Source organism: Lissotriton vulgaris, chromosome 7, assembly GCF_964263255.1.
Source record: "Lissotriton vulgaris chromosome 7, aLisVul1.2, whole genome shotgun sequence".
Taxonomy (NCBI): Eukaryota; Metazoa; Chordata; class Amphibia; order Caudata; family Salamandridae; genus Lissotriton; species Lissotriton vulgaris.
The window spans coordinates 1323804647-1323946528 of NC_141695.1; the positions used below are offsets into that span (position 1 = coordinate 1323804647).

At 46.2% G+C, this 141882-nt stretch overlaps 1 protein-coding gene across 1 annotated transcript; it reads left to right on the forward strand.

Annotated features, from left to right (window-relative positions):
* Nucleotides 1-35456: 35456 nt before the first annotated feature.
* On the forward strand, nucleotides 35457-117818 carry LOC147703604 (serine protease 33-like). The gene is made up of 6 exons (XM_086931940.1): nucleotides 35457-35958; nucleotides 52666-52692; nucleotides 85838-86003; nucleotides 92851-93122; nucleotides 95959-96128; nucleotides 116731-117818. The coding sequence occupies exons 1-6, from the start codon at nucleotides 35910-35912 to the stop codon at nucleotides 116998-117000; spliced, it is 954 nt and encodes a 317-aa protein (XP_086788066.1). The 5' UTR covers nucleotides 35457-35909; the 3' UTR covers nucleotides 117001-117818.
* Nucleotides 117819-141882: the final 24064 nt, after the last annotated feature.

Genomic DNA, 141882 nt, shown 5'->3' on the forward strand with positions numbered 1-141882 from the left:
CTGTCTGGGTTCGTGCTAGGTAGGTCTCTACAAGATTGTCAGTTAAATACTCACAAAATCCGCCTGAGTTGGCCTCCTTCTACCACCCTGCGCTGCTCCTCTGGTAATGCTTAGCGTTCAGGGCTTTGGTATATAAGGGCCTGGAGGTGCTCATTGATTCGTTGATTGACGGATGTGGTGTGCAGACCAAATAAGGAAACATCCGCCTCAGCGCCTATCATGATCATGGACCTGTTTGCGGAGTAACATGTGTCGTTCTGAGCATGTTAAATCCGGTAGTGACTGTTGAGCCAATGAGGCGCATGCGTGTCTCTCATAGACATAGTCGTCAGTCACTACTTCTGGGCGCATGGGTAGATGGTGTAGTCTATGAGATACGTGCTTTGGTTTTGTTACACTGCTCCCATACTAAAAGCTAAAGCTATATTACTGTGATGCGGCATTTGGAACAGCGTATGGGATGGATCAGAGTGTATTTAACATAGGTTTGTTAAAAATGAGAGATTACACATGCACAGCCTTCACGGTTACAGATTGATAGGAATCCTTGTGTCTTTGAATACAGTCTCAGCCATAAGTTGCAGATCCTTTTAGATTTTTGGATTTATCCGGACAGATGGCCCCATGGGATATCATCATTTAGGCCTTCAATGTGGGTGCCCAAACGAAAAACCCATCGTTGTTCTTTTTGCAAGAGGCCGGTTTCTGATTGCATACGTTCAATTACGGTCCAATGCAGATCATTGACACAATGTTGTTGTTCCAAGAAGTGAGAAGCCATCTTTGTGGTTGTTTTTTTGCAGCGTATGTTGCTTTTATGTTCTCCTATTCTCACTTTGACAGGTCAGGAGGTCATACCTATCTACTCTAGGCCACATGGGCATGTTATCATGTAGACGACATTTTTTGTGTTACAGTTAGAAAATTGTCGTTGTTCCCATGATGTACCATTTCTGAAATTTATGACCTTGCTTTTGTGGGTCAGATGGCAACTACTGCAGTCTCCACAGGGGAAATGTCCTTGGACTCCGATGGTAGTCTGTCTGCCAGTTGGATTTTGACGAGGTCTTGTATGTACCAGTATGTCCTTGATATTTTTGCCCCTGCGGAGTGCATACATTGGTTTTTCGAAATCCAATTGGCCACAGTTCAGTATCCTCCAGTGTTTGTTGATCACTTTCGATACTTCGTTGGACATGGTTGTGTAGGTCGTGACACATATTGGTCTTTTGATCACTTCCTTGTCTTGTGGGTTGTCTTCCAGAAGTGCGTCCCTGTGATTGTTCCTGGCCCTCTTCATTGCCCTGTCAATGGATGGGGTATTGTCTCTGTATTAACTTTGTTTTCAGATCCTTGGCCTGTTTGTTGAATTGGTTCAATTCTGTGCAGTTTCTTCTGAGGCGCAAGAATTGTCCATGCGGTAGGTTCTCCCTGAGGTGTCTGGGGTGGAAACTGTTGTACCGTAATAAGCAGTTCCTGGAGGTGGGTTTGAAGTGGGTTTTGCTCTTCAGCCTGCCATCCTCCGTGTATATATTTAAATCCAGGAAGATCATTGAAGTGTTGGAGATGGTGCTCGTGAATTTCAGATATCTATTCTGATTGTTCAGCCATATCACAAAATTGGAAGCACTCTCCAAATCGCCATCCCAAATGATGAAAATATCGTCTAAATACCTTTTCCAGGTATTGATCTGGGAGTGATATGGGTTGTCTGTATTTAGGATTCTGTTTTGTTCCAGGTGATATACATATAGACCAGCCAGACTCGGAGCAAATGTACTGCCCATGCTTGTTCCATGGGTCTGTAGATACACGGTCTGGTCATATTGGAAGAAATTTTCTTTCAAGGCCATGGAGATGCATTCTAGAACCAGGTTTCTCGGAGTTTGGTATTTCCATCTACTGTTGAAGAGTACTTCCTCTATGATTTGTAATGTCTCCTCATGAGGAAGACTGGTGTATAAGCTCTCTACGTCGAGGCTTAGTAGGAACTGTTTTGATGGATCGAATTCCTTCTCTTCAAGGAGTTGTAAGACTGCCTTGGTGTCTTTCAAATAAGTGCTGGTGGATTGTACCATAGGGCGAAGAAATGCATCCGCAAACTTTGACAGGGGCTCCAGGATGGACCCGATCCCGGAGACGATGGGTCTCCCTGGTGGGTTGTTGATGTTTTTGTGGATTTTGGGGATGCAATAGAAGTATGGTATCCGTGGTGATGGTTGTTGTAAGAACTCTGCCTCTTTTTTACTCAACCAGTCGTGGGCTAGGCCTTCCTCCACCATGCCCCCAATTCTGATGCGTAGTCTTTCGGTTGGGTCATCGTGCAGAATTTTGTAGTTACGTTCATCGGATAGTAACCGTTTGCACTCCGTATCATAGGCCTCAAGGGTTTGTAGTACAATGGCACCCCCCTTGTCCGCTGGTTTTATAACCAGTTCGCTATTGTTTGTTAATTCCCTTAACGCTTGTTGTTCATCACCACTGGTGTTGTGGAAGGTGTTCCTTTCTTTCATGTTGAGTTGGTTGACCTCCGTGATGACCGCTTTCTCAAATGTTAGAATTTCTACTGGTATTGTAGAGTCCGGTGGAGTGAAGGTTGATTTTAATTTCAAACCCGTATCTGTTTTGTCCTCCGGTAGTGGCTTGTCTTTAAAGAAAGCTTGTAGCTTTAGTTTCCGAAAAAACTCTTGCAATTCCATGTTGAGTCTGAATATGTCTGGTTTTTGAGTCGGTACAAACCCTAGTCCTTTGTTCAATATATTTTCCTGTGTTGTTGTTAGTGTCAACGGTGTGAGGTTGACTATTAGGTCCCTCTCTTGCTTGTCGATGGCTGGTTGGGGAGGGATCCGGTCATGCTCCTGGTTGTCCGGGCGTTGGGCTGGTCCTGATCCTGCCAAGCCACGGTATTGCCTTTCCGGTTTCTTCCTCGTGTGGTCTGGCGTGTGCCTAAAAAAGGCTGCTGTTGGCCTCCATAGGGCTGTTGTTGACCATAGTAACCTTCGTTATACTCCTGGTTCCATTGTGGGTAATTCAGTGCTCCTGGTGGTGGCCCAAATTGAAAAGGGTTGAATTGTGGAGGGCCTAAGTATTGCGGATATTGGGTTTGCGGTTGGTAACTCCTCCATCCCCTTTGTCTGGGGAATTGTTGTCTCCTTTGTCTCCAACCTCCTCGGCGTTGTCTGGATCCTCTATTCCCGCTTGAGTTTGATCCTGAGGAGCCGTTATCTGAGACGTCGCTATCCGCGTCACTGTAGGTACTTTTGGAGACATAATCCGCTTTTGTATACGGGTATGCGTTTTCCGGAGTAAATTTTGCTACATCCTTGGCCAGTTCTAGAATGCATCTCCATGGCCTTGAAAGAAAATTTCTTCCAATATGACCAGACCTTGTATCTACAGACCCATAGAACAAGCATGGGCAGTACATTTGCTCCGAGTCTGGCTGGTCTATATGTATATCACCTGGAACAAAACAGAATCCTAAATACAGACAACCCATATCACTCCCAGATCAATACCTGGAAAAGGTATATAGACGATATTTTCATCATTTGGGATGGCGATTTGGAGAGTGCTTCCAAATTTGTGATATGGCTGAACAATCAGAATAGATATCTGAAATTCACGAGCACTATCTCCAACACTTCAATGATCTTCCTGGATTTAAATATATACACGGAGGATGGCAGGCTGAAGAGCAAAACCCACTTCAAACCCACCCCCAGGAACTGCTTATTACGGTACGACAGTTTCCACCCCAGACACCTCAGGGAGAACCTACCGCATGGACAATTCTTGCGCCTCAGAAGAAACTGCACAGAATTGAACCAATTCAACAAACAGGCCAAGGATCTGAAAACAAAGTTAATACAGAGACAATACCCCGTCAGAACCATTGACAGGGCAATGAAGAGGGCCAGGAACAATCACAGGGACGCACTTCTGGAAGACAACCCACAAGACAAGGAAGTGATCAAAAGACCAATATGTGTCACGACCTACACAACCATGTCCAACGAAGTATCGAAAGTGATCAACAAACACTGGAGGATACTGAACTGTGTCCAATTGGATTTCGAAAAACCAATGTATGCACATCGCAGGGGCAGAAATATCAAGGACATACTGGTACATACAAGACCTCGTCAAAATCCAACTGGCAGACAGACTACCATTGGAGTCCAAGGACATTTCCCCTGTGGAGACTGCAGTAGTTGCCATCTGACCCACAAAAGCAAGGTCATAAATTTCAGAAATGGTACATCATGGGAACAACGACAATTTTCTAACTATAACGGGGCGGAGCTTGCCGGCGTCCATGAAAGACGTGTGAGCGCTGAGCTCCTCGCTTGAGCCCCTTTAAAATTCGACAAAACTATCCTTTCGGCACCTAGCTAGCTCTGAAAGCTGTGGTGGACTCTCTATCTACGCCCCGGCCTGGTGGGGGGCTTTTCCCCGGTCGAAATCCGGTGTGGTGTCGCTAAGCTGTTTGGAGGAGGCGCAGTGGCGGACCAGGCCGTAGTCCACGGTCTATCCTGAGAAGCCGCCCGAGCTGCGTCACGTTACGTGCGGCCTGCGGTACTAGAGTGGTGCCGGTCTGCCTCGCCTGCGACTACACAGCTGGTTCTGCTGCGCGATATCAGGCCTGGTTCCCGAGAGCGGCTGTGGTGGACTGGCCCTCGTTTGTGCAATCGATGGGAGCAGAAGTGTTGGTGCTTTGAGGAACTATTGGACGCTGAAGGAAGCCACTGGCGGGCCGCCATCTCTTTGGGGAGGGTTCCATCGGTCGTTGCCTGAACCTTCCGCGTCTCAAAGACCGCTGTGGAGCTGCGGATTTGAAGTGTTCTGGAGTGTGGTGGCCCGACTACTCGACATTGGTGTGGCCCGGTTCTGAAGGAGTGCTTGTTGGTGTGCCTCTCTGGCTCCTAGGCCTACTCGTACTGCAGGGCGGTTGGCCGCCATCTTGGACGCATTTCTTACTGCGCAACATCTTGTCCTTCGGAGCTTGCTCCCCCAGTGTCTCCTCTCTACCCCCCTAATTCTCGCTGGCGATATATTGCTGGCGGTTGAGCGCCTTGCTGAATGACAGCCAGGAACGCTATGGGGAAAGGCGACAAGACCCAACCCAAACTGTCGTTTGATCAGCGGAAAACGAAAGGTGCAGAGGGGCCGGCCCCGGATGCCTCGCCGAGGCCTACGGCATCCGACAGCTCATTGTGTGCTGGCATTCGTGAAATGCTGGGCGCCATGGAAAAGGGCTTACAGGACAGCATGGCGGTGATTGGCACTAAAATCGACGCACTGTCATTCAGGATGGACCGCATGTCTGAGAGGGTGGATAAGCATGCTGAACGGCTGGATATGGCAGAACGGCGGCTAACGGAAGCGGAGGAAGCCCAAACGGAATGGGATAAAGACCGCAAGCAGTTCGGACGCCTACTCCAAGTCATTCAAGACAAGACGGAGGACTTGGAGGCACGCTCACGGCGCTCCAACGTTCGCATTACTGGGGTGGCGGAATCTACCAACACTGGCAAAATGGAGTTGTTTGTGGAGAAGCTGCTCCAGACACTGTTGGGGGAGGAGGTCTTCTCCCCTATGTTCATTGTCGAGAGGGCTCATCGCACTCTGGGGCCGAAACCGCAACCAGGACTCCCACCGCGGCCGATTATTGCAAAGCTTTTGAACTATAGGGTCAGAATTCTGGCGCTCCGGCTGGCGAGGGAGAAAGGAAATTTGCAGTACGAGGGCATGAACATCTCCCTCTATCCGGACTTCACGGCGAGAGTGCAGGAGGAGAGGAAGCGCTTCGCCCCGTGTAAGAAACAAATGAGAGACCTGGGGCTGGACTACGCCATGTTGTATCCTGTGAGACTTCGCATCAATAAGCAGGGACACTCGCACTTTTTCACTGACCCTGCGGACTTGAAAAAATCTCTGAAGGAGTGGGCCAAGGAACAACGCAACAGTCCGAGGAGCCAACGTGAGGACACGGATGAGGCTGCTACCATGGACGGCCAGGGGTAATCGAATATTTGGACTCTTCCCTGGGTCGACTGGGCCCTTCCGTGTGTTAGACTCTGCTGCAGGTGCTGTGAGCCTACTTAATCGAGATTGTGGGGTGTAATCTTGCTACTGGTGGACTGCACTAGGGGTATAGCGACAGCACGTTTTACTGTTTGCTGGTAGCTTTGGGGATGGCTCTCCCGCGCGCGGGAGACTAGTTCTATGATGGTGTGTTTTTGAGCTGGTGAGGGTGCTGAATGGTACTTGGGGGCGGGGTGGTGGAGTCACCGAGGTTTGAGGTCCTTGACCCAATTGTACTGTTGTCTAGCTGGGAACCTCTGCCCCTGTGCTTTCGGCTTTTGGCTCTCCTGAGGGCCCCTTGGGTCAGTAATGGTTTTTTCTTGGGGTAGGGGGATGGTGGGTGGTGGTGGGACCTGTCTGACCGGGTTGGGGTTGGTCGGCTGTGGGTGGGTGGGTGGTTGCTCTATTCTTCTTTTGTTGCCCATGCTACGTATGTCTTTTGGGGTCTGTTGGGGGGAGGGTTTAGTGCGGCCTACTACTGGATTGTGTCTACTGTGCCACCTGTGCGACGCTGATTTGTTCCCTGTCCTGCAATGGTGGACGTTGAGATTCTAGGGCCGGAGAGTGGCCCCAACTCTCTCAGACTGCTATCTTGGAATGTGAGGGGGCTGAATGATTTCCGTAAACTCAGGAAGGTACTAGCTTATCTGCAGCGGCACCGGGTTGATCTCGCCCTGCTCCAAGAAACCCACCTGCCTCTGACTAGTCCTATGTTGCTGACTAGGGGTCTGGGGAGTGCTTGTGTTGCTGCAGGGTTCACTACGCATGCGAGGGGTGTGCTTACATGGGCTAATCCCAAATCTCAGTTGACACTGCAGAAGGTTGTTGTGGACCCGGAGGGTCGGTATGCGATTACCCGCTGTGTGGGGAAAGGCCACGACTTCTTGGTCGTGAATGTGTATGGCCTCAATTACGACACACCTGCTTTTTACACCTCACTGGCGGACCTCTGTAGACAGTTTGAGGGTTCCAGGTTGCTGTGGGGGGGAGACTTCAATTTCGTGTTGAACCTGGAGCTGGATAGGTCACTTACTTCTCGACTAATGTGGGGTCTGTGGATAGTGTCCAAGTGCTCTGGGATGCATTCAAGGTGTACATACGTGGGATGACGATGGCCAAACACTCAGGGGTGCTTAAAGCTATCAGGCAGCGATTGAAATACCTGGAGACTCAACTGTCTGATCTGGAACGTCAAGCGGGGGGTGCAGGAGATACGAACATAACTGAGAGGCTTAAGCCCCTGCTAGCGGAATTCCATGATGAGGCGGATAGGGAGATACAGCATATGGGAAAGTATGCCACGGCACGCACGTATGGGGAACGGGACCGCCCTGAATCCCTGCTGGCTAAACTGATGCAAAATAGCAGACCGCCCCTGGTGGTTGAGGAGTGATTAACGGCTAGTGGTGAGGTGGTGACCGGGGAACAGGATATACTGGCGGAATTCCATGCTTATTATACCGCACTGTATACATCGAGATCAGGCCACCTAGAGGAGGAAATAGATGACTATCTGAGTTACATCCAGATGCCCTTTTTAGCCAATTGGCAACGAGAATTTCTAATGGCGCCATTCCAGAAAGAGGAGATTACGGAGGCGATGAGGTCAGGCAGCGCTCCGGGGTTGGATGGCCTTACGGTGGCCTTCTATAAGGCTTTTCAAGACAAATTGGTACCTTACTTGTTGCTCCTCTTTGACGACATTTGTCAACAGGGTAGTATGCTGAAGTCTATGAGGGAGGCGCTTCTCATCACCATCCCGAAGCCGGGAAAACCCCCCAACGAGTGTGGCTCGTATAGGCCGCTCTCACTGATTAACGTAGACGCTAAATTATATGCAAAAGTCCTGGCAGCACGGTTGGCTCTACTTGTCCCAGATTTGGTTGCCCCGCAACAGGCAGGGTTTGTCCCCGCTCGGAACTTGACTTACAATATTCGTACGGTGCTAGGCACCATTCAGCATGTCCGGCAGGAGAACAAGGCAGTGGCTATTTTCCTGGACATGGAAAAGGCCTTTGATTCAGTGGAGTGGCCGTTTATGCTCAGGGTTCTGCGTAAATATGGGCTTGGCGAACCTTTCCTTCAGATGCTAGGGGCCCTGTACTATAAGCCGACTGCGCGGTTAAAGATAGGGAACTCAGTCACTGCCCCAATTGAGATCGGCAGGGGCACTCGGCAAGGCTGCCCCCTCTCCCCGCTTCTGTATGCTTTAGTGGCGGAACCTCTAGCCTGCGCTATTAGGGAATACCATGGGTTCGAAGGGATCAACTTTCCTACCTATCAGATTGGCATCTCGACGTACGCAGACGACACTCTGTTATATGTCCGAGAGCCGGAGGTGAATCTGTCGTCTGTCTTGCGGGAAGTAGTGAGGTTCGGAGCCCTTTCGGGCCTTCGGGTCAATTGGAACAAGTCTGTGGCGCTCCCTCTGACCCCAGTGACCCTCCCGTTTGACTCGGAATACCCGTTGCAATGGACCACGGACTCTATTCGTTATTTAGGGATCCATATTCACACCGATCCTGAGGTTCTGGTACGCGAGAACTATGGTGTTGCGTACTCTAAACTAGTGGATGATGTGGAGGTGTGGTGCAGGCTCCCACTGTCTCTGATGGGCAGGATAGCAATTATGAAGATGGTGGTTCTTCCCAGGTTCCTCTTTCTCTTTGCTAATATACCTATCGTGCTCTCAAAGGCCTTTTTCCGTCAGCTTACGCAGACGCTTATCAGGCTTGCGTGGGGGGGCAAACAACCGAGGGTTCAATGGCAAACTTTAATGCTCCCCTATGAACGAGGGGGCCTGGGGGCTCCTGATCTAGAACGGTATTACAGGATAGCACAAGGGGCTCACCTCCACACTTGGATCCATGGGGACCCTGGCATCCCGCACGTGAAGCTGGAGTGCCTCTTCACGGACCCCACCCCACTCCCGGCCACAATATGCCGTCCTGCTGTTCGCAGGGTTGGTAATTTGGACTCTATCGCAGCCACAAACCACGCTTTGAATGAGCTAGTCCGCTCCCGAGATAGCGAGCTGTTGTACTCTCCCCTTCAGCGAGTGGAATGGGCGGTATGGTTGGCCCCGCTGACAGAGACGGGAGTCCTGAAGGCGTTACGGGACTTGGGCATAGAAAAGATGGGGGATCTCTTTTTGAACGGCACGGTGAAGACATTGCAACAGGTCCTCCAATCCCACTCTGGGACGACGCTGTTACACAGCTTCCAATATCACCGGGTACGTAAGGCGTAAATTTTGCTACATCCTTGGCCAGTTCTAGAATGCATCTCCATGGCCTTGAAAGAAAATTTCTTCCAATATGACCAGACCTTGTATCTACAGACCCATAGAACAAGCATGGGCAGTACATTTGCTCCGAGTCTGGCTGGTCTATATGTATATCACCTGGAACAAAACAGAATCCTAAATACAGACAACCCATATCACTCCCAGATCAATACCTGGAAAAGGTATATAGACGATATTTTCATCATTTGGGATGGCGATTTGGAGAGTGCTTCCAAATTTGTGATATGGCTGAACAATCAGAATAGATATCTGAAATTCACGAGCACTATCTCCAACACTTCAATGATCTTCCTGGATTTAAATATATACACGGAGGATGGCAGGCTGAAGAGCAAAACCCACTTCAAACCCACCCCCAGGAACTGCTTATTACGGTACGACAGTTTCCACCCCAGACACCTCAGGGAGAACCTACCGCATGGACAATTCTTGCGCCTCAGAAGAAACTGCACAGAATTGAACCAATTCAACAAACAGGCCAAGGATCTGAAAACAAAGTTAATACAGAGACAATACCCCGTCAGAACCATTGACAGGGCAATGAAGAGGGCCAGGAACAATCACAGGGACGCACTTCTGGAAGACAACCCACAAGACAAGGAAGTGATCAAAAGACCAATATGTGTCACGACCTACACAACCATGTCCAACGAAGTATCGAAAGTGATCAACAAACACTGGAGGATACTGAACTGTGTCCAATTGGATTTCGAAAAACCAATGTATGCACATCGCAGGGGCAGAAATATCAAGGACATACTGGTACATACAAGACCTCGTCAAAATCCAACTGGCAGACAGACTACCATTGGAGTCCAAGGACATTTCCCCTGTGGAGACTGCAGTAGTTGCCATCTGACCCACAAAAGCAAGGTCATAAATTTCAGAAATGGTACATCATGGGAACAACGACAATTTTCTAACTATAACGGGGCGGAGCTTGCCGGCGTCCATGAAAGACGTGTGAGCGCTGAGCTCCTCGCTTGAGCCCCTTTAAAATTCGACAAAACTATCCTTTCGGCACCTAGCTAGCTCTGAAAGCTGTGGTGGACTCTCTATCTACGCCCCGGCCTGGTGGGGGGCTTTTCCCCGGTCGAAATCCGGTGTGGTGTCGCTAAGCTGTTTGGAGGAGGCGCAGTGGCGGACCAGGCCGTAGTCCACGGTCTATCCTGAGAAGCCGCCCGAGCTGCGTCACGTTACGTGCGGCCTGCGGTACTAGAGTGGTGCCGGTCTGCCTCGCCTGCGACTACACAGCTGGTTCTGCTGCGCGATATCAGGCCTGGTTCCCGAGAGCGGCTGTGGTGGACTGGCCCTCGTTTGTGCAATCGATGGGAGCAGAAGTGTTGGTGCTTTGAGGAACTATTGGACGCTGAAGGAAGCCACTGGCGGGCCGCCATCTCTTTGGGGAGGGTTCCATCGGTCGTTGCCTGAACCTTCCGCGTCTCAAAGACCGCTGTGGAGCTGCGGATTTGAAGTGTTCTGGAGTGTGGTGGCCCGACTACTCGACATTGGTGTGGCCCGGTTCTGAAGGAGTGCTTGTTGGTGTGCCTCTCTGGCTCCTAGGCCTACTCGTACTGCAGGGCGGTTGGCCGCCATCTTGGACGCATTTCTTACTGCGCAACATCTTGTCCTTCGGAGCTTGCTCCCCCAGTGTCTCCTCTCTACCCCCCTAATTCTCGCTGGCGATATATTGCTGGCGGTTGAGCGCCTTGCTGAATGACAGCCAGGAACGCTATGGGGAAAGGCGACAAGACCCAACCCAAACTGTCGTTTGATCAGCGGAAAACGAAAGGTGCAGAGGGGCCGGCCCCGGATGCCTCGCCGAGGCCTACGGCATCCGACAGCTCATTGTGTGCTGGCATTCGTGAAATGCTGGGCGCCATGGAAAAGGGCTTACAGGACAGCATGGCGGCGATTGGCACTAAAATCGACGCACTGTCATTCAGGATGGACCGCATGTCTGAGAGGGTGGATAAGCATGCTGAACGGCTGGATATGGCAGAACGGCGGCTAACGGAAGCGGAGGAAGCCCAAACGGAATGGGATAAAGACCGCAAGCAGTTCGGACGCCTACTCCAAGTCATTCAAGACAAGACGGAGGACTTGGAGGCACGCTCACGGCGCTCCAACGTTCGCATTACTGGGGTGGCGGAATCTACCAACACTGGCAAAATGGAGTTGTTTGTGGAGAAGCTGCTCCAGACACTGTTGGGGGAGGAGGTCTTCTCCCCTATGTTCATTGTCGAGAGGGCTCATCGCACTCTGGGGCCGAAACCGCAACCAGGACTCCCACCGCGGCCGATTATTGCAAAGCTTTTGAACTATAGGGTCAGAATTCTGGCGCTCCGGCTGGCGAGGGAGAAAGGAAATTTGCAGTACGAGGGCATGAACATCTCCCTCTATCCGGACTTCACGGCGAGAGTGCAGGAGGAGAGGAAGCGCTTCGCCCCGTGTAAGAAACAAATGAGAGACCTGGGGCTGGACTACGCCATGTTGTATCCTGTGAGACTTCGCATCAATAAGCAGGGACACTCGCACTTTTTCACTGACCCTGCGGACTTGAAAAAATCTCTGAAGGAGTGGGCCAAGGAACAACGCAACAGTCCGAGGAGCCAACGTGAGGACACGGATGAGGCTGCTACCATGGACGGCCAGGGGTAATCGAATATTTGGACTCTTCCCTGGGTCGACTGGGCCCTTCCGTGTGTTAGACTCTGCTGCAGGTGCTGTGAGCCTACTTAATCGAGATTGTGGGGTGTAATCTTGCTACTGGTGGACTGCACTAGGGGTATAGCGACAGCACGTTTTACTGTTTGCTGGTAGCTTTGGGGATGGCTCTCCCGCGCGCGGGAGACTAGTTCTATGATGGTGTGTTTTTGAGCTGGTGAGGGTGCTGAATGGTACTTGGGGGCGGGGTGGTGGAGTCACCGAGGTTTGAGGTCCTTGACCCAATTGTACTGTTGTCTAGCTGGGAACCTCTGCCCCTGTGCTTTCGGCTTTTGGCTCTCCTGAGGGCCCCTTGGGTCAGTAATGGTTTTTTCTTGGGGTAGGGGGATGGTGGGTGGTGGTGGGACCTGTCTGACCGGGTTGGGGTTGGTCGGCTGTGGGTGGGTGGGTGGTTGCTCTATTCTTCTTTTGTTGCCCATGCTACGTATGTCTTTTGGGGTCTGTTGGGGGGAGGGTTTAGTGCGGCCTACTACTGGATTGTGTCTACTGTGCCACCTGTGCGACGCTGATTTGTTCCCTGTCCTGCAATGGTGGACGTTGAGATTCTAGGGCCGGAGAGTGGCCCCAACTCTCTCAGACTGCTATCTTGGAATGTGAGGGGGCTGAATGATTTCCGTAAACTCAGGAAGGTACTAGCTTATCTGCAGCGGCACCGGGTTGATCTCGCCCTGCTCCAAGAAACCCACCTGCCTCTGACTAGTCCTATGTTGCTGACTAGGGGTCTGGGGAGTGCTTGTGTTGCTGCAGGGTTCACTACGCATGCGAGGGGTGTGCTTACATGGGCTAATCCCAAATCTCAGTTGACACTGCAGAAGGTTGTTGTGGACCCGGAGGGTCGGTATGCGATTACCCGCTGTGTGGGGAAAGGTCACGACTTCTTGGTCGTGAATGTGTATGGCCTCAATTACGACACACCCGCTTTTTACACCTCACTGGCGGACCTCTGTAGACAGTTTGAGGGTTCCAGGTTGCTGTGGGGGGGAGACTTCAATTTCGTGTTGAACCTGGAGCTGGATAGGTCACTTACTTCTCGACTAATGTGGGGTCTGTGGATAGTGTCCAGGTGCTCTGGGATGCATTCAAGGTGTACATACGTGGGATGACGATGGCCAAACACTCAGGGGTGCTTAAAGCTATCAGGCAGCGATTGAAATACCTGGAGACTCAACTGTCTGATCTGGAACGTCAAGCGGGGGGTGCAGGAGATACGAACATAACTGAGAGGCTTAAGCCCCTGCTAGCGGAATTCCATGATGAGGCGGATAGGGAGATACAGCATATGGGAAAGTATGCCACGGCACGCACGTATGGGGAACGGGACCGCCCTGAATCCCTGCTGGCTAAACTGATGCAAAATAGCAGACCGCCCCTGGTGGTTGAGGAGTGATTAACGGCTAGTGGTGAGGTGGTGACCGGGGAACAGGATATACTGGCGGAATTCCATGCTTATTATACCGCACTGTATACATCGAGATCAGGCCACCTAGAGGAGGAAATAGATGACTATCTGAGTTACATCCAGATGCCCTTTTTAGCCAATTGGCAACGAGAATTTCTAATGGCGCCATTCCAGAAAGAGGAGATTACGGAGGCGATGAGGTCAGGCAGCGCTCCGGGGTTGGATGGCCTTACGGTGGCCTTCTATAAGGCTTTTCAAGACAAATTGGTACCTTACTTGTTGCTCCTCTTTGACGACATTTGTCAACAGGGTAGTATGCTGAAGTCTATGAGGGAGGCGCTTCTCATCACCATCCCGAAGCCGGGAAAACCCCCCAACGAGTGTGGCTCGTATAGGCCGCTCTCACTGATTAACGTAGACGCTAAATTATATGCAAAAGTCCTGGCAGCACGGTTGGCTCTACTTGTCCCAGATTTGGTTGCCCCGCAACAGGCAGGGTTTGTCCCCGCTCGGAACTTGACTTACAATATTCGTACGGTGCTAGGCACCATTCAGCATGTCCGGCAGGAGAACAAGGCAGTGGCTATTTTCCTGGACATGGAAAAGGCCTTTGATTCAGTGGAGTGGCCGTTTATGCTCAGGGTTCTGCGTAAATATGGGCTTGGCGAACCTTTCCTTCAGATGCTAGGGGCCCTGTACTATAAGCCGACTGCGCGGTTAAAGATAGGGAACTCAGTCACTGCCCCAATTGAGATCGGCAGGGGCACTCGGCAAGGCTGCCCCCTCTCCCCGCTTCTGTATGCTTTAGTGGCGGAACCTCTAGCCTGCGCTATTAGGGAATACCATGGGTTCGAAGGGATCAACTTTCCTACCTATCAGATTGGCATCTCGACGTACGCAGACGACACTCTGTTATATGTCCGAGAGCCGGAGGTGAATCTGTCGTCTGTCTTGCGGGAAGTAGTGAGGTTCGGAGCCCTTTCGGGCCTTCGGGTCAATTGGAACAAGTCTGTGGCGCTCCCTCTGACCCCAGTGACCCTCCCGTTTGACTCGGAATACCCGTTGCAATGGACCACGGACTCTATTCGTTATTTAGGGATCCATATTCACACCGATCCTGAGGTTCTGGTACGCGAGAACTATGGTGTTGCGTACTCTAAACTAGTGGATGATGTGGAGGTGTGGTGCAGGCTCCCACTGTCTCTGATGGGCAGGATAGCAATTATGAAGATGGTGGTTCTTCCCAGGTTCCTCTTTCTCTTTGCTAATATACCTATCGTGCTCTCAAAGGCCTTTTTCCGTCAGCTTACGCAGACGCTTATCAGGCTTGCGTGGGGGGGCAAACAACCGAGGGTTCAATGGCAAACTTTAATGCTCCCCTATGAACGAGGGGGCCTGGGGGCTCCTGATCTAGAACGGTATTACAGGATAGCACAAGGGGCTCACCTCCACACTTGGATCCATGGGGACCCTGGCATCCCGCACGTGAAGCTGGAGTGCCTCTTCACGGACCCCACCCCACTCCTGGCCACAATATGCCGTCCTGCTGTTCGCAGGGTTGGTAATTTGGACTCTATCGCAGCCACAAACCACGCTTTGAATGAGCTAGTCCGCTCCCGAGATAGCGAGCTGTTGTACTCTCCCCTTCAGCGAGTGGAATGGGCGGTATGGTTGGCCCCGCTGACAGAGACGGGAGTCCTGAAGGCGTTACGGGACTTGGGCATAGAAAAGATGGGGGATCTCTTTTTGAACGGCACGGTGAAGACATTGCAACAGGTCCTCCAATCCCACTCTGGGACGACGCTGTTACACAGCTTCCAATATCACCGGGTACGTAAGGCGTTGCAGGTGTTGCTGGGCCCGGAAATGGCAGAGGCGCAGGAAGTGCTGGAGCTCACATATGTTATCAATAACCCATCGTCCAGCAAGTTGGTAACAAACCTTAAGAAACTGGGGGACCGGCACCAGCAGTACCCGCTCTTCAAGGCCAGATTGGCCTGGCAGTGTGATCTCCAGTTGACAATCTCGGATGAGATGTGGCAATACTGCTGTACGAACACTAGAAAGATCTCGCTTAATAGTAGACATCGTTTGATACATTTTAAGTATTTACAGCGGGTCTACTACACACCGGAAAGGTTGCACAGGTACGGATTGCGGGAGTCGGCGGAGTGTGAGCGGTGCCATTTTCCCTCAGCTGATTTTTTGCACATGTCCTGGACTTGCCCTAGTATTCATACGTTTTGGCGGGAGGTATTCTCGGAACTTAGCACGATGTTGGGAACGGAGGTTCTGCCGTGCCCGGCTCTGGCGCTGATGGGTTTTTCCAAACCGTTGCCAGTGGCGGTACGGCGCTTGGCTGATATTGCTTTGCTGACGGCCAAGCGCCTGGTTGCGTTGTGCTGGATGAGGGGGCCGGTTCCCACTAAAAGGCGCTGGGAGACGGATTTGCTGTATTGCTGTACACAGTCTGAGGTGTATAATGAGCTGCTTCCCCCAAAGAGTCGCCCTAACAATTTCTGGGGGTTATATAGGGAATATCAGTGCGCCAAGGGGGGCGATGAGTCGGACCCAGAAGGAGAGGAGTTGGATGAGCTGCAGGAGGGCGGGGTGGAGGCGGCGGAGGTTGACATGTTACATGGTTGACTGTTCTCTTCCCGGAGGTGGTTTTCTGGTTCCTTGCTGCTGCTAGTTGAGAAGTTAGGTGCGTGAGCCCCCGGGATGGTTGTGCAGGGAGGGTGGTCTTAGTGGTCCCTTTTGAAATCCGCATCACACCATTGGGCCCCTGGGTCCTTAGCCATAGGTGCAATGTTCATCTGTAGAATCAGTAGTTATAGCAGGTGGGTGGGTGGACACAGGTACGGGTAGGCTGGCTTGTTTGAGGGGTGGGGGTTTGTTCAGCTGTGGGTTTATTGCACTTTTTTCCTCCCTCTTTCGGGGTATTTTGTTTTCAAGATTCCGAAACTTTGTTTTGCACAATCGAGCTAACTGCATTATACTACTGCCCATTGTCCTAGGTGCTATCTATTGTTGCCGCCGGCCTCCGGGTTGTAGGCGATGAGTGCTGTGTGCTTACATCGAAGGTGCAATAAAGTATAAATTTAATTAAAAAAAAAAAATTCTAACTGTAACACAAAAAATGTCGTCTACATGATAACATGCCCATGTGGCCTAGAGTACATAGGCATGACCTCCCGACCTGTCAAAGTGAGAATAGGAGAACATAAAAGCAACATACGCTGCAAAAAAACAACCACAAAGATGGCTTCTCACTTCTTGGAACAACAACATTGTGTCAATGATCTGCATTGGACCGTAATTGAACGTATGCAATCAGAAACCGGCCTCTTGCAAAAAGAACAACGATGGATTTTTCGTTTGGGCACCCACATTGAAGGCCTAAATGATGATATCCCATGGGGCCATCTGTCCGGATAAATCCTAAAATCTAAAAGGATCTGCAACTTATGGCTGAGACTGTATTCAAAGACACAAGGATTCCTATCAATCTGTAACCGTGAAGGCTGTGCATGTGTAATCTCTCATTTTTAACAAACCTATGTTAAATACACTCTGATCCATCCCATACGCTGTTCCAAATGCCGCATCACAGTAATATAGCTTTAGCATTTAGTATGGGAGCAGTGTAACAAAACCAAAGCACGTATCTCATAGACTACACCATCTACCCATGCGCCCAGAAGTAGTGACTGACGACTATGTCTATGAGAGACACGCATGCCCTCATTGGCTCAACAGTCACTACCGGATTTAACATGCTCAGAACGACACATGTTACTCCGCAAACAGGTCCATGATCATGATAGGTGCTGAGGCAGATGTTTCCTTATTTGGTCTGCACACCACATCCGTCAATCAACGAATCAATGAGCACCTCCAGGCCCTTATATACCAAAGCCCTGAACGCTAAGCATTACCAGCGGAGCAGCGCAGGGTGGTAGAAGGAGGCCAACTCAGGCGGATTTTGTGAGTATTTAACTGACAATCTTGTAGAGACCTACCTAGCACGAACCCAGACAGTGAGTAAAAAATACTGAAACCAACTCTTTACCCACACAGATTAAGAATCCACCTACCTACCCTGGCGTTCTGGATATGCTCATGAGGCAGGACACAACAGTCACAATGAGTATGATTTACAGAACCATTACAAATTAGCAGTGTGTCATCTATGTTATGTGTTATGTGTGTCTTCTTTTTTTACAGGTTTATTTAACTGTTTGGGGCTCCAGGTGACTGCACCTGTTTGAGCCAATCCCTTGTGGAAACCAAACTGACTCGTCTTTTCTTTTTTCTTTTTAGGACATGCAACTGCATGACCCCAAAGAAACCGCTGTAGGCACATTGTAGCCTTTTTTATCACTGTAAATAAAATTCACTTTTCTAATTCAAGAGAAATACATTTTTTCTTAAAAACACGTGAGTAGGGTTGGGAAGTTGTGCCCCCGTCCTGAAGAAGGAACACTGAGTTCCGAAACATGTCGACGCACACCAGAGGTAGTGTCCATAATAAAGACAACTGACCTCACTTTGCACTTCTTTTTAATAGCACCAGCTAGGGGTCTCGAATAAAGTTTTTTCATAGAACCTACTAGCCAGGTACTTTTTAATCCTCACCACACCCTTCACTCACATTTTCCAGTACCCCAGCACCTGCACTGAACACACACCACACATAGTCAACCTCTACAGTGCTCCCGCGTAGTCGCTGGTCGTAGCACGCCGCATCCCTCTAGCGGGATGCGAAGACCCCAATGATGAAGCATGATACCAAGGGGCCTGTTGGTGTGTGAGGGGTATTTTTCACAACACTGAGTGTCCCCCATCCCTGAGGTGGGCACTCTGAGTAGGATTCTTCTTGTTTAATTACCAGTGCCCGTGGAGTGAGAATCCTATCTCTATACTCTACTTCCCCCCGTTGTTATCTCTTGGCAGGCTTGTGCCATGGGTATTTTTTTATTGCAACCATATGGCATAAAATGAAAAAGAAAGAATCAAGCAAGCTGCTAATTGAACATGGCCACTGCAATTTAAAAACATTCACAAATTTAGCTGTTTTAATAGTGATGTTTTTAAACAAGACTTGAGCTTTAGCATTTTTATTATTATTTTTAAATGAAACAAGAATAAGTCATTACTTAACCAAGCACTCTATTTGCAAACAGCCACAGTGTTGCAATGTCATTTAAACAGTTCGTTACATAAACGTTAAAATTGGCTGTAGGCAAAATAAATTGCCAGTATTTAAAGTAAATAAAAATGCACACTTTGAACCAGTTTTTTCACTGAAATGAAAGGAATGTAAGTGCATGTAAAAATTTGCATATTCATTGTGCAGTCAATCAAAGTGAAGGGAGCCAATGGGTTAAGTGGGCTGTCCAACTTCCCCATGCTCTATGCTGTGGTGGGTTGATGAAAATTATGAGTGACAATTTAACAGACTTAATGGATGATGCTCACTGACTAAAAAGCCCTTCTCTAATTGTATTTTAGATATCATTTTTTTAGGACACAATGTTCAGGTGAGAAAGTAACGCGGTCTCAAAAGTCAGACCTAAAACGGGGAGAGAGCAATGGACCACATGCACTCCCAATGATTGCTCAATGTGTTCAGATAACTCAATTGTGCTACTTACAGATATGTTCACAAATATACATACACCAATAGCACTGTGTGCACAGCCTCATACAACACTGTGAACAAGAGGGTGCACAGTGCCATATACGGTCCTATGGACAGTTGTGGTCACAGTTTATTGAGAACCCGATGTGAATCGGTGTGGGGCTGAACTCCTTGATCACAATATGCACAGGACTGTAGCCTCACTGTCAGTGACTGGAGTTCCCTATAGTTCAAGCACTGCATACTGCCACCTTAGACTTTGCCAGATTTAAGAAAACATTTTTACAGTTCTCCACGTGGGACACCTGAACGACGTCCTCGCCACAGTCATGTACTAACAAACATGCCCTAAATAACAATTCCTCTGTATACAATAAAATAATCATAGTACGCGCACAACGTGACATTCCCTCCTCCCCAATTTCCATTGCCTTTTTCCACGTCGTGCCCAAGAACTCTCAGAAACAGAGCATGTTGTCTGAGGTGTAGCCTTTTTCATTCACAACAAACCAGGTAAATCACCACAAACCAATATGAGCGTGACAGTATCCTATTTGTATATATACAATTATTCACAGCATCACATTTTAGCAGGATCAACCTGCCAAAGGCAGTAAGTAAATTAGGCCTGCCATTACACTTCAACTTGAGCTTGGCCGTACACTTTAGCAGCATCAACATGTCAAATGCAGTGAGGAAATTAGGCACACCATTGCACTTTACCTTGGCCATACACTTTAGCAGTTTCAACATGTCAAAGGCAGTAAGGAAATTAGGCACAACATTACATTTGAATTTGAGCTTGGCCGAACACTTGGACTTGTCCGTTTCGGGCCACCAAGTCCCCATTCTGCTGCGCGGTTAGTGCCAGCAGGCCCATTGCGCTACAGAAAACAGTTGCACAACCAATTTGAAATCCAGGGCCTCGCATAGCGCACTGGCCCACGGGGATACCTGCACAAAGGCAGCCTACCCAAGGTTCAACTCAGTCCATACGTTAAGGGTTAGGGCAGTAGAGTCCAGGACCACCAGCAGGTCAGTCCCCTTCCCACCTACCCTCTGCACACGTGGATCCTACCCTCTCCTGGGGTCCATCCAGTCAATGAACCTCCATTGTTGCGCATCCCCCTTTGTTGTTAACTGTCAGCGCTCCGCCACAAGATGAGAAGCAACCTGGCGCGCTCACCCTCCCCCCCACGGCACTGACTGTGCTCACCTTTAGCCCCCAGTATACTCTGGATAAAGAGCTTTTAGCGACCAATGCACCCCATTCTGAAGGGACAGCTCACTTTTCTAGCTGGAGCAAGCTGTCTGAAAATTGTGCCCATCGTGTAACCTGCTACGATTCCCTTGATTAAATGGTTCCGCTTCTTTACCCATTTGTTCATTGACTCACCTGGTGCCCCATCCGTACTCACTAACCTGCTGACTAATGTTGATTGATTTCTTAGCAATTCCCCCATTGCCCTCGGATTATGCCCCAAATAAATCGCTACCCGTTATTTGGATGAGCTTTTAAAATGCATCACCTTTCCAAGACCCACACCATGTTCATTATGCAGCACACCATCAGTCCTCACCAAGGACTGCTGACACTTAAAAGGAAAAGAGAAATGCAGCATATAATAAATTGGCAATTAAGTAAAGCTACGCTAATATAGTTTTTGAAGCCATTCCCCACATTGCCTGTGGAATAAGTCACAAATACATCGCTACCCGTTGTTGGGCTGAGCTTTTGAAATGCATTTCCTTCCCAAGGCACACTCCATGTTAGTTGTGTTGTACACCATCAGTCCTCACTAGAGACTGCTCACACTTAAAGCAAAAAAGAGGACTCTGTATATAACTATCTGGCGATTAAGTAAATCCACCCTAATATTGCTCGATTTCTTAGCAATTCCCCACATTGCCTGTGGATTAAGTCACCAATAAATCTCTACTTTTTATTGGGATAAGCTTCTAAAATGCAGTTCCTTAATTAAAGAGATAAGCTTGCAGACGCTCACGTGGAGCCGGCTAACAGAAGAGTGCTTTCGGTGTAGTGAAGCCAACTTGTCACAACAGCGGGGTTTTTTATGTCAATTCTGGAAAAACAAACCCACATATGCTTATCTAAGCACACATTTAAAAAACAAAAGGGGATATGCCCTTGTTTGCATCAGAGTGTGGTACGACAATTTGGTTATTAATGTGTATTTGAGCAGACTCTTATTACAGGTGGGTGTTTATAAGAAGGCAGGCTCCTTAGAGCAATGCCAGGACACCCTCCTGAGTGATACCGCGTTCAAACAAAGCAGCAAACCAGCACGTATGACCAAAGATTGCAACCTCATTACTACCTCTCCAAGATATTGTACAACACAGGGATTCGCCAGTACCCCAGGGAGAAGATCTAGCAATTGCCTATCCATCCTGCGCCCCCTTAGAGAAAGGGGTGTTTGTCATCCAGCCACACAAGTGATGCTGGTAGCAGCCAGCACAACCTTGCCATAACAGCTGTGGGTGTCGCTTTGTGATGTTTTGTGATACCGTGCAAAAGCTGGGATTCTGACAGTCCACTTGCAGCCAGCGTACTCTGAATTTTGTTAACTTATAACGAGACAGGGCATCAGCCACTGTATTGCCTAAGGCTTTGTGTCCAATCACGCGAACTACGTAGATGGTACATGCCACTGAACGCCACGTACTCCAATACTGACGCACTCTAAAAACATGGATCCCCTGTGCCACTAACCTTTGGCTAGATCCGCTTCTTAGGTAACTGTAATTATCGCATATAACCACCACCGCGTCATCAGCACTGCCCTCTTCTGTATACTAAGCTGCTGGGTATGAATTCTATCTGGAAATTCAAGGCCAAAACCTACATGAAAAAGTGCTTACGTGAACAGGCTCAACCATCTGAACTGCCTGGAAGTTTTGTTACCTCTTATAGATCGCAATATTAGCCTCGGACATCCTAATCTCATGGCATAGACATATTATAGAGCTATGAGTAGCGTATTGATCTGTGTAGATCTCCCGCATCATTTCTCAAAAGTAGCCACAAAACCTGCGTGCTATTACCTACAAATTGCCTAATAGGACAATATCTGCTTCTGATGAAAGGAAACCAAGTGAATCACACCACACGGTCAACTGTATCTCATAAAAAGAAACCAAGTGAATCACACCACGCGGTCAACCTGTGGATGAGAACCCCATAAACACATCCACCAAGAAATGTTTTGCCTCAGGGCTGATGAAAGGAAACCAAGTGAATCACACCACACGGTCAACTGCATCTGATGAAAGGAAACCAAGTGAATCGCACCACATGGTCAACCCATGGATGAGAACCCCATAAACAAATCCACCAAGAAATGTTGAAAAGTTGGGAACACGTTCATACCCACCATCCCAACTAGCAAGAGGTCACTACATGGTCGCCACAGCCCAGCCATACTTCTCTGATACATAACACAACGCGTGTTTGGCCCACGTCGAATAACACACACTTATTTCCCCACAAGTGATGCTCATTGTCTAGCTCCGCCCGAAGGCAAGGATGAGCTTACCCGCCGGGAATTGAACAGGTGACATTGAGGTCGAACACAGGTCCCTGCAATGGATGCAATAGTTCTCTAAGCAACCAGACCCGGCTTGACGTGGAAGGTACCACCGAGTGATCTTATTCGGAAAACTACATTACGTAACACTTGCGCATTACTTGTATACAATCCCGCAACAGAGTTTCACAAACCACATTCTTCCCTGTAGCCATTCTTTTGATGCGGGATCAGTTATGCACTTATGGTAAATATTTGGGAGATACATGCAACTTTAACATGCATGCATATAACCCATAAGTTATGCACTCCCATTCTTAAATGAAAGGCAGACTATCAAAAACCTTGATTTGAGCACCACACTCTTCTTAGCAGTGCGTCTACTTAAATCTGGATGCCCCGGCGCCTACATGCCCAGCAATTTGCCAGCCACCAAGACAACGCTATCATTAAGGCTTGCCCCCCATCACAGCTGTTTAAGGAGGTTAGCACCAGTTAAAGCTGAAGTTGGCAGCTCGGGCCTTTACATCCCCCCCTCCATGCTCAATGCCACATGGGTCACAGATGACGTCACAGGACTAGCCGGCTGTTGTGTCGACGCTGCCGTAATGCTAAACTCGATACAACATAACATGATCTAAAATCCCTGACAGTTACAAAGTACCCATAAACAGAATTCAACCATCGCCACATAATTCCCATGTATTTTGTGGCCCGACCGTAACTGATAGGTAAGTAAAGGAATGTAAGTAACGGAATGTAAACCAAAAAACCTGAAACAAAGCACAACCATTTAGCATCAACATTGAACTTTCACTTTCTGGACCAAATTGTCTTTGAGTTCCTGTACAGTTGACCTCAGTGGTTTATACTGAAAGGATTCCCCTTCCATCCAACTTTAGCTTATTGAGAATAGTTCAAGTTAGCCACTTTACCGTGCTGTATATTTTTAACATCTGACGTATCCGCTTCATTGGGCAACAATCCTTTCTTCCTCACTTTAGCCCTACCGTGCCTCGCTAATACAGAGACAAACCCGGCCATAGGCAACACTGCTTAAGGGTAAAGATGCTGTACAATCCTTCCCTGCCCTGAAGACAGGGTTTTTCTATTCCACAGTTTCCCAAGGCAGAAACCTGTATTTTCTCGTCCGGTAACTGTACCAGTTCAGATCAGAGTTGCTTATGCCTGGCTCAAGTTCTCGTGTCCCGCTTTCGCAGCCTCACATATATTTCCTTGAAGCTACATAACAGGTACAATGCATACCCTCGCTACGAAAAAAAACAGCCCTAGCCTTTGCTACACCAGCCCTCTGTGGCATCAAAACCTGACCGTACAAATTCCTACAACCGACAATGCTAGACCATTTGCAGCACTTGGAAGCAGGCTCTGTATTGCGATTGGGCTACGCTACCACTCCACCAAGCTGGCTGTACATATCCTGAGCCAATCTGTATATCAACTACTAAATAGTTACCATACAAGACACAGCAGCCTTCGCCCCATGTCTGCTGCCACCGAGCCATTGGCCATCCACAAGTTCCTGCCAGTCGCCGACTTAAGACCATATTGCCGCCATGTTCACGTGATGAGTCTCCCGCAGTCTGCAGACATAAGAGAAGAGAAAATAAATCAACAATCTTATGTGTGCTTTCCCTTTTTAAACAGCATTTATATCTGTGCAGTGACTGAGGAGGCTCACCCCTGTCACAACATACGCGCTAATACAAGGATCGCTCTAATATCTGCATTACCAACGGCCTCATTATCTATCCCATTTACCGCCGATCCCCCATGCATAACATATTTGCGCTGCGAGCCGCCCCCGCATACATGAATGGCCCAAAACGGACACAGTTGCGCGAGGGAGAAGACAGCACACCGTTTGACGATTTACTTTACGATTGATCCACTAATCAACACGCCCATTCTCCATGCGGCCGCCTTCTGAGCAGGGCAAATCAACCGATTCTGAATAAAACTACCATTCTCATAAACCTACACCTAGGCCCCTACAACCATGCTTACGCCACCATGCGCACATACCACCAAGAGCACATGCCACCAAGCGCACGCGCCACCAGGCACCGACAGGCCTCATTGATGTTCCCATTGACAATGCGCCCCTGCAGCTTGCAGGAGGTCCAGAGGGACAAAGAGGCTGACAACCCAGAGGCGCCGCCTTAAATATCCATACCAGGTCTTCCGCCCCCCTGTCAGGGACTGTCCGGACTATGTGGGGAACACAGTCAGGGACTTGGGCAAGGACTGAGAACTGGGCAGAAGACTTACACAGGAAGAGGAGTACAGCGCTGCCCAGGATCATACTGGGAATCGGAGGAGAAAAAGGGATCCAAAGGGGAAGTCTGTACAAGTGAACAGGATGGGTAAGACTCAGAAAGGAAGGGCACTCACAAGGCAATTCAGCATTCAGAATAACTACACCTAGGACGAAATGTGCAAGACATATATATGAAACAACATTAACAATAAAGGGGGGTGTGGGGTAAAGCACTTAGGAGCTCCACACGGTAAGAATGAAGCTCAGTAGGTTTCTTACCCACAATTGCTGTTACAGATACTGACTGCAAATATCCAGATGTAGGATATGCATGCAAAGGCAGGGTCTGTGGAGCTTATACCTATGGTGATGTTATAAATGTAATTCAAAGACAATACTCACAGTGAATAAGAAACACCACCTAGGTAGTCAGCTGTGCCCATGGATCCTGGGGATCAAACAGGAACACGCAAGGCAGTAACAGCAAGGGGTAGAACTAAACACAAGCCCAATAGACAAGGAGCTAGCAAGGAGGAGTGCTTAACAGGCAAGGAAGGAAATCAAAGGGCACATTTGGCAGAAAGCAGGTAACAAACATACAAGGCAACAGAAGCAAGACAGCAGAATAGAAAGACAGCAAACTAGGAACTGGAACCTAGGAATTGGGAAGACAGACAGGGACTGGAAATGGATATACAGAAGGGGAGGACAAAAGGGTATACTAGAATAGCGCAGGTTAGGGAATCAAGAAAACAAAGTATCATAGAAGGCAGTGCTGGGGCAGGAACAAGAATTAAGCTAAAGCTCAGGAGTCTAGGTAGCACTGCAGGCAGTGCTGGTTCAGGAACAGGGAATTACTATAGCTAAGGAGTCAAAGTTAAGCATGGGCGAATTTTGCGAATCTCGCGTTCGCGAATTTTGCGGATTTGCGAACTCGCAATCCGCAAAATCCGCGAATTTGCGGATTTTTTTTTTGTATTCGCGCAAACGCGAACTTACCTGTCGGGTCGCAAGTTTTGCGAACTTGTTGTTTCTACGTGTCCAGCCTGTTTGGGACACTCTTCTTCATCACTGCCACCCTCTGTCACCACTGCCACTCTCTGGTTTTCCCATGCCACCCTCTGGCTCACCCATGCCACCCTCTGTTTCATCACAGCACCCTCTGGTTGTCCAGTGTACATTATCGTGGCAAAGCAAAGCACACCTTCCCTGCCTCAAGTGACCTGAATTAATTTGGGGCTGATTAATGTGTCACAGAATATTTTTTTAGCTGGCACCTGCTTCCTTAGTGCTTCCTGATTAGTGATCTTTTGCACTTGCTAAGTGCTTTCATTGTTGCAAAATTAGTTACAACACCTGCCCTGCCCCAACTGACAATAATGAATTAGGGGCTGATTAATGTGTCACTGGATTTGAACTTCCAGCCTGGCTCCTGCTTGTCTCCCTTAGCTGTAATTCAGGACCTTTGTGGCATATGTGTAACTATTCTGAGGGTCAGAGCAGGGTCACATAATAGTTGCAAGTAGGCAACTGAACTCTGGAGGGGCCCCTCAGGAAGCACTACAGGAAATGGCTACTAATGATGAGCTTGAACTTTTGAACCTGGTAAGTAGTTTCAGTTTTGCTAAGCTCGTATTTCTGCAATTTAGCGCTTATTCGCGGGGCGCGAAGTTGAACTGGGAAGCCGCGAACTCACGTGAACAGTGCGAGCAAGCCGTAAAATCCGCTGCTCACGGATTTGCGGATTTTGCGGGAAATTCGCGAATCTCGCGGATTGCGAATTTACCGAAAATCCACGAGCGGAACGGATTTTCCGCCCATACTTAGTCAAAGTAGCACTGCAAGCAATGCTGGTTCAGGAACAGGAAATTACTATGGCTTGAGGAGACAAGGTAGCACTGCAGGCAGGGCTCGTTCAGGAACGGGGAATTAGCGACAGCTCAGGAAACAAGGAGTCAAGAGAGCACTGCAAGCAATGCAAATCAGGAACAAGAGATAGCTGAAGCCCAGGAACAGGAACAAAGAATAACTATAGCTCAGGACCTCAGGAAACAATTTAGGTACAAGGAATAGCTATAGCTCGGTAACAATAATCCATCTACCTTGGTGACAACAGGAAAAGAAAGAGGAGGGGAAAACATGGCGGCCGGCTAATCAGCGGGTCGCGGATGTCGGGATAGTGGTGGTGTCAGTCTAGTGTGTGAGGCCGATTATCGATTGCCGGCGCTTGTTCCCTGCGAGCGCTTACCTTGTGGGAGTCACGGCGAGCTACCGGAGGATATTGGAGGCCGTTTGCCAGCTGAATACGGGAGACCAGCAGCAGCGGCAGCGGCGGATGGCGGAGAACGCAGAGCAACAACCCGCCGAGATCGAGACTGAGGGGGCGGAGTCGCGTTACCTGCCGGCTGGGAGCTGGGAGCGAGCAGCGCAGGGTGTCTGCAGAGGCCGCCGAGTGCTTGCAAAAATCGGCACTCCAACAAGCGGAGGAAGGGGTCGAGGGCTGGAAGCGGCTACGAGCAGCCTCGAACTTAAAAGTGTATCGCAGCGGACCGTTGCAGGACAAGTAAGCAAGAGGGGGAAGGAGGGAGATAAGCCCACAGGATATCAGTTGAGGAGCAAGTAGTTGGACAAAGAAAGTCTTGTGGGGGCAAATAAAAGTGATATTGCACAAGTGGAAGAAATAAATAATATTGAGTCAGAGGAAAGTGCTTTCCCTAAGTCTACAACGTATAAACTTAAGGTCTCACCGTCAAAGGGGGAAAAGAAAAAAAGACAAAAGAAAGAGAAGGCTGTGTTTAAGACCCCTGTAGCTCCCTCACTTAACCTATATTTTAAGCCAGTTCCAAAAGTGTTGGTGTTGAAACCGGACTCTGTCTCCCAAAATAGGGCTGGCAAGGTAGTAGAGTCTGAGTATATGGAAGAACGTGAACAAGATTGGTCAGCTCTTTCAACACCCAACCCATTTCAGGTTTTGGATACAGAGATGGAGGGGGACAAGGGAGGTAGTTGTGATGCAGAGCCACCTACGGAACAGATAGTTCAATCTAACACACCAGTTACATTAAGTGAATTAGCTGAAAGCTCACCTATTGATGCTATGGAAGATAAGGCGGAAGAAGATATATTTACAAGGAGAGAAGAAACTCCTATGAATGAAAAGTCGGTGTTTTCTAAAGCTGAGTCAACTTTAAGACAGCAAGAGAGTTTTGCCTCAACATATGTCTCTGTCATGGAACTTTTAAGAAAACTTGAACAAGATATCCATTTAGGCTTCGAAGCCTCTAGAAAGAATCAAGAGCGTATTAGTGCTACATGCGTTTTGTTAGAGGACAAGATAGATAAACTAACGATACGTGCAGGAGAGATGGAATCTGCAATGAAAACTGTGCAGGGAAGAGTCCAGGATAATCGAAAGGAGATAGAGACTTTATATTCTCAAGATAGGCAAATGGATGATAGGTTAGAAAGGCTTGAAAATATGCAAAGGCGGAATAATCTAAAAATTCTCAAGCTTCCAGAAGGAAAAGAAGGGACAGACATAAAGACTTTTGTAGTGCAGTTACTGAAGAAAGAGCTAGCACTAGAAGAAGATGAGGAAAGTTTGGCCCGTGATATACAACGAATACATCGAGATCCTTTTAGGTTGAATCCTGACCGGGCTAAACCAAGGAAAATTTTGATTAATTTTGCGACCTACTCATTAAAAGAAAAAATTCTGTCACTGGCTTTAAAAAAAAAATCTATTGTAATAGATGGTGTACCAGTTGACATTAGGTCAGATCTGTCACCAGCAACAGCAAATAGGCAATGGGAGATGGGAAAGCGATTGACACCACTAAGGGAGATAGGAGCCACGGCTCAATTAAAATTTCCCGCCTTTCTAAAAGTTATGTGGCATAACAAAATGTATAACTTTCGTACTGTGGACGAGGTTGATGCTTTTTTGGATGTTATTCACAATGTAAAGAAATAAGAATATCGGCCATAATAATTTGTAAAATTAAGAGATACCACCACTGAGACATCCACAGGCCTAGGCCATGGGAGTAATGGTTGGGTTTTCCAGGGTGGGAAGTGAGTGTAGGGGGAGGGGTGGGATAGGGGCAAGGGAGAAAATTATAAAAAATATTCCTCATGAGCAGTCTTGCTGTGACTTAAACAGGAAGAAAAAATGGGCAGCATATGGCAAGCACGATAAGTATGATGAGCGGGCCAGAGATAAGGAATTAAGGTTCCTCACATGGAACGTTAATGGGCTCCGAGTCAAATCTAGAAGACAGCTGATTTTGAAATACTTAGAAGACTACAAAGGATTTTGGTAGGATTTCTGGTTACCAGCTAAACCAAGAAAAGACCGAAATAATGACTTGGAATCTTAACACGAGAGGAGTAAAAACTACAGCAGAAATGAGATATCTTGGTGTTAGGATCACACAGAAGATTGAGGATTTGGCTAAAACTAATTTGGACAGAGTTAAAAAAGAGGTTGGTGATATGCTAAAGGGCTGGATGAACATACCTTTGTCAATATATGGGAGATCTAACCTTGTAAAGATGGTGATTATACCAAAAATTACTTTCTTGTTTGAAGCTATTCCGCTGTGTTTTAAAAAGGAATGGTTGGTGAAAATACAAAGTATGATAACTTCATTTATTTGGGCGTCAAAAACCTCTCGGATTTCATGGAGGAAAATACGAAGAAGTATAAATAAAGGAGGATTGGCGGCTCCTGATTTGCAAATATATGCATGGGCTTTTTGTTTGAAAAATTGCAGGATGTTATTGGGTTCTCTTGTTCATTCTCAGATCGGCGAACTTTTTAAAATAATGCTGAAGATATCAGGTTATCATGAGTTTGGGTATTTATATAAGTTTGGAGACCCTAAGTTTTTCAAAAAAGTGAAACTCAAGACTCTGAAAGATTTGGCCGAGATTTGGTATAAAATAAGAAAAATAACTAAGATCCCTTATCTCAGTTATATGGCTCCGATATGGGAATCGCCGGGAGCTCCGACCTGGACAAGAGATGCGTTAGCTTTAAATTTGACAAAGGAGCCAGCCCTACAAAGATGGAGAGATTTATTTCAAGATGGAAAATTAATTCCCTGGAGTTCATGTCAACAAAACTGGGGCTCAGTTTTTTCAAAATACAAGTACTTACAGATTCAAAGTTGGGCAAACCATGCAGGATCAGGGATTGGACGGGAAAATGATTTTGAACTAAAACTGGAGCTAACAGTTTTTAAGAAGGAAGTTGCTTGCTGGTACTGGCGAATATTGGAAATGGAGGATGGGATATTTGATCTACCTGAGACCCTGTGGAAGAATAGCTTGCCAAGGATTGCTACAGAAGACCAATGGCAAGTAACTATGAGCATGCTATATAGAATTGTTAAACCTGCCAATCTAAGGCGAAATGTTTTATTTACTATCCACAGGGCATACTGGTCCCCGTACAGGCTTTCTAAATTTAAAGACGGAGGATTGGTGGAATGTCCAAAATGTAAAGCCCCAAATGTTGATGACTTACACATGTTCGTATCATGCCCGAATATCAAACAATTCTGGATTGACGTGAGTAACTCCCTTTCCAAATCATTGAACCAACCCATCGAGGTAAGCCCCGAATTAATTATTTCTGGGAGATATGATTTACAAAATAGAGTTTTGGGTAACAATGTTAGACTTATTTTTTATGCTATGTTATTAGCACGTCGAGAGATATGTAAACTATGGGTTTCACCACTCAGTCCTACCTTATTGGACTGGATATTAGCTATGAGATACATAGCAAAGTTAGACATGCTAGATTTCTCTAAAAGAAATAGAGGTTTTTGGATACCCTTCCTGCAAAATTTTGGTTAAAGTTATATTTATGTTAAAAATCCAATGATTAAGCCCGTGCCTGTCTCGCTGGAATTTGGATTCGATAACGAGGAATAGAGATGGTGGAGGATACACATCTTGGGTCAGGTGGTCAAGAAGGAGAGTCGAGAGGGGATCAGACTCAAAAATATGTGTTGTCTACGCCCCATTACTCTAGACCAGCCTAAGAGACAATAACAGCCCAGAGGTTGGAAAGGAATAAAGACATGGGCGGCAAGACGGCAAATGAGGATTAAAAAAAAAAAAAAAAAAAAGGAATAGCTATAGCTCAGGCACTCAGGAAACAAGGTGGCACTTCAAGCATTACTAATTCAGGTGACGGGAGACTGATGCAGTTCAGGAACAAGGAATACTAAGGCTCAGGGGTCAAGGAAGCACTGCAGGCAGTGCTATTTCAGGAACAAGGAAAACAGCAGCAGGTCAGGTACAAGGCATAACTAAAGCTCAGGAAACACTGGAAGCAAGGATAGCAAAAGCTCAGGGAGCACTGGAAACAAGGCTTGGTCGCACAGGTAAACAGCTACAATGACCAACCTTGGCCTGAACGGAGCTGGGACTTAAAAGAGCTCACAGTAATCACATGCAGCAGGTGTGAGCAGGCTAGCAGCAACCAGCCACAGGTGAGCTGCATTCCTCCACCCATCCTTGATATGCAGGGGTAGAGACAAAGCAGTGAGCAGAGAATTCTGGGTAATGGAGTTTTAAGCATAAGCAGGCTGGCTTCAAGTATGAGCAGGCTGGCTTTCACAAAACCCGGCATGGATTGGGAATGGATATCAGTTCCCAATAAGTGTCCAAATGACTGGAAGTCAGAATATGCATGCAGGGGAGGGCCTGGAAGCTTATTAAAAGACTGGAAAGTCCCACTATGTGGCCCCCTGGTGGTGGGTACGAGAGAACAGGGAGCGAATCATGGCACCTCCCATGACATCTGCTGGCCTCCACATACATCCGGCCTCCCTTCCTGTCCCCGGAGGTGGCTCAGTCCGTTGGCGCGACTGAGGGCACCCCTCCCCTAAGCGTGGGGGGCGCCTGTTCATTATCAGTGTTATTTAGCATGTGTGTTATTTAAGGAACCCCATGGAATCACTATTTATCTGAAGTACAAGTTTGGTGATTTTCACCACGAAACTCATATTCAAGGCCTAAAGGTTTACCCAAACTGTTTTCCATTAACAGCTCCTGGCCCTTCCAAACCCCTTAAACACACACACAAGGCAGATATTTTTCTCTAAGAAACATGTCACCTTTACCTACAGGGGAAAGCCAGTTCCGCCTTTAGACTAAGTGGAAATGTTTACCACAGAATGCCTGCACCACTTGCTGACTTGCTTGAATATTTGTATTAGAGGTGTCGAAATATGCTCTTTGTTACTGAGCATTCGATATCCTTTGCCGCCCACGTGGACTAGTTGGTTGCCAATAATATTGTGTTTTTGGTGTGTGAGTGATGTGATTCTGCAGAGGCACCACACCCTGCAGATGCTGGGTAAGGCTTTCAAATGACTCCCAAGCAACCCTAGAAAAACTCTCACTCGTGCCCTTGTCACCAACAAATGTAACTATGGGAGCAGCCTCAGTGCCGGGATCATCAAGCAACTCATTAGAAGACTACAAATCATCCAAAACTCAGCAGCCAGACTAACCTTCAACCTCCCACACACAACTCAGTTCATACCACACCTCAGGCAGTGGTAGAAGTGGGCAGGATTGGAAGGGCACGGCGTGCCCCTACTTTTAAAAATTATTTCAGTCCATTCCCCTACTTCTTTCTTTCAAAAAAGAATCCCGGGATGGCAAGAATAGTCCAACTTTAAAACAGTAACTTTTTCTTTCAACTTTCAGGGGCGGTTCACACTTCTCTGTTGAACTCCAGAGGCTGCAGCAGCCCCTCCCTGAGCTCTCACAGACTGAGGGCAGGCCCATTGTCATTCCGATTGAGTCTGATTGTCGCCTTTCGAATGACAATGCACCACCTTCTGCCTTTAGGATATCCTGCTGAGTTAGTGATTACAGAGGAGCTTTCACCAGACAGAGTACTGTGGGGAACTTGCCACCATGTGAAATTTGTCAATGTAATACACAGAGTGAACTAGGCAGGAGCTATGAAGGGACAGAAGAGGAGACAGGAAAAGAGAGGTGATGGGGCAGGAGAGGTGACCGCTCAGGAGAAGTAATGGGCAGGAGAAGTGACAGGCCAGGAGAAGTGACAGGGCAGGAGAAGTGACAGGGCAGGAGAAGTGAAGGGGCAGGTAGAAGTGACAGGGAAGGAGAGGCAGCAGGGATGGAGAGGTGACGGGGCAGGAGAGGTGATGGGGCAGGAGAGGTGATGGGGCAGGAGAGGTGACGGGGCAGGAGAGGTGACCGGGCAGGAGAAGTAACGAGCAAAAGAAGTGACGGGCAGGAAAAGTGACAGGGCAGGAGAGGTGAGGCGTCAGGATCAGTGGCAGGACACTGATGTGCTGACCGAACAGGAGCAGGGAACGGCAGGAGCAGTGAATGGCAGGAGTGGTGACGGGGCAGGAGAGGTGACTGGGCAGTAGAGGTGATGGGGCAGGAGAGGTGATGGGGCAGGAGAAGTGATGGGGCAGGAGAAGTGATTAGGCATGAGCAGGAATGGTAACCAAGCGAGAGCGGTGAAAGGACAGGAGCAGTGAACGGGGCAGGAGAGGTGAAAGGGGCAGGTGCAGTGGACAGGGCAGGAGCAGTGGACGGGGCAAGAGCTGTGGACGGGGCAAGAGCAGTGGATGGGGCAGGAGCAGTGGATGGGGCAGGAGCAGTGACGGGGTAGGAGAAGTGACGGGGCAGGAGAAGTGACAGGGCAGGAGAAGTGACGCGTAGGAGCGGTGAATGGGTAGGAACGGTGAATGGGTAGGAGCGGTGGACGGGGCAGGAGTGGTAGATGGGGAGGACCGGTAGATGGGGCAGGAGCGGTAGATGGGGCAGGAGCGGTAGACAGGGCAGGAGCGGTAGACGGGGCAGGATTGGTAGACGGGGCAGGAGAGGTGACAGGGCAGGAGAGGTGACGGAGCAGGAGCGGTGACGGGGCAAGAGCAGTGACGGGGCAGGAGAAGTGTTGGGGCAGGAGAAGTGACGGGGCAGGAGAAGTGACGGGGCAGAAAAAGTGACGGGGCAGGAAAAGTGACGAGGCAGGAGAAATAACTGGGCAGGAGCAGTGATTGTGCAGGAGAAGTGATTGGGCAGGAGCAGTGATTAGGCATGAGCATGAGCGGTGAACGGGCAGGAGCGGTGAACGGGCAGGAGCAGTGAATGGGCAGGAGCGGTAAACGGGCAGGAGTGGTGACGGGGCAGGAGAAATGACAGGGAAGGAGCAGTGACGGGTAGGAGAAGTGACTTGTACTTATGTTCCTTGCCTATTTATTTATATAGTATTGCATGACATCTACTGATGTGTCTGCAAAGCATACCTGTTGCCTGGAATGTTTGTCCTGAATTTTGACCTCCTGCCCTGAATTTTTGTCCAGAATTTTGACCCCTTGTCCTGAATATTTACACTCGCCATCCTGAATTTGCGCCCATGCAATTGTTCCTGCTTATATTTCACACACTTAACATAAACCTGTATCCCCTATGAGTATTTGCTTTTTCCTGAATTAAACCTCAAATATACATGTTTATCCATTATTTGAATTAAATACCGTTATAAGCTGTAACTGGTCAGTGAAATGCTCACCGCACAAAAAATTGGTATGTTTTGCGATTTCTAGCCACACCCCTGACTCCGCCCACTGATCCAATCTTCGGTTATTCCCGCCCGCTGATTCTCCACCCAAAGTTCCCCTACTTTTTATTCCCCACTTCGACAATTGACCTCAGGGAACTCCATTGGCTACCTATACACTAACGCGCTCAATTCAAACTCCATACACACGCATTCAAGATATTAAACAACATAGGCTCCACCTACCTGAACAGTTCCATCTCCTTCAACCAACCACCCAGATACCTCCGCGTCGCAGGACTCCTACTCGCACACATCCCACGCATACATAGAACCTTTCGCCATCATCGCTCAAAGCGTGGAACACCTCCCACTCCACATCAGAGCCACCTCCTCTCATCGTGTATCGCACAAAAAGCTGGAGACCGGGATTTTCAATCAACCAACCTACCAAAGGCAGATCTGGCACACACACTTGCTCAGCCTCAGGGTACCCTTGCGGGTAAGAGTGCACTTTACAAACACACATAACATAGCAGAGGCATTTATACTTAAAGTAGAACTAAGGGTTTCACCCATGACACTTTTGACCACAAATCACTAACAATTTAATTAACAGAGCCTGTTAAAATATTCCTACTCATTATACAACTTCCTTTTGTAGAGGTGGCCCAGATGAAATACAAAGTGAATGAGGAACGCACTGGGGCTCTTTGTCCCAAATTTCAAGATAGAGATTTCTCCCCTCTTATTGTGTAAAACAATGGTCCGGGTTTTGAAATCTACCGCCCTGCTCACTACACAAACACACACACAAGAAACCCTACCCCTGCCATTGCCGGTTTCTGCAGGTTTAAAAACAAAACCAGAAATTAACAGCCTAAGGCGACCGAGAAGGGACAGGGTCATTAGAAGCTCTTGTGTTGAGTGACCGCGCCCTCCGGGGAGCCCAGTCACCCCACACCTCTTTTCCGTGCCCCGGGAGTATGTGTGAGGCTGCTGGCATGTTTCTGCTGCACTCAGGTGATTGGATCCCTCCCTGTCCCTGGTATCCCCGCCCTGAAGCGCACCTGTGGATCATCATCAAAACCGGTTCAGAGACACACACTTGTGTTAAGAGGACGAGCCGGCTGAAGGCCGATCGAAGAAAGGCTAACTTCAAATACACTCTCTGGTTCCTTCGCTCCTGAGCGCCGACTTCTTAGGGTGCTGAAGAGAAACCCCGCTTCCCAACTGAACGCTCAGCTTTTCAAATCTTTTAGTCTTGTATTTATTTTTTTAACGTCGTGGTTTGAGTTTCACTCCGAATCTATTGGCAGGCAGTGAGTGCCGACGGCTGGAAGAAGAGATGACCGGGCCTGGCTTGGCGCTCATTCTTGTCGTTCACTTGAGCACAGGTAAGAGACCGTGGCCATAGCTGGGGGCTGCACCCTCAGTCACAACTATCGAAGTCTGTGTGCATCATTCACTTGAGCAGATGTATGTGGTCGGAACTCTCAAATTTGACAGTGCCGCAAGTCAGTACAGCTGTGCGTATTTGTTGTGTGTGGGTTTTTTTGTGCTTTGCAGTTTGGGACTTGCCCGGGTTATCCCTTACAAAATCAGAAATACAAGTCCCAGCATGCACAGAGAAAATATTGACTGGGTGAACAGACATCACAACCTGCTGAAAGCGGAGTGCAGGCTTGATCAAGGTGAAACTTTTATCGCTGAATGAGCTCATAAACGAGATTTACTGCCGAGTGGGTGACTGCATTGGAATCCCAACATACCAGAGCGATAAAACATACTGGAAGACAGCGGAAGTCGCTCGCGAAGAAATTCGAGACGTCAGTCCCGGAGATCACCAGTATAAACGTGGAGAGCGATGTCAAGGCACTTCTCTGAAACATATTGTCAGAAAATGAGAATTTCGATATTTAACTTGATAGGACATGGCGATTTGGAAGCATTTCCGGTATGACAACAGATGTACCTATGGGTCATTTTTTTTCAAACTCACGTAGTCTCATTACCGCAGCAAGGGCAAAATAAATCAATTTCAAGGATTTAAAGGCCACTGCTTTCAGCTGTCAACTGTGATACTAGCCAAAAGGTCATTTTACAACAACGCTTCGATGATAGAAGCCCACATATAATCGATTGTACAGCCTCTTCACATAACAACCATTCACAAATCTTTCTGTGTTTTGTGTTTGAGAAGTTGCGCGAAGGCAGATATATTGATATGGTGCCGTTTGTATGTTAGAGGATGGCATGTCAAAACTCACCCCACCCCTTCCTAGATAAAGCATTGGCATAGCCAATAGGTCTTGCCTTTGGGACCTTATAAATGTTTAACCAGAGAGAGCTATTGGCTTTGCCAATGTATTTAAGCTATGGTGTAGAGCAGTGTGGCTGCTGTACAGCATGTTGATAAGATACAATACAAAGGCATTGCAAGATTTTTTGTAATTTTATATATAACGAAGATATTATGTAGAACTGAACGACCCTATTAAAAAAAAAAACACAAAAAAATGTCTTCTAGATTTTTTGTTCTTGCAATGCTGGCAAATTCCTGCCCTGTTCTGATGCATGTTTTATAGCTTTTTTTTTTTTTATTAGCCGAAACAACCATAAAGAGTGCTGATAGTGAGGTGGTGTTGAGCATGTGCGGAGGTGGTACTGCACTGGTGCTGGGGCTGAGTAATGTTGTGGTGGGGCTCAGGTGCTGATGAGTGATGTAAAAGTGGTGCTGAGAGACGCTGACTGGTGCTGCTCTGATGCTGAGGTGGTGCTGAGTTGGTGCCACACCCTCTTCCCCCACTGATCACAATACTGCCTCACTGAGAGAAACTGACACTGCCTTTAGCTGCAACCGAACTGTGCACTGCTATGAACACCTGGATGTCACTCTATTCAAATTATGCACTAGCAAAGAGTAAAATGCTGCCTGAAAAAGAAGTTATTTCCTGGAAAAAGCAAACCCTCATAGGGAATGCGAGATTAGGTAAAGCATGTGCAATGTAAGCAGGAACAACATGGTTGCCGTAACACTTTCGCATTCGTCTTTATTCAAAAATCAGTGAGTGTTTTTTCCTGAAAAGTTAAGGACATAGTTACAGGGCCTAGAAGAGACCCTTTTCAATGTTCGTTGCTTATATCCTTACAAAACGTAAGCAGTATGGTTTAAAAAGACCACATTCCTGAACACAGAGCTGCAGTACATACTTTATAAACTAAAATGAGGAAAACAGCTGAAAAGGATCACATTAAACATGTTCTACTCCATATATCAACCAGGTATTGCAGGACCACCAGGCATGGTGCACAACCCCACCAGGGGAAAACAATGTTGGTCACGGAAAGGCGAGAAAATAAAAGTAGCGCTTCACTGGCAAATTCTGTAAAGTGGCGCTAATGTGTTTGGGTTTAAACACAACCAATCTGGTCAGTTTGCTACCACTCTGTCTTGCTTTATTTAGTTACTTTTCGTATTTTTAAACTTTGTTTCTCTCCGTCCCGAGGCTACACTTTGTAAAAGAAAAATGACGTAAAGAGGACATTTCCAGCAAAAGTGTTAATTTCCTCTTTTGGATCCATTTCACTGGGGAACGAATGAAGGGTAGGAAAAGAGTGGAAAGAGATGGTAAGAGTAGTTTTTGAAGTCTCAGTTTTCAGCAAGTGAGGAGTGAAACAGAGACCGAGTGAGGGGGACATCTGCCAGAGGAAGAGCAGGAGAAATTGTCAGTGGACACTGTCGTTTTTATGCAGCCCTCGTCCATAATCTACAGTGAGAGCAGAAGTGAGGAAGCGGCTGCTGAAGCAAGGGTGTATGTGGGTTAGCCAAGCCCTGTTACTCTGCCACCTGCTGGTGCTCCTGGGCCACAGCCCCCTCCTCTTTGAACCACTGGGGCGGCACCAACGACGCCAGGGCTCATTGAAAATGGCAGGGTTCTGACAAAGTGGTGACATAATGGGCTAGTGAGCAGCAAGGAGGTGAAGGAAATGACCCGAATTGGGCCACCCGGGTCACTCGCGGCCACCTCTCATCCTTCCACAAGAAATGAAGAGTCAGTGAAATAGTAGAGAATACAAACCACATTATTTATTAGGAAGTGTGCTCAAGCGGAGTCTAGTCAGGCTAGCTTCCTTAGATGCTACCGAGGGGACTGACTTCAGAGCACTTGGTAAAACATAATATGCATTTCTAACACCCCTAAAGACCCGCCAAGACAGGAATTTTCCAGCTCGGGCACTGGTGAGCAAAGGAGGCACAGAAGGATGAGCTACCACCTGCAGAACGGGAAGATGTTTTCACATTTTCAAGGTTGTCTTGTTCAAACTCAACGCTCTCTAGTGTGGGAGCACTGGTACGAGCAAGGAAAGGCATGCAAAGACAGAACAAGCTATTCATTAGTGCATTAGGATTCAACCTTGACTATGATAAGAAGACGTAACTGGGCAGCAGCTTTTCGCTGAGCAGACAGTTAATGAATCAGGAGCTAATTTTGGATCACAGTACAATATGGCGGCTAAAGATAAAATGGTGCCTCAAGTGCTAGCTTAACTCGCTTAATGCTAGGAGTCGGCTAGATGCATTTGCAGTCCAACAGAGGAGACAGCAAGGCAGCTGCACTGCTGATTATCGGATTGGAGGTCAGTAGCATGGGGGCTCGGGCCTCTGAGAGGCCTGTGGATGGGGCAGGGAAGGGAGCCACTGAGCGTGGACCGGGACTCGGGGAGGTCATGGATGATGCAGTAATGCCACGGACACCAGCAGGTAAATGCGTACCTTTTTTTGCAAATATGCTGTCCTTGCTGGCGAAGCAGAGAGCAAAAAAATAAAGTCACACCATAGCCTCTGAAAAAACGGTGAAAAAAAATCCCTAAAAATAAAGCAAAAAAAGCGGAAGCAGACTCGTTCTGTGGCAATACTCCAGAGCCGCCAAGGTACATAAACAGATAATCCTGCAGTGTAAGCGCTCTAGTCTAAACCTAAAAAAGGTTGGGGGCATGCATAAGATGGCAGATATGTCTGCTGAAAGTGAGGAGGTATTGGACTGGACAGGGGAGTAACGGGATGGTACATACCTCACACTGGCTAATATAGGCCCTGAGATGGGGGTCCTGTCTAGTGGAAAAAGCGATCAACTGGATGCTTGAATTGTCTTCTTTAAATGTGTTGATAGATAAATGCAATATTGTTCTGCTTATATTTATGCTGTTGCAAGTACTCATGGAGGTGGTCATTACCGTTTTGCCCTGCCCTGGACATTTTTGTATTGCCATATTAGACAATAAGGAACACTTATAAATAAAGGGGTTTAACAAGAAATTGCTCTTGGCTGATTTGGCATTGCCATTCAGGAACTTGGCCTCAAAGTAATGATGGGAAAATACTTAGTAGAGATTCATAGGGTGAGGTAATACATTGCTAATAATTATTTTGTTTAGTTTATTACATTGATTATGTATGTAAAATGTATGTATTCTGTATTGTAGTAAATGGGACTAGTCGTTTACTGTTCATAATGTGAGGTTACTTTTGTAGTTTAAAACAGAATTGATGGTTTCATTGTTTTACACCAACATTAACATTGCATTGAAGTGAAACAAAGTTTATGTGATGCCAATGTGACAATGTAACTGGTCTATTGCGTTAAAACCTCTTTAGCTGCTCTATTAAAACAAAGTCTTTGTTGTGTGCTGCTCTGTAATCCAAAAGTTTATAGCGACTGGATGATCCCGCTTTGCTCACAGCTTTGTTGGTTCTTTTGCATACTTAGAAATTAATGTAAGTCGTTTTTATTTTCGATAAGACACATTTATCAAGGTTATAATTGTCTTCCCAGCAGCAAGCTCCACATAGGCATCAAAGAAATAATTGACACAACTTCAGCCCTACTTCAACCTTCAGGAAAGATCTGTTCAGAGAGAGCCTCCTTAACGTTTTTCCAAAATCCTGCATACACAACAGTTACAGCCTTTTTGACACAGTAACAGACTTGTCTATACATCTGAATATATTCAGTTTGAAAATCGAATTGGCAAAATAAAATTCTTGTTCCAATGTCCATTAGACATCAAGTATTCATTGACTTGGCTCTGGTTTTATGTCAGAATATCAGCTACAGAAATATTGTCTGGTAAAATATTGTGTGCCAAATATAGTTTACAAAACTATTGTCCCATTGGGTGTAGATTTTTTAATATAAAGTCCCAGGCGGGTAGTATTTTTGTTAATTATATTAAGGGCACAATATTTGTCAGATGATATTCTGGCTACAATATTCTGGTCCGCAGAGAAAAAAGGGCCTCACAGGAATGTTTAAAGACCTTAATGCATTGCTCCCAAAACCTATAGAAACATAACATAAATGCATCCAGTCTGGGTTGAAACCAATGGGTACTTCAGTACATTCACCAAACCCAAACATAAATCTCCTAATCCTGAAAGTTTTTTTTTTTTTAATGACGAGAACACTCGTCCATCATATGGTGGCATCCTTTATCATAGTGTTCTTCCTCACACCCCTTAACCAACGGTTCACGGTGTGGGCTATTACTCCCACTCTGGGAGAAGCGCTTCAATTTGTCCCCTCTTTGAGCTATCCAGTGTGGGTGAGGATAGCAGAAGTATTTTAAAAACCAAAGGTGGTCAGACTTTTCCCCGGGCAGTCTCAGTTTTGCGACACATATGACAGATGAGGTCCTGCTTTCACCATGTCTGAAGAATTGCGAATTAAGGCCAGAAAACTACATTTTGGGGGTGACAACGGTGAGGGATATTTTCACAATCTATGTGGCATACTGATTTGTATGTTTTTTAATTCTTCTCACAGATTTTTTCCGTAGAGTGATGTTACATGAGTTTGGTCCTGATGTATGCCACACACCTAGAAGTAGGGTATCAGATTGGCAGAAACATGTTGACGCGAGCATCACGGTTGGATTGAAGTCCTATCGCCTTTGGTTTTTAGTATACACCTTTGTTCATACATGGGTTGAAGACCTGGTAGTTCTTCCTGTCACACAAATGATCTCACTATTAGGTGGTGAGTTACTCATTGATTGCTTAATGGAAGTATACTGTGTGTAAAAGCACAGGCCTTAGAAATTGTGTATTTATTTCTGTCTCTCTTATGTGTAGGCCTGGTAGTCAGATGACTACACCCTGAAGAGACCCTAACAGTCAAACGTGATTGAAAAGTCAAAAACCCTTGCCCTTCGTTGTTGCATGGAATTTACCTTCAAGGGAATCCACACTGAAATAAGCAAACTCTGTTATGAATATTAGCAATGCATGCATTCAACCACTGGGAATTGTAGTGCCTTTTACTTATATTTTTTGTACATATAATAACCATTGGAGCATTGCATCGTTTGCACTATGATCACTTATTTTGTTGCTTGTTACACTTAATTGGAGTCAAAACATTACAAGATGCAAAGTGTATCAGCGCTGTGTTTTGACTTCTTTGTAATTGGTTTTTGTTCAATGAATAAGTCTGAGTAACATGGGTTCCCTCTAAGACACATAGGAAGGTACTGTTTTTTTGAATGAGTCCCAAAGGACGATTGTTATTTTAATACATACCTACTGTGATGCACACAGGGAGATGGCATTTTCCTTGTTATTTAAACACTGGTGAACTCCTTTGTGGCACATTTCAATTGTTGGTGTGGTCAGTGTATCATACCTGACTAACTGTTTCCTTCATGTTTTGTCATGTTTGACATTTATAGAGCTTGCTGTTTGCTCCACGTCTTCCTTCTCTTATGCTGTGCCTATTGGCCCTTCATGGGGTTTGGTCTTCAGTGTGACTTGGTCCCTGATGCCGCCTTGAAATGCTGTTTCTCCTGGATGCTGAGGACAGTGGTGTGTGAGCTAGGGACACCCTACATACAGTGTGCCAATAGGTATTCCTAGTTACAAGGTCACATGAACAACTCTGTTTTCTAACTTCCAGGTGTCCCCCCCCCCCCCCTACTCCACTAATCTCCCTTGATTCTTTGATGCCCACTGGCTCCCAGTGCCTTTACTTTCGGGTTCCTGGCCAGATTGACTCTAAATGTGTAGTGTTGGACCCGGCCCTTTTTGGCAGGTTCACCCCAAAACTTTTTGCTTTTGCCTAGCCTGTTTCTGTAACCTGGTGTTGGTGATTTTAGGTCTCTGTGCACTATTTCACCGTGGTCCAGTGTAAAGTGCGTGCGCTCTCTGTGTGTGTGGTGAGAGTGACCTGCCCTCCCATAGGAATGCATGGGGAATGTGTGTCCATGGTAGTTCCTGATGTGTGGGGAGTGCAGGGTCGAGTTTGGTATGTGCGAACTCGTGAGATTGAATGCTGCGCAATGATGTATGCGGCATGAATGTGTCTAGTGTGGAAGTGCCACTTCTAGACATGGGTGTGCGTGTGTAGTGAGTGTGCTGGCATGTGATTGGCTGGAGCTGGCTGGTGAGCCTGGCTCCAAGAGTCTGGGTGGGTCTGCCCCGGTTGTGAATGGAGTGATTAGGATGCTGATGTGAGGAGGGGTACACCTGGGACCTGAATAGGGCTGGGTTTTCCCTCCACAATGCTGGCTCCACCCCCTGTGGTGCGTCTGATGTCCCTAGCCTGGCCAGTGAAAGGAGTTCCCTATAACCAGTTGGAGCTGGTTCTCACACTGCCTGCACCCTGCTAGACAAAGGATTTTGGGTATAAAAAGGGTCTGTGTCCCCTTACAAAATGTTCTTGTTTGCCAACTTGAATCCTGCCAGGGGTGTGCTGCTGCTTGGGCCCAGGGGAAGGCTTGCCTCCCTGGGCCCTGCCCAGCCCCTGGACTCCTGAAGGACTTATGGACCTTTTCTTGCGCTCTAGCGCCTGGGAGCACTTGATTTTGGCCCCCAAGCTCTTAATAGCGCTTTACTTTGTTTCTTCTAGCGCTGGGAGCGCTGTATTTTTACTCGCCCCAGCGTGTGTGCTCTAAAGCGCCTGGGAGCGCTTTACTTTTTCTCAGCGCTTGGTAGCACTTTGTTTATTCCCACTATAGCGCCTGGGAGCGCTTGTTGTTATCAGCCGGTGCCCACCCGGAATTTGCCCGCTTAATTGAACACTTTAAGTCCCCTGGCAGGTGCCCACCCCGCCAGGGACCGTTCCGCTCTTTCTTTTGGCCCCCGAGATTCACCGTCGGCCCGGGAGAAGCACCGGAAGCTGATATCCGGGCAGCCGCCTGGTTGTGGGCGGGGCCGGTAGGACGTTGTTTCCGCTTCCCCCTGCCTGGGGGAAGCCATGGTCTGCCCTTCCGGTCTCCCATGGGCAGAGGGAGACCGGAGATACTGCCGCCGAAAGAGGAAGAGCTCGGAGCCTTGAGGGCTCCACCTTTCAAGTCCCGGTCCCGAGATGGGGGACCGGGTGAAGCCGGGCACTTTTTGCAAAGGCCGGGCTCTCAGGAGGAGAGAGCCCCGCGGTGATGGCAGGAAGACCCGCAGAATAAGTGCCGTTGCCCGGAGGAGCCCCCGCCAGGAGAAGAACAGCCTGGTGAGTAGAAGGGCTGGGGGCTCCGTGTGGACTTCTGTAGGTGTCGGAGAAAGGCACAGTGAGGGTGGTGCAGGTAGGGAAGCCCCGGATGGCAGTGGGCCGCCCCAACTTTTTTAACAGAGTCTCGGATGACTCCAATGCTGTGGCACACCTTGTTTAAAAGGCCCGTGATTGTCCCACCTTAGGGCCATTTGTTTATAGGGGGCACTTCTAGTTGTTTAAGGAGCCTGCGGGCTCCCTCCCCCCCCCTCGACGCCCCATTAGTTTCCCGAGCCCATGTGTGGCTCGGTGGGGCACATTATTGATTTAAGAGCTTAGGTGGCCCCAGCCAAAAATGCACCTTGGTTGTTTTAGCGCCAGTGGCTCCAACGTTTAGGCATGTGTGGTGTCAGAGCCTGTGTGGCTCCAACGTGTGCAGTGTGTCAAAGCCTATGGGGCTCCAGCAGATGGCGCAGATTTGTTTCAAGGGGCTACAGAGAGCCCCTGTCGCCGTTTGTCATCTGCCCAGCAATTAGTGGGCAGCTGCACCGTTTAGGCTCAATTAGTCCTTGTGAGGGACAGAGTGGCACAGTGGTGCCAGGCCTTCTACAGCTGTGCAGCAATTGGTGCCAGCTGCAACGTTTAGGCCCTTGTGATTTGTCCTCAGCTGCCCAGCAATTAGTGGGCAGCTGCAACGTTTAAGTTTGCGCCGGTGGCGCACCCCTGACTGGCTCTGCGATGGCAGCGCGCCCTGCCATTCTGGACACAGGGCTTTTTGAGTCCCTTTCTTGAGATGGCCAGTTGGCTGGTATGTGATTCCTGCGCAATGTGATTTTACTATGTTTATAATGGTAATTGCCTAATGTTATGTTTGTGCAATGTGATGTTACTGTGATTGTGAGGTTACTTTACCTGTGTAGGTTTATGTTAGTGAGAGTTTACTTCACTGTGAGTTACGCCCCTAAATGTGATTTATTCTTAAGGAGGCAGAGTCTAATGTGTTTAGACTAGTGAGGAGATTGCATACTGTATTTTTACTGGTTAGGCCTAAATTAGAATATGCGTAATGTGCTTTGCCTTTAGGCTTGAGTTACACTTATGAAGGTGCTCATGCTTAGAAGTTTTCTTTGCCTAGTATAGTTTATACTAGAGAGGTTATGTGTCCATGCGTGATCTAGGCCTATGGTTATTAGTATTGCGTAGTGTGTACCTACCTGTTGCCAGTGGTTACTGGTTGTGATTTTTAATTGTTACTTTGTGCTACGCTTATTCTAAGTTCTAGAAGTGCTATTTCTGCTAAGTGTTGATTCTGACAGTGGCCCATGTGGCCCTGTCCCGGTGTAAATAATCCTGTGTGAATATTGCCCGTGCCAGTTGGCACAATGTATATTGTGTGATTACTATCTGATGTGTTTTGACAATACAAAAGTTATTTTTATATAACCTTGTGTGGACTTCCTTTTGTGGTGTGCCTAGGATGTTGTTGCTGTTGTGCGCAAATGCTTTATACATTGCCTCCGGGATAAGCCTGTCAGCTCGTGCCAAGCTACCAAGGGGGTGAGCAGTGCCAAGCTACCAAGGGGGTGAGCAGGGGTTATCTTGGCGTGTGACTCCCTTGCCCTGACTTGAATGGGGTTTTCTGCCTGGCTTTGGCGTAAGCCTTAGCCAACCAGAAATCCCAGTTCTAACATGTAGCTACAGCCACTGGCTGCAGGTATATCGCTGTGGAGAAGCGTGGCTCAGGGGTTAGAGGCGGCAGACCCGGAAGCAGAGATCAGTCCTGGACCAGGGTTCAATTCCCTGCCTCGGCGGGTCTTTGACTAAAAAAATTCCACAGACTCGATAATTCTCGCTCCGGTGCCTTCTCGACTCATGGGTTCACACTCTGCGACTCTGGGCAATAGCTTGCTTAATCTCCACAACGGCCCCTCGCGGCGGGATGCCTGATTTTCACCTTGTGGATACCCTGCTGGGGCTATCACACAGGGGAATATCAGGACTGGTTACCTAAGCAAGCGCCGGGAAACCCACTGCGGGGAGCTGTGCGCTATATAAGCTCAACTACATTTACATTTACATTTACCCAAGAACTTCACTCTCCAGGTTCACAGTTGCTGGTGCCTCGGATGGGGGCTGCTCTCCAGGGGTTGCCACCTCCCCTTTGTGGTGAAGGGGCACATTAATTGTAGCTGGCATGTTTTCTGAATTCCCCAGGGCACTGTGGGTCTTCCGGTCAATTCCATAAGCTGTGTTGTGTGATGTTGCCTGGCCTCCTTATATTCTCTACTTCCTTTGTTTCACTGGAAGCAGCTTTCCCACATATCCATGGGTTTGATGGCTGTGCTTGTGGCTGGCTTGGTGTCTCTTCTCCCCGTCTGTCACCATCTTCCAGGGCTGGCTGGTGTCTGGGTTCCAGCCTTGACAGAAACTTTCCGTCCTATCAGGCACTCTGCTTGTGTGTCTCAAAGCTATGGAATGCCTGCACATTGTTTGCGACTCTGTTCCCACTACTTTTTTCATCTGTGTCCCTCTCACTTTGCTCCTGCCTCCTAGTTCACAAGTTGCGGGAGGTGGCTGCAATGTTAGAGGTTGAGTATCAGAGGCTTTGCTGGTATATCGGAGTTTCTCTATCATGTGGGGTCCTAGCCAGATAGAGGTGGCAGTTGTTGTTCAAATTATGCCTTCTAGGGCAGGGCCCCCTCCTATCTTTTTTGTTTTTGTTTATTTTGGCGTAGGATTCTGTTTGGTATTTTGTTCTAGAACAAGGGTTCAGCTTTCCTGTCAGACATTTTGTCATTTCACTGGGCTCTAAACATGGTGGTTGTAGTCATTGCTAATGTTGTCTTAGGATCTGTCTAACTTCAGCTCTTGAAACTGGGCCAAGTACACCCCTCTCCACTTGACTCTCATGGTAGCAAGGGCTAGCAGTCCAAGGCGTCTCACTGATGTTGAGTGGTGGGCAAGAATGCAGAATTTGGGCAGCAGACACAATAAAGTACTGTCCAGATCAGTGTTTATCTTTATTGAAAATAAATTACTTTCAATCTCACATCTAAACAACACACTTCAAAAAAGAGTCAGTTATAAGATGGCTCCTCACCAATGAGCTCTGGTGAAGTGTGATTGCCCTACAGAGTTTGTTCCCTCTCTCTCCATCTCTCTGAATCTCACCACGCCTCTCTCTTTCTACACTGCTCCACCATTTCCCCTCTTTCCCTCTCTCTCCATATTTGGTAGCTCAGAGGCAAAGATACAGGTATCGTTTTTAATTAATCACAGGTGCAACTCGTGATCAATTACCCCGATTGGTAGTTCGTAGATCTGTTCAATAGGCTGAATACCAAAAAGGTTTATATTGGGAACAGTTAGTGTTAGAAATTGGTTTCTGGTTGTCAGAGTATGTACTCTGTACAAGCAGGGACCACAATCCTAGTCGGGGTAAGTCAGATACACACGAAAGTATTAGCTGTGCTCATCCTCTGGTAGCTTGGCACAGGCCAGTCAGGCTAATCTAAAGAGTCAATGTGTAAAGTATTTGTGTAACACAACACACAGTAACACAATGAAAACACCACAAAAAGACACTACATAGATTTAGATTATGATGTTGCACATAAAACAATACCAGAACAACAAAAATCCGATGAGTTGAAGTTGTTATGAGTTTTTAAAGTATAAATGCAGTTCTACCACTAAGAAGTAAAAGCGCTTTACGGGTTAAAAAGAGTCACATTGGACTGGGACAAAGTCCAGAGTTCAGGCCGCCCGCGATGGAGCGTAGGGCGGCAAGAGGACCAGCACAGTGCCCGCTGAGCAAAAGTACCTTAGTCCTTGTCGCAAACATGGGGGTTCCCTGTCAGAGGTTTTAGAACGGGTTTAGATTCTCTTTCAAATGTTATTTTTAGCTTCTGCTCAAAAGTCATTTTGTGGCTGCTTGTTTGTGTAAGGTGATGGCTCTCATAGAAAGTTTCAATGAAGCTTGCCTAAACCAGGAGTATACAAAACAAGAGCACAATGCAAGATAGATGCGCTGACTTTCCTGAGCCTAAAGTGGCAATAATTGACATACAAAATGGAAAGCACTGCCTAGAACCGTATATACAACAGAAACTGAAGTCCTACCCTTATCATCTACCAATTGGCCATGCTCGGGAACAACTAGACAGGAGCCCTTGGCTGACATGGTCCCCATTGAATTTCCACCAGTAGCACAATCTCCATTCTACCTTATTTCAGCATCTGCAAATACCCCCGCGAGACAAGAATGCAGTCAACACACTTCCACTGTCTGGAAAAACTATATCCATCCTCCTTCTTGTGCCAGGCTAAAGCAGGAGCCATCCAAAATGGTTCGCAGTTGTTCTAGTACTCAGATTCTAAATGCACATTCTGCTATCCTCCATGCACTACGCACTCACTTCACATACATGCAATCATTGCACATACATACACTGTAATGTAAAATGTAAATTGATACTTGTATAGCGCACTACTCACCCGCAAGGGTCTCAAGGCGCTTGTACGAATACCGCTGTGAAACCCATCCTGGCTTTCCCTGTGATGCGTCCACTCCTGGGCACCCCCAAGGTGGATGCCAGGCATCCTTAGCATTGTGGGGGCCGTTGTGGAGATTAAGCAAGCTGTTGCCCAGAGTTGCAGAGTGGAAGTCCATGGTTGGAATAGGCACCGAGGCGAGAATTATCAGGTCCGTAGAATTTTGAGCCCAAGACCCGCGGAGGCGGGGAATTGAACCCTGGTCCCGGGCTAGACCTCTGCATCAGGGTCTGCCGCTCTAACCATTGAGCCACATATGCACATGGAATGTCAGCACAACGTCGGAGTATTCATTGAAGTGGAGCTTTACGCAAGACTTCTCAGGTGACTGTGCTCTCTTCAGAGAAAAAGGTCTCATCAACCAAAGATTCACAAAACTCTGTATGCTGCCACCACTGAGTTATGTTACTTACCCACAGTGTGTGCAGTAATCCAATGACTAATATGATGGCACACATTACGCACCCTTCCAGTCTGCAGAAATATTTCTAGACCTCGCATTAAGAGGGACAGACGCAGGCCTCTACACACATGCTAGATTAGCATGCAGATGGGGCCAAACAAAGTCGGGATACCAGTTTCACATGCAGTCTGACACTCGGGCAAGGGGGTACAACCTATTCACCTTTCAGGGGACATTTGTCCCAACACTACCTCTCTCATATTTTCTTTGCTTGGTTGTTGGTTGTATTTGGGCTTTTGGGTCTCATGATCTTTTGATGCAGTTTTTTTTGTGTTTTCTTGGCTGCTCACCTCTTGCTGTGCATGGTTTGTTTTTTGACAGTCTCATGGTTCCCCTGTTTTTGTCCTTGACCCTCCATGGACATGGTCTTCCCTGATTTTCACATTTTGGGGGAGGTGCTTACTTTCTCTGAGTGCTTGTTTGGCTTCCTTTGTGTGCCACTATTGTTAGCATATATTGGTTGGTGTGGCTGTGTAAGTGGGCTTCTTATAAAGTTTGCTGGGTCATGGAATAATTCTTGCATTGTTCAGGTGCCCTTTTTAACTGGAGTTCCGCTTTCAAAGGGATTTTGGATGTGGTCCACAAGATGTGATTTAATGCTGGGTAGCTAGAGGACACTTGGTTCTGGCTTGCTTCATTGTCAGGCTCCCCTTCGGGGCTGTATGTTGATTGTCTGACCTTTGCAGTTAGTGTCTCTGTTCTATTCAGCCTTGCTTCTTTACTTCACATTGTATTCACTTGGCTAACAGCACTAGTGAATTGATGTGTTTTTAGGTCTCTGCTAGCAAAAGGCATTCTTGCGCAGTCTCGCTCCGAGAATTTATGTCTTAGAGAGTGGGGCTTGAACCCGCCCCTCTTCTCCATTGGCTGGCTTCCTAAGCGGAGGCCAGCCATTGGGCGAGAGGGGCGTCTGTCCATTTAAGCCCCGTCTTTTTGGGATTGAGGGGTGTGTTTTTTCGTTTCTTTCTCTCCTCTTCCCATTGGCTGGAATTTTACCTTCCAGCCGATGGGAAGAGGAGAGAACAAAAAACACGCCCCCTAGTCCGAAAATGACGGGGCACTTCTCAGTGTCTTTTGTGCTTGACTTCGTACAAACACGGACCGGTGTCCGTGTAGGCGCGGGTCCGGGATTACTAAAATCAGTAATCTCGCTGCATCCACCCCTAATTTTACCAACACCAGACTACTATTGAAGTTTTTTTACCATCGGAGACGACCCGACACTCCTTTGCCGCACTGGCTTCGCCCCTCTGCGCCAGGACCGGACCCCCCGAGCAGGCGACCGAACACTCCTGCCTATTCGCTCCGGAAACGACTCCTTCAACAGACTGATTTGCATATGGCCATGCCTGAACTGGGGTGGTGGAGTGAGCTAAAGAATGGTGCTGAATTAAACCCAGATCAGTTGACTGGGGGTGAGAGTTTGATTTGCTCAAGCGCTCCGTCCATCATCCCCTTTTGTATCACTCTATTCTGCACCACTGTACTCGACTACATACTACTGCACTCTACTCTGAACCACTCTACCCTAGGCCTTCTCTCTTTATGCCACGATCTACTCTACTCTACTGCAGTTTACTCTAGGCCACTGCACATTACGCCACATCCTCTACTCTGTGCCACTCAAAGTCACTACAGTTTATGCAATTGTGCAAATCTACTTTGTACCACTTCAGTCTACTCTAGGCCACTGGACCTTATGCCACTGCAATCTCATGCTCTACTCTGTGCCACTCTACCCCACTGCAGTTTACTCTAGGCCACAGAACTCTGTGCCACTCTACTGCATGCCATTTTACTCCGCACCACTGCATTCTGCACCAATCCATCCTGCTCTTTGCTACTGCACTCTACTCTGCACCACTCTGTGCCCCTGCACTCTACCATTGCACTTCACCCAATTGCACTCCACTCTACACTGCTCTAATCTCAGATACTCAATGCACTACTCTATGCCGCTTCACTGTACAGCACTCTGCCCCACTGCACTCTGCCCCACTGCACTCTGCCCCACTGCACTCTGCCCCACTGCACTCTGCCCCACTGCACTCTGCCCCACTGCACTCTGCCCCACTGCACTCTGCCCCACTGCACTCTGCCCCACTGCACTCTGCCCCACTGCACTCTGCCCCACTGCACTCTGCCCCACTGCACTCTGCCCCACTGCACTCTGCCCCACTGCACTCTGCCCCACTGCACTCTGCACCACTGCACTCTGCACCACTGCACTCTGCACCACTGCACTCTGCACCACTGCACTCTGCACCACTGCACTCTGCACCACTGCACTCTGCACCACTGCACTCTGCACCACTGCACTCTATGCCACAGCTCTATGTGCCAGTCCACTCTACTCTAGGCCACTCCACATCACTCTATTCCACTCACATCTACTCCACTCCATGACACTCCACACAGTTCACTTTATGCCTCTCTTATATACCCTACTTGGCTCTAATCTATGCAAATACACTCTACGCCACTGCACTCTAATCCACTCTACGCCATTCTACTCTGCGAGTCCTCTCCACTCTACTTTACACCACTCCACTGTTCTTTACGCCACTTCACTCTACACCACTCCACGCCACTCTTCATGCCACTCTACACTACTTCACTTTGCTCTATTCCATGCTGCTGTACAACATGGCTAAAAGGCATTAGCAAAGCCAACCGCTCTCGCGTATGCAAAACCTATTGGCTTTGCCAAATGCTGGTTTAATACAGGTATTGCTGAAACCTGTGAATTACATTCTGTTGTTAGGTTTTTGTTAAGCACAACAATTACCACAAGAGGTGTTCTGGCGCTAAGTATGCCCCTAACTAGAGTTTAGACGCAGTTGTTCTGAGTAAAGAAAACGTTTTTAAGACTGACTGACTGCAGATGCTTCTGCATGGTCACTAGCAGAAAAGGTAGTGCCTCCTTAATGTGAGTATGGGCCAGAGCAGAAAACTAGAGCAGAGTGATCTCATTGAAAATAGAGGGCTACATTTTATTGCATGAATGAAATATAGGCAATAATGGGAACTTAAACACACATTTCCTCACTGGAAGCCAGTGTAGGCCCACCAAAATTGGACACTTCTGGGTACTTTTGTGTAAACCAAGCAAAGAACGGTCTGCCACAATCTGCAATAACTGTTCTGTTTGAAAGTCATTCTGAGGAAGGCGTTGATATAAAGCTTGGGAGTAGTCATTGGGTTCAGCCGTGTATGTTCTGGGCCGGCCTCACTTGCCAGGGTCAACCTCACTTTCATGTGCCAATGATAATATTCTATGACCGGAATGGCCTTCATATGACCAATCACTCTTCACTTGGCCTAGCATGTACTCAAACTCATTAGAGAGAGAAATAGACAAATACACACACTACATAAATACACAAACTACATAAATACGCATAGCCACATGTGCTTGTGTGTATCAAGAGAATCCTCGGTTCTCCTCTGTGTTTCATCCATCCACAGATAAAACTTTGAGTATTGTTTAGTAGTCCTTGCATTTGTTATCACCACTGCTTGGAAGCCCCAAGTGCCATGTTTAAACATATTCTGCTGTCATTAATGTACATTTGTAATTATTGTCAATTTTCCTTCTTTTTTAGGGCTCTTTCAGATGGCCTCTGCTCAAGGTAAGATGCTTCACAAAATATCCCTTTTCCAAGCCCACTTTACTCATCATGGCTTCCCTCACAACCAAGCCTTCAATTCACATGTGGTGTAGCTTGACACAGGTTCCACTCAGCAAAGGTTGAGTAAATGTTGGCCACTGAGTTGTGTAATGCTGTATGGCAGTGTTTCCCAAACTGTGGTCCACGGACCCCCAGGGGTCCATGACACATTCCCAGGGGGTCCATAGGCAACAGTTTTAAAAGCACAGAAACATTTCTTGTATAATTAGCAGCTTTCCAGCAACAATAAAACTGTCAAGAGAATGCCAGGGATTAATGTACCTGCTGGAGAGTTTTGTTCAGTGGCAGCTTTGATTTAACTAATGTAGCACAGAGGGTTAATGTGCCTACTGCAAAGAACGTGTAACATGCATCTTAAAAAGCAGCATTTTATGTGCCTAGGTTTGTGGTTACTGCTTTTGTCACAGAGATTCTTTTGTTACTGTGCACTTCATAAGTGACAATCATAATCTAGCAGAGGGACCTATAAACTGTCATCCAAGAGCTGCTTGCAAACTGCATGGTACCAGTTAGTAACTTTTATTTTGTCCCAGTTATTCATTATCCTGATGCTGCTAAAAAGATATATTTGGGTGGAAATACATTTTTAATGTTAAAGTCAATGCTAGCCACAGTGTTACGCTCTGAATCCTGAGTTTGTGCTTTTCCAGACCAAGCACTCTTTAAACATTTTATATACACACTGATTTACATGTATAATTCAATGTCTTTATATGTGTGTGATGTAAAGTACTCTGACATCCTACAATGGTATGAGATGCTACAAAACAAATGAAATACATGTAAATTACTTGGGGGTCCCCGGCTTCCAGTGGTGACTCCATGGGGGTCCTCAGGAGTCAAAAGTTTGGGAACCACTCTGTATGGGCTAGCTCTCACAATCCCTCCCACCCAAGTGGTACAATAACCAGGTTATCTTGTGACCGTGTATAGGGAAAAGGCTTAAGACTGCGTCACAGAAGGTAGCAGGCCTAAAACCTGAAATGACTTACTATCTCTTTTGAATCCATGGTCGTGGTATTTTGTTCCTAGCACATGGTTGAGCCTACGCCCCCCTTTTAAATCCTTTGTGCCCTTCTGATAAGACAGGCTTTCTAGCTGCAGAACGTAGAATATAAGCAGTGCTTAAGTTGAACCTGTGGTTGAAGGAGGAGGCCATCGGCACCCTTCTTTTGGGTTCAAAACTTATTTTTGATCATCAAACTCTGACCCAGAATACAAGAGAGAAAGGCAGCGAATGCGAAAATAAAGAGCGAGTGAAAAACGGTAATAAAGAGAGGAAGAAGAGTTGATAAAGAACGTGGAAGTGTGACATAAAGGAAGAGGGGAGTTTATTTGAATAAAAAGGCATGAGGTGTAATCAAGCCCATACACCCTTCGTATTCTCAAACCACATCATTCAGTATTAGCACGATTCAGCTTCTGAGAACATTTGAGCCAGCACTTATTTATTTACAAATTAAGCACTGCATATATCGCATTGTTCTTCATTAGATGTCAACACTGGAGTTCTTTTCCACCAAGTAGTTCAAAGTGACATTTTAGACCAGAGCTTGAGTTCTCAGTAATGTTACTTGGAACCACAAGGTGGAACATCTCCTTTGTTGATGTATACCTATGGACAATTTTCATGTTTTCTTTACACTGCCTGAGGGGCTTGAGCCTGGACACTTTGAGAGACCTAGGCAAAAACTCTGGATTTTTGTTACCCTATCCAAGACTTGTTTGAATAATGGTTTCCTGTTGTGTATTGAGAACAACATACATTTCCAATTGGAAGTGTAAAATATGAACCCGCCGGGAGCCATCCCAGCCACGGTGGCGGGCCTCTTCAAGTCCAAGCTTGGAATGACTTTGCCCTGGATTCATCTGCCGCCTAGAGGCTCGTCTGCTACTTGCGGCCTGGTGGGCTTGTGCAGCCTTGTGCCATTTAATATGGCCTGCAGCCGTGATCTGTGGGCCCCCCCCCACACATGCCACCCCCCTCCCCCGAGCTAGCTACTGATTACGGCCATGCCTGTCCTTTGTGGCAGCCTGGGCCTCTGTGGGTGGCTGGCCCGCACCAGGTGAATACTACACCCAATCACATCACATAGCACTTGAAAGTGCGCACAGCTACTGTATTTTGAATAGCTTGAGACTAGAAGTGACTGTTACAACCACACTATGTTTGAAGGCGTTCAGCTCTTCTAGATAGATACATGTGTAATGGCTGAAAAGTCAAAGCCCACCAAATAAATGTAATAAAGTGTAAAAACGCAGTAAATGGGTAGGTACCTGCCAGCCAGCCATAGCAACTGTAACCTCTGTTGTGCGTTCCAGCTGGGATTCTACCCGGAACGCCGTTTCACGTCGGGCAACGTGTACACGGAGCGGGTGGAATACAAAAATAGCCCTCCTTGATTGCCAGTTTTACTAAAATGCTTTTCCGTTAAACAGAGATGGACGCTTCATTGGCCACAATGTGTGTGCAAAGATGGACATGTCTTGATTCCGCCAGTAGAAAGTCAGGATACCTTTGCTCATCATGCGTGTCCTTAAAAGTGAACTTCCGCCTTCCAACCCTCCTGGCCCAGCCTCTGAGATCAGAGTGACTGCCGGTAACTACCATCAAATCACTGATGAATAGCACTCTTCGAACTTCTCACTACTGACACTCGTGATTCTACCAACCATTTTGATGGGTACACCGGTGGTGGCGTTATCCTATGGGTGACTCATATATATGAAGGGCTGTGTGATTTCTCTCTGTCCCTTGTCGGTCTTAAGGGTTCCCAGAACTATCCAGACGGTGACTGCTTCATCGACAATGGGTGTGAGATGTGCTTCCCTTGTTGGTTCTGCCCCATTTCTGATAAAAATCATTAGGTACCATTTGAACCTCAAATGTTGGGAAATATGGGCCAGATGTAGGTAAACCAAATTTACCAATCCTAAAATACCAAACGGTAAATGCTATGTAGAAGAAAATTCGGTAGGTATTACCGAATCGGTACGATTCGGTATTTACCAAATCGTTATTTACAGATTCGGTAAAATAGGGAAACATTCAAGGGTGGCAGGGTGTCACATTCACACCCTGTTGCACCCCTGAATAGTGTGTGTGTGCACATGTGGCACACATACATGCCCTTAGGGCATGTATATCTGTCACATGGCACTGTTGAAAATGCCCAGATTTGCATTTTCAAAGGTATTCGGTATTTACCACCAACTAATAGTTGGTGGTAAATAACGAATCCTTAAAGCATATAAGCGCTCTTAAAAGTGCTTCCTACATGCCATTTACCAATTCGGTAAATAATGATTCGGTAAAAACAGAATCGGTAAATACCGTTTTGGTATTTACCAAATCATCCCCTACATCTGAAATGACTCAATACCGGTCGGTAAGCCTGGAATTTCAGGCTTACCGGTCAGTAATGGGCCACCTACATCGGGCCCCTTTGTGAATAAAGACTTTGGATTTATTATTTCTAAAGTGTTGGGTATTGTCAGTTGAAATACCGTTAAAAAGGTAATGATAACATGTTAAGCTTGCTATAGTGTTTTCTTTTCAATGTCTACCATGAGCCGTGCCCGAAGAGGAGGGGGGCAGGGGCAGACAAATGATGTAGGAGATGAGAAGAAAAAGACAAAGGGGAGGGGGAGGAATGTGGGAAAATGCATGTGAGGAAATAATTCAAGGATAGGAAGGAAGGATGAGACGTTAAAAAAAAAAAACTGAACGCAAAGTGGGATTGAAATTTGGGCGTGGAAGAGAAAGGAGTGTACATAATGGGAAGGAGGTGTAGTCTTGCAAGATTTATGACAGAACTCTTTTCGTTCCTAACGGACGCCGTAGAGCTGTGATGTAGGTGTTGGAGCGGAATATATGAAAGCTTTGTTCCGAATGTTCAGTACACAGTTACATGCAGACAAATGTAATATTAAGCTTGGTGTGTGGCGTAGTCATTGGAGGGTACCCAGGCTGGAGAGGACGCTACAGGAGGGTCAGGAGGACTCCCACAAAACAGCACTGAGGATGGATGTGGGGAAAGTAAAGTCACAGAGGAGGTTTGTTGCATCCCTCCATAAGAAGCTGCTAAAAATGATACCTAGGAAGAAACCGCTTACAGTCATATTTTTCAAAGGTAAAAGATGCACCAAGTTGACATTAATTTCATGGGAATGACACTTATTTATTGGTGACCGTTTCTACCAAAAATATTTTAAAAGAATAATTTTCACTAACTTAACATACAACCATAGACAGCTAGGTTGCAACTATAAACATTATATATATATATATATATATATATACATGGCTAATAAATCTGTCATGTGGTTTTTAGATAAGCTTCAGTTTTATTTGTCCGAGTCTTAGGATGTGTCAGGAGTTTTATCCTAGTCCAGATCGAGTTGATGGATTCTTTCAGTCTCATTCAGACTGGCATCTGGGGTCCTATGCGACCCCCCCCTCCCTTTCCCAGCCATGAAGCACACTTAAGACTTTCTTGTCCACCGAAATAAAAGAAAGATGAGCGTAATCCTCGCCTCTGGTCCTGACCTAGAATCCATCACCAAATCATTCTGCACTCCTCTGCTTCCCAGCTACCTAAACCTTACCTCTGGCTTACATAGCTGTCTTGTGGAGGGGTCTCCCAGGGAGGCTCTGCCCCTTTGTCCTTTTAAAGGCCCGTTTCAGTCAGGGTTCCTCCCTGGGGAGGTTTTGGGCTAAGAAACCTGGGCTGACTCAAAGGCCTTCCCCTCTTAAAAACAGGCTCCCCCTTCTTCGTCACTGTGATTTTCACACTGAATATGAACTGTACTTTGTGTACACAAATCTGTAAGGAAACAGCTGCCTTCCCCTTGTTGATGGTGGTGTCCCCTTCTTCTCCAAATTGGATTGCTTTAGGCCAAGAAAGGGGGGGGGGGGTCTGCTCCCAAACCTACTTGAGTCTGCCTCTCCCCAGCCTGTGAGAGTTGACATTAACTGTCATGTTTCCAAGGGTCTCGAGACACCAGCCACGTGGCCTGCTGTCCCCGTGGCAGAAGAGAGGATGATTGTGGTCTCAGGCATGGGAACAAGGGACCAGTAAGGGGCTATGGAGGCCTATTGCTGATGATAAGCTACAGGAGAATTTCCGGTCACATAGCGCATGTGCTGATTTGAGGCCGCTACGCTTCCTCTTTAATTTTCCAAAGCGGCGACTCCTCGAATAGTCTTTCTTCCCTGTTTGTGGTGCACCCGGGCAAAGTGCTGATGATTGCAGAGTTATTGATGTAGTTAGAACAATCCTGTCGCGTGTTAACCATTAGTTCTGGACTACCAATATTGCCCGAGGCCTTCAGCGTCTGCAGAGTCTGGTTGCACTTTGCTTTCCAAGAAAACGTGACCGCAGCTAAGCGTGAGGCTTTCGAAATCTCATTCATCTGCATTCAGTGCGCCCAAAGGTGCCAACGCCTGACCTCCTTGGGTCAATGCCAGCGGCCATTGTCCCATGCTTTACATTCCTTTCCAAACACGCATGTCTCAGAGCTGCAACGGAAGCAGTTTTACACCATTCTATTCCATTGTTCTGATTTCTTTATTCGAATAGTTCAGTGCTGATGAAATAATAAAAAGCTAGGTTTAGACTCATATAGTGAACAAACTCCACTCCCAGTACTAATTATGTTGACGATAAATGTGAATCATGTCTGAGATATCTTTCTCACCCTCTCAATAGCCACACCTCGAAGTATTCACTTTGTTACAGGAACTTGTGCGTCTCAACAAATCAATTGACCTTGGATGGTGACTGCTTTCTCTTTGCATCTCTGAACATGAGGAAAGGTCGACAATTAATAGGTCATGCACTCTGAGTAGGAATAATAGTACTAACTGTTTGATAAGTGATGGTTAAGAGTCCACACAAACGTCAGGACTCTAAATGAACCACCATAGGAAAGTAAAGAAGTAATGTACTCTGGATTTTAATCAAGCAATGATATGGGAGGTGTTCTGCTACGTTCAGGTGGCCCGCTTCTCGTAATAATACATCCATTTGTTTCTCCCAAGGAGTTGAAAAACCAACCCCATAAAATGTAAATAGGCATTTATTACACCATCACAAAGGGAAAACCGAGTTAAAGCATGCTTGCAGACAGTCTTATTCCATGGAAAACAATTACACTCCCATAAAAAAATCATAAAAATCCTTAAAATATTGAGAGTGGGAACACACAAGTCTTCGGTCTCACCTGCACACTCTGGTTCCATCTATTATATGGAAGTGCAAACAAAGACTGGGTAAGAACATAAAACGACTGTGCATGAAATCTAAATCCCTAGGCGTAAAGTTTCTGAACATATCCCATCCCCTGAGAAGACGCCCTTCTCATGCACTCATAAACATCAGTGCTGAAATGAGTAATTCTAACCTACTTGAATCCGGTTTAAAGCAAACAAATTAATAAATGCCTGCAGAGTGCATGATTTCTTGGCACTGCCAACTTACTGATAAGCAGGAGAAATACTTATTTAACAGCAATGGTTAAAGGCACAGAAATCCCAGTACAGACCGCATTCCTCCAATAACGACAACCTGAGCTTTATGGCACTTCAACCCTATGATCCTGCGTACCCCGTTTAAAGGAAAGTAGTCAAAACATCCATAGTCTATGAATATTGAAGCACCTCCCACTCTGCAACTCTGGGCAATAGCTTGCTTAATCTCCACAACGGTCCCCACAACGCTAAGGATGCCTGGCTTCACCTTGGGGGTGCCCACGAGGGGACGCCTCACAGGGAAAGCCTGGATGGGTTCCACAGCGGAATTTGTACAAGCGCCTTGAGACCCTTGCGGATGAGTAGTGCGCTATAAAAGTATCAATTTACAATTTACATTACCAGACTTGTGGTGTGACATGAACGGGCAAGATCTGCAGTAAGAAAGTTTTTCCAACATTTCTTTGTAAGGATGGTGGCAGTCAAGACCTACCCTGCCATAGAATATGATCCCTATAGCTCATAGGCATGACATTAGTCAGCCGTTGCCAACTTCTGTGACATACAGGGAAAGAGGAGTTTTAAGATCAAAATGAATTAACGCATGAAAACAATCCTTGCGTCGCTAACAAGACTTTACAAACACATGCTACTTCACAACAGTAGAAAGAAATGTGGGAAACCCAATAGACCTTTGAAGGTTTGTGACATGTAGCAATTAATAGGTAAGAGTGCCTACAAGGGATTTATTTCAAAAGAACTAAACCAATATCTATCACATGAATAAATCTATTGTCAAGCCCTCAAGTGGTGACTGACTAATGAACAATCAAAATCAAATTTAACACATATAGATCATGATGAATCTTCAAATGAACACGTTAAACACATGTGTGTATATTTCAACAAATTAAGTAATTTTAATAAAAGCAAATAGAAAGGGTACAAAACCATATAACTGCATACGAGAACCAAGTGAGACAATTGCTTTCATTCTGTGGTATTTTAGTAATTAGATTTGACAAACACCTCATATGCAACAATCGCAGGGGACCATTCAGCTTGAATAATCTTGAGCCTAAAAATGACATAGCGGTACAAAAGGGGATGATGGACGGAGGGAGCGCTTGAGCAAATCAAACACCCCCAGTTAATTGACCTGGGTTTAATCCATCACCATTCTTTAGCTCACTCCGCCACCCCAGTTCAGACATGGCCATATGCAAATCAGTCTGACCCTGTGCCTCTTGGAAACAGTCCAGCCCGAACTGCCAAAGCCATGTCTTCCCTGGACCGGAAAAAAGCATCCTGGGACCAGTTTCTGGCATGACAGCTGTCATCAGCCAGGCTAGCTTGAATCCAGTGGCAAAGTGAGCAAGGGACTCACGTCTGAGCATACCCTGCCAACTTAGGGTGAACAAAGCGATCCAAATGGGGATGATGGACGGAGCGCTTGAGCAAATCAAACACTCACGCCCAGTCAACTGATCTGGGTTTAATTCCTCACCATTCTTTAGCTCACTCCACCACCCCAGTTCAGACATGGCCATATGCAAATCAGTCTGACCCTGTGCCTCTTGGAAACAGTTCAGCCCGAACTGCCAAAGCCATGTCTTCCCTGGACCGGAAAAAAGCATCCTGGGACCAGTTTCTGGCATGACAGCTGTCATCAGCCAGGCTAGCTTGAATCCAGTGGCAAAGTGAGCAAGGGACTCACGTCTGAGCATACCCTGCTAACTTAGGGTGAACAAAGCGATCCAAATGGGGATGATGGACGGAGCGCTTGAGCAAATCAAACACTCACTCCCAGTCAACTGATCTGGGTTTAATTCCTCACCATTCTTTAGCTCACTCCACCACCCCAGTTCAGACATGGCCATATGCAAATCAGTCCGACCCTGTGCCTCATGGGAACAGTCCAGCTCGAACTGCCGAAGCCATGTCTTCCCTGGACCGGAAAAAAGCATCCTGGGACCAGTTTCTGGCATTACAGCCGTCCTCAGCCAGGCTAGCTTGAATCCAGTGGCATGATGGATGGAGCGCTTGCTTGTACGGACAGGTTATATTCTCTTTCCTTCAATCAGGTCTACTACCCACTTCTTCTGTTGTTCATCCCATCTGGCACCTGTGAATGCACTCATTGCTTTCTTCATCCTCCAGTGATATTTGTCTCTGGTTTACATTAGCTGCACGCGCCCGTGTATTATGTGCTTCAAACTGTGTAGGTCAAGGTAATGGTTTCATTGCAAACAATATCCCTCTCAAATGAACAAATATTCTAAAATCGAAAGTACCTTAGCATGAACTTTATTGCATGCACCTTCTTTCTCTGTGATATTGTGCAAATTCTTAAGCCAAATAATAGTAAGAAGCCCTACTTTTGTTGTCATATAATGAGCTGATGTATCCTCTGGTGACGCTTCCTCGCCGATTCTAGTAGGCACAACTACATCTCCTTGTATCATATCTCTTATTGCTCTAAAACCTCAAATTTTTCAATCTTTTAATTCAAATCATTTCAAATGAACCAATTTTCAAGTTTTACGGCAATACAATTACCAATGACAGCTCAGTATTCAAGAGACAGGTGCGCCGCCCGCCCGCCCGCACCTGACGCCCGCGAGCCCTCCTGCTTGGATGCGCACCCTGCCGCCCGCTCTGCCGGAGCCCCCCGCGCCGGGATAGGCTGCTTCTGCGCCGTCCCGGACCTCACGAAGTGGATCAGCAACTGCGCGGACGAACTCGCCCCACTGAGGAACCCGCCTAGCAGACCCGGCAGCAAGAAGGCCCCATGGTTCACCGACGAACTCAAAAGCTCCAAGAAGAACTGCCGAGCCCTCGAAAGTCTGGAGAAGGGAACCGACACCGGACAACAGGACCTCCTTCAAACTTGCCACCCGGAAACACCACCAGCTGATCCGCGCCGCCAAGAAAAGAGCATTCAAGGACCGGTTGGACAACAACGCACACAACTGCAAGGAACTCTTCAACATCGTGAAAGAGCTTTCCAACCCCAGCGCAGGAAACAACGACATCACCCCATCGCAAGACCTCTGCAACTCCCTCGCTTCATACTTCCACAACAAGATCGCGGACATACACAGCAGCTTCAACAACCAACCAACGCACACCATGAACGAACAACCGCCCCCCACCACCACCCTCCACGCCTGGACCCCGATCAGCACCGAAGACACCATCCACACGATGAACTCCGGATCACCGACCGACCCCTGCCCTCACCACGTCTTCAACAAGGCCGACGCTGTCATCGCACCCCACCTGCGAGACATCATCAACACATCCTTCGACACCGCCACCTTCCCTGAGAGCTGGAAGCACGCCGAACTCAGCGCTCTACTCAAGAAACCCACAGCGGACCCCACCGAACTCAAGAACTACCGCCCCATCTCGCTCCTCCCGTTTCCAGCCAAAGTCATCGAGAAGACCGTCAACAAGCAGATGGCCGCCTTCCTCGAGACAAACGGATCCCTCGACCCCTCACAATCCGGCTTCCGAGCCAACCACAGCACCGAAACCGCCCTCATCGCCGCCACCGATGACATCCAAGCCCTGATGGACAAGGGAGAAACAGCGGCCCTCACCCTCCTAGACCTCTCCGCGGCATTCGACACGGTCTGCCACCGCACCCTAGTACGGCGCCTCAGCAACATCGGCATCCAGGACAAGGCGCTGGAATGGATCATCTCCTTCCTCGACGGAAGAACACAGAGAGTCCGCCTTCCACCGTACAAGTCAGAGGCCTCCGAAGTCATCTGCGGCGTCCCCCAAGGATCATCTCTGAGCCCCACCCTCTTCAACGTCTAAATGAGCCCCCTCGCGGCCATCGTACGCAAACACAACCTCAGCATAATCTCCTACGCCGACGACACCCAGCTGATCCTCTCCCTGACCAACGACCCCGCCGCCGCCAGAGCCAACCTGCACGAAGGGATGAAAGAGGTAGCCGAGTGGATGACAACCAGCCGCCTGAAACTGAACTCGGACAAGACGGAGGTCCTCATCCTGGGCTCCTCACCCTCCGCCTGGGACGACTCCTGGTGGCCTCCCGCCCTGGGCACTGCACCCAAACCGACAGACCATGCACGAAACCTGGGCTTCATCCTGGACTCCTCCCTCTCCATGACCAGGCAAGTCAACAACGTCTCCTCGGCGTGCTTCAACATCCTACGCATGCTACGGAAGATCTTCTGGTGGATCCCCACCGAGACCAGGAAGACCGTCACCCAGGCCCTCGTCACCAGCCGACTGGACTACGGCAACGCCCTCTACGCCGGTACCACCGCCAAGCTCCAGAAGAGACTCCAGCGGATCCAGAACGCCTCAGCCAGACTCATCCTCGACATCCCACGAACCAGCCACATCTCCGGACATCTGAGAGACCTCCACTGGCTCCCCGTCAACAAAAGAATCACCTTCCGCCTCCTCAACCACGCACACAAGGCCCTACACGACCAAGGCCCGAGCTACCTCAACAGACGAGTCAACTTCTACGCTCCCAAACGCCACCTCCGATCAGCCAACCACGCCCTCGCCGCCGTCCCCCGCATCCGATGAGCGACTACAGGAGGAAGGTCCTTCTCCTACCTGACCCTCCCGACCGACCTGCGCCTGACCCAAGACCACCTCTCCTTCAGGAAGAAGCTGAAGACCTGGCTGTTCGAGCAGTAGCGCCCCCCCCCCCCAGCGCCTTGAGACCCTACGGGTATGTAGCGCGCTTTATAAGTGTCACTGATTGATTGATTGAAAACATATATTTTTTTTTATTGATTACAGGTAAAATTCAAAAACCATACAATCACATGTAGCTACTTTTGCGCATTACATGCCTCTTGGCACAATAAACCATTAATCAGAGATTATACAGTTGTTACTTTTCCAATAGACAACCTCAGCTGGTAGTGTTTCTGTATTCATTCAACTCCGCTTTAATTGGTGTCTGACTCCATTAGGGGGTGGGGTGCAGATGTTTCCCCTGTAGGTGTTTCATGATCCCTACACTTACTCCCACTTTTTGGGGCATCCACAGTGGATATATACCACCCTTTCCATCACCATAGCCCCAAGAGACCATTTTAACCAATCCCGGCACGCTGTTACACCAACTGACCTATCCCATTGCAGCAAACTCAGACATGCCTCACTCCTAGCAGCAGTTCACCCTCCTTCACAATCTCTCTCTCTCTCTCTCTCTCCCTCTCCCTCTCCCTCTCCCTCTCCCTCTCCCTCTCCCTCTCCCTCTCCCTCTCCCTCTCCCTCTCCCTCTCCCTCTCCCTCTCCCTCTCCCTCTCCCTCTCCCTCTCCCTCTCCCTCTCCCTCTCCCTCTCCCTCTCCCTCTCCCTCTCCCTCTCCCTCTCCCTCTCCCTCTCCCTCTCCCTCCATTCATTAACAAACAACTGTCTGCTCCACTAAAAGAATCAATAAAATCACTCACCCAAAGAACATACATTCACAAAGGAAACCTTGACCAGCAGGAAATCACCTAAATCAGTATAGCTTCCCTTCTGCACAAAAAGGTTGACCACACGAATTACGGGTCTATCTTGCATACAAAAGTTCCGTATCTCGATTGAGCCGTCACCGACGTCTCCGGACAAACCGACACAAAACTTTTGCAGGCAATTACAACACTGTTTCTTCTGCACCTTTTTATATATCCAGGGTTACGGCGGACCCAATAACAACTTCGACAACTTAATAACACATTCACATGACTCACAACATCTCTGCCAGACATTACACAATCAATATTGTACCGCAAGCTAAGCCTAATTTTCACACATACATCCGTACTGATACTCACTCCTCTACGGTCACTGTTTCAATACACGCCACTGGAACTCCATCTGTTCTCCACGTCTCAATCCTGGATTCTTGACTAGGGCCACTGGGGTTGGGGTCAAGACTATTGTAGGTTCTATTCTAACTCACTTTATTTCAAGAGCTAACCATCTGATAATGCTACCAGCTGTTGGAGCTTGGGCCCACTCAAACATTTCTCTCTAGAGTGGTGACCTTTCTAGCTGTATGAGAGGTAAAAGGGGAAAACTATCACTTAAATCATCTAAACACAGTGCAACCAATGTGGCCACACAGTAATCCACTCCACAACTCAATCTGAGATTGGTCGAGTTTAATGATAAATTTGGAAACAAATCAATGTAGACCAATCTAAATATGATCATATAAAAGTACAGAAAGGCCAAGATAAATCAAAATCTCCTGAAGAGATTTACCCTATATAATACAAAGCAGACAACTAACTCTATAATGATGATGCAGACAATTGGGAAAAATAATTGAGTATTAGCCTTATCGATCGAGTTCAAGAAAATCTTTTGCCGATGTGTTCTCTCTAAAATCATGATTGGATAGCAGAGGAGTCCATCCTTAATCCTTTCCAGATGGGTTTGAGCTCAAAAATCTCCTTCATTGATCAAGCTTTACAATTTTTTTATGATCTATTGACGAACAGTCCTTATCAGCAAGTGCAACTTATGTTGCCTTTGTCCATTTAAACTTAGTGTTCTATTTTAGTGCCTGGTTCCAAACTCTGGCAGGCACCTATTGACATTAAAATGCCACCACATTTAATATCGCAGGTTGCTTGCTTTCATGAGGAGAACTTTGCCTGAATAAGATGAGGGGAACCAGGAAGAGATGACAGATAAGATCAAAGAGGACAGAGGGGTCTGCCAGAGTTGTATACTGATCTCTACCGTTTTCTGCTCTATGTCAATGATATTGTGGCCTTTTTAACCCAAATGGATTCGGACACACCATGCTGGCCCACATAAAAACCCCTGTGCTTTTATTCACTGATGATACTCTGTTGGTTTCGAAGACCACTTGGAGCCTTCAAAAGCTTTTGCTACGCTTTGAAGAGTTTTGTTCCCCTAGGGGACTGGAGATCAACACAGACAAGATGAAGCTAATGATGTTTAAAACCATAAATCCTACAGCACGGGTTTATTCCTAAGGGGGGAGGGATCTTTTAGAAACTGTTCAAAGCTTCACTTATTTGGATATCACTTTTAGCACTAATATGGCATGGTAAATGTGTCTTACCAAAGCGGTTTGAAATTCAAGCATATAACATGAGAAATTCTCAAAGAATATAAAGCTTCCTACTCCAAATGTATTCGACCTGCTATCCAACTATTCGAAGCTAGGGCTTTAGGGTCAGCCTTATATGGGGCTGAACTAAGGGGCCACTCTAGTTTTGTAATAATGCTGCTGAAAATAAGTTTCTTTGGAATTTGTCTTCTCTTCCTCCCAGCATGCCCTTTATTCCTCTTTTTAGGGACCTGGGCCTAAGAAACCTCCAGGACAAAGCTAAATTCCATCCATTGTTGCATTGGAGGAGACTATGGTTCACTCCAGAATTCCTGCATTATGCTACAGACATCCAGGATCTTATTGCAGCTGGCCACTCGGAATCTATCCACTGGCCTAAACAAATCAAACTGACACTAGAATTTATTGGGTCGCCCAAACTGTGGTCCCAAGCAGCCACTATATATTCCCCTTCTAAAACTATCTTAACAAAGCTATATTGGTCAGGGGTCGAAGCAACAGATGTCCCTGCCTTAACACAAACCTTCCTAGACATTAAGCTCTGGAACAACCATGAGTCTAATTGCGACCATGTGACTGTTATTTCAATTTAGAGTGAGTACAGTGCCGTTAAGAGCTTTCATTAAGACCTGGTCGGGTGAGGCTCCTGATACTGAGAGTGTCCTGCTTATGTCCGTCCATACAAACTTTGGTTGGCTCCTATTTGCAGTTGAATAAGTCCTCAGATGATCCTCCTTAATATGCATGAGTAAGCTATTTGTCCCTACACTACCTTAAGAAGAGCAGCCGTAAGCGAAGAAGCATTTGGTAAGGGTGAAATCAGATAGATGTCAGCTGTCGGAGTCTTTGGCACTCCAACAATGGTTCAAGTAGCAAATACCCACACAAACAGAAGCATAATAAGTCTGCGCTCTGTGAAAACGTCTTTGTCTATCACGTCATTCAGCATAAAATATCAATTGCAGTCAGAGTAGACAATCCCACATGATCTTTGCTGGTGAATGTTCATAGCTCTGGCACAACTGGATACTTTCACCATCTTTCCCACATCGATAAGTTTCAACTTTGCACCTCCTTGGTCCTTCCTCTCCTCTCCCTTGAGAACTCGCCTGCTCGCTCGTTTAACACGCTTTTCCCTGCCAACTTCATCATCTTATACCTTGCTATCTAAGGAAAACAAAAACCCTCCTCTGCTAACTAATGAGGCTTTCTCTCTCCATACCTGCAGTGGAAACAAATTACAAACACATCATTCTACACTGAAGGGTAAAACGAATTACATAATAAACTCCAAATGTGAGCATGGACTAAACTGGCCTCTCGAGGCCCACTCTAGTCAATTTAGTACTGCCCAGGATTAAAGAATACATGCACGTTTCTACATGCTCAATAAAGGCAGCTTCTTAATACATGTACAAATTGTAAAGAATTACGAAGATGATATTTTAAATACAACTGCATGAAATTAATACTTGTTACACGTAGACATGTTTAAACATTAATTTGCACACATTCTAATTCAATAACCTCACAGTGGGACATATTTATGTTAACTTATTATGTAATCTGTAAATGTGACATAAGCCTTTATAAATCACGTTCTATACACAGGTACTTCATGTGGAATTCTTTAAAAATGCATTACTCCACTCCCATTGGCAACATTAGTTACACAGAATAAATTAGAGTGCCGACTGCACATGAATATGATGCACTCTTATTATATCTCACTAGCAGCCCGCCCCGGCGTTGCCCGGGGCAGAAGAGGGCTGAGGGCAGCATTTCAGGCTTGCGTGCTCTCCCGCCCCGGCCCCCGCCCGCCACGACATTGTCTGTGTCCCGAACAATATTGTGGCGGGCGGGGGCCGGGGCGGGAGTGCACGCAAGCCTGAAATGCTGGCTTCCCCTACCCCCGCCTGCCCTGTGTCAGTGCTCAGCAGCCCGTGCCTCCGCCCGCCCCGACCCCCGCCTGCCCCGACCCCGGCTCCTTACCTCAGCCTCTGCTCCTCACCGCCGGTCCAGCTCCGCTGCTCTGGTACTCATCACCTGTCCGCCGCCACTCCTCCCCCGCGCCATGTCCGCCTCTCTGCTCCGCCGCTGGCCTCACGTTACTGCTCCTCCCCGCGCGCCATGTCCGCCGTTCCTGGGACGCTGCTCCTCCCCTGCTCCTGACGTGACGACGCACGTCGCGTCCGGCGCTACTTTGGGGAACTATTTTTTTTTTTTTTTTTTAATTAACTTTTTATATGTTTTTTTTTTTTAATTTTTAACGCCTATGACCATCTACACACCCTGCCAATTTCAACGGTGTATCGGGTTTGTAGATTGGCGCAGTGGTTCCCGAGTTTACCTGGCTCAAAGGTGAGAGTTCTCTCTTTATAATAGTAGTATAGATAGATGACACTTTCTTTGTGTACTCCTCCATGTTTAGATGTAATTGTGTTAAACCCATATGAAGGGATAGAATGCCAACATGTGACTGCTGTGCCTCATTCTCATGTTATCCCACATTGCGAGGTGCTGAACTTAGAATTTGACGGTAATTCCACACCTGTTAAATACCACACCAAACAGTATCGTATTTACCGGGTGGAATATTGCATTCCAAATAACGGCCCACTTGAAAATTAGGTTCTAAGAGGCATTCCCTTCTCGCTGTAATCCTTCAAATGCACCGGTAAATGGACTTCTTGCTATGAGTAATAGCGCTGGCAAGTTTCAGAAAAAATGGTCTTGCTTAATGTGTCTTTAAGCAGATGCATGGAATCACTGTCATTAATTGGTTTCAGATCACGTGACTGATGTACCACGAAAAACATTCTTCTCTTGTAGCTTGTTTCGTACTGGCACATTTAACCAGTCGTTTACTGCCATCTAGTGGGCACATTGCACATAACTGGCAGATTTTTATGGAACTCGAGGTGAATGGATTTCATTTTCACCCTACGGAGTAGGAGCACTGCCCATTCTGCACTATTAGCTGGATGGAAGGACGCATTAGCGAGGCAAGATCGTGGCAAAATGTGTCAGTCTAATTATCTCAAGCGCCTTGCATGTTACCGCTCCTCCCCCGCGCGCCATGTCCGCCGCTCCTCCCCTGCTTCTGACGTGACGACGCACGTCGCGGCCGGCGCTACTTTGGGGAACTACTTTTTTCTTTTAATTAACTTTTTATATAAGGTTTTTTTTTTTAATTTTTAACGCCTATGACCATCTACACACCCTGCCGATTTCAACGGTGTATCGGGTGTGAAGATTGGCACTGTGGTTCCCGAGTTTACCTGGCTCAAAGGTGAGAGTTCTCTCTTTATAATAGTAGTATAGATATGGGAGCAAGATTACACGTCTCCACTAGTGTAATCTTCACAGAACTGCTGGAAAATAAATGACTTTAAAAACAAGATGGCCGACTTTGGGAATTCTCTTTCTGTGAAGTCACTGAGGGACGAGTCACCTCAATCAAGGAGTGTTGCCTCCTAAATTAGGTTCTGAATGTCAATATGTGTAAGTTCTAGAGGCCTTTGGAGCATTCCATCATGTTTCTGCTGACGTGGGAAGGGATTATAAAAGTGATGGCCTCGTATACATCAAAGTACGAAGACATCCTCATTGTTGGCTGCTTCACAGCATATGTCAGGCTGCTCGGGTACCACTTAGGAGTGGATCAGGGGGCTCTAATGAGGAAGCTGGTGCATAGTGGGACAGACACTATTTTATAGGACCAGACTAGAGAGGCCAGTGGGGTGGGACTGGCCTAAAGGTGACCCACGCCCTGCCCAAAAGGCTGGCCTGACAGATAAGTGTATTAGCTGTTTTTTTTGGCTGTTTGTGAGCCGGTTTTATTGCCTGGTGGGTTTGCTTTTATTGTTAATTTCTCTGATATTACCACAAACATTACATGCAGCAAGCAAAAATAGAGTCCCCCATACCTTGCAAAACAACTATACAACATGTTTTTACAAGTTTAAACCTTAATTAATGTGCAAATGTGGCCCACTTTTTTTAGATATTGGATTTGCTAATGGTGCTACTTCTAATTTGGTGCTCAGGCCTCTTTTCTGTCCCAGTCCGACTCAAGCCCAACAGTGGCCTCCGCTTTCCTGGCTTGTGCCTCTATTTTGTTGTGTCTAGGAGCCAAGCCTCATACATTCAGTCCAATACCCATCATCTTCCACTATGCAATAGTCTTCCCTATGCCAATCAGTTTATTTTGATATATAGAATCTGGAATCCTGGGAGTCCACCATGTGTCTGCATGGCAGCCTGCCTGGCCCTAAACAGCAGAGTGATAATTTTTGGGCAAGGGGGAATATACTTTTCAGTGGAATAGTCAGACATCTTTAAAATGGCTGCACTTGACATCTTGCATTGTCTGGTGATTTAGTTGCGGTGTGTCGTATAATTTCCTTTCGTGCAATTAAGTTAAGGTTCTGGAAAACTAGGTCAATTCATGAAAAAAAGTAAATATCTAGTATTTATTTCAGGCCATAGTATGGGCTCTTGAGTAATTAGGCTTAAGATGGGCGTGGGGGGTGGTGGTCTCAGAAACATGCAAAAGTTGCTTGGCCTTTAATAGCTCACGACGATTTACACTGCTCAAAAGTAGCTCCCACCGCAGAAGAGGTTGGAGACCCTCCTCTATAGACCAGACCAAGTCGACAGCAGTAGCATACTCCATCCTTCGCATCTACAATACATTTATTTTTCTTTACTATCGGTCATTCAGGGAAACTGACCCCTGTGCTAGACAGCCCACAATCCAATATAACCAGGCACATTTTTTACTTACCTATTTCTACTAGGCATTCACACATTAAACTAGAATTTATTCTGCAGTAACCTTCATTAAAAGCGATTCTTCATTATTTAGTTAGTTGCTGTAAAATTCTGTATTCTGGGGATCAGTTTATAAAAATCTCTTCTCTCCCTTGCCCTCTCCGGGACAATGAAGATTTGTGCCTTCTCTGACTACTTGAAGATTTCTTTGAGCACCCCACAATTTTAATCCGTCTGGAACTCCTCGACAACTGAGGGGAATTTTTACATCTGTAGCCAAAAAGCAAGTGAACGTTTTTTGTACCTTTTTAGGTCGAGGACCGAAAATGCTGGCTTGCCAGCTTCTGGGAGGAGATCTTATGTTTCTTAGTAGGGTTGTTTAACCCTCCTCTCTCCTCCATTGGCTGGCTTCCTAAACGGAGGCCAGTCATTGGAGGAGAGGGCCATCACTTAAATTTAGCCCCGTCTATTTTGTATTCGGGGGCGTAAGTTTTGCTGTTCTTTAGCTCGTGACGTCGTCCGTCACTCAGGACAGCAAAGCACGCCCCCGAATCCGACATTTTCGTAAGCTTTGTGGCCGCCATTTTGTTTCCCCTGTTGAGGAGTCTGCATCTCTGCTTTCTTTTACTCCCCAGTCAGTCGGGGCTCCGGTGCAGTTCGGGGTCATATTTCCGCACCCCTGGCTCAAGTCGGTCCCCCGTGATCCCCCTTCCAAGTTCCCTTCTTCCCTTGCCTCTGCAGCTCGAGTGTGTCTTCCCTCCCGAGAGCATGCACGGCAAGAAGCACTAGCCTGCAGCGCCGCCATTTCAGCGTGTGATGGACTGCATGCTGTAAAACAGTCTTTATACCCCGGCCGGGAGCTTACTTTATTTTTTGGTTGTTGTTGTGAGAACCAGCTTCGATGTTCGGTCTTGTTCTTCTTTCTGCCTTGCAGACCCTCCACCGAGCCTGAAGACGGAGCCAAAGGTAGGTGAATGCTGCTGACATTTAGCCTCTATCTACATTTCTCAATGGTCTATGTTCATTTAATTGTGTTCACCTTCTTTACATCTTGTTTTTCAGTGCGCCATGCCGCCATTGACAAAACCCCTATCCTGGCTGCACACGTTATCCTGCTGCAGCCGGCACATTGCGGTGAACAGCAGCGGACGTGCTCAAGCCCCCACACTGTTCTTTAATTTATTTTTAGATTGTTTTCCTCTGCCTTGTGTTCCGCCCCCTTCGCTTCCAGGATCGTTGCTTTTTTTCTCTCCACCAGCAGGCCGCAGCGAGGCTCCCAAGCAGGAGGTAGGGGAAGTACAGGTGGCAACAAGGCGTTTCTGGCTCTCCAAATTTAGCCACACTGAAAGGGAAAAGAGCGCAAGCAGGCCCGAGATGCAAGAGGAGGTGAACTGTGTGCAGTGAGAAGTTGGTGCTGCTTGTTTCCTCATGGCTTCCAGTTTACCCCTCCCGGTCTGCAGATTGCATGCAGTGATTGCAGACTCATCAACTGCATACTACTTTGATCTGTGACCTTTTTGTGGTGCTAATCGGTTCCTGCTATCATTATACCTTGCTCATTAATCATATTTCCTGCCGCCCGTCAGGCTGCCAGACGTCCCAGGCCCTGGGTGCGCTGGCAGCGCTCTGCCTGTGCAGACTATTACAGTGCAGCCGCACTTTGGCTTCTTGTCGCCAGAGACCCATCAAGCTGTGGGCTACAATTAAAGTCAGATGGTCCCCAGGTTGAGCGGGCTCTAGTGCTGCAGCAGTCTGTCTGTCTGTATGAAGCGGACCAGCAGCGAGAACAGATGATGTATAGGGCAGGCCTGCGCCACAGATTGTACAGTACTAGTGATAGAGCGCGCGGGTCACCCGGCTCACTTAGATTACCAAATCTTCCACGCACTGGGCCCTGGCGTGCATACGATGACAGAGTTTTGCAAGGAACCGGGTGAAACCTCGGGTACGCTCTATGAGTAATCGAGTTGGGTGACTCTTACACCCAACTTACTGTTCATGTACCTGACTTACCACAGGCACATTACTCCTGACAGATCAGGAGCTAGCAGTGGATAGGTGATAAGGGTTTTCCTAAAAGGGAGAAAATGCTTTACACATTTAATACCTTTAATTCCACTTTAATGTATAATGACCACAGACACCTTGATGGTTTTAAGGGTTTTATATAGTATAAGTTTAGGACGAAAATGCCATTACAAGTAGGCAAATGCATAGTAATACATCAATGATAAGCATCAAAACCAGAATGTAGCTCTGAATTAATGTGAGAATCATAGAGTAAAAGGGAATACTATAGGGCATGAATCATAATAAACATATTAACTAATATGGTTTAAACTAGGGCAAGGACGTGAGAAAAACCTATGTATGGTCTAATACCTTTATACTAATTCCTAAACCTTATGCTATCTTTGCTAACTTCACTGCAACCATACTAAGGGAAAGGGAATAAGTGGAACAATCTAGATAAACAGTCGGGTTTAACAATGTCCTAAAGGAAGGGTAAGAAGTGGAACATTTACTAATAATCAATTGCATGAAATTACATTCAAAGGAGATATGGAGAATATCACAGGCAAGATTGCTTTAATCAGAGGAGGAAAGTTGAGGGTTGTAGTAGACCAACACCTATCTCAATATTTACCTAAGTGAGAATGAGGACTAACCCTGGCCACGGGTCAGTTGGGAAAACACGGGACAAGGACCCTCAAGGATTCAGGAAATACCAGAAGGTGAGCAGGTACAGCTCATGGACAGTCAGGACAGGATACCCCTCAGGTCTGGGTCAGGACTGGGTTCACCAAGGCACGACCAACCCCTCACAGGTTCGGATGCAACGCCAGCGTTACCCCCTCGTCTGCACGGAATCCGCCAATAACCCCGATTGGGTTTTCGAATCTCCCAGCAAAGTGCTTCGCTTAGCACTTAGGACTAATTTCCACCCCTTGGAGTTTGTGGAAAGTTTCAGGCAGAATGCTCCGCAGCACTCTGTATCAGGCACCTATAGAGTTCGTAGGGTCAGTGACAGGTCTGCTACTCGGACAAGTCGGACAATTTCTCTAAGCTAAGCTAGGCTATATATACAGTTTTGAGTCCCCAAGACCACCCATAAATGTTGCAAAATGACAAAGTCCCATCTTCTGATTGGTCAAGGGAGGTGGTTAGATCATAGGTACCACCTATACTGCACGTGACATTTCCCTCCCCCCAACACCTGGGTTCCCAGGCCTACGTGTGGGAAAGTACAATAGTGAAGAAAAGGTTTGCAACATTGTTGCGCATTACAATACATAAATAGCACATCTTCAAGGGCAAAGGTGCGCCGGGAAAGGACAGTCCCCTTTTCAATGGCCAATCGGGTCAGGTTCCATTGCTGCACGTCCCAGATCTTTAGGTCACATGATGAGGGATACGTCAGCTTCAAAATGGAGTCCATCCCCTACTTCAAGGCCCTCATTTACGCGGTACATGAAAAGTAAGCGAAAACAAATTAATAACACAGAATAAAATGAATACACTGTACACCATGATCAACTACTCTTAATCCCTTATTTCATAATACTTATTGCATTAAGAGTTAGTGCAGAAAAGATGCATAGATAAAAGCGGCTTAAGATAGCATGAAGCACGATTAGTGACAAGCGGCCATTTTAACACCACTGCGCATGAGCGAACTTTTCCCTCCAGATTGCGAGTGCGTCACATCACATGGGTATGACCGACGCATGCGCAGACTGGATTTCTGCAAAGCGGCCATTTTATTAATGTGCAAGCTTGATTATGATAGAAAACACATAGGCAAGCCTCCTAGGGACACCCGTGTGTTGGGGAAATACAAATAAAATGACAAACAATCGGAGTTAGTACAGTTATGATTCAGGCGAGGTTCATGAAGAGAGCAAGTCGCGTTACGTGCGAATCCTTGCTCCATCACTAGGTCAGGCACGGGGGTTCCACATATTAATGAACTGACATGCTCATTTTACACTGATGCCCTGCCTACTTTATTTCCATTTTCTACACCATGCAGGGTGCATTTTATTGAAAGGCAATTGCCTAATTGGGAGGCTTTCTTTGCTGAAAGCCTTGAAGATTGCTGGCCGATAATGCTACTGCGTGATGAATGCTGTGTCACACGTGCTCCTAAGCAGTATTTATAATGTAATATCATTCTGAGCAGATTTAGCTAAGCTTTGAATATGTAAATCTATTTTTACATATACATTAGTTGACTTTTCTGCAGCCTTCCACGATAGATCATGTCTTCAGCGCAGCATAAATCACTGTGTTTTGTACAATTACGTTTATTTGCCCAGAACAGTATGTTTAGGAGCAATAAGCTAGAGAATCGGGCACACCCGATGCCCATAAATTTGTCAAACACTTTACAAAAAGGCATAGTTAAACTTGCATACATTGAAGTTCGGTTTATTTGTGGTCAGGCAAAATATCAGCAACAATCCCTTTGAGCCACAACATTGTCGTGTTTCTTCCCTCCCCCTCGCCCCCACAAAACCATTTTGCTTGAAAGTTGCAAGAAGCTTTTAGTTTACCCTCTCCGTCCAACTATTGCTGAACAGTTTTCACTGAGAAGGATTCTGTATTAAACAGGGCTGTAAAGGGTCTTGTTTGCATTAAAATGTTGCTTGTAAGTGATGGCCACCTTTATCCATAGTTTTACACCAGTATCGGGTATCGAACATCTGCTTGGCCCTGTTGTATATGCAGCTTGGCTCCTTCTAGGAGTGACACTGGGCTTCATTTTATCGTCTATCGATAGGTGGAATGATGTGTCTGTATTTCTTTTTATACCGCATCTCACATAATGAAGCAACCTAGCATTGTTGACACTGTCACATTTGTGTCGGGGGATAACTGATGGACTGCAGTGTAATGTAATGAAATCGTTTTTATGAGAAAATAATTACAGTATAAAAAAAACTAGTTGCTGTTTAAAGAAGCCTTTTTTAATAGATTCCTGGATGCTGGACATTGAAATGGTGAATAGGGATTTAGGAGCCGGCTGTACAGCATATTCCAATCAACTTCTTGAATGGAGAAAAGAGAATATGCCAAGGGAACACCCAATTAATATAATTTATCTCTATTATGAGGGGTAGTGTTTCCTGGCAACTCCACCAACATCTGTCAGTCTGGATAACCAGCGAAAGCTATGACATCATCACCAGTTGGGGCACGCTACCACGTGCTTAGGAACTGTTCATTCTAACGGCATTCACAACCCTATTGCTCTTAATCTCGGTATATTGTGCAAAAGCCCATGTTTGAAATTTACCAGTTCTAAATTAAAAGACCGCACAAGACATAATGTTTTTGGGCCAGAGTGTTTGATGCATTTTTTTCTCTGATTTTCGTTCTTCCATTAAGCTTTTTTCATCAAAATCCCATGTGTGCCTGCTACCTTTTTTTTCTCAACGCAGTGCATTCGCCGTTGTTCTCTTGAAGGCATGCATTGTGATATTTCCCTAAGGTCAGGTGTACATTCTGTGCCTTCATTCTGTTTTCGAAGGTGGAGCACGCAACACTGCTCCTATTATTTATATTCAATCTTTAAACCTAGAGCACAATGGTATTCCCTCAGCTCGGTTTCCTGCTTGTCTTTGTTTGGTCTTGTAACCATCCTGATGAAGTCGGGGAATTCAGCTATTGTAATTAATTCTCCAAGTACATTGGCCTTCTTTTTATCTAACATATTCTCTGCGGTAAAAGCAGCAAGTGGAGCATATGGGCTGCTTTCTCTGCTGGAGGAGATCAGTCTACTGTAGATTCAGATTCTGGCAGTTTAAATGAGAATTCGAGTTGATGCTTTATTGCTGCAGATTCCCATTCTTCTGCAATATCCCCAGGTGTCCGAGGAGGAACTGGAGATCTTTTCATATCCAGATTAGGTACTGAATGCTTCCAAAAAGCGGTACAAAAGGGGGTGGTGATGGACGGAGCATCTGAATCAATCAAACACTCACACCAAGTCAAAAGATCTGGGTTTGATCCATCACCGTTCTTTAGCCCACTCTGCCACCCCAGTTGAGACATGGCTATATGCAAATCAGTCTGACCCTGAGCCTCATGGGAACAGTCCAGCCCGAACTGCCAAGCCATGTCTTCCCTGGACCGGAAACAAGCTTCCGAGGAACGGTTTCTGGCATTACAGCCGTCTTCAGCCCGGCTTGCTTGAATCCAGTGGCAAAGTGAGCAAGGGACTCACGTCTGAGCATACCCTGCCACACTTATGGTGGCCAAAAAGCGGTACAAAAGGGGGTGGTGATGGACGGAGCATCTGAATCAATCAAACACTCACACCCAGTCAAAAGATCTGGGATTGATCCATCACCGTTCTAACCTTCATGTCTGGAGGCTGAAAAGGGACACTTTAGCTCCTTCCAACTGCACCACAGGTGAGTGGGGCGATCTTAGCAGTTCGTCCCTCCTCCAATTCCAGCCATTATGGCAGGTGGGGCAGATGTATCGCTTGGTGAGCTGAACAGCACGTGGATCCCTTCAGGGCTTGCTTTACTGAGGGTCTCCAATATCCATTCTCACTGGCAAAGCAGAGCTCAATTAATACTCCTCAAAGCACCTAGAATGACGAGGCTGACAAATGTTTCCTCTCACGTCTTTTGTCATGCCTAAGTGGGACCCATACTTGGGTTTGACTTTTTTGATGGCACTCCCTTTTGAGACACTTCACAGTTGTAAGTTGCGCTCACTGACTTTTAAGACTGTTTTTGGGTCTCGGCTAGAAGTCTCGCCAGAGAACCATAGTCGTCGGCTCAGCCGACAAGACCCGACAAGGAGTGGAGACAAGAGCTGGCCACGCGCGCAGCATTGTCTATGGCAGAGGCGGATTCAGACGTGCGCCTTGGGATTGGGTCGCGTGTGTGAGCCTGTAACGTAGACAGCTCACGCGCACGACCCAAGGCGCACGTCGGAATGTCGGGCAGGCACGGAGCTCACACGCGCAGGGGTTCACGGGGAGGACAGAGGGCCTTCAGATATAGCTGCTCTGACATCAGCACAGCTCTCCATGGAGGGAGGCAGGTCGCACAGGAATAACTCGCCTAGTAAAAGGCCAGGGATCAGATTAACAGACTGGTAAATATTTGTATCCCTTTTACTTACAAGGAAATTCAAAGCTGCAGCACTCAGTTGCTTATCCGGGGGCTTTATCCCGGGCCCCTCCTGCTCTTCTCTCGTGGCAGTGTGGCCGAGTCCCGCCAGTCACCCTCTCTGACCTGAATGCTTTGCTCCATTTGTGGCCATGGCCGCCCTCAGTAAGGCACCAGAAAGACGACAAACCACTTTGAGGAGCATGAGGGTGATAGCTGCTTTAGCGAGGGAGTCGGCCGAGTGCAGTAAATGGAATATGCGAGGAAAGTAATACAGCGGGTATACTCACTGCTCCCATAAAACACCTCGGTCGAAGACTCAGATTCTGACAACCGCCCAGGTACCTCAACAGCCAACAACAGACCTCCACCCATTATCCCGGCTGTTTTTTTAGGGAGAGGCCGCGGACGCGGACAACCACCCCCTCAAAATCGCCCCAACAGAAACCGCCAATACCAACCACAACTTCCGGGAGATCGACAAACACGCAACAGGTTCTACCAATGGGGACACCAATAATAGATGATGAAGATACAGCAAGAACCACTGACTTACAAATACCGATCTTCAATCTGTCAGATCACGTCTTCAGCAGTGAAGAAATTAACCTCCTATCTCGAGGTCTAACATTCGTACCCACGGAACGCACCGACTTTCTGGACCATTAATCAAGCCTTCTGAAATTCTTCAGACGGATAAGACTCAGACAATATTTTGCAGATAAAACAGATTCTGCACCCCTAAATCCATCACCATTCAGACCGCCTTCTAACTTCAACCCACCATCACATACCATGCCACCGGAAATTCTGGCTTTTGAACGATTGGTTTTTGAGGTCCATCACATCTTTCAGTACCAATCACAATTCATCCCCTATAACCTCCCACTGGCAGAAAAACAAGGTCTGAGAACGTTGAAGGATAACAACAACATCATTATAAAGCCAGCCGATAAGGGCGGAGGGATAGTGATTATGAGTACAACCAAATACGACCTTGAAATTAAAAGACAACTTGCAAATCAATAACACTACAGCCCCCTTCCCAAAGATCCACTGGAAGATATCCGGAATATAATACTATCTGTCACCGCTGAAGCCAAAGACAAAGATATCATCACCAAAAAGGAATTCTAATTCCTTAACAATGCCTGCCCTCGCACCCCAGTACTTTAGGTCTTGCCCAAGATACACAAAGACAGTTTAAATCCTCCGGGCAGACCTATTGTCTCTGGATGTGGTTCCATCCTAGGACCACTTGGAAAATACATAGACTCTATAATCAAACCATTTGTCCCTGAAACCGACACCTATATTCGAGACATGATGGACCTTATCAATACTATTGAGGATCTACTCTTTGACACCACCACAGAAGTCATGGCAGGATTAGACATTGAATCCCTTTACACTAACATCCCTCATGATGAAGGTTTACAAGTTATCCACACCCTCCTTATTTCAAGACCTCAACCCACACGGATCCCTACAGAGTTCATCATGAGTCTCCTACGGATAGCATTGAAAAACAACTACTTTCTCTACCAAGACACCTTTTTCCTACAAGTAAAAGGCGTTTCAATGGACGCGTGCTTCGCCCCGAACTTTGCTATTCTGTTTGTCCATCACTTAGAGAAAACACTGATCCTTACTCCCATCAACCCATTTTTTGAAAACCTCAATCTGTGGTGCAGATATATAGACTACGTTCTATTACTGTGGACTGGCTCGGCCGATACATTGCACCCCTTCATTGACTGGCTTAATCACTCCCAGGAACACCTCAAATTCACCAGTGACTGTAAACAAAATGACCTGCCCTTCTTAGATGTGACCATCCACGCAGAAGAAGGTTCCCTTGGCACTACCCTATACCGGAAACCAACCGAGAAAAATACCCTGCTGCTATATTCCAGCTACCACCCCCGCGGACTACGTGATGGACTACCATATGGCCAATTCCTCCGGATCCGCCGGAATTGTAAATGGAGAAAAGACTATTTCATGGAAGCTGATATCCTCACCAAGAAACTAATACATCGTGGATACCCCAAACGGTTGGTTACCAAAGCAAAGAAAAGAGCGTGGTATTGCCATAGAGAACACCTCCTCACTATTTAACCAAAGAAATCAATGTCCAGGATCCCTTTTGTCTCAAAATTCAGCCCTCACAGCAACAAAATAAATAAAATCATCAGAAAAAATTGGCCTCTACTACGTCCATATGAACAATTCAAAGAAGACCCTCTTTTCTCATACCAACGCGGCAATAATCTGGCGAACCATCTGGTACATGCCATCACGTGGCCACAAACTAACCATGAAAGGAACACTATCACAGCTGCATGGGGTCTTGACCCTATTGTGGGACACAACAGATGTCAAAACTGCAGTGTATGCAACTTGACCATAAACACAAAAGAATTTACAGTCAAAAGCCGTTCACACAAACTGACGAAACATACAAATTGCAGATCACAAAATGTCATCTATGCAATCAAGTGCCCATGCGACCAAATCTACATCGGACAGACGACACAAATGAATAAACAACGCATCATCCAGCATAAAAGCAGAATTAACTGCAAAACTATGTCAGCCCCCCTGGTATCACACTATCTACAGCACGGCCACCTTGATACGGACATGCAATGGCAAGTGATAGAAAAAACCACACTGCCCATTCGAGGAGGAGATATCAGAACTCCCCTCAACAAGGCAGAATGCAAATGGATGACAATCTGCGATTCAATCAATAAGGGACTAAATACTATTGATGAATGGAATGGGACCGTCACCACCTGATCTTGTCCTCGAGACACAGTCTCTCTGAACCCAGAACTGATCAGCCTACTGGCTGACTCTATATCTGCGTTAGCTGTCCTCCTGCCTCTATATACTGAACCTTTTCTCTTACTACACATAAACAGTTAGCCCTGGTTGACATTCGCACACTAATGTAATGATCCTCATTATGTATAATACACAAACAGTTGTCTGATTTACTTCAAATTGTCACTATAAAATTATCTCTTTATTTATCCTGCCAATTGACTTTCTACATTGCGTATTTACTGTGTTTAATCAACCCTTTGCTGTTCCTCATGCGCCAAATGTTTTTAATTACACCGTAACTCAAGCCTCTTTCTTCCTTCCTTGTGATTCGGCCGCGTCACTATGACAATGCCACACCACGCCCGTTCGTCACCGTAGATCCAATCATCCTCTTCCGTCAGCACCGCCCCGGTGTCCGTCAGTGACACGCCCCTCCGCCGGTTCGACCCTGAGGGACGCGGGTGCGTCACTAAGGTAACGCCATTCCCCTTCCACACCGAAGCGCCAATCCTTTCCCTCCCACGTCAGTACACATTCCGCTGACGTCCAAATCCCCGCCCCCAACCCTCCGTTCCAACTCCGCCCCAACGCGGAAGTTTAACTGCACTCCTCGCCTAGACCGGCTTTCAGACGCCTTCCTGCACGGAAGCGCCGCGCACGCAGATCCTTACAGGTAACCTCCTGCATCCACCAAATCCATTTTCCCTCGCCCCCTCACACTAACTTTAAGCTAGTTGCTAATCCCGGCACTCCTCTTCCCTTCTAGCGTTCACGAAAACGACAGATTCATTCGGCCGATCGGAGCACAGAACTAACAAGGTACGTGCCCAACAGACCTTGCCAATCTCTCAATTACTGCCCTGTGCTACATGAGGCGTGACGAACACTCTAATTCCGCCCATCCAGCAGTACCCTCACTTATCCCTCTCTCCCCAGCCCCCCCTCTGCAGCCCACAGACGATCCTTTACTGGGGCTTCTCAAGTCACCTCTGCATCCCTCCCAGGATACTTGCTTTTAAGAGGATTCAATTCACCCGGATCCTAACCCAGGTACTTTTGACTTTCCCCACGTCCTGCCCCCCCCTTCCCCGAACCCCGGGATCCTTTTCCTAACCTCCACCTTTTCCTTACAGCACTCCTTCATTCAGACAACCAAGTCCTGATGATGATCCGAACTAACCCGGATCGGAACGCCGTCGACCTAACAGCCTAAACAATAGGCGCACTCCTTCCTTGTGGCTCTACAATTGAATGAAATTACCCTGGCCTACTGTGATATCACACTGTCACATGCACTGTTGAGCTACTCACTGTAAATTATTTGCACCTTATGCACAGTGCGCCACCAACGCTGTTCACTTTCACTTGCATCGCCACTTGCACTTTTGTAGACGTTTTTGCACCAAGTTCCATGTGGTTGTCACCTATTCAATTTATGCAGTGCTGTTATTAACTGTATACCTCCGACCTTGGAACTAATGTTACAACATAAAGATGAATAACTATCTTTTGACATACAAATGAGTATTCTCCTTCTTTCTTCTAAAGTAATGCTATGTGCATGCTAGTTAAAATTGTCTACCGACTCCTACCTTTCAGGACACTGTGTTCTTTCTGCATCCTACCTACCCAGTCCTGAATTAGTTTATGGGTTACACTACTGTTAATCTTACAAGATTAGCGAGGGAGTCGGCAGAGTGCAGTAAATGGAATATGCGAGGAAAGTAATACAGCGGGTATACACACTGCTACCAAAGTGTTTCATCTATAATTGCATACAGTGCTTACTACCCCTGAGGAGGCGTTGAAGCACTTTACGGCGAGTAGAACGCTACTCCAGAACACAAGGTTATTGGTTAATCTAGTAGTTAATGTTGGTTGTTGCGATTAGTCATGTGCTCTAGGCATTCACTCCAGTAATGTTTTATAGATTATGTTAATACCAGTAGTATGTGTGGCGCTGTACTCCTGATGTCATACTGTTGTACACAGGGTCGCTGACCTCTGAGTGCTCTTGCTGTGTAGTGTCGCTCCTGACGGTGCAGGCTCTGTTGCGGTGCTGCTCAACTTGAGCATGGTGTGGGTTTTCTTTTGTTTGTACCAGCAGACTCGTTATCTTCCCCCCCAGCTCTTTTTTTTTTTTCCACGGCAGGCTGCGACATTAATCACCCCTGCAAGTGACATGAGAATACTGACGTGCTTGGTGAACTATTTGGGAAAACTTCGTATAGTTTTAATAAAAGTGGTACGAAGTGTTCCTCATCTGGGCTTGTGTGTGTGCCTTGACCTGCGCACGCGCCTCAGGCATGGGCTCACAATTTAGCACAAAAAACGTGTGGATGACGTGAGGTGGGGTGGGGTAAAAACAATAGGTGATTGGGAAAAGCCCTATTTGCGTGAAATTGTTGGTGAGTAAAATGCTTAAAAAACGATTAGTCTTCGAGGTCATCACCTCCGGCATGGGGCTGACACAGTTTTTATTCACACAGCTCTGATGATGCACCTCCGGCACGGGCTGACACAGTTATTCACGCAGCTCTGATGATGCACCTCAGGCAGGTGCTCACAGCTGTTATTATTCACACAACTCTGATGATGCACCTCAAGCACGGGGCTGACGCAGGTATTATTCACACAGCTCTGATGATGCACCTCAGGCACGGGCTCACAGCTGTTATGATTCACACAGCTCTGATGATGCACCTCACGCACGGAGCTGACGCAGTTTAATATTCACACAGCTCTGATGATGCACCTCAGGCACGGGCTCACAGCTGTTATTATTCACACAACTCTGATGATGCACCTCAAGCACGGGGCTGACGCAGGTATTATTCACACAGCTCTGATGATGCACCTCAGGCACGAGCTCACAGCTGTTATTATTCACACAACTCTGATGATGCACCTCAAGCACGGGGCTGACGCAGGTATTATTCACACAGCTCTGATGATGCACCTCAGGCACGAGCTCACAGCTGTTATTATTCACACAACTCTGATGATGCACCTCAAGCACGGGGCTGACGCAGGTATTATTCACACAGCTCTGATGATGCACCTCAGGCACGGGCTCACAGCTGTTATTATTCACACAACTCTGATGATGCACCTCAAGCACGGGGCTGACGCAGGTATTATTCACACAGCTCTGATGATGCACCTCACGCACGGGGCTGACAGTTATTATTCACACAGCTCTGATGATGCACCTCAGGCAGGTGCTCACAGCTGTTATTATTCACACAACTCTGATGCACCTCAAGCACGGGGCTGACGCAGGTATTATTCACACAGCTCTGATGATGCACCTCAGGCACGGGCTCACAGCTGTTATGATTCACACAGCTCTGATGATGCACCTCACGCACGGAGCTGACGCAGTTATTAGTCACACAGCTCTGATGATGCACCTCAGGCACGGGCTCACAGCTGTTATGATTCACACAGCTCTGATGCGCTCTCTAATACTCTTTACTAATAACTCTCTCCTCACTATCAACTTCTCACTCTACTACTTACTCTGTGTGTGGGTGCTAATGCAATAGGTCTCGCATATGCAAGCGATGAAGCTATTGACAATGTAAATGACAATGCCATTTATTTATTATTTTAAAAAAAATCATGAGCAATGCCAATAGCTCTACCTTTAATGCTGCCGAGACCATTGTAAATGCTTCTTTTAAGAGGCTCTGAAGACCACAGAACCAAAAAGTAGCCGGACATATATGACGGAGAGTTTCCTTGAAAACTCTCCTGCGAGCTATCTTTTCGTCTGTAAGGCAAAAGCTATTGGACATCATTTTAATCGCATGCCCTTTTTATGGATCGTGTTAAGGCGATTCGAACAAGCCTGGCTAGCTTATAAACACCGCTCCATTTTCTTGCTGCGTCTGCGATTCCAAACAAGAACCATTTATGGATACACTAAGAGTTTGTCCTAGTATTTTAAATGGAAGACGAAATTCGCTCAGGTCTCTGTTAATTTAAAAAGTGAACCGCCAAGTGAAAGAGGCGTTGCAGTTTGTAATGAACATTTTCAAATGTCGTTTAATTTACATGAATGCTGCGTGCACCTTTTGTGAACTAATATTGAGGGGTCTGTTTAGTACACTGTTTTAATAGGATTGAATCCTTGCACGCTGTTTGCTTCTTCCACAAAAAATGAAATATTGGCTCCTTAGATTTAAATGCACTAAATGGTTTTATTGTGTTGAAAAAATATTGTTTGATTTTAATTGACAGTACATTGATTGCTTGCTCTGTCCATTACTGTCTGTTGCAACTGTTTGGCTTCTGTGCTCCTTCATGTCTGCTTCATGGACTAGTCAGTGTTGCATCTGTTAGTGATTGTTGCATCCATTGTTGACTTTTGCACCCCATAGTTGCTGTTAAAACTGTAATTGATTGTTTTATTTATTAAATATTATTTTGGGTGATTTTTCAACCACAGGCCTGTTGCTGATTAGGGCACCTATTGACATCAATTGCTGGTGTGCCTGTTTGCTGTTTGCTGCACTGTGGCATACATGAATGACTGCTGCAGACATTAATGATTGCTGCAGCCAATAAAAGGTTTACTTTCATCCAATGACTTGTCAATTCCTGATTGCCTTCCAATCGGTACAAGGGCCTTAAGACTAGGGAGCACAGCAAGTTAAGTTGTGTTCAAAGCGCATTTGCCTTCACACAAATGAAGACTGATCTCCCAAGTCTCCCTTATGCATCTTGATCTGATCCCTGCCCTGTGTTACCATTCTTTGTTTTTTTGTAGTTTGCGGCATACCAGTCGTTTCCAGCCGGATTGTGGGCGGACAGGATGCCGTGGAAGGGACGTGGCCATGGCAGGCCAGTGTGCAGGTGAACGGACGGCACATTTGTGGAGGGACTCTAATCACAAACAATTGGGTGGTGTCGGCGGCGCACTGCTACTACGGGCTGTAAGTACAGTGGGTGTAACACAAAACTCAGACATTTTCAGAATTGTCTACAAAAAAGCAACGAAAGCAAGTGCATGGGAAGACCGTGTCAATGATCAGACCAGCCTTGGTTGGTTTTTTCCTAAAGGCATTGCCTGGTCTCAAAGGCATGATAAAGGTTACACCATTTCATTATATCTGAACAATTAATCCTTCCACCAGTTGACTCGAATGGTGCCTTCCCTTTCCACAGCTTTGACCATGTTCTCATGTTCTTTATTTATTTATTTTTATCTGGGTCTACAAGTCATTTGATGGACCTGTCCACTCCATTTCTTCTTTTTGACCTACTGGTCTGCATTCAATTAGAGATTTCTGGTACACCAGTGAGCCTGTCCATACTTGGACAAACCTGCTCAAAATATTCCTGTAGTTCCTGAATCACCTTAATCAATTTAGAGCTTATTTTCTTCTCATGGCAAGTCTCCAGCCAGAAGAAATAACCCTCCTCAAATGTGTTACTTTTGTCCTCGTTCAATGGTTTTCTCCTTGACACATTTATCCACCATTGCCTTGACCTTATTTTTCTGAGGCAGGGAATCGGATACATTCCATGTTGCCAAATATTGATGGACACATCTGTTGTGTTATATTTCGTTTAATTCGCAAACATTTGCAGTTCCTTTTTAAAATCGTCATGAGCTATAGTTTAACCTGCACTAATTCTCAAATCTAAAAAGTCTCTGTGGCTTCGTGATTGCGTCCAGCACCAGTGAATTTGTACTCCCCATTTCAAGCAACTTTCTTCCTTGTTTTGGCTCCTTGCAATCTTTCTCTTTGGCATCCAAGTTGTCCTGTTTTCTTCTCTATCTAACCAGTCACCATCTTTGTTTCCAGTTTTCCTCATTATATGATGGATAAAGTGTGTGCATGAGTTGTTTCAAAGACGTGCATCCATTTAGGGAAAAAAAGTTGGAACGGGTTCCAGCTTGTGTACGTGATGGCCGTCTGTGGCCTTAGATTTTTGAATGGCCTTACAAAAATCAGATGCTCTGCCAAGGAATGTGTTAAGAGCTGTGAAAATATCAAGCCCAACACATTACATTCTAATTGATCTAGAAGTCTAGCTCTTATATTGTGGATATCACGAAAGTGCCCTGGACAGAAAATGACCACAAATCCTCACTAACCTGTCTGAATACATAGCTGTCGCATTGTAATCTGCTTTGTGTGGAATCAATAGTAAAGACAACTGAGTTAGACCTAGCCAATAAGCAAAGAGCAATTAAATGGAATCAAGAAAAATAGATTCAGCTTGAGATAAATCACATGGTTTGAATGGTCTTTAAGACAGTATGTCCAGTAGCTGCTGCTCACGGAGGAAGAGTGCTGACGGCATGTCAGAGGGTGGAAAAGAAGCACGATATTTCTTCACTGACCAGCATCTACACCTCAAAACCAAAAGACAAGTGTATGAATGGTACAATCAACAGTGCTTGGAGAAGAAAGCAGAACTGAATGGAGGACATAACACCAGAGACCTACTGGAAATCTGGACCTGCGTTCTTTCAGAAATTACTTTAAATTGTTGACAGTGAACAAAAATAACAACTAGAATAGAAACTATGGGGGTATTGACAGCAGCAGCAAAAGAAAAACAGTATAACACTTTGGGAAATTGTGAATTTCAGGGTGTCTTTGGATACCAACCTTACTGGAATGGGCACTGGAGCGATCAAACGGGTAAACCACTTCTCCAAGCTAACTATACACCATGAGGATAAGGAAAAATAAGGAAGGTAAGCACTCCCAAGTCATACAGCTCATGCCAGCCAAAGATCAAATAAAACCACATTATGATACTTAAAATCGACAAGCACTCTCATCCATTCATTTATCGATCAATATTTTGATGTGCGGGGAAAATCAGTAGGACATACCTCCTATACTGTATCCAAGAATGGGTACCTAATAACATTTTCAGGTATCTCCAAGCTATCCTCATTAAAGGCCAAGGTACGACACAGCAAGCATTAACGCTATCTATAATCAGCTCTAAGCTAGACAGCCAAAAAGAATAGCCAGGTCTATAAAGTTTTTTTTTTTATATGTTGAAATCTAAGCAGGAGTAATTATAAAGAGGAATTGTATTCCAGTGATTAGGAGCTAAATAGGAGAATGTCCTTCTGCAGTACAGATGCGGCGTGGGCATAACCACAGTTTAATCTAAGATGTCAAACAGGATAATAACAGGAAAGTTTCCCTGAGAGGTAGACTGGACCTTAGCCAACCAGTTTTATGAACAAGACGAAGCTTGAAAAGAGACCGTTTTCTCACTGGAAGCCAATGAAGAACTTTGTGTGGCAACCAATGGGGAACCAGAAGGAAGCTGACAGACCAGGCATGCAGCCTTACTTTGAACAACTTGCAAATTAGAGAAAAGCGACTCATTGACAGCAACTACTAGGGTATTTCCGTGGTCCAGGTGGTTCACTATAAGAACTTGAAAGAGAGTGTCTTTGATCTTTGCAAGAGCCACTGAAAAAACTTTTTGAGCATGCAAATACCAAAGCATGCGCCACATGCTGACACCATCTGTACTCTTTTGGAAGGATTCTCATCCACCAGGATGCCAAGATTTTTAACTCCCCTCCTGGGATAAGTGGCAGAGCATAACTCAAGAGGCCACTAGTCGCCCGACTAAGGGCCTGAGCCCTGCCAAACAGCAGAATCTCTTTCGGATCTCTGTTGAGCTGTAAACTGTTTGAAGTTCTCCAGGTGGCAGCTTTCCTCATGCAGCCAGTAAACCTAATTTTGGCATTTTCTGGATTGCACCTAAAAGAATAGATTCATTGAGTGTCATCTGCATATGAAATTATTTCAAAGCTGCAAGATTTAATTAATTGGGCAAGCTGTACCGCATAGATGTTAAAAAAGTAGGGCTCTTAGAAGTGTCCTTGATGAACCCCCTTGGGAAGGATCATGATCCAAGATTTGAACGAGTTCTGTGAAACCACTTGGGTCCTATTATCCAAGAGATCTTTAAGCCAGTTCAGGGCTTTCCTGTTGACGCCTAGCTCATAGTCTTTGCACCAAGATGGAATGAGACTCTATTTAATGCGGCTGTCAATTGAGTAAAACTAGCATCGTCAGTAGGTGGGCATCTAGAAATAGTCTGATGGAGTCGAACAGCCACCAATGCAGCTCTGCACTGTGAAAGACCCTTAAATTTGATTGCAAGGAATCTAGTAGGAGGTCTTCATCTAGGTAAGAGTAGAGTTTATTCACAAGAGCCTCCGAAATCTTACCTAGTAAAGGAAGGAGCGAAATAGGCCGATAATTGGCAAGCTCGGAGTCTGCATTAGGCTTTTTCGAAGTGGAAGAAACTTGTGCTGCTTTCCATTCCAAAGGCTTTGTTGTTGAATTGAAAGAAAGATTAAACAAGGATGTATTGGAAGGCAAAATTAAGGTTGACAAGGGTCGGAAGGACCACCTGATTTAAATGTAATGAGCATTTTCAACACTTTCCTCGGAGTGTTAGACTCATACTCCCTGAGTGTAGACAAATTTGGGGTGGGGGGGGTGGAGGTAAAGGAACGTTTGTGTTGAGAAGTAACCGGTAGTGATGTTAAATTGGGAAAATTGCATTACATTTTCTTAATATATGTCCCATCAAAGTGATCTGCAAGTAAATCTCATAGGGATTGTGAAGCAGGAATAATGGATGTGCAAGTGTAAGGGTTAGTTACATTATTCAGTTCTTTAAACAATTTTTAGGTCTCGACTATTCTATCCCACAGGGATAAATAGACGAGAGTATAGTAGACAAAACAAGCTCCTGAACCATTTCGGATTTAGTACAGTTCATGTGAACACAATCACACGCATTCTCCCCACGGGCATTTTTTTCAAGAGCTTTCAGTGGCTCTTCACCCTTTCCAGCGCCAACCATGATGCTTCTCCAGCGAGCGCTTGGCCCATTCCCTCCCACTTGCTCACAATCCGCCCCCCCACCAGGCTCTTGAATAAACCGTGAGGCTTCTCCAGAGCGCGCTTGTTTAATTTTGCGGCCGATTTTGCTTGTTTACATTCAGCAGCGCACGTAATTGCTCCTGGCTTCGTTTCTTTAGATTTGCTCTGGGCCGGCATCTTTTTGTAGGCTTTCACACGAGCGCTTGTTTTTTGGGGAGGAATAATTGTTGCAAGTGAATATAGTATGCAGCATTTCCCTTCCATCGCTGCTTCTTTTTATTAATTTTGTCTTTCCCTCTTTCTGCTTTACGTTAGGAGCCCTCCTCCAACACTCCAAGCACAAACGCAGTCCTTTATGTGTTGCTTTCACCCTCCCACCTTTCGAGCACAAATGCATTGGTTCCCTTCCCCCACCTTTTCCGAGTGCATCAAGTTAGGCAGCAAGAGGCCCGGGCACCCACTCCGCCTCAGATCACATTCACGGTGGTCAGTTGCCCACTGGGTTGCTTACCGACGGATGTGGGCTCTAATCTTCTACAGCACAGACATCGCCAAGGGGCATCAGGAAGGGTATCTAAAAACATTTATAACTGTTGCAAGTACAATTAGTACGAATGCATCATTTTCCTTCCATCGCGGTTTCTTTTTAATTTGGTCTTTCCCTCTTTTTGCTTGACGTTAGGAGCCCTCCTCCCACCCTCCAAGCACACACGCAGCTTTGGGGTTCCAAGCACACATGTACATGCTGATTTGGCGCTGCTACAGCTGTATTACACTACGCTCTCTTCACCCTGCACTCTTGGTAGAGCTGCTCCTCGTGTGTAACAAAAGGTGTGTGTGCATCACAGGCAGAGCAAACCCAAGTGACGGCGACTTTAATTAAAAGCATCCCTTAAGCAATCTCATCAGCAGCCATGCTTTTCCAGTCTTGTTGTCTGTGTGTATCGCTGTGAGTCACTGTGTCTGTTTTAATGTATCTGTCGGTGCGCACTGGCTTTTACTTATATTGTCTGCCATGGCCGCTCTCCTTCCTCCTCCTCGCTGTCGTTCTTCTTAAATAACCCTTACGTTGTACGTCTTGTGCATGCGCACTCGCAAGACATACAACATATGAGTTATCACTGAAGAAGGACCGCGAGGAGGAGGAGGAAGGAGAGCGGCCATGGTGAGGAGGTGGCAGCCACAGCAGGTAAGTGCCTTTTTAAATACTTTTAATCAGTTTGGGAGGATGGAGGGGCTGGGTAACTACGCTCTGCCAAGTATTTGTAGTTTTGCCTAAACTGCATTCGCAACGGAAAGCGGAGTAGGCAAAACTATGTAAACTACGCTGGCGGAGTGTAGTTACCCGCCCGGGGTTAGTTAACACTACATTTATGTATGTACTACTTTTAAATGCCATGCACCTGCCATCTGCACTATGAGGTCTACATACGGGTGGCCTAATCATTAAGATGAACGGTTTGACTTGTTAAAAGGGGTTTATTTTGACAAGTCTCAGTGCATATTTTGCATTGTCACAGGCTACATGGATAGAGCTAAGCATGTGCGCACTGCCAGTATTGTAGATGTTGCAGTGCACTAGTTGTATTTAACATTTAGGCCTTGGATGCATTTTGTACCACATACTAGGGACTTATAGGCAAGTTAAATATTCCAGTTAATGGCTTTGCAATTTGACCATGTTAAAAGGGGGAGCACCGTCACTTTACTATTGGATAGCAGGGGTGAACAGAGTTCCAAAACCAGTAAAACCAATAGGATAAGAAATCTGAGGGGCCATCAAACAAAAGATGGTCATTTCCTACAGTTGCTATAAGAAAAGTATCAATTTTCAAAAAGTAAATTTGCTGGACCATCTTTTATCCAATTTTATGAAGCGAGTAAACGTCCTTCTATAATCAGCACCGCTTGGACGCACCTTTTGCGTCCACACAATGTCGTCCGGTATTTCTCTCATTATTGTGTAGGGGGGACACGTGAAAATAAGGGCAAGCCTTGCCTCTGGCATATTGCTGGTGTTGGCGCACGAGGCAATGAGGATTGCCAAAGTCAATAGTTGTAGGTTTAATTGCTAACGGATTCGGTATAGGCACATTAAAGCCGGAAAGGCAATGAAAGACGGACTGATTTGGAGGCCCCCTTACTTTTCATACAGTCTGTTTTTAATTTCTATTTGGAATAAAGGTTGGGAGGCAGGTAAGCCTTCATTAAAGCCCTCCTTTATTTTTTATGACCTTGAACGTAAGAATGACTTTCTTATGTCATAGAAATAAAAAGATGATGGCATTTACATCTAGGAGGACATCAGTACTGTCTGTCTTCCAGCTCTATAAATGGTTGTTCCAAGTGGCACTTATGAGAAAAAACTAGGACGGAAGGGTAGAACCATGGGTGGAGATATGAAGATATGAGAGGGTGGTGGGTAGGAGAAACAATGAGCACTTAGGTAAAAGAAGGTAGAGGGAAGGGAAATTAAAAAAACAGAGGGAAAAGAGGGTTAAACAAATCTGTTTGCTAAGCTGTAAATCTTAGGTATGTAAAATCTGTAAATAGCACAACTATGTAATGAGATTCAGTACTCTGTAATGAATAACTAACTCCACCAAAATTGAATCCTAATCTAGAAATGACACGGAGTGCATGTGCACCAGGTGGGAAGACGACACCATAGCAGGATGGGTGTATGGAAATATGTGGTTGTAGATTTTATTAACCAGCTGAAGAAATGTGCAGCATACACATGTCAAACCACACCTCTAGTGCTCAACTATTGTCATTTGACCAGATTCCCAAATGACCCAGATCTTCACTTCACATTGTTAGTAGTGTTTTATTAATAATTGATGTGATATTTGCTTCTCTCCACCATGCTGGCTAAATCTTATCTTTCATGTAGGAACTATGCCCAGTCCTCCTACACGGTCTGCCTGGGAATGTACCAGCTTTCGAACTCCAACCCTAACTCGCAGTGCTCTACAGTCAAGCAGATCATCGTCAATTCGCTCTACAGTTCTGAAGGAGGCCCTGGGGACATCCTGCTGCTGGAGCTGACGAACACAGTGGCCTTCACTGATTTCATCCTGCCCATCTGCCTGCCAGCCTTGTCGGTCACATTCCCATCTGGTTTAAACTGCTGGGTCACCGGCTGGGGAACCATTGGCTCTGACAGTGAGTGTGTTCGTAGATGACCATGTAATTGCTTTTTTGGTGTTAGCAATGTTAAGACATAAGCAACAGTTGTCTTTTTCTTAGAGCAAAGTTACACTGCAGACTGGTTTGGTGTGTAACTTCCCATACATTACAATGCAGCCTTTGGGTGTTGCAGGGATGTTAATTTCTGTCATTCGAACCCATACTCATGGGTCTTCATTTATTTTTTAGGAGCTCCTATCCGGGGAGAGGAAACTGACCATTAACAGTCTAAGTTGGCTATCTGTTGGCAGCTATGTGTTTAGAGTTTGAGAGGTAGCCAGTGCTGTGAATCTAGAATAGGTTTGTAGTAGCTAGAGTTGGTTTCTAAGGCTTCAGACTGCTGCAGAGAGGATAAGCTTTCAGGAGAGGGTCTACTGACTCTTTAGTCTGCCCTTCCTGAGAAAAGGGTGGGGCTGGAGAAGAGAGATGCACAGACTCCTTCAAGCTCTTCCTCCTCAGAATGGCTAGCAGAGCTTGAGCATTTCTGTCTTTACCCAACCAGTAGATCTAAACAGCCTCCATCTAGTCATTGAAGAATCTATGAAGCATCCACGAAGACTTAACCAATGGCTACCATTCCCCCCTTAGAAAGCAACCTCCTTCTTCTGGGGATATTAGATTTACATAGTAGTCCTAATCTGCCCAATCTGAAAGGAGTAAAGCCAGGCCCAGGCCAGCCGGAGAGCAAGGCCTTTCATCAGGAATGTTGACTGTAGTAGGACCCGGCTTCCTTGGACTATACTTGTGCTGGCCCTGGGGTGGAACAAATCAAATGGGAGGTTTACATTGATAATCAGCTGTGTCTATGCAAGATGGACACCCTTAATAAAGAAGCCTGGGCTAAGCCCATTCCTCCCAAAGTCCCTCTGCCTGCCCACGAGTAGTGCTGAACCTCAGGACTGGGAATGTTTGAGGGATTCCCATGGAAACCCGAGAGGACAGTGATTTTCCAGGGGACATTTCTGGAAGATGCACCACAGTTTCATGGTCTACCATCGGCTCAAATTCACTATGGAAGTATGCCAGGAAAACCACATGATAGCCAGTCGATGGCATCCTGTAGACACCCTAACAAGCGAGAAGTAAAATCATGATAACTACTGAGGAGAGATAAAAACCACCTTACTCTTCTCCTCCTTTAATGAAGCCATGCGTGCCCCCCTGAGACTGAATAATGGCAGTGAAAAAGTCATCTGGTCAATGTTTCTATTCAATAACTTTTTGTATACATGTGCTTTTATGGTTTTTACCCGATAATAAAGCTTTTTGACTGACTGACTGACTGACTCATCTGGTCAGTGCACACACTACAGGGAGCTGGACAAACTGTATTCACAATGAAGGCTCTTAAATTCAGTGGTGGGATCAAAATATTGTTATCCTTTTCACAAAACAAACATTGTTTGTTTGTGGGTATAGACACTCTTCGTTCTATGAGGATTTGTAGAAGGAAGAAAGCAACTGCATTTTTTTATGCTTGCATTGAAATTTCATGTGCTTTTATTTGACTTCATTTGGTCCATTCCGGCAAAGTGATTTCTCCCTAGGTTGGGAGTATAAACACTTGGCAATCTTTTATGGGGATATAAAGGAATGGTGAGGCTGAAGTATGTGGGGCCTAATTACATATGGGGCACATTTCGCTTAACAGTGCATAGTAAGCAATATTTGTCAGACTAATGTAGTTGTAATGTATTAAGGGCACTAAATGCATCTTTGAGGCTGCTGTTGACACAGAAATCTGGGTATTTTAGGGTGGAACTTGTAATACGTTCACTCTTTAACATTCAGCTTGCAGGAGCGGCCTGTGCAGGTAAGAGCGGTGGGCGGTGGGGGGGGGGGGGGGGGGGGGGGTATTCGACAGACGACCATGAGGGACAAATGTATTTATTTAATGTTCCCTCCTCATCACCGGTCGAATCCCCACCACTCTTACCTGCACGTACCGCTCCTGTCAGCTTATCGGAGGCCACAAAACAACTGGGAATTCTTTCATATCATGAGTCTCCTTTGAAGGAAATTAGGTCAAACAATACTGTAGTACATTTATCAAGGGTGGCAAGAACTGTTTTAAAGGGAGAAGGATAAAGAGTGAAGTCATTAGTTCTTGGATCCTCAAAACAACAGTAGTATAGAAACTAAGACGGGATGGCGATGCAAGAGTTCATCATGATGATCTACCGGTCTGCACTAGTATGAAATGGGTAGTTCTACAAACTACAATAAAGGAGTAAGCGGCGGGATACATTTGCTGGATTTTTATTATCAATTTGACTTACCATTCTCGCTGACCAAATTCAGTTAACCAGGAATATGGGTCACATATGCGGCCTTAACTTTCAGAGTCAAGTGGTCTTTGATGGGCAATTCTATAATAGATCTCATTCCTCTCATTGTCTTGTAATTAAATATGGACTTAGATCTGCATCTTATATTTTCATTGTTCAAATCTATTCAAAAGTCAAGGTATCCATTCTAGATTCCAACCACCTTCTCAGATGTACTGACTCCCGATGAAGATGGAGTGACAGAAGTTGCAGGCATGCTGGCTTAGAATGCATGAAGTTGCTTAGTCTTTTTGAGAATAGGTGTTTTCTCTTTAAGGAAGCACTAATTCTAGTTTTGGTGTACATCTAAAGTTGCTTATATCTGGATTTTGAATACACTAAATCTGACTTAATAAATTATGTTCGTTGCTCACGGAGGTGAATTATCTCATTCACGCTGATCAGTACACGTCAGGACAAGTTAAATGATTATCTGAGCCTGTTCTGCATCGTCAAAAACAAATTGTCAATTACTATTTCTACAGTTCCTCTGCCATCGCCCCAGACTCTGCAGGAAGTGAAGGTCCCAATCATTGACAGATCCACATGTGATGACCTCTACCATATCGGTTCAGGTGTGAGCTCAGGCCAACCCATAATCCTCAGTGACATGATGTGCGCTGGCTATGAGGCTGGAGGAAAAGACTCTTGCCAGGTGAGTGGCTTTGAAGTGTCAGAGCGCTGCCAAGCAGGGCAATGGAAATCTGTCCTGAGGCTAAATCATAATGGTAAGCAGCCTGGTACAAGGTTGGGGTTTATGTTTCCCAGTTTGTATGTGCATTGAAATCCCCCCTATGCCCCTTAGATTCTCCATTCCTTAAAATACATTTGGGACCCCCAAAAAAATGAATATTTTAATGATATGTTCCTTTAATTGCCATATTTTAAAATAAACGGCATTCCTTGGGCAATACCAGTGATCATTTGTAATGTGATTTCCAAATGTGTAATGCTAATAATACAGCAGAAATGTTTTCATGGTTTTCTCGCTTTTCCTGCTGCATCTATATTGGCAATCCTAAATGTGCCCATTCTGATGGGTAAAAGGTAAAACTCACGTGTTTATGAAAGCTTGAGAGGGATCGGCCTTCTGTGTCCTAGCAGATCTGTCAGTTTTTACTTGTTTTGTGCTGCCAAGAAGTCTGTGTGACCCAATTGATGTTCAGATGACTGGTGTATGTTGAGTGCTTGCAGTCTGAATACCATGCTAGGAAATATGGGAAGCAGTTGGTTCAGTGCTTAATTTGTAAAACAATAAGCCCCGGGGACCAAAGTTTTGCTCAAAAGCTAAGAATATCAGGATGCATAGTCTTAATACCCCCTCATGCCTTAACACCACTAGACAGCCCCTGGCTGATTTCTCCTGCAGACTCTTTTTCATCCCTGCATTCAGCATTTGCCACTATTGTTCTTTCGTTCGTTCTTTCTTTCTTTCTTTCTTTCTTTCTTTCTTTCTTGCAATTACTCAGGGCCTACACCTTCTAAAGGAGCCCCTTGGGAAAGTGAACTTTCCCCCTATCTACTGCCTATTTCTGGATAAAACCATTTCTCTTATCTCCCTTACTCTAAATGCATCTCTCTTTGCCTTTGATCGCCTAAGGGATTTTGGGGTCCTGGGTAGGGCACATTTATTTTTGGTTTTATAAACACTTTGTATTATTTCAAAGTTATTGGAAGTGGGACGGCGGGATTTTTGCTCTCTGATCTGATTACTCTAGATCTAAATCCCCACTTAGGTCGACTGAACCTTTGTTGCCTGTCATAGAGTAAAAAGCAATCCACTACCAGATTAATCAATCCAATAATTTGCACAACTCTGAAGAACCACTTACCACGAATAAGTTTTAAAGTTTTATTATAAAGCCAAAGATAACTGGAGATACAAACATCTCAAAATAAGGTTCAAGAGATATACTGGCACCAATACAAACCTGAATTCTCTAAACAATCTTAGGCGACAGAAAAATATCACAAAGACTAATTCAAAGATCAGCAGGTTTGCAAGAATAGACACAAGTTGTAACTTGAGCGTCATTTACAAAAGGGAGAAAAATCCAGATTAGACTGTCCCTACACTAGACTAAGTGACATCCCTACTTAACAGAATCTTATCCTAACAAGCATTTACAATGCAATGGTCTCAGCATCATTAAAGGTAGAGCTATTGGCATTGCTCATGACATTTCTTTTTTTTTTCTTTAAATCATAAATAAATGTCATTTACATTGCCAATACACAGCACTCTGCACCTGCACTCACTACTCTGTACACACTACTCTGTACACACTCACTACTCTGCACCTGCACTCACTACTCTGCACCTGCACTCACTGCTTTGCACCTGCACTCACTACTCGGTACACACTCACACTTTGCACTCAACAGCACACACCACTCTTCACACACTCGCACTCTGCACTCAACAGCACACAGCACTCTGCACACACTCGCACTCTGCACTCAACAGCACACACCACTCTGCACCTGCACTCGCAGCTCTGCACTCAACAGCACACAACACTCTGCACCTGCACTCGCAGCTCTGCACCTGCACTCACTACTCTGCACACACTCACACTCTGCACTCAACAGCACACACCACTCTGCACACACTCACACACTGCACTCAACAGCACACACCACTCTGCACCTGCACTCGCAGCTCTGCACCTGCACAGCATAATAGGTGATCTCAGGTGCAGCGTTAACTTTACACATACAGTCCTAGGATTAGTGTTAGAGTGCTGGGGTGGGAGACCTGCCAATCTAAGTAATTGTATTCACTTTTACCACGTCTTACCTTATTTTGTTATTATGTAAGCACATATTACCTCAACCTGGCACACATCTAGCCAGCTACAAAGCTCTGATAGTTAATGAATATTTATTGGCTGGATAACTGCCATGAGTCTGTTTAATCTGCAAAAAACACACATTATTTGCAATGCTATACAAAAGCTCAAAGTTCAAACGTAAATAATAATGCAGGAACAAATTAGCATGGAATTTGTCTAAACAAAAGTGCAGAGGCTCAAAGTTTTCTTAGAGGCGTGTTGTTGCCAAATGCCAGGGTTGCCGATTAAGTTGATTCCACTTAAAGCAAGCCTTTTTTTACACCACCCTACACTCCCTGTCTCTTTATCTTAATCTTGCAGTATTTTCGCCAATGTGTCTCCCTTTGTCACCTTTTGCTTATCTTTCTCTTCATCCTTGTCTTCCACCTTTTCTGCCTTTCCAGCTTAGACCAACCAAAGTCTGACGATAAAAAATGCCCTGGTCTACAAAAATGAGCGTCTCTAGCCACCGGCTAAAATTAAGCTCTGGGCGTCATGGTGTACAGTTCACAGAATACAGCAGCCAGCAAAAGAGTTTAAAACGCTGCATGTAACTTTTGGGACCAAGGAGAGCTGCGGGCAGAAGGAAGGGGGGCAGAGGAGAGACGAAGGGGGTCGGGGGGTGCGACGAGAGACGGAGAGCTGCGGGCAGAGGGAAGGGGGGGAGAGAGACAGAAACTCGGGATCAGGCTGTATGCTAATGGTAAGAAACAGCGAGGAGCAGCAAGGAAACAGGGACGTCTGGGTCAAAAGTCCGGAACAGCAGCAAGGGAACAGGGACATCTGGGTCAAAAGTCGGCAAAATGGCAATATGCCAACTTGATATTAAGGTATTGGAGCGCTTTAAACGAGCACCAGTTACATTACACTAGGAAACATTCATGTTTGTGTTGTCTTCCTGTCCACTCCAGAAGCAAAGGTGTGGTCCATATTGTAATTTAAAATTCAATTAAAGGTAATATGTGATGCTTCTTGTAAGTGTAAAGTGACCTAGTAATGTTTTCATAAATGTGTAGTTTCAAATATCCCCTTTAAAAAAGCAAGTATGGAAACAGACACAAACTATGTTTGCATAGGCCATGATCTGGTGAAAGCATCTCACCGCTATCAACTCAAAAGCTCCAAAGTTTTCCAGAACATGCCAGGGGTGAGATTATCATCTAATCCTTTGCTTACGTTTTTTTTTTCTAATAGAAACTGAACTATGAATCTTACATGCTAAGAAAAAACGGTTGGAACTGGGAAATGTGCCAAATTCCGCAGCTAATTATTATCTAGTTGTTAAGTGAGGTGGCATGACTCACATCCCCAGTACCTTCTAACATACCTATACGATTTGTTGTTTACAGCAGTCAGACTCCCTTGTCCTGCCACACTGCCTTGAATGTCACTGGCCCCATGATCTCCTGAATACCGGGCTGCACATGTGGGCCGGGTGCTGTGGACTAAAACGGCAACTTAGGCAGGCAGCGAGTGTATTGGGAAGGAAAATCAAAGCTGCCTGCTAGTTTTCCATCTGTCTGCCTCTGGCCAATAAAGGCACCGCACGCGTGGTCAGCAGGGCGAAGGCCTTTCCGGAAAAAACAGCAGGCAGGGCGCGGATCCACGAGGGGGTGCTGGGCAGGCATTGTCTGCTAGGTCGCATTAATTTGTTTGACAATAACAGAACACTGAGACACATATCACGTCGAAGGCTCCTGATCTTTTGGATATCTGAATTCAGCTATCGGGCACCGGAGCAGAGTGTGACAATTAGCAACAGCGCACTAAATGGCAAGCAGGCTGCCTCAGTACTTACTGTGTCTAAGTGTCAGAGTCCAGGCTGGTGAGGTAAAGTTGCGGCCCGCGACAACGCCGCATGAGGGCATGAGGTGCTGTCCTCTACTCTGCGCAAGTTCAAAATGGGGGCTCGGGGGGCTTCTCTGCGTCCTGGGGCTGAGGTGTGTACTCCACGGCGTCGTGACTGCTGGAGTGAACTAAGTAGGCGAGAGAGATGGGAGCTCCGTGGGGAGAGAGTGGGGGGAGGTGAGCAGCGGAAACGGGGGGTGCGAGGAGAGACGAAGGGGGGGTAGTGTGCGACGAGAGACGAAGGAGGGAAGGGGGGGTTGGGGGAGATAGACAGAAACTCGGGATCAGGCTGGATGCACATGATAAGAAACCGTGAGGAGCAGCATGGAAACAGGGACGTCTGGATCAAAAGTCGGGAGCAGCAGCAAGGGAACAGTGTCATGTGGGCCTCGGAGCTCGCACGGCAGCAGACCTGAACGGCGGGGGGGGGTGGGGGCGGGGGGGGACGAGGAGGGGCTCAAGCGCTGTTTGCAAAGGCCATGGTAGGCAGGAAAACGGCTCACCTTCACTGTGGTGCTGCCTTCAGGCTCGCAGGAGGCTCTCTGCACTTCAAGACTCGGCGGTAGACAGGCAACAATGGCGGCCAAAAACTTCTGAAAAATTTCGGATTGGGGGCGTGTTTTGCTGTTCTGAGTGACGGACAACGTCACTGTCTAAAGAACAGCAAAAATGACGCCCCCAAATCCGAAAAAAACGGGGCTTATTTAGAGGGACGGCTCTCTCCTCCAATGGCTGGCCTCTGTTTAGGAAGCCAGCCAATGGTGATGAGACAGAGCAGGGAGGCGGGTTCTGAAGCCTTACTACACAACATAAGATCTCCTGACCGGAAGCTGCTTTGCAGCTTAACGGTCACGAGACCTAAAAAGGTGTCAGCTGTGGTGACTTCCAAAGAAGTTCACTCACTTTCCCTTAGTCACTGTTGCAAATCTGTGCATCACAGTTGTGCCCTCTCTGCCTACCCATCCGCTCTCTAAGGTTCCTCAGGCCATCTGCTCTAACTCCACCCCAGGCTGCTGTCCCTAATACAAAATCACAATTACAGTTGAAAAGCCCCTCAGAGACGCCCCTCACGTACACCTCTCACGTGGTGTCAGTTCTGGCTTTTTCCATACCGATGCTCCTCTGGGCTTCTTGTTAGCGTTGACCTTGCTTCTCAGGCTCCTCTCGGCATGCCGGTACCCCCCAGGAAATTCCTGAAGCCTCCTCCAGGCCTGTGCCTGTCGCCCAGAACAGAGCTCTATTCATCACTCTCTTGATTGGAACCCCCTCACACCCGCAAACAGACACCCATGAATTGGGCCCCAAATTCCGACCTCCAGCTTATCTCTCAAGTCGTAAAACTTTGAACATGGTCGGCAATTTATGCTTAACAAGACTCGATTTTAACTAGCACATGCAGATCAAAGAAACAACTTTATCTTTCCAGGCCTACTAAATTACATGGAACAGGCCTGCACTCTGTGAACCTTTATTTCTTAGCCTAAAACAGTATTCTAACCTATTACACACTGATCATATGAAACACTTCTATAAAACATAACTTTAACCTATGATCAATAATACTTTGAATAATAGTAATCCATCTTATGTGAAAATGTAAAGGCACGTTTTCGTTCTTCATACATTGCCATGAGGCCTGCACATTTCTACGTTTGGCAGCATTACATTCTCTTCTGCAACAACCACATAACATGGAATCTAACAGCATTCTAACATTTCTAACATCACTACATTAGTTTCTCACGCTTGATATATGCATGCTATATTAATTAAACACTCATAAGTATATTCTCTATATATATTCGACACTCTTATATTCTGTAACTAGATTCGTGCATCTTGCTTGTAAATATGGTGCACTTCTACATTTTACTCAAATTGCGCTCTCTCAGTTCCCCCCATTGATGACCTTTAGAGGTCATCACCATCACAACACCATCACTGAAGGAATGATTTGAATCAAACAGAACTAGTTGCATTGCTCCCTCGCTTTATCATTTCTAGGGCTCTCAGACTCCTGTATTGGTTATCCTGCATCGCAGCTAATCTCTGCTCCTGCTCTCTCATGGATCTTTGCAACCTATTTGACTTATACCATTGGTACAGCCTCACTAATCCCCACAATGTGATTACACAAATCACTATTATGATGATAGGTTTCAGTATGTACCAAATGAAGTTTTTCCCTAGATTGGCGAACCCACCTCCAACTTTACCCATTCCGTGACCCACTTTTTCCCACACATTCACTTTTGACAGATCCTCAATTTCTTGATGGATTTCAGTGATGTTCTGTATGTACTTCTCAAGAGGTTTTGAATTGTCTGGAATGTAAGTGCAACATTCCTGGACCTTCAAAGCCTTACAGACTCCGCCCTCTTTGGCTAACAGAACGTCTAGAGCAAGTCGGTTCTGAAGAACCATTGCCCTTATCGATTGCATCTCTCCCTCCACCAGCATTAATGATCTAGCAGTAATGGCGGATAATCTATCTACAACTGTTGCCAATCTCCTGATCTTAACATCATTCAGTATTAACCCCAGAAGAGGGAACATAGCACCAAATACGTCTCCAACTACCTCAGCATCGCCTACATCCCTTCTCCCTCTGGCTTGAGTTTTTCCCTCTATGATTTCTAGATCCTTAGCGTGATATATTTTGGGGAAGACTATTTCTAAATAACATGATCCGTACCAATTATCCGGCAGTTTCACGTATGCATTTCTTCCACAGACAAAATATACATTCGGGATCACCTGCATTCCCTTCAAGAAATCTTTTGTGTAGTATTCTAATTGGAAGGCATGTTCACAACTTACTTCTCCCACGAACACATTTTCATAGTAGGTTTTACCCCTGTATATACACAATTTCCCTCTTTGTTCTCGATCTAAAGCTATTCGACCATTACTACCCTTCCTTTTGTGTGACTTTTCCTCCTCGGTCCAATCTGTTTTCCACTGCCCTGAAGCCTTTAGAATCTTCTGCCTCCTGTAACGGTCATCCACCTGCCCTATAAACTTTTTCTCAATTTCTGATACCTTGCAGGTCAGATTATTTCTTCGGGCATGTGAAGTATCTAAGGTTTTCCAAGGAATGAAAAATTTCCCTAATCGATCCTCACTCTTATAATAGTCCCATTTATTCATATGTTTGTAAGCCGGGACTTCTGGTAATACAGCATCAAAATTTGAAAAATGGTACTCAAAGCTATCTCGTCCATAAAATATACTAAGCAATAAACTACATGTAATTCCATAGGTCAATGGAAGATGATGATACCTAATACCTTCGTCTACAGAGGCTGGCAATTGCATGCAGACGTAGCAGTCCTTTGCCTCCATGGCATCAATGTACTCGTACAGTAACTTAGCATAGGCATTTGACTTAGTTTCCCTGTGAATTATCTACGTGCAACCTACGAGCTTCTGCTGCTAGTAAAGCTTTATCCTTCACTGCATTGTTCCCCTTTTTACCAGCAGTAGTAGGTTTCGATGTTACCACAACCTTTACTTCCTCTGTTGCTTTCGCTTCATTTTCATGTCCCACTATGTATGATACAGTAACTACTAAAACTATAAGAAAAATTACTCCCCCTAAAAGTGTGCCTAATATGCATTTTGCTTTGCGGTTCGGGTTGCCTGCCTCCATGATTTCAAGACAGTGTAGTTTTAGTTTTCTTTTTCAACACGAAGTCTTTTCTCTTTGTACCTTCAACAGTCTTCTTTGCTTGTTCAGTCTTTTCGAACTACACCTGGAAGCTGACAATCCCTTTTGAAAAATCAGTCCTTTGAACTATAGCAACAGACAACCCTAGCCCTTCTCCGTCAACTAAATGGAAGAGTCCCTAAATTTCTTCTTCTTCCACTTGGCGCTAGGTTATCTTCTCAATCTTGTTTATTTACAAAAGTCTTTAGGTGTCTACAATCACCCGGGTTCCAGCAGCTCTAATCACGTATTCTAATAGTTCTAAGCGAAGAATGGTCTCCTCGAGCGCTGATACCGTTGTACCAAAAGTCGGAAATTCTACTCTGTTTAAAACCAGTTCTCTTATTCTGCTCCGATAAGGAGGATTGGGAATAGTGAGTGTCAGCAACCCTTCAGCTTCTACTCCAGGTACCAACAACGCCACTTCCAACGTTATGATTGGGTCAGTACTGGTCACTGTCACTTCCCTCACCCTCCCGGATCTCCGTGCACAAGACATCTGCTGCCAGGTAGGTCCACTCAGGAGTGGCGTATCTTCTGCAGGGTACACGCACCCTCCTTGATCTTCTTGGACCCTTCGTTTCTTGATTCTGTGCACCTTCGTCCAGATCTGAGTCTTCGGATATGGGAGCAAGGGTTCTTCCTGGAGTTGACTTCAAGCTCGGCCTCTTCTTCCTTTCAGGCCAACTAGCTTCTCCACGCCTTGTTCTCCTATTTCTTGTCCTCACACTCGACTCTTGATCACTTGCGGCTTGATCAGTGTCTGAGCCGTACTCACAGCAACTTTCTCCTTCTGTGGCAACGTCAGTTTCACTGTCGTCCTGTCCTTCTTTCACTTGATCTGACACGCTCCCAGCTTCCTCCGACACCCCCACAGCTTGGCTGGTCCCCTCCATTGATTCTTCGTCCACAGCTGGATTTTCATCCGTGAGAGGAGCTGTCTCTTCCAGGGGTGCTGGAACTCTTCGTGTATGGGAGGCGTGTATCCAGTTTGGCAGCCCTCCGCACTTAACAGCAGTATTCATTGTCAAGATTATCTGGTAGGGTCCTCTCCAACGCACGTCCAGGCAATTCTTCCGGACGTGCTTCTTCACCACGACCCAATCACCAGGGCACAGGTCGTGGCACAGGTCTTTGGACGATGGAATTTCAGCAGCCCGCACCTGAAGAGACACAGAATGAATGACATCAGAAAGTCCCTTGCAATAGTCCAGGATCAGATCATCTGTGATATTCAACAAAGCTGCAGTTGGAACAGATGGCAGTCTCATTGCCCTCCCCATTAGAACCTCATGTGGAGAGAGACCTGTTCTCCTGTCTGGTGTGCTACGTATACTCATGAGTACCAACGGCAAGGCATCAGGCCAGCTTAAGGATGTCGATGAACACACTTTGGCAATTCGGGACTTTATCGTCCCATTAATCTGCTCCACAATACCCGAAGCCTCTGGTCGATAGCTACAGTCTAACTTCTGATCAATATTTAATGCAGAGCAGAGCATCTTCACAACTTCACTGTTGAAATGTGTTCCCCTATCTGATTCCAAAGAAGCCGGCACCCCGAAGCGTGGTATTAACTCTCTAAGCAACAACTTTGCCACTGTGAGTGTGTCAAACCTGCAGTTTCCCATGTCTTTTTCTCAAAATCTGATGCGTTCTCTTGCATACCCTTTAAGTCATCCCAAGTATCGACTGTTTCTAACATCATGTTCAATTCTGTCTTTTCCTGTGTCCCACCCACTTCCACTTCCGTGAAAGAGTATCCTTGCTCTGCACAGTAGCGTGCGACCTCATCTGCGTATCTGTTTCCCTGGGACACAAAATCTGTATTTTTTGTATGGGCTACACGTTTGACAACGGCAATTGCTGCCGGACCTTGTAATGCGTCTAACAGCCGCACAAATTCCCCATTTCGAATAGGTGAACCTGAGGAGGTCATGTAACCTCTTTGAGACCACAATTGCCCATAGTCATGAACTACCCCGAAACCATATTGGCTATCGGTGTAAATGGTGACTCAAATTTTGCTACCTGCTAAACAGGCACGTGTCAATGCAATAATTTCAGCTACCTGAGCGGAGTGTACTCCTTCCAGGCAAGCGGCTTCCACAACTCCAGTAATGGTACAAATAGCATAAGCTGCTCTCAACTGACCAATATTGTCTCTTACACATGAGCCATCAACAAAGAAAATTTCATCAGGGTCAGTCAACGGCTCATCCACAATATCTGGTCTCGGTTTGGTGCATAGTTCAGTCACATCAAGGCAATCGTGATCTTCACATTCCCCGTCTTCTATATCATTAGGGAGTGTCATCAAAGTAGCAGGATTCAAATCAGAGCACCTCTTAAGGGTCACGTTCTCCGCAGCAAGAATAGCTTGCTCGTAGCGCGTGAGCCTATTATTGGTCAAGTGCTGCGTCTTGGTCCTGGTCATTAACAATTGCACAGAATGAGGTACATACACCACTAATTGGTGTCCCATCACTATGCTCTCACACCTCTCAATGCTGACACCCGTTGCAGCAACGGATTTGAGACATCCGGGCAACGCTGCGGCTACTGGGTCTAAAGTTGCCGAGAAATATGCTACTGGTCTACGGGCATTTCCATGAATTTGTGCTAGGACTGACAAAGCACAACCTTCTCTCTCACAACAGTAAAGTAAAAATGGTTTTTCGTAGTCTGGCATTCCCAAAGCAGGAGCACGACACAAGTCCTCCCTCAGCTGTAGGAATGACATCAAACAATCCTTGTCCCATGGTACCGGATCACTCACCTCCTTGTACGTCAGTTTTTGTAAGGGCTTTGCTTTCAGGGAAAAGTTAGCTATCCACTGTTGGCAATAACCAACCATTCCTAGGAACATCCTGACCTCTCTTTGTGTCGTGGGCGAATTCATTTTCATGATCGCCTCTATCCTGTCTGGTGACACCTTCAGTTTCCCTTTTTCAATTCGGTGACCAAGTACTGTACTTCTGTCAGACAGTACTGTAATTTTCTCGGAGACACCTTGTGTCCATTCTCAGCTAAATGGTTCAGCAAGGTGATGGTGTCTATTTTACAAGCTTCCTCTGTTTCTGACGCAACAAGTAGGTTGTCTATGTACTGAACTAGAACAGAGTTCTGTGGCAGTACTAGACTTTCAAGATTTTTCTTCAGCAGCTGACTGAAAATCGATGGGCTTTCTGTATACCCCTCTGGGACACGACACCATGTTAATACGCGATTTTCCAGCTTAAATGGGAAAAGAAATTGGCTCTCCTCATCTAATGGAATTGAAAAGAAGGTCTGGCAAAGGTCAATCACTGTGAACCACTCAGCTTGGAATGGTATCTGAAACAATATCACTGATGGATTCGGTACCACTGGACAACATGAAACAACTATGTTATTAATCTTTCGGAGGCCCTGAACTATTCTGAATTTCCCACTCGGTTTCTGAAAACCCATAATCGGGGAGTTACATGGACTACCCACGATTTCCTTCAGTATTCCCTGCTTAATCATGGAGTCGATCACGGGCTTTATTCCTGCAATCGTCTCCGGAGTCAATTTGTATTGAGGCTTTCTTGGATATTCAACATTTGGTTTTATCATGATTTTCACTGGTTCCACTCCTTTAATCAGTCCTATCTCCTCTCCAGTGAAATCCCACACTTCAGATGACACAGTATTCCTTAAGTCCCAAGGAAGCTCTTCCACGTCAAGGTAGGATACAGTTCTATACATACTTTTGAATTTGCAACCTTAAAGGTGGCATCATCGTCGTTAGTCTGTACCTCTACTCCCTGAGGCGTTCAGTATATTGTGTAATTTAGTTTGCACAATAAATCTCTTTCTAACAGACACACAGGGCTAGAATCGCATACTACAAACTGATGTTCATCACTGTATTTTCCTATTCTCACTAGTACTGGTTCCGTCAAAGGGTTAGTCATTCTCCTATTTGCGATTCCTACCACTTGAATGGTTTCCCCCGACATTGGCAGGTCCGGACCCACTGCTGATCTCAGAGTGGATCGAGTGGCCCCAGTATCTACCAAGAATGTCGTAGGACACCTTGCCACTTCGGCCTCAACAAACGGTCCCCTTTGGTCTACTTCTAGAACTGCCCCAAGAGTTCAGTCCTCCTCTCTACTCACTCGCTGTCCAGTTAGTGGATCAACATAGTAACACTCTTCTCCTCCTACCAAAAGAGGCATCTGTCTATAGGTCTTTCCCCCTGTCGCAATCTTGGGTGGTTGAGGGAACTGGGCTCGAGGAGCCAAAGTCCCCCCTTTGACCACCTTACCCTTGGGTACTGTCACCCCCTTTACTGGAATGGTCTGAACTTCTTTCTCCTCCATTTCCAATTCTCCCTTTTCAGGATTATAGGGACTCGCGTTTCCAATGTCCCACCTGGTGACACTGGTGACACTTTGTCGTCTTTTTCAAGGTAGCCAGGTCTACCCTAGGTCTCGGATTTTCCTCGTTGTCCCTATTCTGATTATTTGGTCTCCTTCCCATGGTCCCTGTTCCCTGTTGCTGCTGTCCACCCTTTCCAGCCGACTGCATCTGAACCAACATCAGCTTCTCCTTAAGTTTTTTTGCTTTTGAATCTATTTCATCACTGCAATACCTTGCGCATCTCAAAATTTCATCTAAGGGCTTGTTTTGCTAGCAAATTAAATGTTGCTGAATCATCAAACAAATATCGGGTCTCAATCCCAAAACGAATTTAGACACAAATTGTCCTATGTCTTTGGGATCCATTACATCTAGTCCACTGTATTGTTTGAACGTTTTCAGCAATCGCTCATAATATTCATGGACTGTCTCCTTGGGTTCCTGCCTAGTTCGGTCTATTTTCACCCAATCTATGTCCTGCGGTGGCACCTTCTCTTTCAGCCATGCCATTACCCTTTCATATTTTTCCATTACTCTTTCTGACGGTCCATTAGTATGGGCATCTGTCTCTGGTTCTGATGTGGGCCATTCGACACTAACCTTGCATGCTGTCCACAAGTCTCCTGGGACCACAATATCAAATAAGGTGTTCAGATCAATCCACAGTACTTTGGAGATTTTTACAAACCTCTCTACCTGTTTGTACCACTCCACAGGATTTTCTCTCAGCTTAGGAAATGAATTGGTAAATGCAGCTAAATCTCCCCTACTCCAGGGCACATGCACATAGCTCCCATTCGCTATTTCTCGCAAAGGGTATGCTTCCATCCTCTGTAGCCCTCCCTCCGGGGACATCACAATTGTGCTCCGCCTGACAGTTCCTTTCTCGGACCACCTTTCTTCCCATTTATCTAGATCTCTCCATGTCCTTATGCCTGTGATCAGTTCCCTTATGTGTGTTTTTAATCCAATTGTCCTCCTCTCATCAAGGTCCTGATCTGAATAATGCAACCTATGGTTACCCTGTAATGCCTTTGTTCTCGACAAGTCTACCATATACTTGTCTGCCAATTCAGATAATTTCTCGTGTACTGCTCTCGCCTTCCAAGTAATATCCTTTGCTATAAACAGCACCTCATCTTGCTCGTACATGTCAATCCTTTCCAAAGGCAACGTGCCATCTATTATCTCATCCAGATCAGATTTAAACTGGTTACATCGAGCCTTCTTGCCTTTATCTCAGCTTTCAGTGTGTTATCTCTAGAGAGTCCATTGACATCTCTCTCATCCCAGCTCCGAGCCCTACGCCTGGGCTCAGGCGAGTTATGGGGAGTCCTCCCATGTTCCCATCTCTCCAGGTCCCACGCAGTTCCATCCCCTCTTGGTGTGTGGTGAAACAATGCTCTATTCCCCACAGTCCCACTCTGCCCATTCTGCTTGGTCTCTCTAAATGCATGATAAGACCCTCCATTGTTCCCCATGCTTTCGCAATTCCCTTGCTGTCTAGTATCACTCAACACATGGTAAGACCCTTCGCAACTCCTCATGTTCCCGCGATCCCAATGTTGTCTACTATCGCCAGGTGCATGGTGAGTGCACTTAAAGCTGTCTCTGTATTCTTGCGTTCTTCGGTCTCCCTCAATGTGAATGAGACGAGACGCCCTTCCACACTCTATACTTCTATCTTCTTGCTCCTGTCCATTTCCACTATGGAAACGACGTGTAGCTCCTCTACTCTCCTGACTTTTGCCATCGCACTCCTGACCGCTTTCACTAGCCCCACAGTGAGACAATGCTCCATCGCTTCTACTTCCCCATTCAGCTTCCGCTCCTGACCTGTTACTCTGGGTTCCTGTGTTAGCATCCCACTCTCTCAGGTCAGCCCTCAACTCCTTAAAGGACTTCGGCCGTGGTCCCCTCAGATCCATCGGTCCTCTCTGACCTCCCTGGTCTATTATGGGATCCGCTGCTGAATTTAATGGGGTGCTCCTATCTCTTGGTCCTGGCAACTGCCTTCGGGAATTGGTCATATTGTTCCTTCTTTCCATTTCTGCTCTCTCTCTGTTTAGTCGTACCTGTTCCTCCTCTCGTGCTTTCTCTGGGTCATAAATTGATACTATGGGACCTATGGTAACGGGTACTTGAAGGGCATCTGGCAACTGATAGGACTTAGCACGCTCCGTTTCTGGCACCTTTTGTACCACGAACCTTCCGACTACTCTCTGTACTGGACTAGGTTGAGGTGTTTCCTCACCTTTGGTGGGTTCCCAATCCGTTATAGGGAGTGGTCTATACTCCCCTATGCCAACCCTATTTTCCCTTGGGAGCTCAGAACCTTCCATCCCTCTATTGTACGGAGGCGGTCTATCTATCAGCAACCTATTTACCAGGCTATCCTCTGTCTCGCTCTCATCATCCTCCTCTGGTGTTCTTTTGTCTCCTGTAACTTCTAACACTGGGTACAATTTATCTACTTCAATAGTCTGCACTCTCCATTTCTTATCTTCCTCATCCCATTTGGCGTCTTGCACTGCCCTTACCGATCGTCTCACTCTTTCTTGACGCCTGTTCTGGTTCCTGTCATGCGCCGCCCTAATCCACGCATTAAGGGCTTCAAACTGTGTTGGTCTGGGCAGAGGTCTCATTGAGGACATAACTGCTTTTAACTGGTGCAACACTTCTAATCTAAACGTTCCGTATTTTGGATAAGTCAGTTCCTCATTCCCGTCTGTAATCTTATTCCAATTAGAAATCCACAGTATGGTATGCAACCCAGAATTCGTAGCCATATAATGAGCTGGTGTACCCTCTGGCGGGGCCTCTTCCCCGTCAAAAGATTCTCTCCTTTCTCTCTTCAAGATCGCTCTCAGGCATTTAAAACACTTCATGTTCAAAATCTACAATTTTCCTTAATTCCCTGCGTTCGTTTACTTCCTGATGACAATCCACCAATCCCAGCGCAGTTCTTGCTAACCGGCCTATCACAGCGCGGTTCGCGTCAACCGGCCTATCCCAGCGCGGCTTCACACCAACCGGCCTATCCCAGCGTGGCTCTCTCTGACGTCACTCGTCTCCCTCTCGCAGCAGTTCCCCTCCTTTCTCAGCTCGTCTCCCGGTCATGCATGTGTCCCATTCATACTCTGAAAAATGATTACTTCCGACCAAGCGATCACTTTTCTTGACTGTACGTCCACCGTCTAACTGTAATTGTCACCTTAACTGACGAAATGTCTTTCCGCGAACGTCCAGACAGTCGTCTTAACTGATAGGTTACTTACACACGATAACTTCCGACCAGCGTCCGTTACCCATACACTCACTCTTGCGTTCCCCCTATCTCGGTCCTGCGGGCGATCAATGGTACCTCATGACCCCCTTCACAATGGTCGACAATTACTCTGGATGTCCGATACACCGAACCACTTAAGGTCTTCTCTGAACTTAAGATTTTCACCAGGTTGCGCGCGCTCACAACCCTGCCTCAATCACACTACAGGCATTCAACTCCGCATGACATTACAACACAAATACAACACAAAACACCGCAATCTGACAACACATGACCCTTATTATACTCACTCTCGACCGACTCTGCTGGTTTCTCTCGCACCGTCAGCACCTTCTTCGGCAGGTGATTCTTCTGCTGGTCATCTCTCGATCTCTAGGGGCCTCGGGGTAATCTAAACCTAGTCTAGATCACCTTCCTCTAGAAGGCAAGCATCCTCTGCTACCAACTGGGGCGGCGGGATTTTTGCTCTCTGATCTGATTACTCTAGATCTAAATCCCCACTTAGGTCGACTGAACCTTTGTTGCCTGTCATAGAGTAAAAAGCAATCCACTACCAGGTTAATCAATCCAATAATTTGCACAACTCTGAAGAACCACTTACCACGAATAAGTTTTAAAGTTTTATTATAAAGCCAAAGATAACTGGAGATACAAACATCTCAAAATAAGGTTCAAGAGATATACTGGCACCAATACAAACATGAATTCTCTAAACGATCTTAGGCGACAGAAAAATATCACAAAGACTAATTCAAAGATTAGCAGGTTTGCAAGAATAGACACAAGTTGTAACTTGAGCGTCATTTACAAAAGGGAGAAAAATCCTGATTAGACTGTCCCTACACTGGACTAAGTGACATCCCTACTTAACAGAATCTTATCCTAAAAAGGTGTCAGCTGTGGTGATTCCCAAAGAAGTTCACTCACTTTCCCTTAGTCTCTGTTGCAAATCTGTGCATCACAGTTGTGCCCTCTCTGCCTACCCATCCGCTCTCTAAGGTTCCTCAGGCCATCTGATCTAACTCCACCCCAGGGTGCTGTCCCTAATACAAAATCACAATTACAGTTGAAACGCCCCTCAGACGCCCCTCACGTACACCTCTCACGTGGATTCGGTTCTGGCTTTTTCCATACTGATACTCCTCTGGGCTTCTTGTTAGCGTTGACCTTGCTTCTCAGGCTCTTCTCGGCACGCCGGTACCCCCCAGGAAATTCTTGAAGCCTCCTCCAGGCCTGTGCCTGTCTCCCAGAACAGAGCTCTATTAATCACTCTCTTGAATGGAACCCCCTCACACCTGCAAACAGACACCCATGAATTCGGCCTCAAATTCCAACCTCCAGCTTATCTCTCAAGTCGTAAAACTTCGAACATGGTCGGCAATTTTTGCTTAACAAGACTCGATTTTAACTAGCACATGCAGATCAAAGAAACGACTTTATCTTTCCAGGCCTACTAAATTACATGGAACAGGCCTGCACTCTGTGAACCTTTATTTCTTAGCCTAAAAAAGTATTCTAACCTATTACACACTGATTATATGAAACACTTCTATAAAACATAACTTTAACCTATGATCAATAATACTTTGAATAATAGTAATCCATCTTAGGTGAAAATGTAAAGGCACGTTTTCGTTCTTCATACATTGCCATGAGGCCTGCACATTTCTACGTTTGGCAGCATTACATTCTCTTCTGCAACAACCACATAACATGGATAGGCATATTTCAACAGTTTTGAGTGACCCTACTTCTGCAAGTTTGCTTGGCATCATGCAGGCTTAAATTAGCAGAAAATGGGTAATGCAATTCAAAGTTGTTTCCAACAGGGGCCCTAAAAATATGTTTTGCCCGGTGCATCTGAGGGAAAGTGCCTAACAAAAAAAAAAATGCATGTGTCCTTGTGTAACGTCACTGGTGCTCATGTAAAGTACTCTGATACCTTTCGGTCAAGATCGCGCTATATAAAACTCAAGAAAAAAAAGTCTGCTTGGGGAAAAAATAAGTGCCTGCTCCTAAAAATGAGTGCTCGGGGGCCTAGGTTGCAAGCAGTCGCTCAAATTAAGCACTGCTACATGCAACCGGACAGTGCTTGTATCTGTTTTGCGGTGCACCAGCCTCATAGGCCACTCTGATCATGGTTCACTTCTGGGGCATGCAGGAGGCATCCATTTTGCAAATGGAGAGGTACCTTCTGTGAATAGAGTAGGGGGCTCACTTGTGGTCTGACTGAGCAGTGCGAAAGCGTGAGAGGACAGCAAACTCCACAAGAAGCGGAAACCGGAGCAAAGGAAGTGTGCTTTCGTCATCACATATGAATTTCACCCAAGAACCTCTTAGGGTTTCCAGCGCATCAGGCGATGAGGCTTATCGTCATTAAAATTAGGAAAACTTCACCCAAAATGACAAAAATTATATAGTTATAATTAAATATAGTACTATATAAAAAGTGGCTTTTTGCATTCGCCCATCAGCATTATGTAGGAAATTCCGTAAAATGCCCAGCAGATATTAAATGGGTAATTTTGCCTCTGATTTGAGTGCTGTCCCATTCAGACTCCCTATGGACCTCGGACCTGCCATGCTCCTGCTGTGGGAATCTTGATTTACAATACATATGCTTGTCGCTGTCTTCGCTCGCTCGCTCTCTCGCTAGCACTCATGCTTTACTTTATGCTTGAAAGATTTTAGGGCTCACTGCATGCTAGCTTGGACACAGTCTGCTTTGGTGCTGCATATGTTCCAATTCTGGAGAACCATCATTGATACTCCTTCCCTACACTGATATGAAAATGAGTCTGTTTTAAATAGTTGTCTTCTCCAACCTCTTCTGTGTAACAGTCAACTTCAATCTACAGTAGACTCAATTTGCAGCTTTGAGCTGGAAAGCGGTCTTTACAACGCATGCCTAGGCACGCGTGCCATTTCCCCACAAGCTGAACAAAGATTGCCATAATCCCGCATATGCGTGGTTAAGGCAGTAGGCGTTCTAGCTGCCTGAGCGGATGGGTGGGGAGAGAAACCGGAAGGCATGCGGCAGGATGGATCGGTACATGGCTTGGTAAGCTGGGCTAGGGCCGGTGGTAGGTGGGAGTAGGTATTGGGGATGGGGGCTGGTTTTAGAACTTGGGGTAGGTAGGGGTAGGCTTTAGGGTAGGGGGCAAATTTTATGGCTCAGGGCAGGGGGTGAAGGGGCTGTTTTCAGGGCTGGGGCCAGTATTAAGTGCTCATGGCGGGGGTACTTGGGGTGGTAGTTTATTTGGGCTAGGGGGCTCAGTTTTAGGGATCAGGGTAAGGGGTTGTTGTTAATAGCGCCTGGGTAGTAGATGACAATGCAGGAGGGTGGAATTTTAGTGCTCAGGGCAAGGGGTGCTGGGCTGGGCTCTTTACTACACCTAAACCTTTACCAAACATGCCTTTACGGCAACATTTGTTGTAAAGGCATGCGTGGTAACGATGCAGTTGTTGTAAAGTCTGCATGGTTTTCATACAGCTCTTTTACTTTGGCCAAATAGAGTTAAAAGACTGCTTCTTAGTCTGAATCTAACCGACACTGCTTTCATACCAGAAAACACCTTGGACAAAGAGTAGTGATCCCAATGAACATTTTCATTTTCTATTCAGTCAGCATAAATCCTCTTATTGGTGTAGTTGCTAACCCATTAACACGAAGTGTTTGGGTCACTTTGCTTTTGTATCACCATTTTGGAGGGCAGTAGCTAAGATGAGGGTTTGAATTCTTTCCACCATCTTAGCTAAGCTCTACCTCTGACTTGTGTATCGTATACAGTGTAGTTGAAGAGTGGCTGAGCTGTTGCCTCTTCCTACACATAATCTGTGTGTATGAAAACAGCCTGCGGCTAAGCGTGATTTATTCTTCAGCTCTTGCACAGGAGTAAGGTCTCACCCAAATGTCACTTGTAAATCACAACCAAGAGCATAGAAGACCGGGACCTGCGTGAGAGAAGTGGGGGCTGTCTATGATGAAAGCTTTTACACATCCTTTCTTCTGCTCACTTCTGAATTCTTCATACTGATTTTGTGTGTCCAACTGGCACCCCAAGACTCTTTTCCAACCAGCACCTCAAAGCTTTTCTCTAGCGTTTTCCTCTTTATCACTCAGAAACCCTATAATCTTTCTCACCACACAACTTCTCTATCCACCACCTGTTCTACCTCTGTATGTTACTAAGGCCTTTGGATACTGTACTTTCTATCAAGGTGCCAGATATAATGCCAAGTGCTCAAAGATCTACTCTCTAGAGCAAGCTTTGCCCCGAGATCATGTGTTTAAACAAGTCTGCCCTCGATTCTTCTTAGAATTAGGTAACTGGATGACTCCAAGGCATCTGCAGCACCATTTTCACGTTTTAGTTTTTCTTTTACAAGTCATTGGTTAACTAAAATGTAATTGGTTCATTTGAAGAGAACAAAGACATCCCTCCGCGGAATCCATATCGTATTTTAAATGAAATCCTACGGTTAGAACATAAGGTTTCTGCTGAAAATTGTCAAAATGTGATCGCTAACCACGTTTCAAAAGAATTTTCCCCTTCTAAACTCATCTTTATTTTACTCTAAATTTGTTTTCCCCAGGTATTTCTCTTTCCTTTTACCCACCTGTTTCCCAGCCTTCTGTCTGAACCATGGATGTATAATGCGGTTCCAATAAGTCTGTGTATATGCTAAATCCCAGTAGCCTTGTATGATGCTTGTATATAACGAACCTAAATAGAAGTCATTCATATAGTCAATGATTTTCTTACAAATTACAAACATGGCAATGAATTTACCTTATAGGACCTTTATAGACCTCCCGGCTCCAGAACCAGTTGTAGTTCAGAATATTGAAAGCAAAATGCAAACATACCATGGTCAGAGTGTTGACACCAAGAATATGGTGACGGTAAGTATATATAGGTTTGCAGATAGACTGCCTATTCTTAACTTCACAACTGCGTATCTTGAGGATCTAGCCATCTCAAGGCACATTGATGTGGAGTTTAGTATAGTATATCTTCTGATTATACTTTTGTTTGTTACCATTTATATCTCAATATTTTGATAGTAAACCCCAGACCAATCTGTCTTCCCAATTTTCTCTACTGTTTCTCAAGCCTGCAGAGGTTATTTTGCTGTGAATTCTGTCAGTTGGGGATACTCATTGCATTTTTGTCTTGTTTTCCAGGGAGACTCCGGAGGGCCCTTGGTCTGTGAAACTAATGGTACCTGGTACCTGGCAGGTGTTGTGAGCTGGGGGACTGGATGCGCTCTACTGGATCGCCCCGGGGTGTACACCAAGGTTACTGCTTACACTTCTTGGATTCAGCAAAATGTTCCTGCAGTGGAGTTTCTTGAGGCAAATTTTCCCACAAATGCTGGCCACATCAGCAGTAGGATCTGTCCTCTATTGCCTCTGCTGCTACTGTTGGCTTGCCTCCTGGGTCACCTTTGGTAGCGGTCACAGCATGGCTCTTCACCATTGTGGAACTCCCACGGGATCTGACTAGCCACACTCCTTCATCCAGTGCAGAAACTTCTACTGATTGATTCTACCTCTGTCGAAGAGCTTCCATGTATACATTGACGTAAACCAGAATTTTCCAACCCAACCTAGAGGTTACTACTAACCTTGATATTTCATGCCTCACTATCAACTATATCTGGTGGTAGAATCATGGAACAATTTATTTCCATCACATACGTTTTTTTAAAAGACCTTTTTTAATCCACATTCGCTGATTTCCCATAACCCTCACTTGTTACTGGTAGAACATATTTCGATGACCTAATATTGCGTTATTGCCCACAACCACAATCTGTATTGTGTTTTAAATGCCACTTCGGGTGTATAACATGGGGAGGGCATCTAAAGACGGGGGGAAGCTGGGCTATAATGGGATGCAAGCATTTTACACAATGAGTGCTTTTAATCCAAATGTAAAGATGCAAGTGAGTACTGGAATGTTAGGAAACAAGAGGGTTTACCAGAAAATGCTACATCAATCCATTGTTTTTAATGAAGCTCTTGAAAGTCCATGGTTTTAGTCATATGTACTGACAGCCTTGGAGGATACATGACGTTCCAGCTTCAGAGGTTGATGCTTGGTCTTCTCATAACAGGGGCTACAATAAACACCCATGAACTCCATTCTATTTCTTTGGTATTCCATGAGTGTGTGGGCATCAGCGGCAGATTATCCTTTGGCCAAAAAGACCTGGACTTTTATCATTTTACTATAATATGAATAAAAAATATTTGATGTACTGAAGGAACCATGTCTGGAAAGTCTGTTAAATAATTTTTATAAATCCGTAGATCTGTCAATGACCAAAACTCAGTCAGTGAATAGGAAATAAAGGAAACTATGTATGCAGAAGCCTTAAATATGCAGGAGGACCTCCATAAAATGTAGCCAAGGCTTGCTACTACCACCACACGCTCAACCTTCTGAGGCCTTAAACACCAAAGCAAGTGAGCTGGCAGCGAATGTAAAGGGAATAGTAAAAAGAGCATCCCTTTCTATGAGAGAAAGAATGGAGGACTCCAATATCATACACAATTGTCATTAAATTCTGAACCGTGCAACACGATTAATTAGACAGCTGGAGGACAGGATAGAACATCTGAATCAATCCACTAACAATGGTATCCAAGGGCCTTACTGAGTGAAGTAAATAAGGATCTAAAGACTATATGGAAAAAGCAGTTCTTAAAATATGTCGTCCGATCCCACTCAGGAGTCTACTGGGCCCCAGCCATGGTGGTTGAGGTAGTTAGCCACTGGTGCCCTGTGGTTAGCAGCAGATGGTGACATTTGAAAGTGATGGGTTGTAAAAATAGTTTTTGACTTGCACGGAGCTGGTGAATGTGATAGAATATTAGGTCGCTATGGCTATCCTGTGGCACAGCTGGGTGCTATTAGCTCTAGGTCTGTCAAGCAAACTGGCCCTTCTCTAGGACCAGTTTCATAGTAAAAAAAAACACCCACAGTTTGGGTGCAGAAAGCGCCTCACACAGCTGGGGCCAATACCACTGCATCTGCTGCGCTAATCACTATGATGCCCCTGTGGATGGGGACTGCAGCTTGGCTAGATAGTTCTTTGCGTGGACCAGCACACATCTGGCAGCAAGGAAGAAGCGAGGATCTAACTAGCTGATGCTTACTTTATATTGAGGAGGGAAGCTGCTACTGCAATCTCCTTCAAGCAGCATTTAAGGCGGGTTCATGAGAACCACGTTGTGTCTATTTTACTTCTGTTACTAAAAGAGAGCAGAACTCTGGGAGTCGGTTATTTTACCCCAATTTTAAACAAGCATTGGCATAGCTAATAGGTCTCGCCTTTGGGAACTTATAAGTGTTTTGCCAGACCTATTGGCAAACAGCTGAATCTTACTCTAGCCACACCTAAAAACTGGGAATCGCAATGACTATTAAGATATGTTGAGAGGGAGTAGGGAGTTTAAGCGTGACTTAATACGTCAAAAAGAAATATCAGAAAGCAGCCATAGTCTGACACACAAAAGGAAAAGCCCTGTCTAAAAACGTATTCAACTGAGCAATAGAAACTACAGCCCCTACCTTCACACTTCCCATCTACCAAACCAGCAGTGCTGGGGATGAACAATTATTTGTATTTTGGGGAAGTGGTCTAAAGAGTAGTGGTCAAAGCCATGTAGTTTCATGGTGCTAATAAGAAGGAATCTGCATACTAAAGTGCTGTTCTGTGGAGATGAAGAGGTACACATTTTAGTACTGCCTTTGAAATGGTCGGCTACCCACACTATTGTAAACTACCATGCTGCGACGCCCCCTTTCTTTTCCCTTTCAGAGAGAAAAGTGCACAGAAGCTAGCTGCTGCACGCCGCTGCTTAGTGAAATGATAATGTATCAAAGCAGCCATTGATTCATACCCTCCTCTTCATCCAGCTATTGTTCAAAAGGTCCGATAACCTCTTGAACTTGTACCTTCGTGGTACAGCATTCTGCCATTTGACAGAGCCTAGGTACAGTGGGCTATAAGTGGGCTGAAAAAACAAGTGGTGTTTTAAAGGGGCGTGGCCGGTGAAATTAAGGGCGTGGCTTAAAACACATAAGCTAAAAATCTGTGTTTAGCATAGTGTGCTGCCCGACTGGTATTTTGCTGTTTGTCATTGCGTTCTGATATATGATAACACGCAGAACATTATACCTACAACAAGCGAGGACTATTAGCTTTGTCAATGGTTGTTAGTTGCATAAAATAAATAAGCAACAACTGTTGCGGCACCAGCGCTTTACTTTTAATGTTAAAAGTAAAGCGCAGGTGCTACGGTTATAGCAAAAGTAATGAAATAGAAAAAAACATCTATTTCTTTAAGTAAAGCGCTGTTGCCACGATTGTTGCAAAAGTAAAGGTAAAGCGCTGGTGCCGCGATTGTAGCAAAAGTAAAGAACAAGCAAATGGTGCGCGCGAAAGTTATAACGTGCAAGGCGGCCTGGAGGAAATACAGATGGCGGCTGCGTGCATGCACGCAAGCGTGAGACCACCAAAAGCCTGTTGTAGCACTGTGAAAACCCGCTTACAAAATGTCTCTCCGGGCAGCCCATGCCTGGCTCAGGCGAGACCTAAAAAATGGGGGGTTGTATTTCAACATGATTTTTGCAGTGCTTTATTGCATACATATTTCAGAAAGTGATCCTGTCCAGCAGTTACATGAGTTGAGCCAAACCTTTGAAGAACATGATCATATTTGTTGAGACAGCAGAGTCTTAATGTGAGGCTTGTTGCATTCATGTTGGTTCCTTTGTATAAAACATCCCTGCAACTAGTTTGACTCCCTCTGTTGTGTGTGGAGCCTTCCTGCTGCTGATGGAAGCCACAAGCTGCTAGTTTCAGCGTCATTACCCTGAGCCTGCAGCGTTTGCCCCTGCCACCCTGATCATGTGTATTTCGATTCCTGGCACCTTTCGTGCCACCCGCCCTATGTTCTCCTACGTGTAATCTGGCCTGTGACTTTGAAATGTTCCAGAGCTCCACTTTTGTTACCTGCCCAGACCTATAGAGGCCAGGACATTTGAAGATGGGGTTCCCCTTATTTCAGCAGCTGTGTTCCAGCATTGAAACAACACTGCCTTTTCTGTTCCACATCACACCTGTTTCAAACAAGCATTGTTAAATGCATTTGCCTATGTGATTAATAATAAAAAAAAAATCGGTTGTAAACACCGGCGTAGCTGGGGGGGGGGGGGGGGGGGGTGTCCGGCGGCACTATTTTCAGGGCGGTGGCAGCCTTTATAATGTATTTGCGGGCACTGACACAGTGGCCTCAAATAAATTATAAAGGCCACCGTCATGGGCCATCAGTGCAGTGCGGCCGCTGCCTATGTGGGTTCCAGAGCCATCAATCTTGTTGCGCGCAAAAGCGCTACCAATAATGGCTCTTGGAATCATTATTGGCCAGCGCCCGCCCCCCCCCTGCGCTGAAGGCGCAGCAGTGAAGTGCACCACCACCATGCGCAGGATGAATAATTCAATTCAACTGTGACTGGAAGTGAAAATGGAGCAAAACTAAAGCAGACATAGGGGCTCCCTGGAATTGCTGCTGCCCGCAATAGTTTGGCTGTCCTCAACGTACATGTTGCCGCCCTGTTGGGTGTATGTATGGGGCACAGCGGCAGAGGTCATTTTGTGTCTGCTGAGTGTCTTCAAAGGCCACATAAATGGCAGATCTCTATAATGAAGACAAAAGTGCCACCACGTCAAACATCTCACTGTAGACTTAATCATGATGTCCACAGCAACTGTCAGCAGTCTGTGTGAGTCACTGGCACTTAAGGCAGCAAGCTGCTGCAGCACAGAGTTGTAAAATTCTGACGTGCACAGGTAAGCCAAATAACACGCAGTGGATAATGTTCCTGCTGACAGGGCCGAATTTTCCTCTTTACTGGCAGTTTTGATCCACCAGCATCACTAGTAACGCTGGTTTTAATTTTCCCTGTTGTCACGTCTGCCCTTGGCAATCAGACACGGGAGTCGGAGCTAGTGTGAATGCACCTTTCTTTATTGCCTGCCAGCATTCAACTGGCTTACAGACTACCCCTTTGTTCCGGTTCCCGTTTCCTGTCCCTCCCCTTCCTATTCGCCTGCCCTGTCCCTGGACAGAGGTCAGGCATAACGACATGACATCTCCCCCTTTTGTACAAAAATCTCACCGTCTCTCACATCTCCTCAACGAGTCGCCTGGGTTTTCATATCTGGCGCTTAGGACGGCTCTCTTGTTCTGGTGTTTGAGAATCCTCAGTGACGCAAGCCATCATGTCCAGAGGGCTGTGATGATTTTGATCACCACTGTCGCTGTGGCTTGCTGAGTCACTTGAAGTTTGACTCGAGGAAGCTCCACGGTGATTGCGGGGATTGCATTTCTTAAATTGCGATATATTTCTTGTTATCTGCTTGTGGTCAGCCTTCGCCATGATCATGGTTCCTTTTCGTTTGCTAACTTGGAGAGGATGGTCAAGATATCGGCTGTCCGCCTTTACTCGCCGATCACCTCGGACTATCACCCTGTCTCCTTCCTGAATATCGACGTCCTTGGCGTGCCTGCGTCGATCAGCATATGTTTTCATTTTGAGTTTCTTCTCGTGATCAATCTCAACTAGGGTGTTATGATCCACGTTGATGGTCCGTGGTTGAGGTGTGTTGCTCATCATGGGTAGTAGAGTGCGGGGCGCCCTCCCTAGCATCACAGTGGCCGGGCACTGATTTGTGGTGTTGTGCGAGGTGGTACGGTACGCCCTCAGTACTTCATTCAGGGTCTGCTGGATGTCTCGGTGTGTTAGCTCAGCTTGCTGAATCGCCTTTTTAAGTGTCCCCATAAAGCGTTCCACCATGCCGTTGGCCTGTGGCCATAGTGGTGTTATTTTTTGGTGTTTAAAGTTGAGGTGTTCCGTGAATTCTGTGAATTTGCGGCCATTGAATGGGGGTCCATTATCACATTTGACTAGTAGGGGAATGCCCCAGGCTGCGAAGATGTCGTCCAGTATTGGAATGACTGCCGTTGCTCTGGTAGATGGCACCATGTGTGCAAATGGGAACCGTGAATACTCGTCCATGACGACTATGATATATTGTCCTGATTTCAGTGGTCCAAAGAAGTCGACCGCGACCTGTTGCCACACCCCGTCTGGCAGTTCTGACATTTGGAGCGGGGCGGGTGGTTCCTCGCGACTTACCAGCTGACATGTCATGCAGTCTTTTAAAGTTGACTCTACCATCTGATCTAGCGTGGGGAACCAGACGCGTTCTCTTAAGGTCTTCTTTGTAGCGTTTACGCCTCTATGGCCTTTGTGGGCCAGGTTGATGACCCCTTGGCGTAGCTTGTGCGGAATTACAATCCTCCCCCTCTCAGAAGTAGTCCGTTGTCACTGATGGAGAGTTCATCTTGTACGTGTTGGAAGGCTGTGAGTTCGCGGAGTTGTTGTTCCGAGTCCTGAGGCGTGTTTTTCACATGTCACCAGGAGTTTGTGCGGATGCGGGTCATGACGGCTTGCACGAGCGGGTCATGTGCCGATGCCTCTTGAATGGCTTCCAGTGGGACTGTAGGAGGGCAAGCAGCATCGATGACAAAGTGGATGTAGTCATAGGCTAGGGAGTGAGCGACTTTAGTGACGATCAGAGGATGTGGAGACATATAGTCAGCTGGATTTTCAGCTTTCCCTGGCTTGTGGACGATTGTGTATATGTAGTCCTGGAGACGTAGTCCCCACCATTCGATGCGCGGCGGCATCTTGGCGTTGGGGTTGCCGAAGATTGTGATGAGTGCCTGGTGGTCCGTGACGATTGTAAAATGCTTGCCATACACGAACAAGTGGAAATGCTCGCACGCCCACACCACAGCCAGGCTTTCCTTCTCCGTCTGGGAGTACGCTTTGTCAGTGTCCGTGAGGCTGCGGCTCGCATACGCGATGATGTGACGCTGGTCAGAGTCCTTGCGGTACTGAGCCAGGATAGCGCCCAAACCCACCGGGCTGGCGTCAACCGTGATTTCTGTTCTTTTTTTCGTGTCGAAATAGGCGAGATTGATGGCTGAGCCAACAGCCTGTTTGATTTCAGCGAATGCCTGTCCGCATGCATTGGACCATTCAAAGGGCTGGCCCTGACTTGTGAGTTCTCGTAACGGGTAGCTGATTGTAGCATAATCGCGGATGTAGCGCGCGCAGTAGCTCGCCATTCCAAGGAACGAGCGGAGATCACTCACATCCCGGGGTGTCGGGGTGTCGGGGTGTCGGCAAGTGCGGCTACCTTTTCCGGGTCAGGCTTCATTCCCTTCCTGGAGAAAATGTGTCCATAGAATTTCAGGGTGTCCTTGTGAAATTCACATTTGTTGGCATTAAGTGTCAGGTTGGCGTTCAGCAAAGCGTGACATACTCTGTCCAGAGCAGTGTCGTGTTTTGTTTGGTCTTTTCCGAACACTAGCAAGTCGTCACTATAATTGAATGCGTTGGGAATTCCTTGTATGACTCGCCGGATGGCCTCCTGGAAAATTTCAGCAACAGATGAAATGCCGAAATTCAAACGCTTGTAGCGGAAGAGGCCTTGGTGCGTGGTGAATGTTGTGGTATATCTCGACTTGTCATGAAGCTCCAACTGGTGGTAACCTTTATTAAGGTCAAGTTTGGAGAACACGGTGGCGCCATTGAGTCTCGTGATCATATCACTTATGTGGGGGCCCGGGTGGCGCTCTCGCTCGATGGCGGTGTTGGGTGCGCGCATGTCCACGCACAGCCCGACCTTGTTGTCCTGCCCCTTTTTTGAGACTACCACAACCGGTGATACCCATGGTGTGGGTCCTGACGTGCGCTCAATGATATCCGTTTGTAAAAGATCTTGGAGCTCATCGACGACGGCTTGCTGTAAGTGGAAGGGCACCTTCCTGTGGTGTTGAGCGATGGGTGTCACACGTTCGTCAATGTGCAGTTTCACCTTGAAGTGATTCAGTTTCCCCAGGCCCTTGAAGAGGTTCGGAAATTTTGCCACGATGTCGGGGGCATCTTCGGTCATATAGAGGAGTTCCACTACTTTTATTCTTTCTGCTGTCGGTAAGCTGAGCAGACAGTCAGCCACATCTGGTCCTTCTACTACATGGATGTAGGCCGGGATTTTTCTGTCTTTGAATGCAAGTGTTGTGTGAAACCGACCCAGGCACGGCAAAGGCTTTCGTGACATCCAGGTAAATATGCGAACCGCTGCTGGCTCTAGTTTGGGTCGCTGTTTCATGTTGTAGTATTCAAGTGCGCAGATATAGTTCAGTGACGCTCCCGAGTCCAGGACAAACTTTGCCGGGTGGTCTCCTATCATGATGTCTAGTTTAGGGTATCGTTTTAAATGGTCAGGGTCCGACACCATGCTGATGTATTCATCACTGTCTTGTGACACAGGCGTGCGTGATGATGATTCGTTGGACGCGGGTCTGCGTGATCGATGGGAATCTACTGTTTGGTGTCGGGAGCGGTGGGTGCTCGTGGATCGGCCCCGTGATTGATATGGGCTTGTTGATCGATTGCTGGATTTCGATGAGCTGGATGAGTGTCCTTCTCTCCCCTTTATAGCACGTGCATGGTGTTGTGTGCCGTGCCGAGAGATTGACGACCTGCGCGTTGACTGTTTGGCCTGACATGCTATCTCGAAGTGATTGTCCCTTCCACAGCGATGACATCGCTGACCAATCGCTGGACATTGTCCTGAGTGTGGGTAATCCTGTCCACACCTGTAGCATGCGGGTGCTGATTTGACGGACTTGTTGTGTCGCGATTCTCGTCTGGAGGGTGTTCTTCGAGAGGTGTGGGTTGGCCTACTTGATCTGTGGGAGTTTGTCACGTGTCTGGTGACTTTGTGTGCCTGCATCCGGAGAGCGTGTTCTTTCCGGTCGGACTTGTGGGTCTCCATCTGTTTTGCATGTTCCTCTGCCTGGTCATTGATTCTTGTTAGTTCCTCGATTTCTTCCAGAGTGTATTGTTTCTTCAGGAGTCGCCGGCGTAAGGATTCGGATTGGCATCCATCAATAATGTGGAGTCGCAGCGCGTCCTCTGTCTTGAAATTTGTCAAATTCGCAGTGACGTGCCATCCTTTTGATACGCATGATGAAATCACTCATGCACTCTTCCTTTTCTTGGGTGGCCAAATTAAACGTGTACCGTTCGTAGTCCACGTTGCGCTTGTGGAGGAATCTTCTGTCGAGGGCATCTTTTATCTCCTCATATGTAGCAGTTGCTGCATTTGGCAGTTCTTTGATGATCTGTGCTATTTCTTTGCCTATTATGTTTCTTAAAGCTACGAGTTTCTGTTTGGGGTCTTGTACCAAGAACCCAGCCATTTAGTCCTCGAAGTCTTCGCTCCAGCTTTTCCACGCAGGCCCCATACTGTTGCCTGGCGTCAGCGGCTCTGGCTGTCGCAAGAAGGGTGCCCCCATGGGCGCGTGAGGCATCATGGCTGCGTTAGCTTGTGTTGCCGGGCCTGCTGTAACGTTCCCCCCCAGAAGTGCTGTTGGGTTCAGTGTCAGACATTTGGGGGCCTCAGTGGCTTGATTTGGCTGAATAGGAGCTTTCCCACTCTTTTTACCGTTGCAGTGACTTGATTTGGCTGAATAGGAGCTTTCCCGCTCTTTTTACTGTTGCAGTTTGTGAATTATGGTGGAGGGCGCCTGACTTCAAGATGGCCACCGTGTTCAGATCGTGGGTTATCCAATGGCCAGCGCCTGACCTCAAGATGGCCACCGTGTGGGACGCTGTATTTTCGGGCCTTGGCTGTTCTCTATACACTTGCTTGCTTTCACTCTGATCGGCCGCCACAGTCACGCTCTCTCTCTCTGTTATGGGAGCGGGACTCCCCCCTGCTTTCATCGGCGTCGTCGCAGGTGGACGGGTCTCTCACATTCACTGCGACGCTGCTCGTTGTCTGGGGCTCCCTCGTGATTATCTTCACGGCGGAGCAAGAGCTTCTTGCCTGCGCCGCTGTTCTTGGGCAAGCGGCGCTGTATCCTCTGAGGTGCTTGCTCTTGGCAGTTCCTGACGCCGGTCTTCGTTTCGCGCTCTTCCTGCGCTGCCGGTGGGATAGACTGCAGACTCGCTGGTCGGGCCGGGTGTAGACAGCTGGGCTGCGTGTCTTTATTTGTGGGAGTGTATCCATCCCATCCTCGTCGCCATTGTCACGTCTGCCCTTGGCAATCGGACACGGGAGCCGGAGCTACTGTAAATGCACCTTTCTTTATTGCCTGCCAGCATTCAACTGGCTTACAGACTACCCCTTTGTTCCGGTTCCTGTTTCCTGTCCCTCCCCTTCCTACTCGCCTGCCCTGTCCCTGGACAGAGGTCAGGCATAACGACATGACACCTGTGTGTCCAGATGTTTTCAGGAGGCAGTTAAATTGTCAAGATAACACAAGTAAATAATGTTGCTGCTGGAGGGAGATCAGCATTTTGTCTAGTGGCAGATCTCACTGATCATGTAGTGACGGCAGAGGGTTCATGTGCCTGCCGCAAAGAACGTGTACCATGCAGTTAATTAAACTGCAGATTTATGTGGCTATCTCAGTGAGTTGCTGCATTTTGTCACAGAGCTCCTTTGGTTACTTGTAGTTCATAAGTTACAATCCTAATAGCACAATTACATACAAACTCCTTTCAAGGAGCTACATTCAAACCTCATTTTATGTTACAACATTATTTTTCCCTCCAGTCTTTAATTATCCTAATGTTATTAAAGGGTTTTGTTTGGATAGAAATACATTCTTGGACGGGCACACACATAGCTAGGGGTTACAACCCAGGCTGGAAGGTACTGAATGTGGTGATGAGGAATAAGGTTAAAAATGTAAGGTAACGGAATGGAATAATGGAGTATGTCTAACGTTATGACGTAAAGCATGGCAAGAATGTCAGAACACAAAAGCAGTGCGTGATTTCTCAAAGTCACTAGGCCGTGTGTGAAATTAACTTCTATATATCAATAACAAGCTGGATGTTTTTGGCGCGATAGAGCTAAACTACACGGTTGACTTCATTGGGGGCTACAGAGCAAATACGTCCTTTTTTCCGCAGCCCCCCTCCCCCTATCGGCCATGGGTGGCGATCTGAGGGATAGCCCTGGGCGCCAGAAGTTCTACCTACGCAACTGGTTGTAAATTTTAGCTTGGTGAACAGATTTGCAATAAAGTAACAAACTTTGAAAAAGTGTTATGACTTGTTTAATGAGAGAGGCAATATGTGGAGTAATGACATTTTCAGACTATTATGGATTTGCTACATTTGTCACTTCATCCATCATCAGATGCATAATCTGCAGATAAAAAAAAAAGTTTCTGGCCCAAACGAGTCAAAAGTTACTAAACACACGGGGACGGGCAGTAGAATGCCTTTTGCAAATGTTGACTGGTCACCTTTCTGTTGTTTATTGCTATATTTGGGCATTGAACTGGCACTAATAAGCTGCAGCCTATGCACAGACAGTGCTAACAAGGGCTGAAGGTCAGCCCAAGTTTAGAGATGACACCTCCCCCGGCATGCACATGCATCCTTGCTACACCTCTGCAGGATGTGCTTAAAGCGCCCTCTGTCAGACAGCTGAAAAAAGCAAGGCTCGGAGTAAGTGTGTAATTTCTTGGATGTGGCATAACGGTCATAACTGCCGATTTTGGAGCTGAGGAACCAGCTCTGATTCTCTTTGTTGGCTCAAGATACTGTAATTTTGGGCAAATTACTCAATCGCCCCATGCCTACCAAAAATATATTTGTCATTGTGTAATGTAACTGGACTGCCTCAGTAAATTATTTCTGCAGCATGGTGCATTACAGGAGATGTGATCTTCGTGTGAAAATAAGTAAAATAAGATTGACACAGCCACTATTGTGAGGACAGAGACCCACGCTTGCTAGCACAGCACACTTGCTGCTTAGATGCATTGTAGCCTTCCCTACTAGAGAATGCCCCCGGAAGCTATCTGGGGCGCTATATTGCGTAGCAAATGGACTTTAGTGGGTTTGACGTGAACACCACCACTGTAAAGGCATTAGTCTAACTCCTGATGTGTGATACTTGACAGGGCTGACTGTGCTAAAGAGCATGTGAGAGGCTTTGTGATTGACAAGTGTAATGAGTGCTGAATACAGTGATTAAGAAGGTTGATGTGCTGTTATTGCAGAGTGTGAGATGGCTTGAAATGGTGGGGCACAGCCCAAATGCCCCCTATGAGGAAGCCGCCCCTGCCTGTTGTACACCCTAATATGATTTGCAAATTGGGCCACGTATAACCCTTTCTGGACTTAACTCTCATGACTGAGAGGATAAGCAGTCACAGGCTTCTCAGTGGGGTAGCATTGGGTCCAAGAACGGTACTCTGACCTCAAGGTTAGCCCACAAACACAATAAAGTAGTGTTCAACCCCTTGCTAGTATTTTAAGTAGAATACTTTAATCACACAGCGTTGCTGAATTCAATATGTTCCAAATGTGTCTCAGTTGTATACATCCTATGGGATCTAATGAAATGCAAATATTCCTATGTTGCCTGCCTCCTTTCCCCTTTTCTCTCGCATGTGGCTTAGGAAAATATATTGGTACAGCAATAAGCTAGGCAGTGGTGAAGATCCCTAGTGATTACCCCAAAGTTTCACCCTATGTCAGTTGAACTGTATTTTGGCTCAGTGTGGTCTGTGCTGGCTTTGGTAAGTTTAGCAGCAACAGTTTCCCTCAGCTAGCTTTCAGGCACAGTCTCTCAGTGTAGGAAAGTGGAATATTATGTGATATGGCTGGGTAGCCTTACCGTGTAATACTATCACAATACCCCAGAGATGGTCCTTGGATTTACAATAATAAATCCTTAGCTCAGTCCTCGTAGTGTCAAACAGCAGTCTGCCTTAACTAGAGGAACATGTATTAAGCATTACAGAGTAACAACATGGACGATAAGTAATTGACAAGACTTGAGAGAAAGCGAGCACCAATTTATATCAATAGAGTCTATTTCTATCTTAATTTAGACACCAAAATGAAAGGAATAACCTACTTACAACTGAAGATATAGATTTTAGAAGCAATATTAAATTGGTGGAGTTAAATCCATAGACAAGATAGCATAGGGGTCAATGGCAAAAACCACTAGCGACAATTGGTCACTTCCAGGTTGTGTTACGTGGAACCCTTACAAGGTTGAGGTCTTGAGGGCCCAATGACCAGGCCATGACCGTCAGATCGCCATTATCTTTCCCACGGAGTCCAGGTCCAGAGTTATCCTGGCTGTCCTAGGTGCCGAATGAGAGCTGCGCTGGAGCTGTTTTTACCGAGTACACAGTGCTGCAAAAAACAGAATTCAAAAACACAACAGATACACCGATGCTGATGCTAGATGATGGTTGTATGGTGTTCCTTGTAGGTGCAGCGTTGATTGTGGGGGTTGGTTACCGGATTGGTGATCAACAAGCCTTGGTAGTAGTAAGCACAGAGAAAAGGCACTGGAACTTCGTTGGATCCGGGATTGTAATGGACCGGCCTGAATCTTCTGGGCAGGTGAGGCTACAACTTCCACAATGCACTAGACCAACTGGATTTGGGCGATGGCCAGCAAATTTTTTGGATCCGGCGATTGTTTTTATCTGCAGTTTGCAGGGGTCTACTGCCACTAACCCAGGGGAGGTTGAGGGTGCTTCTTGCTTCCACAGGGGTCCCTCTCTTCGGGAGTGCCGAGTTTTAGCCAAGGATGAGGGTTTTTCATACAGTTCCAAGTCTGTTGCCTCTGGAACAGAGTATCCCTCTTTTGCTTTGGTGCTGTGAGCAAAGTCCTGTTGTCAGTGTTACGGGTCTCCTATTGGCAGTTCCTTGATGCAAGTCATTCATATCTCAGGTTCTGGTGTCAGGGGACCCTTAATTCCTACATTTAGGTGTTCAGTGTTATCACAGATTTGCAATATAAATAAAAACAGTGCCCACTGTAAGTAAGTAATCATCTTTATTGCTCAGTTAATTAAAACCATTGCAATTGTTAGCACATAAAACCATGAGTTAAATACAATTAGTGTATAAAAGTATAAAATAAGAATGACTTTGTATAAAAAGTAATAATTAATACAGGAATTTGTGCTTGTTTTGGGCTGAGCGTAGAAAAAATAAGGTGAGGCACTTATATAACGCCTTACTATTTGGCCTTCGAGAAGCGGTCCAATACTCATATCGAGTGATTGATCCCTTGTAGAATTCAAAACAATTGAGATTATTATTAAGTAATGATTTTCCACCAAAAAAGTCACAATACAATATACAGACAAAACATTGGTGCTCAACATTTTACACTAAACAAACATATGCAGACAATATACAGTTGTGACAAAAATAGTAACCAAGGGTTTTAAATTCAATTAAGTAGTCCACACAAAATGGAACCTATTATAAAGAAAAATTATTTCCAAAATAGCCAATGAAGCGTTAGAGGCGTTTCAGCCATTATAATTTATTGGGTCATCACCAGGACAGAGAAAGTTTGGAGCAGAAAGAACATAACTCTAAGGAAAATTAGAATAGCAAATAAGAGGGGCACCATACAAAAATAAAGAATAATTAAAGCAGTATATAACCATGGCCGAATACTCATGTTATTGACCACTTGAACAAAACACAAACCACCAGTTTAGTGTCTCAAAGGACTCTTCCCTGCAAATCAAGATTAAATCACCTATATAGAAAATACAATCCGTATAGATGGCCTGTGACTCCAACATCAAAGCTAATTACATGTGGGGAGTCTCAATATTTTCCACAGTCAAAATTAAAAAACAAAACAAAATCCTGGAGACTACCACCAAACCGCCATGACAATGCAGAAGAGTCAGAGAGCAATAGTGGGAAGTAACCGAAGACTTGTGAAACCACCACTAAACCGCGAGGAACTTTTGCCATCAAGGTTAAAAACCACACCATTTCTGATGGATACATCTGCCTGTGGATTCCTCACCATTTTTATTACCCCAGCACCAGCATTCCAAGTGAACTTTTTTCATAGCTCTCCTATGTCTATGTCACAATGGCATGGCTCTGCTCGCTACTCCGTATGACATCACCGGAGGCACAAGTAGACCTTGTCTGCGTGCTAACGTCGGTTCCCTTTTTCTGCGCCGTCAACGCGTAACGGTTTTCTGGGACTCTCCATTTTCTTGATACTTACTTTGGTATCTGCTGCTTCCCTTAGTGTGGCAGTGCTATGGCGACATCGAAGAAATCAGGTTTCAAGCCCTGCAGAGTGTAGGGGTCGTATGTCTATTACTGACACCCATGAAGACTGTTGGTGGTGTCTGTAGGAAAGTAGGATCTGTTTCTTATGGTTACCCCTGCTTTTTTTGCTTAGGTCTCACTGTATTTGACTAGTTTGACTGGGATCCTGCTAATTGGGACCCCAGTCTATCTGCGTTCCCCCCTAAATTGTTATATGTGTACTTTAGATACACTAAAACACACAAGATGATGGACGGAATGTTGCACAATGGCAAAACATTCACCCCCAGTCACATAAGTGGGTTTAATCCATCGTTATTTTGCTCACCAAGCCACCCCAGTTCAGACATGGCCATATGCAAATCAATCTTGGCCCTGTGCCTCATGAGAACAGTCCAGCCCGAACTGCCAAGCCAGATCTTCCCTGGACTGGAATCGAGCATCCGAGGACCGGTTTCTGGCTATCAGCTGTCTTTAGCCAGGATAGCTTGACTCCAGTGGCGTAGTGAGCAAGGGACCCACATCTGGGCATACCCTTCCCACATAGGGTGAACAGCAAAACACACAAGATGATGGACAGAATGTTGCACAATGGCTAAACATCCACACCCAGTCACAGATCTGGGTTTAATCCATCGATCTGTTTTGCTGTTCACCCTATGTGGGAATGGTATGCCCAGACGTGGGTCCTATGCTCACTATGCCACTGGAGTCCAGCTATCCTGGCTGAACACGACAGATAGCCAGAAACCGGTCCTAGGATGCTTGGTTCCGGTCCAGGGAAGACATGGCTTGGCAGTTCGGGCTGGACTGTTCCCATGAGGCACAAGGCCAAGACTGATTTGCATATGGCAATGTCTGAACTAGGGTGGCTTAGTGAGAAAAATAACGATGGAGTAAACCCAGATCTGTGACTGGGGGTGAATATTTTGCCATTGTGCAACATTCCGTCCATCATCTTGTGTGTTTTACTTTAGATACACTACAGATTGGATACTGAGGTACCCTTATCAGTCCCTAGTATATGGTACACCATGTACCCGGGCATAAGTACTCCAGAGGCCTCCCATGGGCTGCAGCATGTAATACGTCACCCAGGAGAGGCCATTCAAAATTACACGACAGGCCTGCTACAGCAGACTGGGTAAGATGGGGCTCGCACCACTTACTGAGATATAGGTTCACTATATCTATCTAAATCACTACACTTAAAAACCTCATTCACCCCTATGGCAGGCCTTCTCAATCCTGAAGGCAGAGTATTGGGTTTTATGTGAGAGGGTGCTCCTGCATGAGCAGAGCCCCTCTGCAGCCTTCGAAGACCATTCTCCGAGGTTGTCTGTGATGCAGCCAGACATATATGTTTAAGTGCACAAAATCCCTCCAACCCCTTCCCATTGGTATAATGTGGGTTACCGGACTACAGGACTTTAGATTTTACCTGGACAAGAATCTGCAAAGAAGAAACCAAGTACTTTGACTGCCTGCACTACGATTGCACGACTGAAGAATCTCCCTTGGAGTAAAGGAGTCACTCCCCAGCAGCAGCAGACACCTAAGCGCATCTGACCGGCTTGCTTCTCCAGAGCTCCTGCAGACTCTGAAGATTTCAGCAACACAGGAGGTGGTTTCCCAAAGGTCGCTGAGGTAGATCTGACCTCTCAGCGATTCTGAGACCAGCATCCCTCGTGGGGGTCGTGCATCCTGAACCCCTCTGCACCGCGTACGTTTGCAAGTGCATATGCTTTTGGCAATCCCTGAGCCTGTGCATTGAACCCAAGCAGCATTTGCACTGAAGATATCCGGCCTCCACTCACTGAGTGCTCTGTGGGCTGGTGCTTTGTAACCTTGCTTGAGGTCTCCTTGCGACCCCTGGTCTGTTGGCCTGTGGGTCGTAGCGAGGGTCACCTTGTTTGTTCTTGGGCTTACCTGGTTGCTCCAGATGTGTCCTAACTCTCCATTTCTTGGAAAGTCCCCTGGACCTTGCTGGTCCACACCATAACCGGTTTCCTCTGACTGCATGGGTTGCATTTGCCAAGGCTTGTTGGTGCTCCAGCCGGACATCGACCTCTCAGCACTCGACATACTTCATGGAACAGCTTACCTCCAGATCCTAGTCATCCTAGACGTCTCCTGGTCCCCATGGCTGCAGATTCAAGCATTCTTTCTTCGCACCTGAAGCACCCCACTTTGGTGGGCATTCGACTACTGAGCCCCGGGTCACTTGCCGGGGCCCAGACTCTGTCCCCTCTGCTTCCTGGTTCCTCTCACCTTGAATCCAGGCTTGGATTCCAGCGGACACTCTTCACCTTCCTGGCAGTAGTACTTCTTTGCAGTTCTCCATTGAAAACAACTAAGGTTTCCGACACCACTTGTCCCCATGCACCCGACTCCTCTGGGATAGCTTTTAAATTGCTATTAAATTTGTACTTTGCACATTGTTATTATGACACTCCCCGCATCCTGACCCTGTGCCCTCGCAGCCGAGTAGGAGCTGTCGTGGGACTGAGGCAGGGGGCAGCCGACATTTTGGGAGGAGTGCAGGGTTGCGGACTAGTTGTTCCACAAGCCCGCCCCATTCCCACCCCATAAATGTCTCTCATCATCCGTCCTCGCAGCGGGCGGCGCAGCAGGCGCGCCAAAGGCAAGCCCGTCTGCGCCCGTCCATGCCTGGTCGTCGCCCCTCGCCAAAAACGCTGGGCAAAAATCGGGCGATCTTCGTTGCAACGGGAGAGAGACTCTTATATCGTTAAATCCAGGTACGGGGGAGTGCAGTAAGCTCACGTCACACATGGGGGATACAGATCTGAAATCCTCTACCTGCAATTTTTGCACACCCACCCCTGAGTTCGCTAGCGAAGCAGGGAATAGAACCCACCTAGTACAGCTCAAAATATATCAACTTAACGTGAGGTCGCTGGTCAAACATCACATGGAAATCCATGATTTTATCTCTGAGGAGCTCCCGGAGATTCTTTTTTATAAGCGAAACCTGGCTTAAGGACGACATGATAGCCATGCCTAACCTTACCCTCCCCATGGGATATTCGATTAGTACAATAAACAAGGACTCTAGAGGAGGTGGTATTGCGATAATATAGAAATCGCAGTACCTCTGCTCTTTCACTAAGGAGATTATCAGAGATTGTGAATGCGCCCGTTTTAGGGTGGACATCAGTGCGCATTTCACTTTCTCTGGATTGTATGTCTACCGCCCACCAGGACCTCCTACCAAGTTCATAGAGGCATTGTTGGATGTGATGTGTGAATTAGTAGTGGGATCCGCCAATTTTACGATTCTGGGGGATCTTAACCTCCATTTTGACATGCCACAGGATAGTGCCATTGGTACTTTGTTAGCGGACCGAGGGGCGTTGCAGATGGAGCAACGAGTGTCTGATGCTACACATATAGCTGGTCATATATTAGATCCGGTATTCTCTAACATCTTAGCCTTGACCATAGCTTTCCCTAAGCCCATGGGATGGACTGACCATTTCCTGATCGAAATAGGGTTATCTATCCCAGACGCTTATAGACTTGACACTGCTAACATGGTCCTGAGACGCCCATGGCATAAACTCAGATTAGAAGAGTTTCATGCTTACCTTATGGCTAATACTCCAGGAGTTATGACTCGCCCTGAGGTGGCGTATACAGAGTTTTGCGATTGGATACTAAAGGGCTTAGATTCCCTTCTCCCTGCAAAATGGACTAAGGGGCGTACGTCAAAATCGAGCCCTTGGTACAATGAGTATTTGAGAACCCTCAGGAAAGCTTGCAAAAAGGCGGAACGGGTTTGGAGAAGGGAATACCTAGATGGAGAGAAAATAATCTACATGTCAAAAGTCAAGCTTTATCATAAAGCGATTTGCGCTGCACGTGCAGCTTTTTATGCGAAGGAGATGAAGCTGAGTCCCAATCCGACTAAATGTATATTTTAAATCTTTAATGAGCTAAGGAGTAATAGAGCGGCCCGATCGAGTGTTACATCTACACAACACTGTGAGGAACTTGCGACTTTCTTCGTGGGGAAAGTGCAAAAGATCTACCAATCCTTTCCACAAGTGGCCCCAGATACCATCCTTACTCCTGTCAGGGAGGAGTTCTGCCCTATGGTATCAGTTGTACCAGAGATTTCGGAGATGGAACTCGCCAGACGGGGCAGAATTAAATCGGGCTCCCCGTCTGACCCAATCAGGCCGCCCCAATTTATAGAGTCATTGTCTCGGCTTCGGCAGCCGCTATGTCAAATATTGAATCGGTCCTTCTCCATGGCTATAGTTCCAGTTGCTTGGAAAGAGGCCTATGTGTCCCCTATTATTAAGAAGCCTACGCTAGATGCTTCAAAACCTGAGAATTTTAGACCAATTTCTCTGCATCCTTGGGCGGCCAAGATTGCTGAAGTCCACGTTAATAACACCTTGTCACAATTCTTGAGTACCCATAACATTCTGGACCCGTCACAGAATGGTTTTCGGCCGGGCCATAGCACGGAATCGGCCCTGCTAGCCACCACGGAACATCTTCGGAATGTCTTGGATGGCGGTCAAAGTGCAGCGCTGATTCTGTTAGACCTGAGCACTGCCTTTTACACGGTTTCACACTGCATCCTGCTCCATCATTTGGAGGTAGCAGGGATCATGGGTGTGGCCTTGGAATGGTTCAGGTCCTTCCTTACGGAGAGATCCTTCCGTGTGTCGGCCCCGCCGTTCCTTTCTCAATCCCACTCTATTGGCCAGGGGGTAACACAGAGCTCAGCATTAAGCCCGTCGCTGTTCAACCTATTTTTTTTTTTTTTTTGAACCAGGACAGACACGAGTCAAAAAACACATAATTCAAAATAGTACATAACACAATAACAATATGCTGTAAAAGAATATTGGAGCAGATGCAGACAAACTGAAAACTAAAACAATGACATCAAAACGTCTTGAAAAAGGTTAGAGAATACAAACACCGGGACCAACCAGCAGCATCAATATCAGCAATATATAGCTCTAACAGTAATTGCTACCCCTAAGAGTCGGGCTTATTCCTGCTTTCCAATTACTGACAGGAAGCCAAATTGCAGCTCCCAGCTTCTTTGCTTTGTAGCCCCTTGTGGCATAAATAGTGGTTTTGTAGCTATAAACCGCTAAGAAACTGGCTAGCCACATCTGGAAGCTGGGAGGATCAGACTCTTTCCAGCGTGCGGACAAGATGATTCTTAATACCGCTGTACCAATAAATAAAAGTCTTTCTTCACTTCTTGACAGGCTTAAAGAGTTGTCATAGCCCAACAAATATAAAGAGTCAGAATCAGGGAGCCAGAATGGGGAAGACGCCGTCGCCAGGCAAGCAACTCCAGCCCATGATTTGAACCCTGGTGATTGGGTTGTAATTAAGAAACACACTCGGAAGAGTTGCCTTGCCCCGATGTGGGGAAAGAAAAGACAAGTGATTCTTGTTACCACAACAGCGGTGAAGTGTGCGGGTGTGCCACGGTGGATCCATGCCAGCCATACGAAAAAGGTGACGGAAGACGAAGAAACTGAGGCTGAAGGTTGTGCAGCTGAGGGGTCTCCAGACGTTGGTCCTGAAGTAGCTGAAGAAGAACAACCGAGCACCAGTCAAGATGATTGGGTCCCAGTAATTGACCTGACACTCGACCCAATAAGAACCAGAAGACAAACCTACTCAGATAGAGAGTGGGATAGTGAGGACGAGACAGGAATAGAAGAAGATAATCAGATCATCGAAATCCAAATCAAATCTGATGAAGAGGAAGGTCAGATAGGGACAGAACAGGTTATCGACACACCTCCAAAAACTCCTGAGCCTGAAAAGGGACAGATAGAAAATAGGGCGGAAGTTCAAGCGGAAAAAGATCAAAAGTTCGAAGTGCTTGAAGAGAATCAGACAGAGCTAGACAAATGTGTTCAGGAAATAGGAGTTAAAACAACCAAAAATCAAAATCCGCATACACCTGAACAAGGCCACTTTAGTGACCAGGCAGAAGAAACAGAAATAAGACCTGGATCTAGTCAGACAGAAAGGGAAGAAGAAGACATTGAAGTAGATGTGCCACAACTAAACGAAAATAAGAGACTTTGAAGAGGGCCAAAGGACAGTATCAGTTAAAAGATTCAAGAAAAAAGACAAGGTACCTAGATATGTAAAAAGACTAAGATTAAGACTGAAAACCGACGAAGAACTTGAGCAAGAAAACGAAGACGCCAGTAAATCTGATCAATCTGGAACGAACCTTAAAAGAAGAAGTGCCCGAATAAAAAGACTGAACAATAAGTATCAGAATCCTGAATGGACTTATCTGGTGTTGGAGGAATTTGAAAATCTTGATATAAGTGATGAAAGTGATGAAGAACTGATTGCTGACCAGACTACCGAAGAAGAGGAACCAACCTGAACGTTGCCCTGTGTAAGCAACCTGTGCAAAGTTACAAAGAGGGGTTGAAAAACTTCTTTTAAGAAAAAATGTCTGATTCCACTGTGAATGGAAGACCTAGACGCAATTGTTGTAAAACATGCTGCCAAGTGTGTGTATGTAGTATAGCTTTGGTACTTATATTATGGATAGGACTAACAATTACTATTCCTTACATGATGAGTAAAGATACTAATTTGTACCCTCCTAAGATGGTGACAAAGGACACAGAAGAACTGCAAACGAAAGAGACACCACAAAGTGTAGAAAGACCTGAGAAAACACTTAGCCTTAGACAAACTGGAATGGATTTAGATGCATCAGATGAGGAAGGATTAAATTATCACAGAATAAAGAACAGAACTCATTTAAATGTATTTGCAAACTTATTAGTACACTACGTAGAAGCAATGGAAATAGAAGACTGTTACGTCTGTATGAAGCTACCTACTTCAGTAGCTGAGGGTGTGACCTATCATTTACCACTAACCTATGGAATTTCCTGTAGTATTTTAGCTAGTTTGTTCTATAAAAGATGACCGTTACAGTACTATTACTCTAACTCAGACGTAATCTTTTCTGAACTTCCTATACGTGGAAACCTCAATCCTGTACATACTAAGAGTGATGTAACACGTTATATGGGAGAATACTTTCTAACCATAGGCACAATAGATTTAGGTGAAGCACATAGAGATAACTTAACATGTTCATTACATGAACAAGAGAAAATGTTTCTAAATATGGCAGAGAAAAGAAGAGAAAGTTTCCAAAGAAAAGCGAATGATAAAAGACAGAAAACTCCTAAGTGGGCTGAAACCATGGGGAGCACCTCAAATGGTGGAGCAAATGCTGCGTTGTTACTGGATTTCGAAAAGAAAGGGAAACTTTGTCTTCACAGAGAAAAGACTAGTTATTTTAATAACATTCATTGGTTCCAGTGAATGCGAACACAATTACAAGGTAATTGGAGGTTGAGGTTTCAAAAATTGGTCAGAACCTGTGTTTCCCGGAATTTATTATATATATGGAAACAAGGCTTATTTCAAATTGCCAGGTCACTGGTATGGAAGCTGTTATTTTGGAATTGTCTTCCCAAAAATATACCATGTGAATGAAGTCGATGGAAGCAATGAAAATACTAATGGATTAGTACGTAGTAAATGAGAAAGTGTAGGAGAAATAATGGGTGATATATTTAGTGCATTGATACCTGCAGTGGGAGTAACTCTAAATACACACAGAATCTGCAAATTGTCTACAGTAGTAGATCGGTTATCAACTGACACTGCTGCAGGTTTCCTGATTGTCAATACCGAAATGAGTGCGATCAGATGTATGGTTTTACAGAATAGGCTTGCTCTTGACACTTTATTGGCAAAAGAGGGCGGAGTCTGTAGAATGTTGAAAGCCAACATTGTTGCACTTACATTCCTGACAAAAGTGTTGAAATTAAGAAATATGTGAGAAACATAACTAATTTGGAAAAAGAGCTCAAACCACTGGAGGTTGACAGTGCCTGGAAGAGACTAACTGATGGTCTCTCCTCAGTAGGTAATTGGTTTTCTAACCTAGGTAAAAGTCTTGTGAGTAAAATAATGATGCCAATAGCGGGAATAGGCTTATTCGTGCTCATCATAATAATTTGTTGCAAATGTCGAAAACACAAAAAGAAGTATGCTGTGAATAAGAGAGGAATGAAACAGAATGCTGATGAACTTGAATTAGAAGAGCTGAATAATCAGATTTATAAGAAAATGAAAAATTATCATCCAAATAAGGATGCAGAAAAAAGGCTGAATAAGTTTGAAGAAATTTAATTGGGTGAAATGTGAAAAGTTGGCATCTGGTTCCATTAATAGTGATGATAGTAAATATCATCAAAGAGGGGATTGATGGAGCAAGTATTCGCACGTTAAGCGACTTGCTTGTATCAAGAACCTCAAATAACCTTAACTTTGTAATCAATCTGTTTGTCTTACTAATATTGCACATTTTACACTACACGGGGTGTCCCAGAGACGCTTGCCTATGTGTTTTCTAAAACGTAATACGCTTGCCTCTAAAATGGCCGCTGCTTTGCGGGAATGTAGTCTGCGCATGCGTCTGTCATACCCATGTGATGTGACCTACTCGCAGTTCTGGTGGGAATTTGTTGCTCATGCGCAATACAGCTAAAGATGGCTGCTTTATGTTCTCACATGCTCCGAGCTTGCAGTGCCGCTTTTGCTAAGCTGTTTGTTCTGCCCTTACCTTAATGCAATAGTTATTATAAAGTAAGGGATATAGTATAGCTATTTCGTGGTATACAGTGTAATCTTTTATTCTGTTTTTCTAAATTGTTTTCGCTTGCTTTTCATGTATCGTATTCTTTGGGCCTGGGAGGCGCTTGTTACTCATTTTTGGAAGCCCATATGGTACCAGTCACGTGATGGGGGGAAAAGAAAGCCATGCAGCAGTGGAACCCAGCCAGCTGGCAGCCTCGCCCAAGATGCTCCTGGGAACCGACCTGTAACCCAGCAGGACGAAGCTGAACTGTACCTCAGATCGCTACAATTGTATTAAACTGCTGTATACCCCATTGTCCTCTGTAAAACATATGCCATTGGAAACTAGAATGTAAGGGGTGGGTACAAAAATGAATATTAAGCCTGAGAAAGTCTAAAATGTAGGTGGTGTGATGACTTAACCTCCTCCTTTGTCCAATCAGAACTTGGGGATTCTTTCACTTGCAACATTGGGGGGTGGTACACTGACCCAAAAAACAGTATAACTAGCCTAGGTTTCGCTAGAGAAATTGTCCGACTTGTCCGAATAGCTGACCTGTCACTGACCCAACGTACTCTATAGGTGACTGATACAGAGAGCTGCTTAGCACTCTGTCCGTATTTTCCACAGACCCAGTTGGGGTTTTGGGGAACCTTAAGTGCTGGCGAAGCACTTTGCCGGGAGATTCGAGAACCCAATCAGGGTTACTGGCAGATTCCTTGCAGAGAGGGAGTAGCGCAGGCGTTGCAACCGAAGCTGCAGGTGTTGGTCGTACCTTTTGGTGAACCCGGTCCTGATCCAAATCCTGGGGTTATCCTGTCCTGACTGTCCATGAGCTGTACCTGATCGCCTACTGGCAATCTAAGTCCTTGAGGGTCCTTTCCCGCCTTTTCCAACTGACCCGAGGCCAGGGTTAGTCTTCAATCTATCCTAGGTAAATATAAATCTATGTGGGTGTTCGTTTATCTAAACTTCCTTGCAAATCTCTCGAATAAAGCATAAATGAAAACTTTCCTTTTTCTCCTCTGTCTTTCCATAAATGAGATTTTCATGCATTATTGTCTATTAGCATGTTCCACTTTTCTACCTACCTTTAGTCAAATACTGAATCGTTTAAATATGTAGTTTGTTCCATTTTTACCCTCCCTATAGCTATAAGTACATCTGGATAAAGCAAATAGCCTAAGTTTTGTTTCCACTGAACCGTTAGTAAATTTCGGAAGTCTACTTGATTAGTATGTTCCCTTTCTATACTCGCCTTTAGTAAAGTTGTGAAAGTCTGTTAATCTAAAATAGCGTGTTCCTTATTTCTCCTTCCCTTTATTTTTCCGATTTCTAAATGATTCTTACCCTCATTCATAGCTATACGATATTTCTAATTCTAGTTATAGACTGTTTGATCTGTGTC

What these genes read in the sequence shown, in the direction of transcription:
- LOC147703604 (XM_086931940.1), top strand. Translation starts at nt 35,910, where the DNA reads ATGACCGGGCCTGGCTTGGCGCTCATTCTTGTCGTTCACTTGAGCACA. An exon ending in TCAGATGGCCTCTGCTCAAG is followed by an intron (nt 52,693 to 85,837) that starts GTAAGATGCTTC and finishes GTTTTTTTGTAG; the next exon opens with TTTGCGGCATACCAGTCGTT. An exon ending in GGGAACCATTGGCTCTGACA is followed by an intron (nt 93,123 to 95,958) that starts GTGAGTGTGTTC and finishes CTATTTCTACAG; the next exon opens with TTCCTCTGCCATCGCCCCAG.